Here is a 144,179-nt window from a genome sequence, read left to right as displayed (position 1 = left end):
TCTATGCTTAAGGCCAATTGAACACACAGTATCTAATCCTTTCACATACCTATGATGGGAATTTAATATGGTGATTCCACAAAGGAATGACAATAAATAAATTACCTACCATTGGACTATGTTTTCTGTTAGCATTCACAGTGCCTGGAGTTCAGCATCTTCCCCTGCCTTTTCTTTTGAGCCTGTTAATGGATAAGGTTTGCTGTCTTTGTCACGGAAAAGTGGAAAAGCAAAGCTTTGTTAGCGGTGACTGCTCTCCGTAGTTTTGCAACCAGCATGGCTGTTTGTGCTTTACTTCATGGAATTGGAATGTGCATGTAGGAAAAAAGGAGAAGGAGAAGGAGAAGGGAAGGGAAGGGAAGGGAAGGATGTAACATCATCCATGTTGTTCTTTAAAATGTTGTGTTTATTCCTTTTTCTATCTCTTTTACAGTTCGTTGCTCCTTGCTCTACAGTTCCCTGTATGTAATTGGCACTGAAATGAAGGAGATGGAAGGCGATCACGACCTCGTGGGTACTGTCTGCTTAGCCATTTCTCTCAGTGAAAGCCAAGAAAAAGGGTGCAAGGCGGTATAACTAGAAATAATGTCAATTAATAACAGACTAAGAAAAACAGTCATTTTTTAATTTCACGGCTTTCAGAGGAAAGCCTAACTGAAGGCTTAGGACCAATACAATCCAATTCTGTACATAAAGCAGTTGCCACCACCCTTTTTGCCCAGAGGCCAACGCTTGCAATCTGCCTGCAATTACTTGTGTCTAGAGGCAGCTTAGGGTTTGCGAGGTGAGAAGGTATTATTTGGAGCATGCACATGTATGCTGCCAACCTTGACTACACAAAATCTCCTTTACACATAAGCAGACAATCATCTAGCAGAGTATAAAATCCTTAATTAGCTTATTGCAATCACTTTAAGGTGAGTGAGGAAACGCTTTCTACCACCGGGTAGCATTTGTACGGTGATACAAGTTCACTGTGCCGATGGTAGTCAGCTCTGAGATGTTATTCCCTCTTTTGTTATTCAAGTGGGAAAGTGTAGAAATCACCAGACTTTTCCATTTTAATGGAATATTTTTGCTGGTTGTGATAAAGAAGTCTCTGTAGTAAGTTGGATAGAATTAGGTCATGGCAACATGCAGTCGGTCTCTGAGTCTGCCAGATATTTCAGTGTTGACCTTTTCTGTCCACAGTGCTGGCATTAATCGTGACTAAAGAGTACTTACCACTTCTAGTCTTCACAAAAATCTTTTACCCAAACTGCTTACTAATGATAACACAGTGTCTGTTAGTAGCTTGGTGCAGTTCTTTAAGACGGTGTGGCATCTATCACCACTGTAGCAGACCATGATAATGACCTTCCGAGTAGTGTTACCTTTAGATGTTACACCTGGAAATCCCTTAGCACAACGACCCCATGTCTGTATGGTACAGAGGATGTGAATTCTGGTTGTCCTTGCTGTGTAAAACATCTTGCTACAAATTCAAGGTAAATATGGTACCACTCTGTTATTTATTATTTTGTATTCACTTTCTGGGATATGATTTAGTACCAGGGCAATGATGAAAACAATTTCAGACAGAAAGACATTAAGTCTAAAATTTCCCCTATGGCTGGCTGAAAATCTGGGATGCAAGGTACTTCATGTCTCTTTTGGAAACTTCCAGAAAGATGTTGATCCTGTCCCACTACTTGAAAGCAGTATGAAAAAAAGGACAGGAAAGGCAAGAAAGTTCCAGCTGGCTACAGAACACTGCTGCACTGAAACAGAGAAACTTAATCTGACAGCACTGAGAAGGAGCAGACCTTTCACAAAAAGGTGCAAGGTCCTTTTCAAGGGGATGTGTACTTGGGAAGCAGCAGGTTATTATCCTCTGCAAGCAGGAAAAAGATCACAGGAACAATATGAGCTGTGTGGGAGGTCCTTCACAATATGCATTGATTAAAGAAAGACGTGTGTGTATTTAATTCTAATCTTATTGTTTGAAAGAAAAAATAAAACACTTATGGAAAATGTATTCCTAAACTTAATGAAATCAACCAGTCTAATAGCCTTAATGCTAAGATATCTGTCCACAGTCTAATCAGAGAGATGGTTTATGAAGCGAACACCTTCTGACACTACTATGGCAGTGTCAAACAACTCCTGCTTAAAAAAAGCAGCCAATAAAGCTACATAATCTAAGATTTTTTCTAAGATGCAGATTTCACAGCTATTTTGCTCCTTAAAGCAAAAGAAATAGGATTATTACTAACTGCTGTTGTAGGTTACCACCCTCCAGACTTTCTATGAATAAGATTTAACATTTCCATCTTTAAGTACTCTTTTTTTTTTTCAAAAAAAAAAAAAAAAAAAGCTTCCATTTTTAAATGCCCCTTCAATCCTCTCAGAAAGTTTTCTCAAGAAACCTAGTAAATTCTGGCACAATTAATTAATATTCATTTTTTTTTTCCTTAAAGATTTGCCCTTCTTATCAGCTCAGATAAAAATCTCATTGACCCAAAGCATCACAATAAAGCAATGATACATCCTGGATAAAGAGGTGAGGTATAGAAAAGGACTTCCATAAAAGTGAATAAAGGGCATAATTTCCACAGTCACATTTTTTTTTAATCAATTCTTACTCTATTTGTTTAAACATTGAAGACATTCTTGTTTTTTTTTTTTTTAAAGGACTTTTTTCCCCTAACATTCAGGCCTTGAGATAGTAAATCTACAACTGATGTCAAGGTAGGGAGCATACTTCAGTTGCAAGTTTCCAAAAATATATTCTGAACAAGTTGTCTGCAGAAGTGTTGTTTTAACATCCCTTGCTTCACAGACATCCTGGATACTAATGTCACATGTTTACTGTTAACAAACGTTTGCAACAACTCGCAAAAAGATCTGGGCATTTGCCCACAGCCTAAATTTAATGTAGCTCGGGATATAAATACCACTGGTTTAAGCCTTCGCGATACGTTAGAGACAACTAGTTTTTCATCATTTGTTTTTATACGGTTCCCTGCAGAGACTGAAGAGACTAATTTCTTTCCCCAAGCAGAGGAACAGCAGATGGTGTGAGTCAGGTAGGCCTGCCAGGGTGCATATGAACAGACAATCAAGAGATGGGAGGCTTTCCTTTGGAAACACAATAGAGCAGCACAGCCAAAACATCCTTTTTAGTGATTGCCTGGGGGAGGAACTTCTTCCTTCTTCTCCTGAGCCCAGGCCAGCAGTAAGGGGATCTGCTCGGATGAATTTGGGTGCAGCTTGAGATGAGAAAGGGAGGCTGGAGCAGCCTGGGAGGCCTGGTGAGCAGACTGAAGGCTCTTGCAGGAGGAGTGTGAACTTTGGAGTAAAAGGGCCTCCAACAAAATACGTACACTTTGTTTGGTGCACATTGTCACAAGATTGGAAGTCTTGTGATAGGTGGGTAGTCAGAAAAGCAGACATAAGGCCTATCTGTCTCTAAAATCACAGAATCACAGAATCACAGAATTTCTAGGTTGGAAGAGACCTCAAGATCATCGAGTCCAACCTCTGACCTAACGCTAACAGTCCCCACTAAACCATTTCCCTAAGCTCTACATCTAAACGTCTTTTGAAGACTTCCAGGGAAAAATATAAGGATAAGTTCATGAACTGGCTTGCAATAACACTTCCCTGTGATACAGCAAGCTTCTCCTGGTTGTAGAGCTCAGGGTACTTTTGTGTGCAGGTGGGATTTGCTGTCCACCAAGGACATCTCTGTGGGAGCTCTGGGTCCATGAGAAGCTGCTCATGAAACCAGTCACTAGTTTCCACATGATGAAAGGTTTATCATACCTCTATCCCCCACGTTTTGAGTGAAGGTGTGAGGCTGCTTAACCTGGTCTGGCAAAGCCCTTTCACCTTTTGGTCATAGATCTGCCCATTTGATACCTGTATGACCCATTTTTGATCAACAAAAAGGGTGCGTTTCCATCTTGGTAGCCCAAGCTGGGGCATATCTGGAGGCCACAGTGGTACAAGGTGACTGATAAGAGTCAAGTGTCTTTTCCAGATGGTGACAGTGTTTGAAAGAGATTGCTTTGTTTCAGTACCCTCTCTCAAATAAAGTAACATCAGGTTAAAGAAAAAAAATCTCATACATCCGTTGAGCAAATGTTAGTTTAAGAAGTGTGCTGATGGCATATATCACTGTGTAATTGTTTTTACAGTCATTCTCCTTTCATCCACTTCAGGATAATTTAAAACGTAACCTGCTGAGGCAATTAAAAATTCTGTTACAGAATGATTTCCCTTGTAAAAGTGTGACTCTGTAAAATCAAAGTGTTTTGTTGGTTTCGTTTCCATGTGTTAATATTTTCAGTGGAAAATTACAAAACAAAATTCAAGAGAATATTGTTTTTTCTGCCTCTTTAAAAGGTTAACATGTTAAGGAAGGAAATGCTCTATTTCTATGTTACAATGCATTATTATAACTTTTATATTTCTGATTATAATTAAAATATTTAAAAATTTTTCATCTTAGATAAAAAAACTATTAATTTCATCCTTATTTAGGGCAGAATATTAAAAAACTCAGTGTTTGTGTTTTTGACCAGCTCTAATTGTTTGTGTCATTATCAGCATCTACACACAGGCACAGCTGCTTTATTTTCAAGCAGTTTTGTCAGCTCTTCAAGGAAACTGCCAAGTGCATGAGGAGGCCATAAGAGATATGTTTTTGTAGAGCTCAATCCCTAATCATCCTGAGCCCGTGACAGCAGCACAGAAGACAGCCTGGCCCTCAGATGAGTGTGTGGGACAGCTGGTTTGTTGTCCATCTGCAGCACTGTCCTCTGACATTTGAAATAATGGAATATTGAAATGGCAGCTTGCTGGATGTGCTTCTGCATGACTTAAGTCGCAATGGTCCTTGTCATGCAGCTGCAGTCCTTGGAATTACTGCCTCCTCTCTCCCCCAAAGGAGAGCAAAGGCCCCAAATCCCCATTTATTAGCCTGGGTACCTGTTTGGATGATGGGAAAAGAGAGAGCTCGAGGCAGAAACATGGGCAGTAAGCAGCCTTTGGCCTGACCCATCCTAGGAGCTTGTCAAAGTGCTGTGTGCTGCCGGGGCTTCAGGGGGACTCCAGATGACATTAACCAGGACCATTAATTGCAATTTGGCCTCACAGTGGTAGCTGCTGTCGTTGGTTGCTACAGGAAGGATGTAGCTCTTTCTAAAGCCCCCTGCAATTCTTTCCAGAGACCGAAGTATCCTGTTTGTTATTACAGTAAATGATGTTTTCATATATATGGGCACATGTAGAGAAGTATAACTACTTTTCAAGTAAATGTGAGAAAGATCTGTCCAAGTGGGAACATCCCTTGCATTCACAAGTGTTGCTCTCCTTCTCTAGTTCCAGCATACACCCAACATTTATTTAAACTCCTTAGCTAGGAAAAAAAAAAAAAAAAAATATATATATATATATATATAAAAAAGAGAAACCCCCTAAAACTCCCAAGGGAAGTGAGCTAGGTTAGTTATCTCACTTCTGAAAATCACCTGGTGTTTTGGTGCTAAGCAGTGCCGTTCAGGAAGCAGGAGCTGAGGGCTTTTCAGGAAGTCACGTACATACCTGCTCACTGCTTCTTTTGGCTCCTCAGGACTCTGGATCTCATGGAGACACAAAGAGATTTGTACAGACCTTGTGAAAAACCTGAATCTTCAGGGCAACCTGAGGGATAGTGCACAGAGTCAATCAGGTTGAAGTGCAGTGCTTGCCAGAGTGCCTAAAATATACAAAAACATTACAATTTGAGTTTCCTAGGAATACATTTTTTTTTTTTTCAACTTTACCCGTTATTGGCATGATGATTTATAGCTCTGTCTGTAGCATTATTCACAATGTTTTGGAATTAATTTCACCAACTAAGAGCTCTGCTTTCAGATATAAAATGCAGCTGAAAACCACACTAATGCAAAGAATGGTTTTAGCAATGGGTAGGAAGAGCGCGGATTACCCAGGATACTGGAAAAACTTCTTCCATCCTGCTGTCAAATTCCTCATGCAATCAAAGGGGAACGCAGAAGCTTTTAGTGAGTATAAATTAGCCTGGCAACAATAGCTTTAATTATGGTGCAGCCATAAGAAAATACTAAACCCACTTCATCCTTCCTTTCCAAAAGTCAGTTCAGCTTTTTTCTGAAGACACATATTAAGGATTTTCAAAACAATTCTGTGTCCCATTTCCTGCGTAGGACCTTAATCTCATCAAAAGTATTCACTGCACTCAAAGGTTATTTCTGTCTTGTTTTGATGCTACAGATTTAAAGAATGAGATCATTGCTGTTGGACGTCCAGCTGTTAAAGAATCTGCATCTCTTTTTAAGAAGTGCAAGAGGAAAACACTGTGTCCTTGCCAGAAAAGCAATCAGATAATAAGATTTCATTTTATTTAATTGGGAAAAAAAGAATCAGACATGATGTGATCTGTGGATGAATCAGCAGAGACAAGAATGTCTGTGACCCGAAAAATGTTTAATCTTGAAGTGATTGCCATATTGTGTGTGCAATGACTTTTACCTCTTGTAGTCTACTTTCCATCTTTGTCGCATAATATTCCTAAGGTTCTGCATTTCCACACGGTGCTGATTCTGATGATTTTATCACAGGTCTCTTGACAGTTGTTTACCTTCTTAAGGCTTAGTTCTAGAATTGAAAGGAGAGGAACCTTGGATAACACATTATGTAAAGGTTAGTATCTAATCACGCTGCCTACAGGAAAAAAATTATGAACATGATGAAGATCCAGCTAGAGTTTCTACAGTATTTGTCTGCTGCCCATCACTTGATTTTTTGTTTAAAGCTGTAGGCTGGCAGAAGTGATTATGTTCTTTAGGTTCTTACACAATTATAGACACCAGTAGAAGTTTAGGAGGAGTTGAGGACCTTCATCCTTGCAACATGCAGCAAGATTATGATTCTGAATCGTATAGCAGGAGAAGATGAAGGAGAAAGACTATGTGGTTTGCTCAGTTGTTAATGTAAAGACACTGCCTTGCTGTTGCTAGAAGTTTGGGGTGGAATATTATATGGTCATTATTGTTTCCAGAGAAGTTTTCTTTTTTCCTCCTTTTATTATTCCTTTGGAAAAATTCTTATTTAACCATTGTTCATGTGCTCTGAATTTAAAGGACCATTATCTGAATTTAGGCTACAAGAATTGTAGTCATTTGAACAAATTTCAGAAGGCTGATTGACTTGTTATGATATTTGCAGCACACAGAGGGAGTTTAATTATAGCAGAATGCATTTTTCTTTTACATGGAATTGTTTAATTATAAATTCTGTGGTGGCTCTAGAAATGGAAAGAATGACTGAACTTGAACAATAAAGCAAAATGCAGACACAGCTAATGCCATGCTAGGATGCGGTTAAAGACAGAGCTCATGGGAGAACAAAGTACTTGCACAAATACAATCATCATATCATCAATTAATTATTATTCAGAATGTTTTCCACCAAACTCTTAATGCTGATAAACATTAAATTAAATTCTGGAGCCATCCCTGCTGGTATGTCCTTACCCGTCTGGAGGGATATGCAGCTTTATTGCAACTGCTGAAAATCTTACAGAAAATCTTACATTTGGTCTACTTTGATGATGTCTTGATAAGTTGCTACAGTGGCAAACCTTTATACCAGGGTGTGTTGGAAATTAGCCAGAATTTCCAACAAACGTCTTCACTAATATTGCAAATAAAATACTGTTGAAATGCAAAAAGGTAAACTTCCACTGAATATTTTTGTTATGCCCCTACTCTTTGTGTTGCCAATCATAAATCCTTCCCTACCTCAGGAAGCCGAGCCATTTTCCTGTTCAACTGTTCTCTAAATGCACTGAATTTTGCAGCTAGATTCTGCCACTCTCTCCAACTTCCAAACTGTCACAACTGAGCTATCACTCGTATACTGATAAAAGATATTTTTTGCACAGCATTAAATAACCATGTGATTACCATGTTAAAGTCATGTCTCATGTCTTCTCAACCCCTGGTGATGGCATTTGCCTCTTTCACAACTTCTTCTTCCTCCCAGGTCAGGCCCCTCTCCATGCAGGACCCTCTCCAGCAGTGGCTCTATGAGACGGGGCTGGCATCTTAGTGGCACTTCTTAGCAACGTGCCTTACAGGTCTGAAGAGCAGGTGGATAGAGTAACATGGAAGTAAGCAATCCTCAGTCATTTGTAGGATGTTGAAAGGAAATATATATAAAATTTCTTGAAGTTCTTTGATGGCAGCTAACAATCTTCTTCTCCTCCTTCTCCTTCTCCTTCTCCTTCTCCTTCTCCTTCTCCTTCTCCTTCTCCTTCTCCTTCTCCTTCTCCTTCTCCTTCTCCTTCTCCTTCTCCTTCTCCTTCTCCTTCTCCTTCTCCTTCTCCTTCTCCTTCTCCTTCTCCTTCTCCTTCTCCTTCTCCTTCTCCTTCTCCTTCTCCTTCTCCTCCTCCTCCTCCTCCTCCTTATCCTCCTCCTTCTCCTTTCTTCTTCTTCTTCAGAAACAACACTTCCAACTGAAGATAGATAAGACTAGCCAGATATTGTAATAGTTACTGTCTGTCTAATTTTTTTGGTATTTGAAAGATATTAGCTTTCCCAAAGAAGAAATTACAAGCAAAAATTGACTAAGAAACATTTACAAGATGGCTGGAAGAGATTTTGGTGAATATATTAAATGGCCAGAAATTCTCTCAAACTCCTTGCTTGAGAGAAACAACAGCCTCAACTTGTTATCCTTAAAATCACTGATAATAAATTGGGAAAAAAAAAAAAAAAAAAAAGAAAAGAAAAGTGTAGTGTTGGAGAAAGCCAAAGGCATTAGAGAAAACCTTGCATCTACAAGATGCAAAGCAATATTTACCTTTAGTGGGGGGGAAGGTGATTTAAGCTGAATGAAGAAGACTGTAATAAAAGACACAAACCTTAAAAGATTCTCTATCCAATGGAGGTCTTCTCAAAAATCAGTCACTAAAGGGAAATACAAGGCAGAAAGGGGCAGGTTTCCATTTGGAAGCTGCGGCAGTGACTGCTGCTGGATGGGGACACCCCAGCTTGTTCCTGTCCCCATACTGCAGATACCTGTCCCCAAGTCTTCCCTCACTCTAGCTCTTTTCTTTTTTTCTTAGCTTTGATTTTTGAACCAGCTCATGGTAGGATCAGGCAAGGATCAACCCAAGGCTGTTGCACATGGTCATGGGTGGGGAAGGGAAACGGGACGGCATTTTAGCAGCAGCCTGCCATGGGAACAGCTTTGCTGTGTTTAAAACCATGCCCTTAAACTCATTTCTTTGGGTGGTGTTTTGCTTTATAGTTCCAACATCACTGATCGCACAAGAACATCCTTCCTCTGATTTAATTGTTAAATAATCTGCAAAATAATGGGAAGTAGCAATCATCATGGTTGTAACTACTGCTTTCTCCTGTGTAACTTTGATTTATTTCTTCCTGAAGGAGATGGTGCAAAGGACCTGCAGCTGAAAGAGCAATTACAAATGTATATTATCCACCTTTTTCCTTACAGTTTTTTTTTTTTTTGAAAGACACAACTGTGAAGCCAGCTTTTGACAGGAAAATGGCATACAGAGCAATTGGGACAAACGGCATATGAAATTAATTCAGGTTGCCATATTTTTACACATCAGACACTTCTTGGAAGAGGTGAATAGTTTCTCACTTAGATCCATAAATTTCTTGCTTACAGACATATTTTTTTTCTCCCCAGTTCTTCAGGGGGTGAAGTTTTATTTGTCTTTGTATTCATTTCCTCTTCTCAAAACCCTCTTGGAAGAGCCTGAAGGACCACTTACAACCTAATAAATTCATCTTTGGGTTTTCCAGAGTGTCCCTAGCAAGGATGGAAAGAGCAAAACTACATCAAATATATTAAGCCCAATTTGTGTAGGCACATCCCCCTGTATATATGCTACCCAGTTATATGCATACCCAGTAGTGTCAGGGCTTTGATCAAGAGTAAAACCATTACAAATGCAGAAATCCCAGAGAAGAACATGGGCACAAAGTGTGTTATAGTAGGGTCTGTAGCTTTGTCCAGTGCCGATGGTTTGAAACTACTGATTTAAGCTGAGCATCCTCTATTCAGGGCTGCAGAATATGTACTACTTGAAGTCAGTGATGGGCAGGATTCTTTCTTTTCTCCTAAAGTAACAAACTGCTAAGTGTCCCTCTTCATTTTCTACCTGTTCCTGATTTAATTATTTCCTCTCAAAAGCAATGTCTGACAAAAACAGATTGAAGGGTGGGGTCTTGAAATTTAGTGAAAAGGCAATAAGCCTGTAGCCATTCTAGTCTTGTGGTGAAAATGAGAGTTATCAGGTGCATTCACCCTCCTCACTTAAAAACCATCCCCAGGATTCCTGCCCTGCACCAAAAGTTTTTAACTTTGTTTTTGGTAAGTCTACATCCAGCTCACTTTGAGGTCTGTTGCTGAATTAGAAGGAGTTGTGCATGCTGGTAACAGTTTCCTAGGTGTATAAATGAATCTGATGCTTATGTGCTTTTCTGGCTTAGCTATGCCCCCTTCTGAAACTGTACAAGTGCAGGAGTGAAATATAGCTCAACACACTCTGTGTATCAGAGACAGCGCTGGGATCCTGTCCTCGGATCCTGTCATGGAAATTGAGTTGATTGTATAGGTCTGGATTTGCTTTTAATGCAAGTTACCAGCTTTAGCACAGTCTCAGACATGAGGAAGTGGCTGGCCACACATCATTACCTTCAGAGTGATTTGCTGAGATCACAAGTCCAGTGCAAAACCTGAGACATTTCCAAAGGAAGGTACAGCAGCCTCTCAGTAAAGTGCATGTTTTAAGCAGAATGATTTCGTTGTTGCTGTTGAAAGAACAGACATGTCTGTACAGTTAGCATGTACATCCTTCAACATAATCCCCCCCTCATCTGTGCACTGCAGGTGCTGCTTCTTGGTTGCCCCTCGCAGTGAGCTGATGCAGCAGCGCCTCGCCGTGCCTGCCTTCACCGAGGCAAGCAGCAGAACCAGCTCAATACCTTATATCTGAAGTATCTGAGACTTATTATTACTGAAGTGATAGCTCCTGTTTTATTTATGGCTATGCATGGGCTTCCACTCCAATCTCCCCTTCAGATTATGAGTCGGTAGTTATCTTTTTTAAATTTTATTTTATTTTTTAAGCTTACATATGTTTTCAATATCCAAGAAAAAACTATTATCTGTTATTAAACAAACAAACAAACAAACAACAACAACAATAAAAAACAAAAAAACCCTGATCTTAAATGTACTAAAGATGCTTTTTTATTACTTTGTATTCAATGCACTGAGCAGTACAATTTCAAAGGGCTTCTTTAGTCCAGAATTTTATTCCAGCTAAACTGGCTGAAATTCCATGGAAGCTTTTGATTTATTCCCAGGTACTGACATTACAGGATGGTATTTTCAAACATCTTTTACAACTTACTACATTTCAGACTGACTAGATCTCTTAAAAGTGCGACAGAAGGCAATGAGATGCAGCTCACTGGTATTGAAGGAAACTGGGATAAGTGATCGACATAGGCTCAAAAGACACAGACAAAAATTAATTATTTTGATGTGAAATTAAAAAACGGAGTACAAGAAGAGCAAAAAGTACGAAGTGAAACACATTTAACCTAACATGATACATGTAGTTTGCTATTGTAAAGGTTGATGCTAAATTCTCAATACAGGTTATTTCAGTTAGCAGGAAAAAAGGGGGGGGGGATATTTTAAACTTACAAATGTAACATTTTTATGTATTTATTTTTTAAGGACTGCTTGTCTAGATATCTTTGGTTCTACTTATAGAATTTCTTCACTGTAAGCCAAATATACTTGACAAAAATGTCATGCAGCAGGTCAGATGGGGTGTTACGTTTGAGCAGCCCCAAAGAAGGGTCCCTGCTGCGTAGGTAGCCCCCAGCCCCATGTTCAGAGCACAGGGCAGGGGGAACCCTGTTCAGAAACAGCCTCACCCCTTCTCCCTGCTCTTCCAAAGGCTCTATGTATACAGATACCCGCTGAATCTGGGGCTGAGGGGGGTCCGGGAACTTTTGGAGCTGCTATCAGGCTGCAGCCACATCAGGCAGAAGCCTTGGGGCTGTAGGGGGAAGCAGAAAGCAGGGCAAGGTGTGGGGTATCTGCCTTGTGGCACCTTTGGGCTCTGCCAGAGCTCCTCTCCCCCAGGCCTCGGTGGGAGCTGAGCCAGGCAGTTGCTGCTGAAGGCCTCCAGAGGGAGATCCTGCCCCTCGAAACTCTCGAAACTTCAGTTCCTTCAGCTTTTTAATTCCACCCCACAGCCTGGAAAGTTTCCTGAGACAGGAAAGAGAGGCCGAGACAGGATCACCTGCAGCATGGGTCCAGCTGCGTCTGCGACAGGCATGGGGAAAGCTGTGGCAGATGTGACAAAGCCCTGCCTGAGCAGAACAAAACCTCAGATCCTGTGGAGAGCAGAAAACAACAAAGATGTTCCTGCCAAGCACCCTCAAGGACCAGCATAAACGTGACCCACACCTGCTTTCTGTCAGAGCAGTACCACAAATGAAGAACCAACACCAAGAATCAAGCTCCCTTTGAGACCTGCAAGAGCTGGTCAAATCTCACTGAAGAGTAGCTATGGGTTTTGGGGATTTGTTTGTTTGTTCGTTTTTGTGGTAGTTGGGGTTAATGTCTGGTGGTTGCTCACAGCTGTCACCAGGAAGGCGTGTGTGTCACCGTGTCCCTTGGAGCTGGTGAGCTGCAGCAGCTACTGGTCCCAGTTGAGGCGGTTCCCATTCCCACCCTTGCCACCAGGCTCAGCTGGTGAGGGAACCGAAAAATAGCACTTGAATCATTTGTCCTGACTGCTGGGTGGCAGGTGCTCTGTGCTCATACCCCATCACTAAGGGAGATCTTATTAAATTCTGGCAGCTGAAGGCATTGACAATGCACCCCAAAGGGCTCTGCTCCTGTGTGGGGCCAGGCTGACCTCAACTGCTGCATTTTTGGTCAAGTATTCTGAGGACACTTTACTCCTAAATGAAAATATCCAGTTATTTAGCAAGCTTATAGCCATGGCTTCATTTGCTGGGTAACTGCCTTGTCTCTCTCTATTTAGTATTGCTGAGGCTCCATCTGAAATACAGCTTTCAGGCTGGATTTTTTTTTTTCTTCTTGCTTTTATTTTTGTCCGGTTAGGATGGATGCTGATAAAATGGAGGGGAGGGTGCTGGGACTGTTGGGGGCCCTGTCACCTACGGGCAAGGAAGGCTTCTTTAGAAAGACTTCTTTAACCTGCTGAGAGGAAATCAGGGAGCACCCTGCTGAAAAATGGAAAAAAGGGTAAGATTAGTGGTGAAGGAAGATAATTAACAGTAAAACTTTCATCCACTGATGCCAAAAATAAAATCTTCCTGAGGTTGCTTTCTTTATTTCACCAGACACCATTGCTGTGCTAGAGGGCTACAGGAGTAAGGACTGTAAAACTGGGTGCTCAATACAAGTTTATTTGTCCAGGATCTTTAGTCACCAGATGCCTCTACTGGGATACTGATGTACTTGTATTTGGACTCCAAATTTTATCTTCTGCCAGGCTGTCATATGCCTACAAATCCCAAACAAAGCAACAGAGTAAGGTACTTGGCAATAAAGTGGATGTGGAATAAATCCTCAGTGGTCTACAGGCACACAGCACAAGTGATGTCCAGAAGCTGTAAGCCTGAACAGGAGGAAGACCAGCACTCCCCACAGGTTGCTGCATACCAACAGACCAGATTTTAGTGAGTTTCAGACCAAATTCCACTTGAGATTTCTGTAGAAAAATGTCTAATATATATGTAACTTTGCAAGTACATTAATAAAGTATTCCTTAGCCATGAGGAACTTCATATGGCTACACTGAATCAATTAAAAATATTTAAATTAAAAACAGGTTAAAAATAAAATCAAATTTCTGGGAGATAAATGATTGTGAGGCTCTTATGTGTTGTTGTAATGCAGCATATGCATATGTTGCATATGCATATGTTGTAAGGCAGCATATGACACTTCATGCAGAAATAGAATTTTCAATTATCAAGTCAAAACAACATAGAAAACCTGCTAAATTCACAGGAAAAAAAAAAAAGTAGAACGCAAAGTTTGATTAAGTAATTCTAAAGTTGTGTTTGAAAATAGGAAATGTTTTAAGAAATTCCCACTTTGTGAAAAAATGTTTATTTTTCAATATTTTTACCATGAAAAATATTTGATGTGAATATTCTCCAGAAAATTACAGCTATGGTCTTGTAGTGTGAACACCAGACTTCAAAACAAGGCTTAAGGCTTTTCCAATCTCTGCAAAGGTTGAACATGTCAGGTATGTTCTGCCTGAGTTATTTTGTTTTACTAGTCTTATCTCTGATCATCTGGTTTCAAGTAAAGTCAGGTTCATGTGAATTCCTTGGGTAGTCCTCCATCTCACATTCTTCATTATCTGTATTTTTCCTTTTTAATTGGCATTCACTATCTTCATGTCAGCCAGGTGGCAGCTGGGTTTGGCTTTAGATGCTACAGAACAGTTACAAAGCTGTGGCTCCTTGCTTTGATGCTTCCTTTTTTTTTTTTTTTTTTTTTTTTTTCCCTGAGCATTTGATTCCTTACTCATGCTGACAGTCAAGACTGGTCTGAGTCACACTTTTGTGAGATTCTTTCTTGAAGATTTTGGTATTACTACAAGATCTGTCACAGTGTGAAACACAGCGTATCATGTCCCCGTCTAGAAATGACTACCCAGAAAGCTATGCCCTGATCCTGCATATGCAAACACATGAGGACATCAGTACTTGAGTAACCCCCAAACCACTGTAAATATCTCATGCATAAAGCTATTTGTATGAACATGTGTTTGTAAGTTGCTGAATACTGCAGATACATGTGCTAAGATGATTGTGATACAACCAAATACATAATTTGACACAATCTGGCTTTGGTTTAATAAGGTAAAAACAAATAAATGAAAAAGGTTCTTTTATTCCTGAGCTCTTGAACACTGATCTCAGCAGGTATGAATCAGTTCAGAGTGGAGTGTCTGCCCCAAATATTTTATAGGATGGAAAGGGAAGAGAAGTACAGTAAAGAGGAGTGAAGTGCATCAGGGAACATCTGCAGCTGGCAGCATTTGTCCTCGGGAGCATTCGCTGACACATTTCATTGCCTGGTGGAAGATGAACTCCAATCCTTCTCTTTATTTGCTGGAGGATGGAGGCTCAGGGAACACCACAATATCCAAGAATTAAATCCAGGAGAAACAGTGGCCCTCAAAGTGCAAGAAAGAATCTGGTTTTCATTGTCAAAGGATGGAGAAAGCACTGGATTTTTTTATTAAAACACCATGCAATATTCCTGCCTTAAAAAATAGTCTCTTGCACGAAGTATTTATTTTGCAGCTTTTATTTATAACTGAGCCATTTATAGTGGCTCTTTAAGAAATGATGATTTCTTCACTTCTAGGTAGATTGAGCTTTGACTTCACCCACCAGGGAAAGGTAGAAGTTTTAATCTGCAAGAAAGATTTTAGTTTCTTTTTGGAAACCCCACAGCATCCTCAAAAGGCCCGGGTCTGCTCCCTGTGATTATACCCCCTGCCTTACATTTTCTCTCTGGTTCAGAAATCTTGATGTTCAGGAAGAGATGGGACTCAAGTATAGCAAATGCAAGGGGCACTTTACTGAAGCTGTTAGGTACAGGGAGGGAATATTTTTCTTGACTTCCCAGAGTAAAAAAATAGCCTGAACTGCATGGATAAACACAGATGCTTGTCACTATCTTAGCCCGAGTAAGATGATCGCAGAATACATTAAATGTTCATGAAAATAGTACATAATTGATCTTTGAATCCTACATTTGTTACATTGGTAGACAAATAGGCAAAAGCTATCTAAAGGAATAAAACTACAAAACTACAAGAATTTTAAAACTATTGGGGCTGTAATTTCTGTATCTGCTTATGGAGAAATGTAGTCAGAGGCTACACCTGCCTGGTAAGGTCTGCAATTTGCAATGCCTCGCTTGTGCCAGGGGTGGCAATGAATCAAGCTGAAGTTTGACTGCTTTGGACAATTTATCTCCCAGTAGAGAGTGGTATATATTGAGTGTTTGGGCTTCATATTTCTAAACAATAAATCACTGCATTTAAGCTTAAAGGAACAATCAAATGCTGGTTGTTTGTTTGTTTGTTTGTTTGTTTTTTAAACTTCATTAGTCTGATTTTTTTAATTACTCTACTGAGGTAAATTAAAGATGTTAAATCCAATATTGAATTCCACCTCAGACTAGATAAATGGAGTTTTCTATGATATAAGAAAACAGAGATGTGAAACCCATTCTGGTTTGTTTCTATGAGCCTCCACCAACTGTTTCACCTCTTGCTGACCCAAATAGAGTTACTAAGCTCGGGGCACTTACCCACCATTACTTCCTCTTATGAATGATGCAAACCAAGCATCACACTCGAGTGAAACAGAAAAAGAGGAAAGGGAGGAAAGGGGAATCTGTGGATAGGAAAATGAGATGTAGTGGCCTGAATGTGTAAGCTTGAGTTAGTGAAACCTCAGGCAGTGACCTGGAGCTCATCCTGACAAACTTCATGCAGGGAGAATGGGGCTCCTCGGTGGCTGTAAGTAGTGTTGCACTGCAGGGTGTTGATGTTCTGCTCGTAAGGAGTACTACCCTGGGCTTCAGTAAGCGATGCATCCTGCTAGCGCGGAGGCTGGTGGAGCTGAATTATGCATGGTGCTTCCAGTGCCCAGGCAGTGCTGCAGGCAGGGCTGTGCTTGGCCCCACAGTGCTGGGCTGCCTGGTGCCTCCTGCACCCAGCTGCACACTCACGTCCACACGAGGACACACCTTGAGGAGCTCTTTCTGAAACTCCTTTGAGAAAGTCTTAAGCCTGTGCCTTTATCAGGCCAGGTACTGCAGCACCAACCTCCGTTCTGGAAACACAATGATGAATATAGCCATTTGTCTTCTCGGTGCAGTTTCCAATTGATACGGTAGATAAATTAAAGCAAACAGGCAAGTAATCCAAATTGATAATTAAAAAAAAAAAAAAAACAAAAAACAAACAAAAAAAACCAACACGTACGAGCTGGTGCATTGAATCAGGCCAGAGGTTCATATAGTTCATTAACCTCTCCCTGGCAGTGGCCAGGAAGCTCGCAGTGACTCTTCCCCACCTCATCTCCCATCCTTCTCATTGATTTGCAGTGGAACTGCTGAGAGGTGATAACTTGCTCTTTCATAGCATTTGAGGTGCTTTCCTTCCACAAATCTAGTTGTTTTCTGGACATGTGGAGATTTTTACTGCTTATAACATCCCGTGGAAGAGTTCTGCAACTTTTTACCTTGGAAGCTTGCTTAGTTTCCATTTTTTCCTCATCGTTATTACCCCTATTTTCTTCATAGTAGGCCTGATGTTTTGTATTACTTTCAGAGCAGTGAGTTAATACACCAAAAATTTATGGTGTGGAATTTAAAGAATGCAGAGGGGGTACGGAGGGGTTTAACAAGCAAATAAGCATTGGGAAAGGTGTAAACAGCAAGGAAACTGAAGAATTTTGTGCAGTACTAAGAAAGGACATAAAGGGAGAAATCTGAGGAGAAACCTGATGTGGCTGTGAAGGAAAATATTTTCCAGCACTGGGAATGTATTCCTATCTGAAACACCTTGTAAGAGATGGTGTGTATCTAAAAGGGGACTGGGCCAGAACCCTTATGAGAGTGGGTGAGGATAACCCTGCACAGGCCTTTGATAGCCACCAGAAGCTTTCTGTCTCTGCGGTGAGGTCATTTGCTTTCTTTCACCCATGGGAACCGAACAGTTGATTTCACGTTCGTGCCACTGCTCTCTGTGCTCTGGCATTTGGCCTACTTTGGATGTCGCTACTTGGATCGTACGATGCCTCTGTCTAGTCATAGCTGAACGTTAGTGGAGGAAGTTATAAACCCGGGTATCTGCTTGTCCATTTTATCTCCCAGCCTCTAATAAAGATACTGCTAAGTTAGGAAATGGGAGGAGCAAAATTTTCCAGTCGATAGCTGCAGAGCGTTAGCTGAATCCCACCAGGGGCAGGCAGTTCCCCTTCCTTGTGTCCCCTTGGTCCTTCCAGGCCCTGGACAGGCATGGCAGTGGTATGGAAATAACCCTCCCAGATCTCCTGCTCCTGCGCTTCTGGGTTTTGCATCTCCTCCGTGTGCTCTGCAGCACACAAACTAACGTGAGAGAGAGCCAGCAGCCAGGGTCTGCATCGATGTGAAGTTGCTGCTCATTAAACCTGGGAAGCAGAAAAACCACCCAGCATTTCTGGGGCTCGGCTGCCCAGATTGGAAATCTGACTAAGTTGATAAAAATAACCAGGGCAGGCAGACCTCGGTGCATTAGGTCTAATCCCAACGACAGCGTGGCATGGCCTCGTTTAATGCTGGGAACTGGCAGAGGCAGCAGATAAGGAGAGAGTGGTGACAGATGCCAGTTGGCACCACATAAGGAAGCTTGGTTTTATAGCCCACACTGTGAGTTAATAATGGATACAAAAGAGGACACACAGACCAAATTGTACGCTCTGGTGAAAAAGCTTCTTAAAAGTCAGCCCAGCCTAATGGAAGTGGGGGTTTTGTATGCGGCAGTGTGGCAACCGTGCCAAAAGGAATACATGTGCTGCTGCCAAGGTGATAGCCAAAAACTTTTTTCGAGGTTCCTTTAAACTTTCTCTTCTTTGAAAACAATTCAGTAAAACAGATGTGAAAAAAAAAATTAAAAAGAAGCATGAACTTTTCAAATAACTGTGCCTTCTGAGTGCAACTTTGCAGTCCTTAATTATAATGAGGAACGGTACATGGACAGAAAGAGGGGCTGGGAGTCATGAATTTTTTAAGTAATTTTGAAAAGCATGGCTGTCTTTTTTTTTTTTTTTTAATTACTTAAGCTCTATATGCATCACCTTATCAGCCCAGAAAGAAGATAAAGTGAACTATATATCTGCTCCAGAAGAGTTATGCTTACAAATAGCTGGGAGAAATTAGATGTCAGCATACACCTGGGTTTTTATTTCTGGATTATCAGAGAAAGCAGGGAAAAACTCAAAGTTTGCATTACTTAGCTTGCATGGAATGAGGCTAAAATCTTCATTTCTGTTGCTGTGTGTGTCCCACCCTCTGCAGTGGTCTGGCACAAGGCAGGCACAAGTCTCACGTGGAGTTTACTGGGAAATAAACACCTCAAGGTGAGATGTGGGGCATAGCTAACATGCAAAGCTAATTGCTACCCGATATTGTTAAAGAGAATCCATTATTAGGATTGTCTGAGATATAAAAGCATACATATAAATGATTTGGGGTGAGGTGTTGAGGAAATGATTTCATCTTATGGTGGTGCAAAATGAAGATGACTATACCTATTGAGTAAACTAATTAGAGATCTAAACATAGAAAGCACAGTATGTTCCCTTTGTGATTAAGACAGATAGCAGGGAAAGGTAACAAAAGGGAAAGCCTGTGCTCTGATGTCAGGGTGGCTGAAATGTCTCCACAGCATCTAGGTGAGGCGTGAGATGAGGAGCACTGCAGGCACCTTAGTAGCTCTCTTTCTCCTTCATCAGCACAGATCCATACACCAGTGGTTGCTCAGGTGTAACTATCTAAATAGAAATGGCATCTTCTTCATTCTGGCCACTTGCTAAGACCAGAATAAATCAAACATTTCGATCTTTTGATCTGCTGTTCTTCATATGTTGCCGTGAAGACACAATTTATCACTGATTTCAAATACAAGGCATGAGAGGAATATTTGATATATTTGATAAGAGTAGGAAGGGTAAGGAGTGTGTGGTGAGAAAGCTAAAGATGAAGTTCATGGTTTGTTTTTTAAATAGCCTTCAAAACATTACACAATATCAATACAGTAAAGAGTGCATGTTAAATGAAAATGTCAGTACCTAGCTCCTACCTGCACTTGACACTGATCACGTATCCAGCAGGGACACTTTGGGTACTGAAGGCTGAATATACCCCAATGAGGTCTTGTAGCAGAGCTCAAATAGAAAAGCAGAGATCAAAAGAAGGCCAAAACCTGCAATTGCAGGCTTAAACACAATACCCTCCATGTTCTTCTTTATTTCATTGCTGCAGATTGACAAAGATTTAATCAAAGTCCATTATTTCTCCATGCAGTGTGCAGCATACTGATCTCAAAAAGTCTGAAAAGAACGAGAACCTCTTGGTTTGGTTTTGAGTTTTCAATTTAGGTAAGAAAACCTGAATGTAAGGTTTTGTAATTAATGTGTGTTGTTGTTGTTTTTGTTTGTTTGTTTGTTTTGTTTGATTGTTTGTTTGTTGTAATTCATGTAATTAATTTGGAAATGATGTAATGTTACCTAATGAAAACCTAGAGGGAAGGTCTTAACTGGGAAGACATTACTGGTTGTTCCTGTCCATAAAATACTTGTGATATGTATCTGGATTATGCAGATAAAATTTCTAGTAAGATGGCAAAATTTCAGTTTTTCTTGTGATTCTAGTGAAATAAATGATTTGGGCAACTGCCTCTGCAGTTGCCTTCAAAAAAGGAGACAAACCTCCAGGAAAGGAGATGTTTCCATTTCTGCCCATTCCTCAAAAGGACTCCTTAAGGTCTATATCAGAATATACAGAAAAGGGTCCTAGCACTAAACCACTGCTTGCCTTATTTTGTGGTTCCAGGGTTAAAATCACAGTGCAATGCGTTATGAGAAAGAAATACTCTATTCTGGCCAGATTTTTCCAAGCAGTGATAAACACCCTCAGACTGCTAAATCTAACACTAGCATATTTTCTTTTCTGCTTTCTTTAGTTTCAACAAGGTGGACAGGAGATTTGTTTTCAGAGGTTTCTTGGTAGCTGAAATCCCTTGCCTTTTATTTTATGTTTTCCTAAAGGCATGCAATAATCCCCCTAGAATGCATTGCCTGTCATGTTCAATTGCTTAATTAAGTTACTGTGGTGAACTCATTAGGACTATAACAGTTTAAATCTATTATCCATAGCCAGCCAAACATTAGCAATAAAAAGTTAGTGTCTTATTCTGGAGTCTGGATTCTACCTTTCTGCTAGAGGGCAGAAATAATAAACTGACCATGTAATTGAAAATATTGGCTCCTTTCTACAGCCCAGGTCAGCCTCCTTGTTGTCTGTCCTTGCTTAACTGTTTAACAGTAACTGATTAAAAATAAACTAAGAAATAGTAAACAGTTCAGCAACAGACTGCATATCATGGAGCACAACAGCAGAATGGTGGTGGTGAAGGACAAAGAGTGCACCGGTGGCTATGGATAGCTACACAGACCACCACATTTGACAAATATTGTTCCACGCCTGGTTGTGGCTGTAGCTCAGTTCAGAATGAACAAAAAGAGAACAAAAAGGTTCATGTAAAAATCTCAGTAGAGAAATCATCGATCAGATCATTAGTACTGGAGAAGGAATGATGCAGCTCAAGTGCTCTTGAGAGCTGAAGGGGACAAGAACTGAGCAGTGGTACTCAGAATTTAGTTCACCTATGGGAGAGGTGTCCAAACCCAGAAAAATAATAACGAGACTTGCTGTCTTCTGTGGTCATCACATCAAACTCTGCTGGCAGTGGTCACAGCACAGAGGATTCACTTAAAGAGCTGGGCTGTGGTTTGGTGGTGAGAGGGGCTTTGGGGCCAGAAAGAGAGTACTCAGCATCTGTGTGGGCTTGATATAAGATCCTTATTAAAACTGACACATAACTGTCTGTACAGGTAGACATCCTCTTTAATACATCAGCTCTATCAAGTTAGCTCGGTGAAATAATGCTCTGGACAGCGTTTTTGTTTCTTGCCTTATCACAAAACTTCTTCTGCATGATATAAGGACCCTGCTACAGCGTTTATTCAATAAGGTCAGAGTCTCTCTGAATTAAGAGGACATGAAACCAAATATAAGGAATAATTTCCTGAATGCTCTGGGCAGGCATAAAACAGATTTACAGTTTTCCATGATGTGTACTCTCTGTGCTGGTCAGTCTGCATTCTACTTTTCTTGCTTCAGCTCAGGAGTATACTAATTTGAAGTAAAAAAAATCAATTTGTTAAATGGCAAGCCCTTGTATGAAATTGGTGACCTTATTCTATGGCACAGGCTCCATCCTGGTTGAGAGTTGCCCACTCTTGTGAAGCACTGTAGAGAAAAGGAAGCTACATAATTGGGGGAAGTTTTATTAAAAAAAATAAAATGAAGAAAAAAGTACATCAAGTTTATCATCAAAATATGATTGTGGATGTATTTTGCAGGGTGGATTACATTAAGCTGAGTCTCTGAGGCAAATTCCATTTGTTTCAGTGGAGCTGCATCAGGGATGACAGTGACTGGTAGCTGCTAGTCAGGACTGGCACTGCCTCAGTGAATGGCTGTGCTAAATACAGGGGAGAAATGTCCCTCTAAAATATGTTCAAATTATACTGGTGCTAGATAAATTCCAAGCAGAAACAAGAAATACTTGTTAAAGGGTTCAATGCATCACACATCAGGCACAGCCACCCATTGACTGTGTTACTTGGAGAACACACCTTAAACGAAGCACCTACAGAAGACTTTTCCATCCAGACTTCAGCATAAAGCTTTTACAGGCATAAAACACTGAGTTGGCTGTATTTGAATAGAGGCGAGGTAGAGATGCCCACCCCTATTACTCAGATTGATAATTTAACTCCACTACGGAATTTACGTAGCTATACATTAACGTACATTTTTAATCAGTCACCTTGCAGACTATATAAAATAGTTATAGCATACATCCCAAGCTGGACCACAAGGATCACTGAGTCTGTTAGCTGCTCCTAGGCTTTACAGAGAGGGGAAAGGTTGCAGTCACATAGTGCAACAGTGTTGTAAGAAGCTTCCCCACACCTCTCTGACTCAGCTTCCTCAGCCAGCCCTGCCAGTTGCACTTGCATGCCCCTTTGGGGTTATGACCAGCAGGTCATAAATTCGATAAATACAAATAAATAAACCAAATTCCACTTCCCTATCTAGGTCCGCTCCTTGCCGTTGATTGAACTGGCTAAGAAACTGTGTGCACTCCAGAGCCGGTGCGTGGCTGAAAGGAACCGGCCAGGTATGGAGACAGCAGGGAACATGGGTTTGTTCAGCAGCACGAGCCTGTACCGAGCTCATTTGGAGCCACCTGCAATATCCCCGTGTAGCACAGAGGCTGACAGCATGGAAATTATGGATGCAAACCCCACATTTGTAGGAAAAGATCTGTATCACTTGATAGATAGAGAAGCATCCTGGATTTTAATATTGGCAAATAATTTAAGAGAACGAAAGGTCATGCTCGTACAGTAGGGAGCAGTAGTCTTGGAAATGCTAACCTTGAAAGTGCCTGCAAAGCAGAAGTCATAGAGAATAACAGTTGAACATCCTCTCGTGGTGTTCAGACACCAAAGGTATCAATAGCTGCATGAACTGGCACAATGTTTGTCAGGCCATGACTGGAATAACAGGCTAAGTACTTCTTCTTCACATCAGACTCCAAACATCTCACATTATGTGTCTAAGAAGTAAAAAAAGAAAAGAAAGTTGCACTTCATGAAACATTTGACCTATCCATCCATGCACCCCAGGTTCTCCACCATTAAAGATTGGTAAAACACTTCTCTGTATTGCCTAAAAGGCTTTCTTATGTGCTTCGAGCCATGAAAGAAACAAGGAAGTAGAAGTGCTGAATATTTGATTTGATTTGATAACGTTCATTATGTTTTCCCCCAGCAAATATGTAGTAGGCTTCCTTTGGTGCCTTCTATATTTTTATTTTATCATTGAACTGTTCATGTTTACAAGATTGCTTTCTTCTTCAAGTATATTACCCAATGGTGATCCACAAATTCCATTGATTGCAATCTGAAACAAGCAAACAGGGATCTGTTGCCCATCATTTATGGTGAGTATTACCTTTACCTTTTGGTATCAACACCGATTGCCTTTACCTATTAATAAGCGATTTCAACAACTTGTGTTCACCTGATTGCCTTTCCAGGAACCTGCAATCTTTTTCAAGTCTCTGCCTGTAATGGTCTCAAGCTGGCAGGTTTCAGCAATTCCACTCAAGTTAATTAGAAGATCCCTGTCTGAAATCACTTACAATGCCAATGGATTTTGAAACATAAGTGCTGCAAAACTTGTAACTTTGTTCTCATGGAATTTGAAAGTTAAAAATTCCTCCAAACTCTACACACCAGTCTTAGCGGACTTCTCTGTTTCACTGGAAGGTAAAATTAAATTTTAACAATTAACTGAAAAAAGCTAACATGAATGGTCGAACGATCAGGATTAAATCATATTTCCCTTCTGTATCTATCATCACATTGCTATCCCCTGGACATCTGTGATGATTCAAGCATATGACATCTAAACAACTCTGTTTTATAATTGTACCAGAAATAAAGAGCTTGTGTTAATATATACTTTAAGAGAGTTTTCACACAAACAGAAACACACCCCCAAGACTTTTCCTTATTCTAAGGGACTAAGGCAGAAGTTTCTTTTAAGCAGATGAATAGTTGTGTTGCATGGCATTTGGAAAGATCATTTACCTGCATTTCACTAAACCCTAATCCTGCCAGCACGCAGCCCTTCAGCCTGAATTAAGATGCCTGCTGACAAAGTTGCAATATAGCGTTGCCGGCACGATAGCAAAGTTATAATATTAATCGCATTTATGTAACATCTGTTGCCTAAGTATCTCTGAGCACTTTACGAATGTTAACTAACAAGAAGCCTGCCCATGCTCTTTTTGAAGTCAATGGCAGCCTTCCAGTTGTCCTCAAAGGGAGCAGGCACAGGCTCCGAGCCTCATAATAACGTAAAAGTAGGTTAAGGATCTCTATATTCACTGGAGAAGGGAGAGGAACAGAACCCAAAACGCCTGCCTCTAACTGTAGGGCTGCATTTCCCTGGAAGAAAAAGTAAAATGATTCACTAGCAAGACCGCAAAACGAGCTGTGAAGAAGCAGTTGCTCACAAAGACTATTGTTGCCTTAGAATGTGACCTTTTTCTTACTCCAAAAGCAACAAAGGGAGACAAAGCTGGGATTCTCCACTGGCTGCAACTGCCCTGCAAATAGCTGCTCCTTGGGAAGGCATTTTGTTTTGCTTTCCCCCTCTTCTTTCTTTTCTGCAGAGGTGTACAGCATTTCCAGATGTGTAGTTTCTTCGCCTTGAAGTTTTCTGTGTCTGTGACCGACGTGCTTTTAAATCAATGCTCCTGGCTTCTTGGTCACGAGAAGTCATTTTAAGAGGAACAAAGTCAATATGGGTTTTCACCTTCACTCTGAAGTACTTTCCTGGTAGCAGCCCTCGGTGCCAACTCCCACTTCAAGGAACTCCTCTGGCATCTCATCCTCACTCCAGTTCTCACGGGCAGCCAGCGGAGCCCCTTCTGCATTGCGTGGCTGTCTGCGGAGGTCCATGTGGAGGCAGGAGGGTCACGACGCTGTCAGGGGCTGGAGATTTCAGTGTCTTCGTGGAAAGATAAATAGAGTGCAGCTAAATAGCACCATTTCAACAGGAACTGGAACACAATTGTATAGAGGATGGTATCACAGCCAATAAATGAAAGCAGGGGCTTTCAGAGCCAATTCCAATGTTGTCCCAAAGCAAGAAAAGCCCCAAAAGTGTCTCTGAAATTAAGGAACCTGGAAATAGCCTGTAGTAAATTTCCACTTGTCTGCCCATACTTTAGAAAATGTATTATTTTTTTTCTTTTGCAAATGATGCCACCATGGAACTTAAGACCTATGCACAGATAGCTACCAGAAGATGCACATGAAGACACTGTGTTAAGGTTCTGTGATAACCCATGTGGCTTATGAATTCCTGCAGCAGGTAGGACCTCTTTAAGACCAGTATAGGTTAGGTGTTCTGGACTTTACAGAAGACTGCTATCTGAGCATCCTCAGAGAAACTTGGTCCTGCTCAGCAGTGCTGCGGAGGGAAGGAATATTAGTCAGTATTACGCACTGCATTATGATTCATCCGCACAAGGGGATTTAAATTGGTGTGTTTTGTGGGTACAGACGGGCCCATCTTTCTGCCTTACCAGTCATATTATTCCCTTTCTTTTAATATACTTTAAATGGCATCAGCTTTAGAGATGTAAAAGCGTTACTTATCTCTGCAATATGAGCTTCCTGCATTTCTGGCCACGTTTTCTGCCTGCCTCTCACTTTGCATGCTGCTCACCATCCGTCTTCATTGACTTTCCCCCCACACCAACGCAAGATTAGAACACCACGGGAAATTAAACACACTGCATATAAATCATGTTTATTGTTGCCTCGGACACAGAAAGATAACAAGAATCAATAAGAAAGGCACGATGACTCACAGTTTTATTGGTATACTCAGTTTTTCATGAAGCTGAGTCTTCATAAAGAAAATGGTTTAATTGGACCACTGAGATACTGCAGAATTCATACATTCCATGCAATCCGGGCTATTTATCTTCTGAAACCTCAGTTTCTGATTTTTCCATCGCACTTACAATCAGGAGGGAAAGAACTTTTCATCTTTCAGAGAACCAGACGGATTTCTAACAGATGCGGAGGCCCTGTGAAGGCCCAGTCCACCTCAGCTGCCACACCTGGAGCAGAGTGGTGGTGCTGAGATCCCCGAACAGCCTTACCTGGGGAGGAAGCTGGCAGCCAAACCCACAGACACAACCAGTTGCATAAGGAACCCATCACAGTGGGACTACCATTTCTCATTGCCTAATTACAGGATGGATGGATCAGGAGAACCTTACCGGGCCTCTGACCGATCATGGGAGAAACCAGACTGCCAATACAAGGTTTTTGCAGCTGAGACTTTCTCCTGTCTGGTGATGCTCCCAAAAAAACGTTCATCTGGTGGAGACAGCTGGACAGGTGATGAAATTCCTCCTGTGAGGAGGAGCACTGGTGCTGCCCTGTGCATCATGACTGGCTTTTCTCACAGTTACATGGCAATGGATGAAGAGGCGAGCAAGCAAGAGGTGGGCAGTGCCTGGAGAATGGGAGACCAGAGAGACACCAACTGAGGCAGCTCTGCAAAACAAGGACAAGTAATGCTTTATAAGACATTGAACGGATGATTGGAAGTGAGAGAGCTCACTGCTTTCTCTGCACAATGCGTGTGTCGTTGGAAATGCAGAAGGCTCTGAACCAGATGTGAAAGGAGCACACTGGCAGCTTCTGGAAGGGCTGCTGTCTGTGCTAAAAATGTTCCAGGTTATTAGTGGGTATATGTCAGCTGAAGCTAAAACGGTGTCATTCAATGTCTATCTCAGTAGGGCTTCTCAGCAGATATTTGATCACAAAAGATGGTGACATGAGGTAAGACTTCTTTACTGTGAGGGTGATGGAGCAGTGGAACAGGCTGCCCAGAGAGGTGGTGGAGCCTCCTTCTCTGGAGATAATCACAACTCACCTGGAGGTGGTCCTGGGCACCCTGCTCTGGGTGACCCTGCTTGAGCAGGGGGATCGGACCAGATGAACTCCAGAGGTCCCTGCCAAGCTCAACCAGTCTGTGATTCTGTGATATCCCATCAGTATGTAAGGTTAAAATAAATTTATCTACAGAATTACTTTTGGCTCAACATGAATGTTCCAAGCTTCTAACTTTTTATGTTCATTAAAGCTATTATGTTGGACCTAGTCCACAAACATAACCTTGTTTTCTACTTAGCTCAGGGAAAAGAGTTGTACAGATTCATCTTCAATGCGTTCAAAGATGAGATTCAGCAGCTGGTCAGTTAGGAGAACATGTGCTGGAAAGCAGCAGTCAGCAAAGGAATAAAAACACAAGAACTTGGAGGCATTAGCTTTTATTCTATAGAAAAGAGTTTTGCAGATTTTAGCCTATGCTTCACACAACAGATTATTAAAGTGCCCTGCAATGGTGGACTGGAAATAAAGCATCCAAATTAGTGAGATACCATCTTGCTGTTCTGGGGAGAAATGTTGTATATGACAGAGAATTTTCTACTGCTGTAACAAACCTACAAACAACTCTTTTGCCCGAGACATTTCAACTTTACATTTTTACATTTGATTTTTAGGTGTACTTGTAAGCCAAAATTGATAAGTCACTCCAAAGGCAAGTGCATCGTTTTCTTCTTAAAAATAGCAGAGCTCAGCAGGGGCTTTGCCAGGCTGTCTGACTGTGTTTTGAAAATGGCTTAAAATGGATTGAATGGCTCAAACTGCTCGAGATGTACAACGTTTATGTAATGCCAGCAAGGCAAGCATACAGCTTTGTTAATCTGATCTCCATTCTTTCTTCTAAGAGTCCATGAACATTGCCAAAGGAAAAGAAAAAAAAAAATAATCCCATAATGCAGGGACAAGTGAACATGGGATTCCAGGCTGTCAATCCCGCATACTAAGTAGCTAATTCAAAAAAAGGCAGGAACGTGTAAACAGAACAATTAAAGAAAACACCTACAACAAAAACATCAAAGGGATAGCAAACGCACTTCACTGTAGTAAAATTGTTGCTCTTAGAGAAAATTACTTACACCGATATAACATCATTCTGCAGACAAAGTCATGTTCTACTTTATTGTCATGTTTACTTCTTTTGTTTAAGCATTTACAAAATATATATATTTTTTATTTCACATTAAGAACAAGTTCGTATCTGTAGGTCCAAATATCAACTACCAACACCAGTGGATTTTTTAATAAAAGACATAATAGAACCAGGCCATTGAGTAAGCTGGGTAATTTTGCAGTTTTTTCTTGCCCTGTTTCCCATGGTCGCCTTTAAAGTACACAGTTAATAACTGGGGAGGGAGAGCAGGTGGCTAAAGCTTCTTTCTTCTCCCCATTCATGCCAGTCTGGCACGGTCTTTTTTAATATTTTTTTTCTTATTTTCTTCTGTCTTTCTGTCTGGAATTACTTCAGGGCACTGGCATCGAGGGAAGAAATCAACACAGGGATGATTTAACACACCAAAAACAGCAACAACACCAGGTGCTCTCTAAGCACAGCTCTGAGTGCAGAGCTGTCAGTGGGAATGTGACTTTAAATTCAATTTTGACGTAAAGAAACACATGAAAGGAAATATGCTTTTCAAACACAAGTGCATGGTGGGTATTAAAGTACCCAAAGTGATTTTTAGTGACATTAGAACAAACTAGGGAGACTCTGAAAAAAAAAATTTCCAATGGGAACGATAAGGGCAAACTGTAACAGAGCTTATAAATCAACTTGATTAATTTGCTGCAAGAAATATGTAAGGGCTGAGAGTGGCTGTGCTTATTTGATACTCCCTGCTCCAGTGTTGCTCTTATGCTCGGTTCTTCCAATTTCCCATCTCAAAGCAGATGCAACTCTGATGCGAACAGATGTCGAGCCCAACCTGCTCAATGTCATATTCGATGTAATTCATCCCTTTCTGGAACCTGACAACCATAGAAAGAAATAAAGCGAGGAAATAAATCTCAGTTCAAACTTTCTGCCTTGCATTTACAGTCCTAGTCCCGCCCTAGCAGCCTTACAGGCTGTACGGTCTTTGCCCCTTGTCCCACACAGCCACTCCCCAGCTCCTTTAACCAGGTTTTGGTTACACAGTGAGTCAACGGCCTTAGGAAATCAGCGTAAACCATTACACGCTTACATTGTACACATGTATCACCAGACTTGTTTCACATCAAGTGCCAAAATCTGTGCTTAAGTTTCCTTGGCACTGCAAGACTGACTCCATCAATATTTGTAAAGTGCTATGCACTTACTGGGTAAGAAAAACTCTGCACATGCAATTAGTAGTAATTGCTATTGTTTATCTTTAAACACTAATTAGCATTTAAATCTGAGCTCCTGAGTAATCTTGCATTCAATCTAGAGGGTTACTTTAGAACAGTGACAAGAAGAGAAAACAGAATACTACAGACAATAGTTTTACGGTAGAGTCACAAGTACTTAATTAGATCATAGGTTAAATTAAGAAATCTCAGGCTTAAAGTCTGTGGGAAATAAGAGTCTAGTCACATAGTGAAAATACATGCTGGATGAATCAGGATGATGTAGGTACTTCTGCCATGTATTTGCTGAATTGCACGTTGAGAAGGCACCCAGTCTGATCTACAAAGCCTCCACTCAGTATAATGCCTCTCTTCCAATAACTATACAAATAAAGAAAATCTGTGTTGAATTTTGTTATGTTCAAAACCTTGCTTATGGACAAAGAAGAATTATACCATACATATATATATATATAAAAGAGCAAAGACAAGAATTTATTGTTAGTGTATCTCAAATCTTCACAGTTTAATTCAGGAATTATTTGTCTATATCTAATTATTACAGAAAAACAAATAATAATAATGCAGATAGCATACTTAAATATATAAAATGTTGCAGTAATAGTAATACTATGATTGAAATTGTAACACTCTTAGTTTCTACCCCTTTTCCTGGCATTGTGCTCTCCTTTAAACTGTTCTTCTGGGTCCTACAGGCAGTGATTTCATGCAGGCGTTGGTGTAGGGGGATGTTACAGCAAGCTGGAGTACTTTGCTGGGAGGAATATGACGCTTATGCTGATGATTTCCTCCTCCTTTCTTCTTTTCTCCTCCCTCTTCTTCCTTCAGCTTAGGAACACAGATATTTGCTGACACACATTTACACCTTTGTCTTTATTATCAGTCTGCAGTTCCAGGTAACATCTGAATTTATGATATATGGTGCTCTTTACTATTTCCTTGTTTTCTTTATTACTCCTAAAACCAATCTTGTCCAGCTACAGGCCTGTAGTTTCTCTTAGCTGGCCGTTATGGAGCCGTTTACATCTGCAGGATCTCCAGTGCCTGCCTGTGCCTCACCTCTTATCTTCCTGCACCTGCACACTTCTGCCTCGCATCCCACATCTCCTCTGCTCAGTGCCATCGTAGCAGCTCCCGCATTGCTGTGTGTGAATTCTGGCTGTCGTAAATCTCTCTCCCCGTCTAGAACAACCCCTTGTTACTGCTATCTACATAAAGCGATTGTGGTAGCACACCAATGAGATACAGACACCTGGCCAATGAAAGGAATTGCTGGCCCAGCTAAACCAAGCAAAACAACGCTGCAGCCAGGACAAGAAAAGCTCGGGCAGAGCAGGCCTGGCAATGGTGAGGCTGCCTTTCAGGGCTGTGTGGTTACAAATTTGCCTGCCAGCTTTCCAGACCCATCTCTCATGTGGTTTGCCCTCATGACCACATGGGGATTGCTGCCTGCTCGGCGGTGCCTGGGCGTGCGCTCGTGCCCACATTTCTGCCCGGCTCGCTGAGCACCAGCCCTCCACATCCCTATATTTGATCTGTGGCGTAAGGGCGGCCTGACTCTGTAAGCCAGGATCAGATTGCACTTGTACACCTGCTGTCTGCACTTGATCCTGCTAATTTGCACCGTGGCTGCAGCAAAACCACAAGATGCTGGGATGTAAACGCCTCCGTCCTTCACTCACCATCCCCAGATCTCCTGTCCTTGTGTCTTTCTGACGAGCTGTCCCGTCCCATCACACTACACGGGCAGCATTTTACAGCTCTGTCTGGCCTTCAGCCTGTCATCACTGAATTGGGCTGCCGGCCCGAATCGCACGAGCAGGAAGAGCCTGATGGGGACACACGAGGCCCCGTGCCTTCAGCTGGTAAATCCAGCACACGGCAGCAATTCGTGTGGAGGCAGGCTGCTCGCGGCATCCAGGGAGCACAGCAGAGGCAGCCCGGCTTCCCGAAAGGCCCCAACCATGCCTGAACGTGCCCAAGTTTCCATCAGTGTCTGAAGCTACAACAAACTCCATAACAAACCATTCCTCCTGGAGTTGGGAGAATAATCCAAGGCCCCGATGGACCAGGAGGGATCCCTCTGTGTCCTGAATGAGAGCCCCAAATCCGCGAGTGCTGATTTACACCTTTGAGGAAAATTTCTGTGCAGAAGGGAAGAGATTTCTGGATAGATGACTGCAGGGAGCCACACTGTCAGGAAGGATCCTGTTCTCCTGACAGACGGGCAGGCTTTGATCTGTGGAAGAAACCGAGCTATGGTGCATGCCTGCTGCTTGCCTGGAGGACTGCCAGCCAGGGGTGTTTCTATATACATCAGCTGAGCAATTGTACCACACAGAATTGCCATGGGGATTTTTATTATTATTATTTTTAAATTATGTAATAAAACAAGTCTCAGCAATCGTCACACAAAAGTTAAAATATTTTTATATATGCAGTTACATGCATAAATCTCGACCTAGGGAAACCAGGCTGGTTTTGTACGTTTGTAGGCAAGTGTGGTGAACTCATGCGGAAAGTCACTGTCGGAAGCAGCTGATGGCTTGTGCTGCATTGCTTGGTTTGACCGCTGCCTCCAGCCAGGTGTGGTGTGGTGATTTGCAAATGAAACTATAACTAGCCTGATGTGATTTTTTTTTTTTCTCTTAAATAAACTGTCTTGTATACTTGAGATTATTTTTTTTATTATTATTTTATTTTTTTGCAGTGAGACTTCTTGTATGGATCTGCTCTTTCAGACCCCATGAGAATGCTTCTCCAACCCTGTCTCAAAGACCTTAACCAAAATCCTGTAACAGCACCAGTGCTGCAGAGCTTTTAAGTCAACCACATACTTAAACTTCATCCTCTTGGTGGGTTCGTTTATGCTAATGAGATCCTTTTTTCACAGAGGGTTTGTCCCCGAGGTGAAGAGGGTTTATAGTGTGGGGAAATACTGCAGCTTGCACTTTGCTGATAAAATAATCTGCATAAGCACAGTGTTGGTGAACTAGACTGAGGAAAAGTTTTACCAAAGTTAAGCTGTGATTTAGCTTTTCAGCTGTGGGGCTGCTTTAGTGGATGGTATTTGCTAAAGTTAAAAGTCACCAGAAGTCTGTACTGGTTTGTCTTACATGGAAGCTGTCCCAGGCAGCGCAGCAGCCAATGCTTTTTGGCAACGGCTCCTTTGAGCATTCAGTTTTCAGAGCTAAATCATGGAAGCTCCTGGTGATAAATAGCAACCCATTCACTTCTTCTCCCTCTGTGCCAGAGAAGCTGTGCTTGTGGGCGTGCTGCTCGGCAGGTATCACCCAACAGGCAGGTACGTCGGCAGCCGATCAGTGCTCCTCCAGATCTGTCCTGATGGCTGTGAAGTAACAGCTGCCAATATGTAAGGGAGAAGGCATGTTAGGAATGGATTTGGCCAATTAATAACATGCTTTGTGTTCAAGCTTCTGTGTAATTGAGAATGTATGTCCTTTCACTTGCTCATTGTGTGTTCAGAAGGCTCTTAAAAAGCTTTGTGCAGGCTGGGAGACTGGCCATGCTGGCGAGGAAGGTTTCCTCTTTTCCCCATTCAGGGATCTCTAGGACGTCATCTAACCCAGCAGCTTTCCCAGGTTGTGAGAAAGTCACACAGTGCCATGCTTGGGGCTCTCATCATCTGCTTAACCACAGCAATGCTGAGAGGCAAATCACTTTCCACTGGAAGTCAGTAAGCCTATAGAAGTAACTTAAACAAAGCGCTAAATAAAACTCACCTTCACTTAATACGGTCTGTTGCTGCCTTGACACCTTTTTCCAGAAACTGCTACAGACTGCTGAGACCAAAGATGAAACAACATAAAATAAAATAAATAAAATCTGAAAACTGTGATTCTCTAATGTAGAAGTAAGTAATTCTTGTATTGAGAATCCATGTCTTGCTATCTGAAAAAGAATACAGAATGGACTGTTTTTTCCCATTGTAGACATTACAAAAACAGAGGGACCAACCACCTAACTATCTAATTGAGGAGCACAAGCATGTGGTCACCATAGTGTCGGGCCAGAAGAAAATGCTCTTCTGGCACTTTTGCCAGAGCTCTGAGAAGCAGCCACTACAGACACCAAGACACACGATCCCTGTCCCATGACTTTCCCTCCAAGTCCAGGGGCAGGCATCCAAAACTCCTCTGAATCTTTGGTCTGTTGTTTCCCAGAGAATGAAAAAGGCAAAGACAAGCATTGTAGGAGACACTTGTGTGGTCTCACTTAATGGTCAGACAACCTCTTTAGTCCTTGCCAAATGAAGATGTGTCAGGGAAAAGACCCTGAAATGCAGAAGAAATCACACCTCATACCCCAGTGTTGGCTTTTCAGGTGCTTGAATTTTGACCTGTTTGCACACACTCGCACAGTTAGAAAGTACATTTGCTTTTCCTTTAACAATCTTACAGGGCTCCTTGAATATTTTCTTGTACACTTTGTGAATTTAGTACGCCTCTCTGTTTAAACATGTCATACTGCTCCCCATAGTAATTAAGCGCTTGCCTAATGAAGTCCAAAAATTAATCTGTGACAAAACACCGTAGGCAGAAGAACAGCCCTAGACACTAGAAGCTTAAGCAAATATAGACCACAAGGTCTGGAAGAAATGAGGGCAAGGTGTTGCAAGGTATTTTGCAACTTAACACTGTACATGGTTGTAGGCAATTACTTATTAAAGTGCCTGTAAAAACCAGGGAAGTAAACATGTTTGACATTAATTTCACTAGCCTTTCTTGGCCTAGGTCAACATTTCTTACATGATTGCTTTATGACTGTGGAACTCTGTTACCTTTGAGCAAGTAAGAACAAAATGTTTGGCATGTCCCATATTATCTGAGGATGCTTTCAGGCCACGTCAGGAGATGAGAGGCTCACATCCCCATGAGCTGTGATAGGGAGCAATATGCCTGGCAGGAGGTTTCAGCTGTCCAAGGAGGACAGTGATCATTTGTTTCAGAACACGAGGAAGCGGAGCCTCATGAAGTGATTATGAACACTCCCCAACAGTCTCTTAATCCTGCAGGACAAAGTAATACTACTTTCTGAGGTTAATGTGGCTCTTTCAAATGATGCAATCAAGTGGATATTTGTATTCCAGTGCATTCTAGACCATTCTAAAAAAAACAACTAGGTAATGTTTCAGATGTGTTCCTGGTAGTATGATTTACCCATTGTGTCTAATAGTGGACTTGCCAGCACTAAACACCAGGCTGGGGTAGCCAATCTCTATTATTTTCTGATTCAGACATTGGAGATTTGAGGCAGGTTCCTCAGGCAGAGGTTCTGGGATCATTGGTATTGTTCTGTCCACAGGGAAAATATGAGCAATGCAGGCAATGGCAGTTATCCTGCTCTGAAAAGCCCACTAGGTAGCCACGTATTCGATCTTCCACATCTGTACTGCATCTGCCCTTCCTGCTTTATCTCCTGCTTAGCACTGTAGTGTCTTTGTGCAATGTGTCTGTGCAGTGCTCCCCAATACATGACTTGCAGACAAAGATCTATGCTTTTTTCTACTTCTTCTTTTCTTTTTTTTTCTTTTTTTTTACACATCAGTAAGCATGAAAAATGAAGTATTTTGCTAGATCAGCAAAGTGCAGACTTTGGGGGATTAAAATAGTCTCTAGCTTTGGGCTAGTGAAGAAAGGCAAACTACTCTTTCCCAGAGGGAAATAGGCTGTTTTACTGGATCCTGTAGGAAACCTACAATGTTCCTCCCAGGATAACATAGCCCACAAGTTCCAAGCAGCACAGCATGCGCGTGAGTATTATGACCTGGGATAAATTCCAAAAAGCAGCATGGGATTAAAAAAAAAAATTAAAAAAAGGCTTTGCACTTCCCAACTTGCAGGACAAACCAAAGTGTGTACATAGGCAAGTAGGAGAATGGTGCAGTTAAGGAGCAGACACCATCTAATCCCTTCAACAAAAGCACATCTGTCAACAGGCTTTTTCATGTCATGTATAAAACACATACCTATGCCTCTGCTCTACAGTGCTGCAAAATTTAATATATGGGATTTTGACAGCTTTTTTAGAGTCTACGGGAGGAACAGTACACAAGGTAAATAGTTACGCATTGCAAAGATTGATGAATATTCTCTATCTTATGTGACCCAGCTTTACCTCTTCAACTTGCTTACCAGTGCCAAAACTCAGTAATTTAACTGATTTTCATGACATTTGTCTCCTTTTAGTGTAAAAGTTTAGAGCAAGAACCAAATCTTTTCATGTTTTTCATATAGAACCATCATGCTGGAGACTCTGCTAGTCCTCTTACATAACACAGTTTGAAGAAGAAGACTGTCAAGGGAGCATGAAAAATATAGGCCCAGCCTTTATCTTCTTTCCCAACCATGCAAGCACCCATCCGTTACTAAAGAGAAAAGCCTTTGCAGTTGTTCTGGACAGGCTAGTTCACATTGACCTAAAAGAGACTATGGGAGCCTATCAAGATAAAAAAGGTAAGTTGTTGAATCTCTGTTAAAGCCTACACTGATAACACTGAGGATCCAATAGAAATGTCTGAATTGCTGAAGAACATGCAGAGGAAGAAAGGCTGTAGGATCACTTATCCAAAGGAGAACCTAAAGTTTAAGTGTGCTGTGCCTCTAGGTACATGCTAAGCCATGGCCCACAAGGAGATGGAAGGGGAAATGAAGGAAGAAAAAAAGAGAGAGAGAGAAAGAGAAAATAGAACTTAATCTCGAGTAGGTATAAGCACAGATAGGAATAAACTGCTCTTTTTTCATGGCAAGGAAAGGAGAGGTTTATCTGAGCAATACCCATAGCACTGTCCAGGACGTGGCACCAACCCAGACAATTCCAAAGGCCTGAAAGTATAAGAGAGATACTAAACAAGGATTCATTAAAAAGATGGAGAAAAGCATCTTTGTGCTATTCCCCCTTTATTTACTGATATTGTTGCACATATACATAAGAGCCACACTTAGCAATTTCTTAAGTTAGGAGTTTAATCAGGTTTTTCAAATACATTAAAATTACAAGTCTATGCATGGTTGAATCATTGTTTCAGCAGGTTCCTTGCATTAACAGATTTAAACATAAATTAAGAAGGATTTTGTATGACCTTTTCAGTCAAAAATCTCCTTACCACTGGAAATTCCAATTTGGAGGTCATCTACTAGTGGTTTAGCAAAGAGTGCCAAAGGGAACTGTTGAAGTCTGCTCTTCAAGCATTTGTCTGTTTATATGTATTTCACTTCTGGTATGCACAAATCCTGGATTCTTGACTAGAAGCTCCTGGCCAACAATGAAACATGAGGCTGTGCCTGGCTCCTTGTGCTGTTATGCTCTGCTTGCAAAGAGTGAAATTTACCCCAAAACTTTTTGTCTACTGTATTTAGGTAGAATCACAAAATAGTAACAGTTGAGGCTGGAAGGGACCCCATCAGACGGTACAGTTCAAGCCCCACTGTGCTCAAAGCTGGATCAACTACAGGAGGTTGCTCAAAGCCTTACCCAGTTGGGTTTTGAGGATCTCCAAGGCTGAACACTCCACAAACCCTCTGGGAAACCTACATCAGTGTTTGACTACCCTCACTGTGAAATGGGTATTTCTTATATGTACGTGGAATTTTCTGTCTTTCAACTTGTGCTCCCTGCCTCTTGTCCTTTGACTGGGCAGCACTGAAAAGATGCTGGTTCTGTTGTCCCCAATCCCCAATCTGGGGGTTGGTCTATTCTCCCAAGTGCCTGGTGACAGGACGAGGGGGAATAGGCTAAAGTTGTGCCAGGGGAGGTTTAGGTTGGATATTAGGAAGAACTTCTTTACTGAGGGGGTTGTTAGGCATTGGAATGGGCTGCCCAGGGAAGTGGTTGAGTCATCATCTCTGGAGGTCTTTAGAAGACGTTTAGATGTAGTGATATGGTTTAGTGGAGGACTGGTTAGGGTTAGGTCACAGGTTGGACTCAGTGATATTGAAGGTCTCTTCCAACCTAGATGATTCTGTGATTCTGTAAAAATTATTGACATTTTTCCTCACAGGCATGGCAGGAACGAGCTGCCGGCAGCACCTACCCTCCCGCACAGCCTTGTCCCCGTCCAGAACTGTCTCCTCCGAAGCACTGTGCCATTGTGGCACACAAGGAGCACAGCGTCCACAGGCTCCATCACCCAAATTTCTCTCTGCAGACAGCCCTGGGGGCTCCTACAGGCCATGCAAGGGGAGCCCGAGGGGCTCCGGCACTCGGGCAATGCCAGGGTTGTGGGGGGCTGTGGCGGGGTGAGGGCACGGGTGCCAGCACAGAGGACATGTCACAATGGGGGGACTGCTTTTAAGGCAGCCATGGGCAGCGCTGCTTCACTTTGTCCTGAGCCATTGGCAAGGTGAGTGAAGCAGCGGGGGGAAGGCTGGGCTGGGCCAGGGCTGGGGCACAAACACCAGCCCCCCCGAGGGCTGTTAAGCCTGCAGCGAGGGCCCAGCCATTCAGGGCAGGGCTCATGGCTGTCACCACCAGCTCTGGCCGCAGTCCCTGCTGCCTTCCAGCTCCCTCACCCCCTCTCCTACCCGACCCCGGGGGTCTGCGGCTCCTGCCCTGCCTCCCTCAGCCGCCAGCCAACTCCCACCCAGCTGACCCCCTTCTCTCTCAATTCTTGCAGACCATGGTTTTGGAAATTTTCTTCGCGTTGACTTTCCTGGGCTTAATTCAGGGCCCACAGAAAGTCGGCATCTCTGCAGCAAAACCACCCCTGGGGGAGGCACACCCCGTGCAGCTGAAGACACTGCTGCAGGGAAGCTTGAAGCAGAGACTCCTCTTTCCACCTGGACAGTGACCATCTGGGCTCCTGGGGAGTGTCCACTCACTCCAGGAGCTCTGAGCTCTGCAAAAATTGCAATATATATTGCAATTTTTATTATATTGTTTATATATTGTTTATTATTTATTGTAATATATATTATTTGAACAAACGCTTTGTCTGTGAGTGTCTGTACCACACCGGGTCAGGAAATGCCACAGCCCCGGGGAGTATTTAGTTGAGGAGCTGATCCCGTGGGCTCCAATTGCACTCCTTCTGGAGCTACAGTTCTGCTGCCTGTCCTGGCTCCTCTAGCAGGGCAAGGAGAAGAGCTCAGCACCCTCCTCAGTGCCGCGTGTTGCCGGTGTGCTGTATGGAGTCTGAATGGGGGATTTGTGCGACACGAGGAGACCCAACGGCTCCCATCACAGTCCAAACGCTTCTTAAACTCCTGTCCCAGTGTGTGACCACCCTCTCGGTGATGAACTTCTTCCTGATGTCCAGCCTGAACCTTCCCTGCCTCAGCTTGACCCCATTCCTTTGGTCCTGTCAGTGGTCACTAAAGAGAAGAGATCTCACTAAAGAGAATAGATCTGCCCCTCCGCTCCCCGTCATGAGGAAGCTGTAGGTCGCGATGAGGCCCCCCCTCAGCCTCGTCTTCCCAAGGCTGAACAGGCCCAGTGCCCTCATACGTCTTCCCCTCTGGGCCCTTCACCATCCTGTAGCCCTCCTCTGGACACTCTCCAACAGTTTCATGTCCTTTCTGTGCTGTGGTGCCCAGAACTGCACACAGTGCTCGAGGTGAGGCCGCACAGCACAGAGCAGCGTGGGACAATCCCTTGACTTCTCTTGATGGACTGGATGGGTGATCTTATCAAAAAAACGAAACCAAGTTTGTTAAACAGGACCCACCCTGAACCCATGTTGGTTGGGACCTATGACTGCACTGTCCCCCAGCTGTGCACCATATAACTCCCAGGATAATGTTCTCCATAATTTGACCAGGCACTGAGGTGAGACTGACAGGCCTGTAGTTGCCAGGGTCTTCGTTCTTGCCCTCCTAGAAAACTGGCACAACATTTGCCAGCTTCCAGTAGACTGGAACCTCTCCAGATGCCCAAGACTGTTGAAAAATAATTGCGGGAGGTCCCGTGCATAGGGAACACAAGGTTATGACAGACTTTTGCTGGGTGCTCCTGCATGCAGGACACTCAACATTGCAATCGCGAATAAAACAGCTTCACAGAAGGTCCTGTCTGAAAAGTCGATGGGGCCAGATGGGATCCAGATGGGGTCAGAGGTTGGACTCGGTGATCTTGGAGGTCTCTTCCAACCTAGATGATTCTGTGATTCTGTTGTCCTTTACTTCTGATATTTCCACACATGGATAAGATTTGCACAAGCCTTCCCTCCTTTGAGCTAAACATTTCCTGCTCTCCCAGCCTCTCCTTCTATGACACATTCTCTTAAATACCCTTGTGATCTTTCACTGAACTTGTTCTACTATGTGCATGCCTCTCTTGTGCTGGGGAGCCCAAAACTTGACACAGCACTCACTAGAAAAGACCATTCCCAACCCTTGACCTGCTGGCAACGTTTAGGATGCTGTTGGCGTTCCTTGCTGTTAGTTCACATTGCTGGTTCATGGTAAATTTTTTGTCCACCAGGAACCCTAGATCCTTCTCTGAAAAGCTGTTCTGCAGCCAGTCAGCCTTCAACGTGTACTACATGTATGCGTGGGGTTGTTCCTCCCCAGGTGCAGGACTCAGATTTCCCTTTGTTGAACTTTGTGAGGTTCCTGTCTGTCAATGTCCCTCTGAAAGGCAGCACACCCACCTGGTTTATCAACCACTCCTCCCAGCTTTGTATCATCTGTCAACGTGCTGAGGGTGCACTCTGTCCCATCACCTGGTTCTTAATGAAGAAGTTGAACAAGTACTGGGCCCTGCATCAACCCCTGTGGTACTGCACAAGGGCCTGGTCTCCAGCTGGACTTTGTACCACTGATCACAACCCTTTGAGCCCAAAAGTACAGCCAGGTTTCAGTCCACCTTCATTTATCCAGTCTTTACTTCACTTGTTTGTCTATGCAGATGTTATGGGAGATGATGTCAAAAGCCTTGCTAAAATAGGGATAAGCGACATCCATCACTCTCCCCTTGCCTGCAAAGCCAGATTGTTCAGGCACAATTTCCTCTGCTTAAATCCACGTTGATAACTCCCAACCATCTTGTCTGTATGCTTGAAAATATTTTCCAGGAGGGATGGTGCTCTATCACCATCCCAGAGACTGAGGTAAGGTTGACAGGATTATAGTCCCCTGGATTCTTCTTCCTGCCCTTCTTGAAAACAGGCATGACATTTGCTTTCTTACAGTCCCCAGGAACCTCCTCTGACTGCTATGACCTTTCATATATCATCGAGAGCAGCCCTGCACTCATGGATGAATCCCACCAGATCCTATGGACCTGTGTATGTTTTATTTGTTTCTACATTTTCTAACCCGATTTGCCTCTGCTGAGGTTAAGTCTTCAGAGCTCTGGTCTTTTTCACTGACCTCCGTGGCCCTGAAAGCAAATCTTACCAGCAAAAAAACCAAGGCAGATAATTTAGTTCTGCAATATAAATAATTCTGTTTTATTTAGCTGTAATATTTCTCATATCTGAATAGAAGCAGCAAATGAATACAGGCAGTGGAAGAGGCTTACCTCTTGAGCAACCAGCACCTGAACAATGTGTGCCTAAAACTACTGCCTAAAACTACTGCTCCCAGTGGTGAACCACATAGGGACATTAAAAGAAGAAAAGTACTTAGAAGTAGCTGAGTGCATTTTCCTGCCGAATCACAATGTGATATTGGCAATGTAAATCTAGTTGAAGGGAATAAAGAAGAATGAGAAATCTCTAGCAAAAAGGGGATGATATTTTAGCAATCATAAAAAAGCCAGATTTCTCCTTGTGAAAAGAATACGAGGAAAACCTGTTTTTTTTTAAACAAGAAGCACAACTTTTATGCCTAATAACTGCAGATAATGCAAGAATGAAAGCAATCAGCTTCATGCCTTCGAGAACTGAATTTTGAAGTTTCTGATCAAATTCCTGTTATTGTATTGTTAAGGAAGTGGCCTTGTTTGCTGAACTGAAATGATACGAGAAGAGCTTCCTGTTTAAACCAGCAGGGAGTGCAGCCCCTAGGACATCAATCATACGATTCACAGCATTAGCCTGACTGCAGCATTACAGGAACAGTGCTCTAGTCTGCTTCAGCGGTCCCCTGTAATGCCATATACTGCAGGATCCCTAAGTTAGTATTTCTCCACCGTGACACAATAACTCTCTAATAGAAATGGGTACAGTTAGGAAGAAGTGGAACACCTTCACAGTGCTAGGGAATCAGATCAGTGGTCTAGCATCCTCTCTGATGGTAGCTAAATATTTCAAAAGAAGTGCAAAAAACTTGGAAAAGTGAACTGTACAATAACACACACATTTATTCCACATAATAGATATCAGTTGCTTAGCTTGATAACTAGAAACCCAGAGCTTAAAGATTTATATCCCTTGTAATTGTAAATGATATTGACTGTTGATGATACTTAAAATGCCCTTAAAATGGCTGTTATTTTCTGGCAGTGACTTTCACAGAATAACTCTGTATTTTGGAATTTATTGCCTGTTCTACATTTTCTCACAGGATTTCATTATAGCATGGTACTTTGAAATGGGAACTAAGAACAGTCAAGCTCTTCATTGTTCTCTCAATTTTGTAGTAATTGTACTTCATATTTAAACAAGAAAAGGAGATACAGCCAGTGTTCCTATGAAATCTTTAGTACTCACAACCCCTTATTAAAAGGAAATGCTGTCAGAAAGTTCAATAAAAATATCAAAACTAAGAGCAGAAGGAAGTAAAACAAGCAGCAAGGTATCAGACAGATTTGCTCCCTACATGAATGCTGTGTAGACAAAATGTTGAGACATGAAGTTGGACTATTTTCATCTCCATAAGAGAGCAGAGCAAGCTGGTGTTATGAACTGTTTTTGTTACACACAGATATCTTACTTTTCACAGAAATGATGAAGTGGCTACCAAATTAAGCCAGTTCAGGCTGTTTAAACTTTCACAGCCCTATTTCAAATATTCTCCACAAGCACAGTATATTTTAGGAACAGGTTAATTTTACTGTCACCACAAATATCAATTTTGGAAATTATGAAGGACATAGTAACCAAGCTCTGCTCTCATACAGTCTAGGGCACCAAAAGAATGAACCATTGTGCATGATATGTATTAAATGTATAAAATATATTTAATGTAATAATAATTTAACTGTCGAGGAAGAACATTTGATTTTTTATGTATGGATTAGTATGATTAGTATGCTCAATTCACTAAAATCCTTCTTCAGTCTACTGGACAGGTTTTCTGCAAGGTAAATAAATAAATCAATCAATACGTAGATATTATATCCTAGAGCATTTCAGGTTTGTGCACTGCAATTTTGGTGAGGCTGCTGTTTGACTGACAGGGTGGTCCAACAACCTCATGAATTTACTGATGCAAATAGCACTGCATGTATAAATGGAACATACACCCGAGCTCATACACGACTTGAAGTAGCACTCAGAAACCTGAATACTAGCGTGCATCTTTGGCTGCAGTGCCCAGAATGTTATTCATTAAAGCTTTGTGTGTTTTGTGGGGAGGACTACATTATTATAACTACATCTCACAAATTTGTGTTTGGACAAGGCCCATATGCTTACAGAGGGCCATTTAACAGATGGGACATTGAGACACAACTAACAAAATCAAATTGCAATGAAGTATTTTTATGCTCAGTGGCTGGCTGGTGCAAGGCTCCAGGACCATTTCTTCTCAGGTCTCCAAGCTGAGCAAGATTCCCTTACCCTGCTGCTCTGCAAAGGGAAGGCTTCCCTGCTAGGACATATGGCAACAGCTTCTTGCTTGTCATATAAAGCTGGAGAAAAGAACTGGGGAAGCAGGTGGGTCCTGGAACAAACGCAGAAACATTCAGGCTCTGACTCAGTGACAAATTTAATTGCATTGGGCTGTTCCAGGCTGTGGCATCCCATCCCTAGTACCTCCTTTCCATTCACCAGCTGACACCCTATTTCTGCTCACTCCATCAGTTTTGTCCACTGTGCAGCCTGACATGACTCACTGGCTGGCAAAGAGGAGGTACCTTGAGCTGTGCTGACTGCCAGAGCCAGAAGTAGCAAGGGAGGAATTTTAAGAGCAGGAGCTTCAAAACTCTGTGTGGAGGAGACAGTGGGAATGATGACAGGAGTGGAAATGAAGTGTCATAGGACTGAACCCACCCTTTCTAGTGTCGGTAGGTGCAGTTTTATACAGATTTTAAAATGAATGGCAGACAATAAAACTAGTAAGATGCGTGGACTCTCAAGAAGTCTTACGACAAAAAGTTACAAAATCTTCCAAAAATAACAGAGTAACTTAAGCTCAAAAGAAAACACAAGGACTAACTTAAGAAAGCCCTCTAGGAGAACAGCAGCAGAATAAGGATTACACATGAACACTTAAGAACACAGAGAACCATCCTGAGCTAAGTAGCAATGGCCGTAAGGACTCAGAAAGCTATTCAGGGCAAGCCAGTCCTGGGGGACAGAAAAAGTAAATAACATAACATAGAATCACAGAATCATCTAGGTTGGAAGAGACCTCCAAGATCACCTAGTCCAACCTCTGACCTAACACTAACAAGTCCTCCACTAAACCATATCCCTAAGCTCTACATCTAAACGTCTTTTAAAGACCTTCAGGGATGGTTACTCAATCATTTCCCTGGGTAGCCCATTCCAGTGCCTCACAACCCTTTCAGTAAAGACGTTTTTCCTAACATCCAACCTAAAACTCCCCTGGCTCAACTTAAGCCCATTCCCCCTCGTCCTGTCACCAGGCACGTGGGAGAACAGGCCAACCCCCACCTTGCTACAGCCTCCTTTGAGGTACCTGTAGAGAGCGATAAGGTCACCTCTGAGCCTCTTCTTCTCCAGGCTGAACAAGCCCAGCTCCCTCAGCCGCTCCTCGTAGGACTTGTTCTCCAGGCCCCTCACAAGCTTCATCGCCCTTCTCTGGACTTGCTCAAGCACCTCAATGTCCTTCTTGTAGCGAGGGGCCCAAAACTGAACACAGTACTCGAGGTGCGGCCTCACCAGAGCTGAGTACAGGGGGACAATCTCTTCCCTAGCCCTGCTGGCCACCCTTTCTTATGCAAGCCAGGATGCTGTTGGCCTTCTTGGCCACCTGAGCACACTGCTGGCTCATATTCAGCTGACTATCCACCATCACTCCCAGGTCCTTCTCTGCCTGGCAGCTCTCCAACCACTCATCTCCCAGCCTGTAGCTCTGCTTGGGGTTATTGCGCCCCAGGTGCAGGACCCGGCACTTGGCCTTGTTGAACTTCATGCAGTTGACCTCAGCCCATCGGTGCAGCCTATCCAGATCCTCCTGCAGAGCCTTCCTGCCCTCGAGCAGATCAACACACGCACCTAACTTGGTGTCATCTGCGAACTTACTGAGGGTGCACTCGATGCCCTCGTCCAGATCATCGATGAAGATATTAAAGAGGACTGGCCCCAGTACCGAGCCCTGGGGAATGCCACTAGTGACTGGCCTCCAACTGGATTTGACTCCATTCACCACAACTCCTTGGGCCCGGCTATCCAGCCAGTTTCTAACCCAATGAAGCGTGCGCCAGTCCAAGCCAAGAGCAGCCAGTTTCTTGAGGAGAATGCTGTGGAAAATGGTGTCAAAAGCCTTACTGAAGTCCCACAGCTCTCCCTTTCTCTCTCTTAACTGTTGGCATGAAGCAACTGAAAGGAAAAATTATTTGGTAAGCAGAATTTTAAATTGCATTTTTATTATATATTTTGCACCCTCTCCTACACTTCAACCTTTGCTCTCAGAAAAAACTTACTTTACTCTCTAAGCTTATCTTGGCATTAAAAGCAACTCTTAAGCAACCCTGGCAAGAAGAAAGTGCATTATTCTTTCAGAAACAATTAATCCATATAAAGAAGAGGCTTAGTCCTATCTTGTTGCACTCACCTAGGGCTAGTGGGAGTAACCCTGGGAACTGAACTCGCGAAATGGCAAGGATCACTTTGAGAAGCTGTAACATCAGATATGAAGAAAAGTCAGGTCTCGCCTTTCAGCAAAGGAGACACAATACAAAGACAGCCCAGAAACCTGAGAAACCTGTTAAAAGCAGTTATTTCCATGGCTTGATGTTGCAATGTAACAGGAAAGTAAACTAAGCAATTTATCAACGGTACATTCATTTGTATGCATTTAATATGAATGTTTGCTTTGTGTTTGTTTGTGTTTTTTTTTTGTAGTTAAGGCCATTAAATATGTAGACTTGTCAGTTCTTTACTATAGTTTTATGGACTGACAAGTAGATTCCTCTCCAGGTTACCACCAGCCTCTCCCATCTACCTTATGTCTCATAGTCTGGTTCATACCTAACAAAGCCCAGCATGACTGCTCTTGAACTTGTAATTCAGCTTTGAAGCTCATTGCTTTTAGTTCTGTTCTGAAAAAGGACCTTTACTCCCCAAACTTTTCAATCACCAAAGTGACAACAATACCCCATTTACACATGGCACTTAAGTTATTACATTTTGAAATACTGTGTAGTCTGTATCGCTTTCCCATAAGCTATTTTACGAGTAGAGTTTGCTTTGAAAAGGCGACCCATTCCTAAGAGCAACTCCTTGTTGCTGAAGTCAGTTGTTTTGTCCTTGTCATGCAAGCATGAAGTTCCTTTAGTGAGAAAATTATCATTTCTAAGATCTGCACCAGAGAGCTGATATTTGCAGCAGTTGAAAAGGAAAGTGAGCTTTTCCTTGTCTGCCTTTACAAGCTCTGCTTGATTTTGTTAACAGACACTGTATAATTGAAACATAAAATGGTCTGAGTGGCACAGGAGTTTATGTTCACAAGTGACACCAATGCATTTTCCCACCACAGAATTTAAGTACTTAGATGAAAGAAAGTTGGCCCAAATCTGTTTTATGATAGAAACTGATTGCTACCTTAAAAGCTGAGAAGCTTGTTTGCTTTCTGAACAGCTGTAGGAGTGAAACACAAGTGCAAGTCAGAATTCTAAAGCCAAAGTGTTCTGCTAAAAAAAGTGAAAGGTAGATTTGAGCTACTGACTGTAGAAAGGTACTTACAGGGTCACCTCCCACTACCTCAGGTAGCCCAAAGCCCCATCCAACCTGGCCTTGAACACCTCCAGGGATGGGGCATCCACAGCTTCTCTGGGCAGCCTGTGCCAGGGCCTCACTGCTCTTGTAGTGAAGGATTTCTTCCTTATATCTAATCTAAATCTATTCTTTTTTTAGTTTAAAGCCATTACCCCCTGTGTCCTATCCCGACACTCCCTCACAATTAGTCCCTCCCCAGCTTTCCTGTAGGCCCCCTTTAGGCACTGGAAGGCCTAAGGTCTCCTGGGGGCCTTCTTTATGTTGAACAATCCCAACTCCCTCAGACTGTTTTTGTAGGAGAAACCGACTTCATAGCAGAACTGACTAATTAAAGGTTATATTAGATTAGCAAACAGCCAATGCATGTGAAGCTTATAGTACATTTGGAATATTTGAGGAGATGGCGAAAGACTGATTTGGAGGGAAGGTGAGACAAAGATACAAATGGCAAAATTTCAATAGGAAAATTTTTATGAAGAGTAATTCAGTTTGATAGGCATCAGCTTTAGCAGGAATATTTTTCTCTTTGGAGTTAAGTCTCAAATATTTTAGGCTAAGCAAAGCCAGGTAGGTCAAGGTAAAATAAGACTTTACTGTGGAAAAGTGATCAACTTGATATAACTAATGCTAAAAAAATGTAAAAAAAAATAAATACTGTATACTACGAGGAGCATCTAATAACATTACCCCATTGCCATTTCCTATCCTCTGCCACAGACCTTCTCTGTTTGTTCTTCGTGGGTTAGTGTCATCTGGTAGGATTAGTACTGTAAACAACTGACTCTCTTCAATGGTCATTCAATGAAACAAAGGTTATAGGAAGTGTTTGCTACCTCAGCGTTACACTGTTCTGAGAGATCAAGTAACCTCTCTAGGGCTGAGAGATGCCTTTGTGCTCATTGTTAAACAAGAACTGTGAGCGCTTATGGAACCATAAAAACTTAATCGCAGAACATCAAAAGTAGTTCATGCTATGCCAAGACACTCTCCAGGGATTATTTAAATCAACACATCCCCTCCTGCACTTTGACTGACAGCTTTTGCTGGAATTTCCTTATGGAAGTTCTTGCTCATTACATGCAAATATTTCTAACAGTATGAAATTAAGTAAAACCGTTCCACTTATACGATGACCAAGTTTTATAGGTTCACTAGTCTGGGTACATTAGCTTCTTCACCTCACTCTCTAACCTTCTTTTTCATGGAATCATACAAAAAAATTCTTGTATTTAACTTTTGGGACTAATCGCACTGTCATCATGTCAGTGCGATGTGGGATGCCACCTTTCTCCAGCCAATGCTTCATCTTCCCACAGGCAACACAATGTTTTTGCAGAGGGAGGAAATTCTCTGAAAACTTATGAAAACATACGTAATGATTTTTTTTTAAGAAAAAATAAAGCAGCAAGAGACCTAGTTTTACTGCAATGCCTGTGAAAGTCCTCATCATACAATTTACAGCCAATATCAAAGACAGGCTACATTTTCTACTGCAAAAGTTGCTTATTTTCCTGTTGCTTTCTTTTCAAGTGACATTTGCATACTTCATTTTTGATTGCAAACTAAGATTTTGAGCTCTTTGGGGCAGGATCCTTTTTGTTCTTGCACCTAACGTATCTGCCATGTCAGTACAAAGGGACTGTTATTTTCTGACTGTTTTCAAGATGAATTTTTCCGACATTGTCTTCCCCAACACACAACTTCCTAAATAACAGCAGAAGAGCATCTTCCCAAAACATTGCATTCTCCAGTGGAAACTTGTGACAGATGAAATCATGTAACTTAAAGCCTTAGCTGCAAACTGTTTGTAACGATAATGTGGTTTACAGTATAGATATCATATCTTTCAAGTATGAACTCCTAAGATCCTGGGTGTCATATGAGGGAGCGTATTTTTGTATTTTCTCAGCACTGCAAGAACACGTACATTGAAAAAAGAGTGAAAATTAACAGAAAAATAAGGGTTATGTTTTAAAACCAACTGATATTTTATGCTGTGATACCACGAGCTTGTTTTCAGACAATTTGTTAATTGAAACCAAGATTTTCATTCAGTAGGTCAATTACTTGCTGGGAATATTTCATGAAACTCTCAGTAACACCACCTCCATGGATTTATATAGATGCACCAGAATCGTTCCTTGTGACTAGACTATGATTCAGAATTAGCTATCAGCCTTCTCTAAAGCAGCCCTTCTGCAGTTTCATGTGAGAATGTTTAGGTTAAGATTTCCAAAGATTTGTGCGTAGGTATATGTCTACTTATTAAAGCAGGTACAATGAGCTTAGTCTTTATATGCATATATTCATATGTATAGGCTAATGCAGACTGAGTCTAGTGGTACTGCACTCCCCTAAAGTTACTCACATGTATATACATTTGCAGGCTCAGATTTAATGAACTGATTCAGAATTAATTGGGAAAAGGTGGAGGTTATTATTTTTTTTTCTCTTTCTGAAAGCAGCTCTCTTTCCTTTACTACAAAAACATGCAATTTCTTCCAAAGCTGAAGATGCTACCACAATTGTAATTGCCTGTCACGCAGTGAAGAAATCTAATTAAAACCACTTATTTGTACCTATTAACCAGTCTCTTTAAATGCAGACAAAAGACCGTACCAGAAGCTAAAACATAAGTGCAGAGTGTGGTCTTCAATTCAGTAAGAGAAACACCGGATGTTTTCAGATAATTACACTTACCTCCATTTTCCAGTTACTACCAATTAGCATTAACTGTGAACTTAAATGGGTATGCAAATCACTCCACCTCGACGCTATTCCAGACTGGTTCAGGCTGTTGGCATGATATGGGACAAGGCATTTCATCTTTCACATACTTAAAATGAAATTCTCACTACAGGTTATAGCATAGCTTACAGATAAAATACACAATAATTGTAAAAAAAGAATGTTTAATGAAAGTGCAAGGAATAACCAGTTTTCTCTCAGGAGACTCAGGATTCTTGAGCAGTTATAGATAAGGGCAGTATGTTCCTTTGTAAGCTCCTTCTCTACATCATTTAGAACAACAAAGGTAAAAGCTGATTTTATAAGAATAAACGTGAACACTAACGCAACAGAAAACTCTAATGTAAAAGCAGGACAGGGTACTAAACCAGAGACATTTAATAAATACCCTGCTGCACGAGATCATCTGGCAGAGGTTGCTACGTGTCCTCACATCAAGTCACTGAAGATTTCTCTTTGTTTCACATTATAGAGCATTCACTGGGCAGGAGGAAGGGCTGTGCTACACACACGTTTGTTACTGCTGGTGTGATTCTGCAGGGAAACTACTGCTAGCCTGAACCTACTGGAAAGGCACTGGGGATTGTAGTGTTTCAGGTTTCTGTATGTAAGAAGCAGGCCCTTAATAAACTACAAACTGTGGCTTATAGCCATGGTAGACAGCCCTCCTTAAGTCAATGGGTGGTTGTAGGTCCATTTTTGGATTTTTTTGAGAACTCTTTAGGATACTGTGAACTGGAGCAGGTCTTCTGTGAGGAGAGGCTAAGAGAGCTGAGACTGCTCCCCGCCTGGAGAAGAGGAGGCTCAGGGGTCTGGCATCAGGGTCTGTAAATACTTGAAGGGGGGCTTCAAAGATGAAGCCAGGCTCTGCCCAGTGGTGCCCAGTGCCAGGACAAGAGGCAGTGGGCAGAAACTGGAGCAGAGGAGTTTTCATTTGAACACCAGGAGCCCTCCTGTGCTGTGTGGGCTGCCCAGCGAGGCGGTGGGGTCTCCTCCTTGGGGACCTTCAGCACCACCTGGCCGTGGTGCTGGGCACCCTGCTCTGGGTGGCCCTGCTGGAGCAGGGGCTGGGCCGGGGGCCTCGGGAGGTCCCTGCCCAGCTGAAGCCCTCTCTGGACACGGGAAGCCGGACAGGGGCTGTCCCCGGGGGCTGTCACCCCAGACCTGCCGCCCTGAGGCAGCCGCCCCGGCCCTGCGCGCTACCTGCGTGCAGCCCCACCTCACCGTCCCGCAGCCAAGGCGGGGCCGCCCTGCGCTTCGCTTCCCCTCACCTCACCCACCCCATCCCCAAACCACCCCCATCCCAAACCCACCCCCATTATCTCCAAACCCACCCTCATTATCCCCAAACCCCGTCCCCACCGCCCCCTCCCCGGAGCCACCCCCCCCCCCGTCACCCCCACCACCGCCCCTCCCGCCTCCATCTCCCCCCTCCCTACAGCCCCCTCCCGCCCAGCCGCTTGGCCCCTCCCACACCCCTCGGGCACGCCTCGCGATTGGGCCAACCCTCCCGTCACTCCGCGCCGGCCCCGCGCTGCGATTGGCCGGCGGCGCCGTCAGTCTGCGGCGGGGGCCGCGCTCGGCCCCTTGTTGTCAGGGCTCCGTGCGGGGCCGCGGCCGCCGTTGTTGCCGTTAGCGGCGGGTGAGGGCAGCGCCGCCTCCGGCCTCAGCCCGCGGGGGAGCGGGGCGCCGCCGCCGCACCATGGCCACCAGCACCACGGGCTCCACGCTGCTGCAGCCCCTCAGCAACGCCGTGCGCCTGCCCGTCGACCAGGTGAGGCTGAGGGGAGCGCCCAGCCATCCGCTGATGCATTTGGGGGGGGGCACGCAGCGAGCCCGGAGCCCCCTCATCGCCTCACCCCCCCCATCAGCCTCCTGTGGGGTGAAAGGGGGCGGCCAGGATCCTAGAGTCGTTTTTTGGGGTGTGGGGGGCGTGGGGTGAGCCCCCCCCTCCGGGAGCCACAGCCTGTGGTGGCTGGGTATTGTGTGGTAGGAGGGGTCCTGGGGGTGCTTGGTGGGGCTGGGGAATGAAAATTTGTTTATTTGTGGGGGTTTTGTGGTTTTTTTTTTGGCTTTTGAGGGGGGTTGGGGTGGTGTGGGGTGGTTGTGGGGGGAACGGTGCCCTATAGGGGCTTATAGGGGATGTATAGGGGCTTATAAAGGTGTGAGGGGTTTGGAAGTGGCTCCTTGCTTACAGCACCCAGGAACTTCACATGGGGAATTCTTGGGGGAAAAAATAATCGGTGGTAACGTGTGAATGAATGGAGCAGGTCAGGAGGCGCCCTCACGTAGAGGGAGGTGGTGGTTCCTCTCTGTAAAACGAGTGGAAAAAAGCAATGGGATGCCAAACACAGAGCGAGGAGCGCGTTTAGTGACTTTTGGAAGTGCCCAAACTACGTGCTTTTCCTCGTTTTCCTCCCTTTTGTTCAAACGGAGGTGAGGCAACCTGAGGTTAAATACACCTACGGAAATATCTCTTCTAGAAACCTGCCAAAAGCCGGTGAATTTGAGCCGGGCTGGTGGGGTGGATGTGGTGCAGAAGTTGCGGTGCTGCCCGAATCCTGGGCCGGTGGCGCCACATGGCTCCGTGCCTCCGACCTGTGGAGTCCTTCCAGGCAGGTGCCACGCATCGATTGCCATTAAATGGGCACTTCCTCAGGGTACTGTAAAAGAAATAACAAGAGGTGACCCTCTCTTCGTGGCGTGATGCTGGTGTCATGTAATTATCTATTCATAACAGCAGCCATAAATTTAATGGCTTCGTGACGTGGTGCTGCTTCTACCCAATTTATTTTAAGTCCTGCTGATATGGCATTTTGATGGTAATGAAGTTACTTTTTATCAAAGCCTGGAAAACTTCCCTGTATTGAATGTGTTGCAACAGATGCCCCTGGAAAGGCAAGATGGTTTTGTAAAGCGCTGTGCTTGAAGCTCTGAAGCTTTGGGGGATAATCACAATGGAGGGTGGCTAACCACAGGGTTTAAAAGACTTTCTGATAAGCGGCTAAAAATATACATGTTTTGTTTTTTCCACATCAGTGGACCATAGAAAATGCAGGCCCAGGTGTGTGTGAAGAGCCTTGTGACTGAAGCATGAATTGAAGGGTTATAGGATTATGCAGCACTAAGGAGAATGCACCTTTAAGTGATCACAAACAAGCGAAAAACCCAACACTCAAAGTCAGATTTCTGTAACCTCTCAGCTTAAGAGTCTGTCTTGATCGTAAGCTTGTAATACAGGAAGAATGTGAAATGTGTTCAGTGTAATCAAATCAAACGTGGGGGAGAATGAGGGCAGAGAAGAGAAAGTGCTGATAGTCTGTGTGTGTGCTCAAGGGTTATGTGTGGCATTCAGTGATACTATACACATACCAGGATGAAAATGTAGCTGTGTGTGTGAGGAGAAAAGAAATAAAAGATGAAAAAGGGGATTTTGATTAGTAAGTAGGTTGTTCTACTACCTAATCCAAGCAGGTACTTGAAATGGGGGCTCTAGAGCGATGTGCCGTAGTAGCACTTGGAACCGATGGATAGAGATGGGTGAGATCTGTTTCTCCACTTGTATGTTTTGGTTTTGACCACAAGTAGATGCTAATTATATGTGAAATGCCGTGATCTACAATTAAGCCGTTAGGTTCTGTAATTATCCTGCCCTAAAGTTTTACCGAGGGCGGAGGTGTGTAAGTCTGGGAGCCAAATCCAGATAGTGTGTGTCAGTGCTTCTCTGCTGCCTGGGTATTCAAACAAACGGCCCAAGAAGCTCGCCTTTTTGGCAGGGAATGTAAGTGGAAACTTCAGTGAAAGGTGAAGCTTCTCTCTCTAGTTTCAGTCTAATCAATCAGATCGGAATTCATGTGGTTGAGCGAGAGGAATCAGTTCCTTTTGGACTTCACCTTTGGTGGAGCTGGGGGCACGGACCTAAGCCTGGTTACATGCCAGTTAGGGACCAGTGTGGAAGATGCAGAGTGACAGCTCCACCAGAGCCATTTGGTGTAGTTGTAAGAAGAAGAATCTCCTCTGTGCCCAGCTGTGTTGCCAGATAAAAGCTTTGTTTCTTTAATATTGCTGTTCCTCGACTTTTCCTCTTGGTACCAGAGTACCAGTTAGCTACTGGAATGGAGAAGAACTCGTTTTCCTCTTCTGTGTGTATCCCCCAACAGCGTGTTACTGATAACTTGCCCCGATGTTAACCCTTCCTTTAGCTCTTCTCTTGCACTGAGGTAACTGAAATGTCTGCTTGGAAAAGCTGATGCATTCTTCATGGGCTGCTTCCTTCATTAAAGAGGATTTTGTTCTTATTACTTGCAGTCCTTTGTAGCTAGGGAAGATGGTTGGTATGAACGACAACCTAGAAGAGCGTCTGGAGGTTTGGGAAGGCAAACTTGCCTACTTCTTGTGTATTTTGTCATAGCAAAAGTTTTTTGCACTCCATGGGGGTGGAAAGCCTAATGTAAGATCTGTCTTTTCACTTCTTGAAGCACTGAAGTTTGCTGCTCAGCAAAGGAAGTGTCCTGTTGATGACAACTGTCTTCTTGGGTCCTTAAAGTTAATGAAGAGTGAACGCACATAATTGCACCGCTGTTCTCCTTCTGTCTTGGAGGAGAGAGGGAATAAAAGTAACGTCCTTCCTCCCCCTTACAGATAAAGAGAAGTGTGGTGAGAATTGCCATGAAAGGATGGCTGCCTGGGGATTCTATGTTCCGTAATGCATCAGGGTTACAACTGTACGTGTTTTATTACTGTCTTGTTTCTCACCTGTGCTTCTAGTTTTCTTGGCTGTCTAGTGTTGCTGTCATGTCTGTGTGTCTGCTGCTTTCTTCCTTCTCCGAGGTGAAGCCTTGACAGGATAGCGTGCTGGGCTGTGGTTCATTTCTACTTCTGGCACCGTCTTGCTGAGTATATCTTGGCAAATTGCTTCTATTGCAGATGTATCAGCTCTTCTGCCATTAAATTGGAGGCATTTAAATCTGTGCTGAGATGAGAATGGTCCTAGGAGAGCAGAGCTTTCTTCTTGGCTTTGGGTCTCCTCGGGGTAAGTCAAGTTCAGAGCATTATCTCTGCTCTCACTGCTTCCACCAGAGGGAGCAAAATTTTTTTGGTCTGAAAATTGGCAAAAATTAGTTGAAATATTCCTGCGGTTCATTTGCCATAGAAACAGCCAACCCTTATAAAGGAGGAGCTGGCAGGGAGATGGGAGGTCGGTTACCACAATACGTGAGCCTCAGCTGTCGGTGTGGTTGTCTGAGAGATTGATCTTGAGATTTGGAGTTCTGGGCTGGGGAGCTGGATCAGCTAACTGTAGTGATCATCTGCTAGATAAGAAAAGGAAGAGTGCAGTCGTGGTGTAGCTACGTGGAGATACGTGGATCGAATAAAATATTGTGTGTGGTTATACACCTCACATAAGAAATAAAGAAAAACAGCATTTTTCAACACAAGTCACCAAATTTCCTTGCTGTTTCTCTACTTGTTTTCCCCTCCCACACTGATTTTAGCTTTTATTTGAATAATTTGCTTATTTGTGTAGAATAGATAGAATTTTCTACATGAGCGCTACCAAGATTCGCAGAATCTAGACTGACCTTTTTAAAGAATAGGCATAAAAAGCTATATGAACCATATAAATTCTTTTAATTTAGAGATTGCAGGCAAGCCTGCTGCATCTTCGCATCACTGGCAGCGTGTGTTTCCCCATGCAGAGGGTTTGCCTGAGTTCCTTTCAACGTGCCCTGACTGCTTGGCATGCAAGCAGTGAGTATTGATGCACGCCGAGCCTTCACCTTTCTCCTTCTTGTCCTCAAGAGTAGTCAAAATCTTATTTTTTTTCCCTTCATACATGCATATGTTTGGTGTGATGTATCTGTTGTTATTTTTTTTTTGACTTTATTTGGATGCTTTGGAGATGAGCCACAGCTGGAGCTTGTGTAGAAGACCAGGCTTGGAGCTGGTATGGGGCATCATTTTGCTTAGCAGCAGCATGCACCAAGTTTGCCTGCAGGAAGCATCTGGGCACACATCTCTTGTTATTTTCCAAAGTTTTAAGCATTTGTGATGCCTTAGTCTCTCTTGTTTTCTACCCAGGCAACCTAACGTAGCCTCCTGAGGGCTGAAATGCTTTAGTCTAATGAAAGCCTTTTTGTTCAAATATAGGGGAGAAATTAAAGAGTTTGTCTAGCCATCCAGAATTTGTGTTAGACCTCATTTGTATTAAGAATTACAACACTAATAATAAATAAAAAGGCCAAGTGAAGAGTACCCCAGGTTTTATTCTTCCTTACCATTGCTTCTGTGTGTAGCTCTGAAATATGAAGCAACGTATTGATTTTTCCCCCCTCCCGATGTAACCCAGGAAACTTATGAGTAATAAAAGTGAGTAAGAGTGGTATTGATGGGTGTGTAAAATCCAAACACCACAGATAAGGGAGCGGTAGGACAAAAAACCTCTGCCCCTACTTTGTGCCGGTCTTTCCTTATCTGCTGCTGGCAGCAGTCAGAAGAATGAAGGGTGTGAAGCAAAGCGAGATCTCCTGTGACAATCCACACAGGCTGCAGGGTGTGAAAAGAAGCCAAAGGAGGTGCCCACGTCCTTTCTGTGCGTGACATGCCCAAGGAATGGATGGTTCAGGTATTTTAGACTTGCTACTGAAGATATTTTTACCTGTTTCTTAACTTCCCTTGAACTAGTGGAAGGGAGGGAATGCATCATTTCGTGGGTCCAGTCTCTCTGCAGTGACACCTTTAATGGAATTTAGTGCTCAGGTGTTGACTTAACTTGCTGGGTGTTGCTGGTTGGAATTGCTCTGTCGTGCGAGAGGTGTGGAGAAGGATGGAGTTGGAATAAAAGAGAAGAAAATCAATGGGAGAAGTGACTGCCTTGAAAAAAGGAGCGGGAGCTGCAACAGAACTGGAAAAGAAAAGACGACAAACACTGGATACGCTGCTGGAGAAGATGGATCAGCTGTTGGGTGGAGGAAAGTCTTGGTGCAAGGAAGGAGGTTTATTCCTAACTGGATTCACGCTCTGGTTTCACGCTGATGAACACTGTTGCAAAGACATAAACCATATGTCGACTTCAATTCTTTAATTTTTACAGAGGCAGCAGTGAGTTTTCATGTTGGTACTGCCTTGCTCACGTTGAGAGTGGGGATTTCTCACGGTTTTTGTGAAGTAGTGGAAAAACTCGAGCGTAATTCCAGCCCAGGGTTTCTGCAGTAAGCATCTAAAATAAACTGGCTTTACCTGAACAGCCTGGAGTCACCTGCTTTGTTTCGTCAAACTGTTTTTCCCTTCCTTAGGCAATCCATTTAGCTGGTATTTAAAAAAAAAAAAAAAAGCTTCCTGAGTTGAGTAGAAGTCATTTCTGCCTTCACAGTGCTGCTCTGAAATTGCCACGGGAACGCTGCAGTCCTGGGATGCTGAAAAAAAATGCTGGGGTGGCCAGAGAACAGGCGAACAGATAAAAAGCATTAAGGCACTCTGAAGATGACAAGAGGAACTTACATGTATTTTACTGCAAGTGCAGTTGCTGCTGTGTGGCTTGGTGTTTATTTTTGAAGAGGTGCTGTTGTAAATCCCACTGCAGCTGTAGGGCTGGTTCTGCTCTGCGGGCTGGGGTGGGCACAGCGCTGATTTAAAGGGTGCTCTGAACAGGGCTAAAGATGAAACAAGTCATCTTGGTCGCTCATTAGCCTCAGCGTTTGTTGATTTTTAACTCCTGCCTGCCTGCTCCTGTTCTGACCTGATGAAGCTCTGCTTTGCAGCCTTAATTACGGCACATCTTCGGTACCTTTCTTGTTTTGGGTGATCTGGGCTTTCCGTGAGAAACAGCTGCCCAGCTTTTTGCTCATTTCCCAAGCTTTTGGCCAAGGGAGGTTAGGCTGTGGGGCTTTGTTTTCTCTCAGAAGGTGGGGGAACTGCAGGTAGCCAGGTGAAAGCCTGTTTATTTCATGTGTGCATCAGTACAGTATTTTAAAAAGCACATTGTTGCAGTTCTTCAGTTACAGATATTTCACTTTCTTTACCTTGGAACATAGTTTAAGCTGGTATATATATATTTTTTGTATTTTAGCTTTCGTTGAAGTGAGCAGAGCTGTCTGGCTCTTACACTTTGCTTATTGTAAATGGTTTCCAGCAGCTCAGCCCTCCTTGCAAGGGATCCGTACCTCTGCCTCCTGTTCTGCAATAATGCATCCAAAGGGGAAGGAGCTATTTCGGGTTGGCTGTAATAGTGCAATTTTACTGCCCTAGCCAGGGTTTGAGAGTTTCTATTTACTTTGAAAGTGGCTTAAGCTGAAGACGGAGGTGCTGGTGTTTTGGTGCTTGTGGGCAGCCTGTTGGGTTGAATAACTGCAGGGCTACATTCTGCACTGCTGATGCTTCCCCTGTAGAAAATTCCTAATCCTCCTGTTGTGGGGTTAAATATAAGAAGTTAGAGGAGATATTTCAATGTGGAGGCATAACTCTCATTGCTTAAGAGTTATTAGGTGTTACTTAATTCCATTTCCTTTTAAAATGCTTAAGTTGAGAAGCAATCACAGCTCTGGGTAGTGCCCATTGCTTCTGCAGCTTCTAGGGTGTATTGCAGGAGTGTACGGGGCTGTTTGGCACTTGGAGGCATTGGGGGTGGCTGACTTGCCACAAATGAAGATTTAGATGAGATGTAAGGAAGAAATTCTTTACTATGTGGATGGTGAGGCCCTGGCACAGGCTGCCCAGAGAAGCTGTGGATGCCCCATCCCTGGAGGTGCTCAAGGCCAGGCTGGATGGGGCTTTGGGCAACCTGAGCTGGTGGGAGGTGTCCCTGCCTATGGCACGGGGTTGGAGTTAGATGATCTTTAAGGCCTCTTCCAACCCAAACCATTCTGTGGTTCTAAGTGATCCCAAATTGGGAAGAACAGAAGGGAAATGGCAGTGGAGAAGTAGACTTATTGAGGTAGATGGTGGTTATTTAAGGGAGAGAGCACTGAAGCCTTTTTAAATGGAGACCACTGAGGCTGAATTATGTTTTGGGGATGGGGAATGTTTGTTTGCCTTCCTAAGTAAGGGCCTAGCGCTGTTGCTGGATTTCTGCAGGCTTTATAAACAAGGGTCTTCCTTTGTAAGTTTGTGTTGCTTATTTTGAGCTGCATTTAGGTTTCAGTTTCTCACATAGCAGAACACAACAGCACTGTCTGGGAATGTGTCTGCTTCTGCTTATATCTGAAAAGGATACTCCCATGGATGGTAATTTTTTGCTGTCTTTTTAAATAGCTAGAAAAGTGAGTTCTGATAAACTGGTCACTTTTTTTTTTTTTAAATCAGGCTCTGAGTATTTAATACTCAATTAAAAGCTTCTCATTCAAATACACATTTAGATATCTTGCACGTTGCTGTCTCAGTAGAGATTTTGGTGTTAGTTGTGATGTGCATGTGATAAAGAGGCACACTTCCCAAAACTCAGTTATAGGGTTGGTCCTTGTGTTGACAAAGAGTGCTTCCAAACAGTCCCAGACTGTTGTTTCGATGGTGCAAGCCTTTTTTCCTTGGTAATCTGTGATCTTTACCTGCCCAAACCAGTTTCTGCTCACCAGAAATGTTAGGCTGCTACAGTTTTGAGGGGGAGGAAGGGAAAAAACAACAACAAAACATCATTCTTACTCCAATTTTCACCTTTTGAAGCAAACTTGCTTCCTAGATTTTGGCTATTGGTGTGACTATGTAGCTGTTCAAAGCTCAGTATCTATAATGCTGAGTCCTTGTGAGCTGGTCAGAAAGGATATCCTTCAACAGTCCTCTTCCCATCCTTGATGAATGAGCGAGTATTGGTTGTTTTTACTGTAAAACACATCCATGGTTTTACTGTAAGCCCTTAGTGTTATGGTTTTTCATACCTTGAGTGATGATTTTGTAAGCGCTATTTTGGAAAGCTGGCTGGATTTGGTGCTCATTGACTGCACGAACCAGATTGCTGGGGTCTCCATCATGTTCTTCAGGATGTTCTCCAGCATGCTGAAGAGTTGCATGCTAGAAACTGGAAGTTGATACTGGAAATAGAAATACTACTATTAACGTATGCCATGTCTGTCTTTGATTTTGGACTAAAATCAACTTGGGAAGACAGCATCCAAAATCTAAGTCCTTCCAGCTGCCAGTAATTTCATATGAAGTATATTAGTGTGGTGTTGAAAAGCACTTGCCAGCAGTGCTGAAGGACAATGGCTGGAGCACAGACCTAAAGCACGGGCTGCTTGGAGAGGAGCTGAGCTTGAAGGCCAGCTTGAAAATGACTGTCCCCTCCCCTTGGGTGCTGTATGAACGTAGAGTAACACAACCTTTGCTACAAAGAACGAGGTGTCTCAACGTTTCCCATACTGATATTACCCAAAATAACCACTGCTGCTTTTCCTCTATTTCCTTGTATTTCAGGTGTAAGGTGAGGTTGAGACTTCAAGGCAGAGTGCTACTTAGTTAAATCTTCATCATGGAAGATGCTTGGTGGTATTTGAACCAAAAACGTACTTTTTAAAAGCATTGCCACAGGATTTATGAGCTTTGAGTTGTAAGAGGAATGCCTGCCTCCTCCTGCCAGTTAGAGAAATGTGCTCTGAACTGAGCTATCAAATATCCTTCAACTTAATCTGTTTCTCTGGAATTCTTTCCAACTTTTCCCAAGAAGCTGAAGAAAATTACTAAATGCTCTGATTTAGATTCTTGTCATGGGATTGCTTTTTTTGATTTTTTTGGGGGGGAATAGTTGGAAAATTGCTGCTTTCCAATAATTGTTCTCGCTCTTTGTTTCTTAGTGGTTTGGCAGTAGGCAGTTACTGGCTAATTGTACAAGCTGTTTGTTCCTTTGCTGTCACACTGGATGGAGGTTAGAAATTGGACAGCAGATGATCCATCTGTACTGCTCTGCGGTTGCTGTGGAGAAGTATCTGCTCCCCTGTGTGAAAAGTAGATTTTGGGGAACATCTGTAGATGTTTTCAAGTCTTCAGCTGAGTGCTTTGGTGGGAAGGGAAATGGCTTTGACTAAACTGGCAGCAAGAACGAGCTAATACTGACATCTGAGAAACCAGGCATAGCTGATGCTTCACCAGTTACAGCAAGGTTTGGCAATTTATGACAAGTGTGTGTCACCCCATGCGATGCTTGGAAGGGTTTGTGTTTACAATGCTGCTGCTAATAACATTTATTAAAAAAAAAAAAATCCAAGCCTCAGCTTGAAGATCAGTGCTTCTTTTTAAAGAAAATGTATGTTATTCTGTCTTAATTTGCTAACTCTTGCAAGAGCTCTCTTCTAAGTGCTTTTATAATTGATACTCTAAAATGTTTTGATTGGCTTTTCTCTCCAATAACCAGAGTTGTTGAAAAGACAGAAGAAAAAGGAATAATGCTCAATGTGTTTTGCTTACTAGCCCTGAAGGGTGATGTGGGAAACAAGGAAGATTACTTTGTTTCTGTGACAGAATGGGGAACCAAAAAATGGCTAGATAAGGAGATAAGGAGTGATGCTGGCGTCTTGCAGCTCAAAAAACCTCAGTTCCATGGAAGATACATACCACTGTATGGCAACATGGGGGAAAGTAAGAACTAAATTGCTCTTTTTTTCTCAAATGAAGAATTGAGAGGAAAAAAAATTGACTTTAACACATCAAAAGTGTGTTCTTGAGGCCATAGGCACTCACTGCAGCTTACAGGTTTGAACAGTGTTTTTTATCTTCTGATCAGAGCAGACTTCTTAAAAAATAAGAAAATAAAGAAGCACAAAGAAAGAGGTGACTTCTTGGGGAGTTTGGGTGGATCATTGGCAGAGGAGAAAGTAAAATCTAAATCTCCTCAATCTCAATTTGGTGCTCCCTGTACCTTTTCTAAGGTACCTTACCATGTGTGTTGCATGTCCAACCACCTGGCAGTGCCTTGCAGGAGCTGGTGAGCAGAACCTGATACAACAATATTACTGCTTCTCTGAGGAATGTAGGCTGTACGAGCCACTGTGATTAATTTGTGCCATCCAGTTAGGAATCGGCTATATCGGTAGCATCCCTTGCTGCTGCTTTGGCTGCTCTTCGGAATGAGGCGAATGCCTTCTGTGCTGTGAAGGAGGAGCTGGAGGGCTTGGCTTTTGGTATTGAAATATAGCTGATGTGAAGAGGAAGCTGGGCCTCGAGTCTTAATTACTACATAAAAATCGCACAGCAGTATGTTAAAAACGAGCTTCATAAGAAAAATAATCTCCTATATTTCATTTTAACATGGACTTTTTAAAACACTTCTAATGGTTTATTAAAGATGCTGCTGTCAGAAGGTTGGCGATTTCTACTGTTGAAGTCAAATGTTTTGCCAAAACTCCCTCTCAACGATGAAAATCCCTCTGAGCCGTCACTGACCTCTCTCCTCCTCTTTACATAAAGAATTGTTCTCTCAAATACTTTTTTTCCCAAGAAACAATTTTTATTACAAATGCATGTCATAATTACATTTAAAGTTTTAAAAGGTTAAAATTAATGTTGTTTTTTTTTTAAGTTTTATTATAAACTTTCTATTGACTTTTTTTTGCAGAGTGTATGCAATTTATGAAATTTATGATGTAGATAGTTTAACACAGTTAATAGTATAATGGATTTGCTGGAGTGGCTAAGGAAGAACAGCCCAAACATTGAAACTGCGAATTTGTCCTGATGGCTTACGTTTGGCACAAAACCTGCTTATCAGTTGCACTGGCCATACAGCTGGGCTTGCACAGATTTAATTCTCAATTGCTCGAATACATACAGCAGGTTTTGTAAGAGCTTAGTGTGTCAAAGTGGTATTTAACAGGTACCTACATGAATCACTGCCAAATGATAATTTGCATCACTGTTGTAAGATACTTTTTTTATTCTTCTCCATGCCTATGCAGCAAGATGTAATCGAAAATTATCTGTGACTCTGGGGTTTTGCTGTCACTATAAGCTGGTATGTCCTGTAACGTGAGGAGGCCAACAATTCTATTTTTTCTTATAAATTTGCTAAATTACAACTCTGCAGGGGTGAAAAAAAACTGAGACAATGCATGGAGAAACAAGTTTCACCCCAAAAAGTCTGAACTTAATTGGATTGGGACTTCTATTTCCTCAGTAAAACGAGAGCTGCTTATAGGGATGGCTTTTATGACTAGGGGGAGACAAGTTAGAGCTTGGTTTGAGGAATCAATCGTCCTGCTTTCATGATCGTCATCTTTGTTCTTGGTGGGTGTTCTGCTCAAGCCTGACCAAATCACGAGGTGTTTAAGTTTTATTCTGCCCATGCTCAAGATGTTATAGGAGTTTGACATAAATTAGCAGAAGGTACACAAGTATATCGTTACCAGATGTGGAGGTTACTGGATGTAGTATCTGCAAACAAACTAGCTGCTTGGCTCCACGTGTTTTCTGTGGAGACTTTCAGGATGATGATGTCCAGCTCTGTCCTTGTACCTCCCTCCTCATTTGCTGTCTGAGTGGCTGTTCTCTTTGTCCTCGAGCCAGCTGGATAATTTTTGGGCTCTGCTTCAAGCCAAGTTGTATATCTGCAGATCTTCATGTAGCTCAGCGTGGAGCTCTTGCTGAAGCTTGATCCTGGGTTAAGATGGGAGTTGTAATTAAGAAAAGGCTGAATGCTGATTTTTGGCTTTCTTCACTTTGGTAAGAACTGCAGGGCAGTACCTGTTGAACGAGCTTGTTGGCAGTGAGGACCCAACACTGGTGCTGTAATGATTTTGGGAAACCTAAACCTGCCTAGTTCTAGCCCATAGTCCATTTCCTTTTGGAATAGGTCTTCTGATTCAGCGTTAAAAAAAAAAAAAAGGTATTTTTCTATGAGTTGTGTTACTTGGACTGGCGTACAACGCATGCTGAAGCATCTTTAAGCGAGGGTGATTGGGCAAGTTGCTTCAGATGCCATCCTGATCTTCACTACAACACTCTAGGTGCTGAAATGCAACGTGAATAGGATGGGATTTGGGAGCCTCTGTTTCTCCTTTGACCTCCTATGTTATCAGCAAGGGATTGTCCTCATTTCCATGTGGAAATGAGTAGCTACTTTGGATAGGAAAAGTGGTAGAAATCTGCCCTTTGAATGGAAGCAACAACTGGTAATCACAATTAGATAGAAGCACTGACTTTGTGGTAGGGGTGCTGGGTTTCGATTTGTTTTAAAATGTAAGGAATCAGATACTCAAAATGCATACTAAGTGAATATTTAGCCTGTGATATCACATGCTTAAAAGTCACGGCAAGCATCAGATGAAGATTATCAATACAGCTGTCATACAGCCCCGCAGAGGTCATGAACTCTTCCATGTGAGCTCCTTTCCCTGCTGAGAATGTAAGTCCCTGGCTGCTTTCCACCTCTGTGTCCACCACAGAGTTTTGGTGATATGAAGAAATCATGATATGAAAATGTCATAAGGATGATCTTCAGTTTTCCTTGCATTTTGCGGTATTTTGGGCCTTATTTATAGGAGTGTTGAATATTCATAAGAGCAGCTGAAGTTATATTTTCGAAGCACAGCTTCAGTTGAAGTTGTGCTAAAAGTATTGACTAAAAAACTAGACACTGCCTGAAATCCCACAGCCAAAAGTAGCGGGCATTTACTTCACGCTTTGGGATTTCGTTGTGTAGTCTTCCATGCTGTGGTCAGATCTGCATAAACATGTCTGGGGAGATGTAAGGCTTTGTATTCAGCGTAGGATGCAGATGTAAGTATTTAATGGGCTGTAGGGTGAGGGCAAAAACTTGGCAGTTGTCCATTTGCTGAATGAAGCAGAAACCCTGCTGGTGGAGAACAGAACAGAGCAGCAGAGTATTGCCAGAAGCAGGTACGTGTAAAGGCTGACCTGGAGGTGTGTAGCTTTCAGCTTCTCCTCCTTGCTGTGGTCATTGTAGGAGCCAGGTGATGACTTTTCTTCCCCAGGTCTTGCTGCCCTGCTTTTAGGGGTAATCTCAGAAAGAGGGGCATCGTGAGGCACCAAACTGATCCGGATGCAGCCAACACACTGATTTCTGGGTGGTGTAAATCTGCCTCTTCTCCTTGCTTGTGTTCTGTATTTATCCCCATTTTCTTCTGTCTTCCTCCCTGTCCAAGTCTGTCAGGAGTGCCAGTTCTTGAGGTCAGGAACATGGTTGCGCTGCAGCACACGTAGCATCATTTCTGTATAAATATTCAAAACAAATGTCAGCACTGAGTTCATAGTCAATTACTTTGGCTCTATTTTTTCTTTCTTGCTCTCTCCTTAAAACGTCAGTTTGTCCCTTTTTTCAGGGGCTCATTAAACCTGACTGTTTTGTATGAACCTTTTCAACTAAATCCACAGGCTCATCCCAAGCCATAAATCTGTTTCATTTGCATCATTATGTATAATGGAGAGAAAACAGGTCAAGTTATGCCCTGACAGGATATTTCCCCTTTCATTTAGGATTTTTCAGATACCATTAAAAGCATAATGTAAATGTGGGAGTACAGGAATGGTTGGCTAAGTGTGTGTAATGGTTTGGTTTAGGGAACCTGCTCCTGGTTTTAACAGCCTTGTGTTACCAGCTTCTTTCCCTGCTAACTCTTAATGGTTTTAGAGTCATACAGAAAAAGGGGAGTTCTCCTTGAATTTACAAACAGGGCATCTATGAAACTGTTAATGAGTTCTGCAGGTAGCTGGTGTTAATTAATTCCTACTTGAAACACGTACATGGTTGTGCACTGTCACACCTGTACCTGTTCCTGCTTGAAGCCTGGCAGAGAACTGAAGGGCTGGGCCGGCTGCGTTAGGGTGCCAGCGGTGTTCCCTGTGTGGCTGAGGCACCAGTGTTAGCCCTGCTGTCACAAACATAAAAATAGTGTCACTGTTGGGCCCTGTGGAATTCAGATTAAGTGTATATTTCACTTAAATGACATCAAACAGGCTAAAACTGGTGTGCTGAGGGCTAGCCAAGCATGCTGCATGTGGAAATGAGCTTACAGGCCAAAGCAGTGCTCCCCAAGGTCTTGCTTGGGATGCTGCTCTTAGACACCAAGTTGTTAAGCAGTTTTCTAGCAAGGAGAAAATCAGTGGTGTGGGAAATACTCCTTTCTAAATAAAGGAATTCATCCAGCTTTTTGTAGCTTGGGCCAGTTTTGGTAGCAGCTGCTATATTTCAGGAAATTATTTCTTTGTCGTGTGTTCTTACTGTTAAATGTTGTTCAAGGCCACGCTCAGAATAATTCTCTTTACTCCTTGGTTTGGTGTTTTTAATTCTGCTTTTTGCTTTCAGTACCCTAGTGCCTTTAAATAAGTAATATGCAGGAGACTTTGTATATTCTGCAATAAATGCCCTGAAGGGAGGAGGAATTTCAGCATCCACTCGACTGTAGAGGAAGGCAGCGCAGCATGCACCACATCTGCTTGTATACTGCTGGAGTGTGCTGCCTTGGGCCTTGCTTCTGCCTAGGCTGTGGAAGTGGTCTGCCAGTGATGTGTGTATGTGATATGCATTTCCAAGTTCTGCTAATTTAAAAAAACACACACAAAAAAAGGGAACAAAAAAACCCACCCTACAAATCCGTATCTTTGCATTACTGGGAGAGTGTAAGTGATTCCATGGTTGAGAGAAGGCTGGCTTGGTATACAGAAAACCTGCAGGAAAATATTTAGAAGTTACAACTTCTTTTTTTGGTACATGCACAGGCTGCCTGTAAAGGTTTGATGAACCTTTTCTTCTTCATAGCTCATGGGAGGATTGGCTTGTGTTTTATGGAGGGGTGGCTCTTAGGAGAAGCTCTGAAGGTGATGTGGTGTGACAAGAGCCACTGGAGAGCTGGAAGTTCTGCAGATTGCTAATAGTTCATAGATATTTTTGTAAATTTTTAATACACAAGTGTGAGAGAATTTGTTTTTCTCTTTTATACAGGTCAACTTTGTAGTGTGCCAACTGTTTGCCTTGCTCGCGGCTATTTGGTTTCGAACATACCTTCATTCAAGCAAAACTAGCCCGTTTATAAGGCACGTTGTTGCAACCCTTTTGGGCCTTTATCTTGCACTTTTTTGTTTTGGATGGTAAGTTGCACTTCATTTCACTTCTCAGGGATTTGTAATTTTATCGTTTCTTGGGTGCATCTTTCATATGAAGAATTGTATTACCTGTGGTTTTTTAGCTGCTGCAAATGTCCAGAAAGAGGCTTAAGTTTTGTGATGCAGTGCACGAGTTTTGAAAGACCTTCCATTTGTGAGCTGATAACTAACATAATCTCTTCCTGGGGTTTTGGGTGGATGGGACAGGTGCAGTTTGTTTAATTTTTACCAGTTTTTCTGTAAACTTGCTTGAAAAGTATTTTCTTGAGGCATTGCACAATGTGATGGCTAAAAACTTCTCTTAAATATGCGCTGCATGAGCTAACTCACTGTGTCCTTTTCTGAATATTGAATATAATCTGACTTTTTGTAGGAAAAGTAACCAGAAATGCAGAAAATCTTCTGTGATTGCTGCTTCCATATTTTGATCTTTGTGCAGCATAGCAAGACAGAATGATGGTAGGGTTTATAAAGAGGATACTTCTGGCTTAGTAATATTTTCTCTTCAAAATTAGGAAATGGCTCGTATCTTCCCAAATAGTTTTAAGATAAATTAAGAACCAGTTTAGTTCTATGCATGGTAAACAAATTGCTCTCTTAAGTGTATAGAGAGCTTAAATTTATACCAGCTTCTGTAAAATGCTGCTGAACTATGGGAATTAATTCTTTCCCTCAAGCTGGAGTGCAGGTGGGAAGATGCATACAGCGTGTGCACGTGTGGCTGTGCACGCACCATGTGTGCATAAATAAATCTGGAATTCCAAACCACAGGTTTGGCCTCTACATTGGCACGTTGCAGAGACTTCCCCACATTAGTTTGTAGATACTACTTTTAAATTTTGGAAAACAAAAATCAGTAACTTTTATTCTTTGGATTTACATACGCAGTTTACTTGTTTGTAGAATTGCATAACTCCCATGCACGTATTAAACTTTTGGTTCTTTTATTCTGCTTTGAGACAGTGATCTGATGTCAAAGACTTACAGCCCTTAGCAGGAAATGAGAAGAAGGATACAGGAGACGTGCTAATGTGTGTGGCTTTCATGAGAGCCATGTAAGCTTTAGAAGCTCGTTCTGTATCCATTGCTTTGGAAACAGAAATCATTAACTGCAGCTTGGAATTAACTGCTACCAAATATTCGTAACTCAAGTCGTGGATGGGAGGCTCGAGAAAGAAAGAAATAACCTTCAATCCCAACAGACATAAAGATAGATTATGGAAGACTCTCATTGGCAGTATGCCGTAAAAAAGAAACCAGAAAAGTCTTACACTGTGGTAGAGATCCAGGTTATTCTAGTTTGCTCTGTATCATACTTAAAGCTATTATTTTGGCTATGAACTTGTATTTTACTAAATGCTTTTTTCTTATAATCTTGGAATGAAAGGCTTTTTAAAAAGGCAGAATATAACATAGTTTAAGTGAGATATTAAAAGTACCTCTTCTTTAAAAGGTTGGTATTTGTTTCACCTGTACCAATTCTTTATTTCTCAGTGTATGTTGTGCAATGTTTTTTGAGGTTTTTATGTTTTGGTTTTTTTTTGTAATGCTTGTGATGGTGATGTCAGACAGGAAGAATTTTAGGTAGTTATAACTTAGATGAGACTCCCTATTAGGGAATCATGACAGCAAGTGCAGATTATATCTTTTTTTCCATAAAAAGTCATAATTTTTAGGGTCAGTTAATACTGAAGTGAGTTGTCATCCCTCAGTTCATCATCTTTAGACTTTGTAGGATTGTAGTTGGATAGAACTGGTTGAATTACTTTGAAGACATTTCCATGTGAATGGATGAGGAGTGAAGTTAGGAAATGGCTGATAAGCTGAAAAAAAAATCCCACAGTGTCAGTATAACAGAATATTAGCTGCTTTTTAGGATGCTTTTCATGGGGAAAATTTCCCAAACCAGATCAGTATGTCACTTGAGCACACATAAATATGTTACGGAGGCACCTGAAGTGAGGGAGAATCAGCTTACTGAGGACTGTGTTCCTTCATCACTGGCAATGGCTTGCCACAAGTGCTCTGCTAGCTTCTTTAAAATCAATATATGAAAATTCATATTTAAATATAATTAAATATAATATATATAAAAACATAATATAAATATAAAAATATAGTGAAGAGGTACAAAACAAGTGATATTGTTGGCCTTATTTGAGATCTGTTGTGGCAAATAGGTAAAAAGATACAAAACATTCATGTTATTTATAAATGAAACAATGCCAGATGAAAGTATTACAAGACCTAGTCTTTGTATTTTTAGGGATTATTAACGTTTAATGTATTCTTGTTTATCAGCTGGAAAACGCTAGCTAAGTCTGTAGTCTTTGTTCATCCATGCTGTGCTAAAGGGGGAAGCTGTCAACTGAAGGGAGGCTTGCAGAAAACCTAAACAGAACTTTCTTTGGAAGAAGTGATTTAGATTTTGACAAGTCTTTTTAATTTTACATTAAATAAATAAATGCATGTGGTTTATTGTCATTAATGGAAATGCATTGAGTAATTTATTTTTTTTCTTCCTAGGTATGCCTTACATTTTGTTATACAAAGTGGAATTTCCTACTATATCATGATCATAATAGGAGTGGAAAATATGCACAAGTAAGTATCCATTCTTTTCAAAAAAGAAAAAAACTTTTAAAGAATGTTACTGTTAAGTTTTCTTCTAACCGTGTATATGTGCTGTGCTTCTGGTTGTACTGGAACATTCAGGTCTTACAGTGTTTGAATTCTGCTAACTGTGGTTTTGTTTCTAGGAGGAAAATGGTTCGTCTGGGTATTTTTGCCTCCTTTTATAACATCTAAAGCTTGCTACAATTGACAGTATCCCCACTGAGACTTCCCTTGTGTTCTTAGCACCTGATTTTTTTGCCATTACTTAATAATTCTAAGTGTCTCGCAAATATGAGTTAACTGTCCAAATGAGACTTGATAACATCCAGTGCTAGTAGAAGGAAGATGTCTGAAGGCAAGAAAATTTGCATGAGATTTTGTTAAGGTACTATGTGTTTGCCCTCCTCTCTTTCCTTTGTTTTGTAAGAAAAACGCAGTGTGAATGCTGTCTTAAGTTAAAAATATTGTCATAAAGTTACATTTATAGGACATTATTGGAGGTTTGTATGAATACATTGGTTAGATTAGCAGTATCTGAATCTACCTGGAACAGAACTTTTTAAAAATTATTCTTAAACCCGGGAAATGCATGCCTGTTATTACCGTATGCATATGTTTTAATATTCCGCTAGTCTGGAGATCAGAACCAAATTAGGTTCCCACTGAGTTAATTCCTGCATAAATGTTTAGCAAATCAGCAAATCCGTGCTTGAACAGGTTCCTGACATGTAGGAAGCTGTCAGGAAAGATGCTGGTAAAAGAACCAAGAAGGAAAATTGCCTTACACAGAAATTGCAAAGCCAGGGTGGCCTTCGTTTGTGATCCTGTCTGTCAGAACACTCTGCTTCTTTGTCCTGTTACTGAACATAAGTTTATCATGGTTTTTGAAATATACACTGTTAGGTTCATATTTTCAGGGTTGTCTTCAAAAGTTGACATCCAAACAACTACAGATGTGAGAAAACACTAGTTGATCGGATGGCCAGTTCATTTCCTACTAGTTGCTTTGGTAAGAAGTTGCTCAGAAGCAACTATTGGTATTGATTTCTCGTCCGAAACAGAAGAAAGTCAGAATATTAAGCCATATAGCTTCTAACTGAAAGAAACTATGAATACAGTTAAGTGTTGCAAAGGAGGTCCCAGGCAGGTCTGTTTGGGGCTTTGTTGTGACAGATTACGTATGCTTCTTGTCGAAAGCGATCTCATGGTCATGGCTAGTAAGGAGAGGCAGGTGGGCATGCGTGTGTTTAATGTTCCTGTGTTGGAACATGGGACCAACTAGCTCTTGATTCAACCCAAATGGTTCAACTCCATGGCCTGATCTGCTGAAATGATTGTGCTCTGCACAGCTCAGTATATGTTCTCTGTTATTCCTAGCTGCTGCTCATTGGAGGGTGAATTCTAGATTTGCTTACCAGGCTTCTGTTGCTGTATCGCAGTGTGAGTTAATTGGATAAAACTGGGAATCTTCTGTTTCAGTGGAGGGAAAAAATGTAACAAATAGAGCGATTTTAGTTACAAAGCAGTTAGTTCAAATCAATTGCATCCCATGTTACAGGTAGGTTAAAACGAGCTCTACTCCTAAGAATGGTAAGGAAAACAAGTAACTTCTTAAGCAAATAATTTCTTGTGCTTTACGCTGACTAGAGAAATAGGCTTCATTTGAACTGCTTTTTTTTCGTTTCAATTAAATATCCAATGAACATCTTTTACCAACCTTATTTTAATGATGCTATCTAATGAAAAATAAAAAGGATAACACTTATACTGCATAGTTACGCAAAATAAAATATGAAGAGTGATCAGTAAGTCTAGAAATAACATTTGGAGTGCAAGATTGAGAGTATTAAAGTCATTAAAAACAGGTGTTGAAACTAAACTTGAAATATAGTTAGCTTGATGTCTAGTATTTTTTTATAAGCCCATTCATAGTTAGGCCTTTCAGCTGATTTCTGCTGATACAGCAGAGTGAAGAGAAATTTTAAACATCTGGGAGTGTGGAAACACAATAGTTCTGCTGCTGGCTATTTTCTGGCAGCAGTAGAAAAATTCGACTTCAGCTTCCTGGATTCAAAAAAAAACATTGATGGTCATTCTGCTAAATAAATAGGACATAGAAGTAGGGCCAGGAAGCGAGCTTGAGTGCTGGGCTGTGGGCAGTACCCATTTGGTACAGCTGTGGCCTCCATCAGCTAGCACTAGGGCAATGCTTGGATGCTGTCTAGGAAACTCCGAGAGCTGCTCTTAGGAGGTAACAAAAAAGACTGTTCAAAGTTCTTTCCCTCGATTGCCACAGTATCCCAGGACAAGTAATATTTTGTGGTATCTCTACATGCCTGTGTCTTCTTGCTGTGAATATGTTACTCTAACAGCTTTTCAGGACTCACTCTGGTTCTCCAGTCCTGAGGCCAAGTGGTATGGCTCATGTCCTGCTGGTATGTGTGTATTTATCCAGCTATTCACATTACCTGTTCGTATATGCCTACTTATTTCAAGTTTGGGGATTTATTTCACAGGTGGTAGAAGGGTCCAGCCACTGCTGGCAGTCCTAGTCAGAGGTTACCTTTGTTCATAACCTTCTTAAACTTAGACCATAAAATATCAAATACCTGTACATAACGTAAATATGGATTCAGATGATTTTATATTGAAAAAGCACTTTCATATTGTACTAAATATTTTCCTTTGATTTATCCAAATTAAATAACTGAAATAAGGTTCCTTCTTTCCCTACCTGCTGTCCTGCAGATGAGTATATGGATTGGGAAAACCATTATCCTTGTCCATGGGGGAAGGCGTGGGGGAGTTAAAAATAAATAAAAAAAAACACAAAGAAGAAAGGAAACCTTGCCTTTGTGTTAGCAACTTTGGGGATAAGGCTAATGAGTCGAAGGAGATCTGAGACTTGGATTTGTCATCTTTATACATCAGTCTTAGTTAAAAGAGCATACTCCTGCAAAAGGGGGAAGAGTGACATTAGCTTTCCTGAGAAGCTCAAAAGCTCTTATTTTTGTATTTGTGACTGAGCTGTGTTAATATTTACTTCTGGTGCTTTCATGGCTCAGTTGTGAAAATGCAAGATTTGTTTAACAAGGTCTCAATTGCAATAAGTTTGCATTTGGTAACTGATACGGTGCTGATGTTTTTTCCTTATAAATTTTTGTTTAATTCTGTGATTGTGAAACTGCGACTTCTCATAGGAGACAAAAGCCCAAATGTCAGAGGGCTTTTCCTTAAAGCATCTGGCTACTGCTGGCTCGGAGTTATGTAAGCAGATCTTGCACAGGTGACTTGATGACAAGCTTTTTAAGGCTTCTAGGCAACTGTTTCTCTTCTGACCTAATTGTTCATTTTATGGTTGGTAAATAATGTCCCTTGGCCTGTGCAGAAAGGAAAGTCAATTACAGGGCTCACAGTTGCCTCACTGAAGTCTGGAGTTTTCTCAGTCCCTTCACTGATAAGACTGAAGTCCCAGCTGCGTCTGTGTAGAAAGTAAATCTGTTCATTTAACATCAGTCCTGTCAAACCTTGTAAATCTGCCGATGTAAAACCAAGCAATGGGTGTGCTATTGGTGGTTGAGATGTTCTGCGTTACGCTCGCAGTTGCAGGATGATAGTTTTCTTGATCCAGAAGTCTAACATTGAACTACTAAAACTTCGGTAGGTAAATTCTGGCTTTAGAAAACAAAATTCACGTAGCTATTGTCTGTCATATGTAAGGTGTAAAAAGAAAATGAATGAAGGACCTGGAAACTACTGGTGGTAAATATTTAATGACTTGAGTATGTGTGTGCATAGAACTGCTATTTTTTATAGATACTTCTGGTTTTCCAGAGTTTTTTTGTAAAAGTTTTGGACATTTGACTGGTTGTTCCGTAGAACACTTCTGTACATCTTTTTATGAAATACTCTCCTATCAGAATTATGTATAATACTTCTTATATGTCACTTCTGTAGAATACTAGTGATTACTTATTGGAAAGCTATTTTTAAAAGGGGATTTAATCTATTTTAGTTGTTTCTTAGTTCTCTTTTTAGCAGTTAAAGAAGAGAAGCCACCACAGTCACATTGTTTTTGACTAACTTCAGTAGGTTAAAGTCATCCAAATACTTGGTAGAAGTTGAAGAAGTACTAGTTGCTGGTTGAGGACTGGCATTGTGAGCTCCTAATGTTTTGCCAGAGATACTATCTGTAAACATTGCGGTGAAGGGATTACAAATACAGTCAGTGTCCACCAGAGAAACGCAAATAAGTAAACCTAATGATAATAAGGATGTCTTGCAGAAATCTGTCTCCTTAATATGGAGACTATGATGGAGAAAAACAAGTGTGGTGATTTGAAGGTCTATGAAGACAATGTGCGATATAGATAAATAATTATTTTTTTGTCTTCAGAAGAGGATCTGATGAAGCATCTAAAATCAGTCATCACCAAATCAACAGAGTGAAATAACGACCTAATAATGAAGGATTTGAATAAGAAATGCTATCAATTTCTAGTAATAATTTTCAGCAAAACTAGGATTGGAAGCCTGCCAGTATAATTACATTTCTTTGAAGGCATGAGGGCATCCAGAGAACTGTAAGCTATCCGGCATAACTTCTCAGTTAAAGTTTGTAATTTATTTATGTAACTTGAGTAAAATGTCTGCTACATAGGTAGCTGCCAAAGGACAGTGGCCATAGCAGTAAAAATACCTGGATTCAGAACTCATTGGAGTATTAGCAGCTGCAAGCTGTTCTGCATATACAAACAAAATTTTTGTTTCTGTTTCTACAGTTCTTGTATCATTCAGCCAAAGATAAATTCAAGATGGGTGTGGTGCTGGGAATATCAGATCTACAGGTTTAAGGTTCTGCAACCTTAAAGAAAAAGCAAAGAAAAAGCAAGCCCTGTTTTGTCACTGAGCAAATTTTGTTGCCTTATCAGATGGATGCTGTATGCAAAACAAACAAAAAGAACCCCCAAAATTCTATTCTTAGGAAATGTGTATTTGATTAAAAAGCAATTTAAAACTAATTTCTGCATAGATGAGAATCATATACATCTGAAACTGCGTAACTTCTACAGTATGCATAGCAGCTTCATCCTCCACTATTAGAAATAACTTCCAAGGCTGATCAATGACTGTATTTAGGAGAATATTTCAATGGTTATCAACTAACAAGACTAAGTCTTCAATTTAGAAGGGGTGTGTGGTTTTTCACTATGAAAAGGGATTGTACTTGTTGATGTCTATATAGGGATTAATGGCTGTTATATGTAACTGCTTCAGCATAAGCAGTGTTGTAGCTAAAACACCTAATGCAAATCTCAAATATATAAAAAGCTCATCCTTTTTTGTTTTCCATAAGCAGCAGTGAGATTACTTGCAGAACTTTGTCCTGTTCTAGTAACCATGATTAAGAAATGATTTGGAAAAACTGAATCGCGTGGAAAGAGCCATAGCAGTGATTTTGGGGATTGAACCCTATCAGGTCCTGTTTATTCAAGTTCTTTGGAGGACTACAAGAGGAACAGAACTTTCATAAAGGAGATAAAATGGAGAGAAATTTTCTTTTAGCAAAGCATTATGGAAAGTGAGTTAAAGGTACTGGAAACAAGATTCCCATTTTAGGAAAGTAGCTGGAGACTGATCTTTGCTATTAGAAATGCTAACAGACTTCTGTGCAGGAGGGTGCTTCACCTCACTTGTTGAATTGGTTAGCATGTTTTTTTAATTGGAAAGCGTATGGTCTGGTTCCTAGATAGTCTTCCTAGTTATACGAAGTCTTTTATATGAAATCTCAAAGACTTGTTTGTTTGGAGAAGTGAGTACTACTTCATTTTCTGCAAGAATGGAGCTTAACTCTGTATGTGTATATTGAAAAGGTACAAACAGAGTTAAAATACAAGTAACAGAGATAACTGAAGGTTATGACTTGAAATAGGGTCTGTTTTTGTTAACCTTATTCTAAAGAAGTTCTGTTCTGAACTGCCAAGTTACTTCATTATGTGGTTAGATCAGATGACCAGCTTGAGACTGTCTTGAGACTGTCTGGGGTTAGAACTTGGATGGGGCACGTCCTGTAGTTCTTTCAAGTTGAATAGCTGCTTCCCACATGCTCTCTGCATCTCTTCTACAACAAATTACTCACCAAAACAACTAACAGTTTAAAACTGACCAAGTTTTAAAAAACAACAGCAACAACAGAACTGCTAACAAAGCAAACCCTGTATCCCTCTTTACTTTTGTGGAGCTTGAAAATCATGATTATTAGTACCAGGGGGTTTGCTGCATGGGAGTGTGCATGAAACCAGTGGCTAGCAAGAGGCAGCGTTTCTCTGTACGCTGAAGATTTGGCCATTACAAAAACAGCCTTGTAAATAGATGGCTGCCTTCAATGACTTGAAGTGAGCACTTGTCGAAGTAAATAGCAGTGAAGGAATTTCCTAGTAATCCTTGTGAATTTTTTTTGAAAGCATTTGTTTTAAATAGCTGCTACAAGCTCATCCACTTCAATAACTTCCTGTAACTCTCCTGGCTGTGTTTTGGTAGAACTTAATGAGTTACTTAAAACAATAAAGGTGTAAGTTGAAAGCATCTTGATATAATATCCTTCTTAAAACTGAAGTGTTTGAATGGAAAGGCCTCTGCTGATCATGTTTGTGATTACAGAAATTAACATTAGAACTGGAATTGTTATCTGTAATGTGTGTGAATCTTTCATTTAATTTTAGATTACTAAATACATTTAGTTTTCGTTTTCCCCTGATGTTTATGTAGGACGAGGTAGAAGGAAGGACAGAAATCTGCAGCTTTGTGATGCTTGGCACTTAAAATAGGCTGGTAAAGATGACCAACTACAAAGCAATATGAATAATTTTTCAAGTCTTGTGTTACATTCAGTTGCATTGGTACAGAAGAGACAGGCTATCTCAGCACAACTACAACAAATTCTTATAGTATATTTTTTACTTCCAGAAAGAAGAGTATAAGTTAGTGTTTTAAATTTCCTACCTTTTTTTTGTGACTTCATTGCTAATGTCCTTCAAGGAAAGGAGTTCTCAGAAGAGCAAGCATGTTAACAGTGTTGCTGGAATGTAAAACCTCCATCACACTTGAGGCAACTTGGGTAAAAAACTTCTGGATTTCTGTTTCATGAAGTAGCTATAAATTAAGTATTGATGTTTAGTTGAAAGAGTTCTCTTCCCCAAACTAAATTGATAGGTAGTTTTTTTCACTCTGTCATTTCTACAGGCAGAGAGAAGAGAGTCTTTCCCTGGAAGCAGTAACGTAAAATGGCTGGGTGCGTGAGGAATCTGTTGGTACTGAGTAGCAGTTGCTTTTTGGCTTTCATAGATCTCAATTTTTTTGGTAATCTTTGTGCTTGAAGTGAAGCTGGGCACAATTAATCAAGCAAAAGAGAATTGGTGGTGTGTGTAAAGTCATGTTTTCTGGGCAGCACATTTGTCTGATAATCCTTGAAAGCTGTAGCATTTATATAGATACTTCTTCAAGGCACATTACTCTGCCTGTCAGGCTGCCAAGCAACTTGACTGCTAGCAAATGAGCTCTGAGTCATGGTATCATTGCTGCATGGTTTATTACCTCAACAAACTATCGTTGTCAAATAAATCAGGCTCCCTACAAAATGAAATGGCAGAATAAATTGTACCTAGAAGAGTTCAGTGAAAGCTGTGTTCGTCTTCAGCTTCTGGCAAAGACAGCTGCTAATAAGAGTTGATTAAAAATTCTGGTGGTATGGCACTGACTGAACTGAGCCAGTTGCGCCTGTGATAGAGAGCTTATATGCAAGGATTCTGCATCTTGCAGCCAACTTTTTTCCCTCTAAGTGCGTGCTTTTGCATACTTTATTCTTTGAAATGTCTTGTATTTAAGACAGGCTTGACTTGAGTAATAATGGCAAGTTCAGCAAACAATCATTTCATTGTCCATAATGGAACTATTGGCTGTAAATTATGCAAGTCCATTTCGCCTGCAGAACTGCAAGTGGTGGTGTACGAAGGGCCTGGGCTGGAGCTGAAAGATGGTGAAGAGATGAAAGAGGATGGCCTTATACAGGTGCACATTGTTTTAAAGCAAACCAACAAGCAAACTGAAAAACCTGCTTGTATACCATTTTAAGGGAAACAGGATGTAAATTTAAAGGACTGATGTTAAAAAAAAAAAAAAATGTGAACTGCATTTTAAAATCCGTTAACATAATAAATTTCATGTAGTATCTTTATTAAAAATGCTAATGAACTTCTAAAGCTGATCAGTTTTGTAGGTAAAATGCCTTTACTGGGAATATGTGAGGCCATAACATCATCACATAGCTAAGTTTGCAAGTGTTTCCTAGTCCAGCCCTTCCTGCTTCGAGCAGGATCAACAACAGCAGGTTGTTCTGTGAAACTGAAGCCGTCCTTAATCTGAACACGATCCTGGATGGTTCCAGTTGTCATAAGCATGCCAGCCATTTCCTTTTGGTGTCTCGCTTCAATGGCTGTTACAGCTTAACATTTCTTTGAGGTGACTTCATGCGGTGCAGCTTTCTGATCTGGGCTAACTACAAAAGCTTTACTTTTATTCTTTAATTTTCCCCTGTTCCATGATAGCCCAGTATTGTCAAGTTTCCTTGAAATTGAACAGATTTAGTGTTGTTAAATTCAGTGCACTGGGATCCTTTCAATTAACATGCAATGAAACAACTGGGATGATGATTTTGGTGTGAGGAGACCATGTTAAGCAACAAATAGTAACTAACTTCCTGTCCTTCTTTCTGAGGAAAAATAATACCAATAATAAAAAGGGGTGGGGGAGAAACAAGACAAAGACTACAAGAGAAAATGCCTTGCATCTTTAAGTTAGTAGAAACAGGTGGAATACAGGCTGGGTAATAAAGATATCAGAGGCAGTATTTGATATTTCAAGTTGTTTTTACTTTCAACTTGCTTTTCAATTGCATTTGAAGACAAATCGGTTTTCAGTGTAGAAACAAGAAATTCCTTTTCTTCTATGCCATGAAATGATGTGTAAGGGATTTACTTCTCAGTATGGTTGGGTTGCCTGGAGATTTTAGCAGGGTAATTGTGCAAAAAAAAGAGTCATATTTCCTTGTAGATAGGCTGGCATAATTTTTAGCTGGCAAACCTACAGTTTTGATGGTAAATTTCCAACTGTGCTGTTTGAAAGTTGCACTTAATTATGTTTTAAGAGAAGTGGATAAGTAATAAGAAAATAAATCATGAATGGCTGTCTGTGACACCCATCTTTAATCTGACCTGAGTGTGATGGAGTTTTCCACGTCCTACTTCCGAACAGATTTTGACTATATGGTACTGAAGCAATTTTTCCTCTGTCTTTTAAGAACATGCAAGTACTGTGAACAATGTAGCATGGTGTTCATCTTCAAAGCTGGAAATGAAATGTGAAATACTTAATATAGACAAGTGCTGAGCAGTTTGCAGTCATTACTAATCACAGGCACAACAGGAACTGTGAAGTCAGTAGGCTTGCGAAAGGAGGCTCTGGATATTTCGGTGCATGATTAGAGTGAGTAATGTATTTTATTAAGAGATCATCTCATGGAAATACACAATGCATACAAGTAATGCATAACTTTAAATAAGCAACAGCCCTGTAAATGGCTGTGTTTTTCTTGGTGTTCTGATCTTTTTGGGAGTGTCTGTGATGGTTTTAAGTTGTGCTGCTCTGGAAAACTGTTCAGTACATGTTGGAGGTACGTTCTTTAGGCACAGGACACTTATTACACAAATGTCATGTCTTAAGGCAGTTGTTTTTTTTAGTTGATGACTACATGAGTTTGATGGGAAGATTCGCTTTGGAAATTCATGTAAGCAATGTGACTGATTTACGAGGAATTGTCTATACAGCAAATTATTACTAGATTATATGGAACAAAATTAGAACTGGTCTGTGTGAATGTAATGCAGTATGAGTGGGACTGAAGGAGCTTTGTAGAAGAACGGAAGGGCCGTGCTGCTGAGCTGCTGTCGGACCTTCATCAGAAGTCGGGTTTCTTCATTGTTCCTGGCTGCTGGAGAGCAGAAGGATGGATGTTACTGTTTTATGTGAGTGTCTGATGTGACAACATTTACACCCAGGCAGGATATCTGCAAACTGAAATATCGAAGCCTTTTTAATCCTTTCAAAAGGGTGTGAAAGCAAAACCTGGATCCATAGGTGGCTTCTGAAAAGCAGGTTGACAAAAAGCTTTATTCTGATCTTGCTTTGCTATAAAATGTGTGTCTTTTAGGAGCCAGTTTGTTTCTCTGGCACTTTTCCATGCTTCATGTTTGGGCAATTAGTGTCTGTGAGACAATTCATCTAAATAGTAGAGAGATCTGAAAGGAGTCTAAGGCACCTAGAAACAGATTGAGTTTAGTTTGAATAGCAACACACTGCTGACACAATATGTAATTACTCAATGCATTTTTCAAAGATCCTGCAAGGGCCTTCCCTTTGCAGTGTAGAAGTGCAAGTACCTCAGGACTATGAAATGATTTCTGCACCTAAATGCTATTCTCATGTAAATGAGAAATAAGGTATAAAGGACAAAATCAGGCATTTAGAATGTGTGCAGAAATTGGATGCTGTCACTGTCCAGTTTTTTTGGTAGGTTATCAACCTTTTGCTGTTAGTAGGAACAAGGTATTTTAACAGCTAATAATGCATGTGATGTTTTCTAAACTTGGTAAAATGGGCAATATAAAAATAATGTAGTGTTGTCGAATACATCCATTCCTGACTAGAATCACCTGCTTGTGTTTATAAGCAAAATCAGTGAAGCAAAATAATTCTTTCTGCATCTTCTGCAAGATGCCAACTCTTCTATCTTCTACAACAGGCATTAACTATATATGACTAGGGTCATCATGCTGAGGGATTCTTGGAAATTTGTTCTTTGGGTCAGCACTGGGTACTAGTTGTTTAACGTATCTTTTATCAGAACGGTCACTGGGTGCTGTGTACTTGTGTACATTGTGAAATGAAGCCATTATCTGATGATCCATGGTGTATTTCTCCATTATTTTACAATCACAATTTGTTTTGATGTCTTTCTTTTTCTCATGCTAAGAGTGAAAATGTCAACAATCAATGAATTGTTCCCATGTCTTAATTACTCTTTCTCTTCTGCCGTCTACAAACACCCAGGGATTTTGTGGCAGAACGTCTGGTTTATTCTTGATGGCCCTGCTTCAGCTGCAGTGTCGCAGGACGCTAACAGTGATGACATCTGTTTGAAATGGCATTTGATCAAGTGCCTGAGAGGTGCCTGACCAACCTGTGTAGGTCACTTTCCTTTGCTCTCCTTGGGAGGGAAAATTCTTGCAATGTTTGTGTCCTAATGTGCAAACGTGATTAAGAATGGTAGTATGTAGTGATTAATAGGTAACTGCTGCAACTCGGGGTTGATTTGGCAGCTGAGTGAAGATGGAGTGCAACAGGAGGAGATCAAACAACCCAAACACAATAATTAGTATTTGAATTCTGGACTTTGTGTATTTATAGTTTTCCTGACCCGTTCGTCTCTTATCTTTGGGTACTCAGCCTTTGTCGTTGGGTAACTTCAGCAGACAATCCTTGAACTGTCCGTGTGGTCAGTTAAGGATTTGCTGTCATGGGAAATCTTTTGCAAGGAAAAACGTTGATCAGATTTGCCAGAGAAATTCAGAGCATGCCATCTCTTAGAGGGAGCCTGAAGGATTCCAGCGTGGGACGCCTGCCAGATGGACAGTGGTTGCTGGATGCTTTAGATGCCAAGCATCTCAGGAGGCAGAGGCAAAAAAATGAATGATAGTCTCAATAGAAGGCAAAAAGCTCTCATTAAAGGCTCAACACTGATCCTCCTGCAGCAAATGGTGGCTTTGTCTTCTCTGCCAGCATCTTATTTTGATGGCCAAATTTTGGGCTTGGAGTTCAAGGAATGACTCACAGGAGCAAGTCTTAGTTTTCTGATGCTCACCTGAAGGAATCTGTTTTGTTAATTGTAACAGGCTGAGAAGTCTTCACAGCATCTCAGAACGGTTTAGACTGGAAGAGACCTCTGGAGGCATCTGGTCCAGCCCCTGCTCAAGCAGAGAGACTGAGAGCAGGGTGCCCAGGACCACGTCCGTGTGGCTTTTGAAGATCTCCAAGGAGGGAGACTCCACTGCCTCTGTGGGCAGCCTGTGCCAGTGCTCCAGCATCTGCACAATAAAAGGTGGCTTCCTAGTGTTCAGTTGGCATCTTCTGGTTTCTAGTGTGTGTCCATTGCACCTTGTCCTGTCACTGAACATCACTAAAAAGAGCCTGACTGTCATCTTCCTACCCTTCTCTCAGGTATTTACAGACAAAGGGGGATCCTTGAACTTTTTCTACTTCAGGTTGAACAGTTGCAGCTCTCGCAGCCTTTCCTCTCAGGAGAGGTGCTCCAGTCCCTTCATCTCCATGGCTCTTTGCTGGGCTCTTTCCAGTATGCCAAGGTCTTTCTTGTGCTGGGGAGCCCAGATCTGGGCAGCTCACTCAAGGCATAGCAGCGAGGGCCCGCTGCTGGCTTGTGTCTGATGTGAGATATTTTCTGAGTAGAAGGAACTTGGTTTTGGATAACAAACACCTGGATGTTTTCCCTTAAGAAAACACCTTAAGATACGTATGACCATCAGCCTTGAAATGATCCAAATTTAATTTTGTATGAATCTTTCTGGCTGCAGTACCCATTAGCCTGTTTGCTGTGTCTGAGGCCACAGATGTTGGTTTTCACATCTAAGTGTGAAAATGTTTGGTTTTCCCTTTTAAGTTTTTAATACTCGAATGATACTTTAAGACACTCAAACATTTCCAAAGATGGGTTCTTCATTTGAGTATTAATGGGGCTAGTTGTTCCTCTACCATTCAACACATTTCTGGTCCCCTGTCCTTCTCAGAAATGGAAGCACACAATGGACTTTGTATTTTCCTCTTGTTTCTTAGTGAGAAGAAGCTCGTGCTATGCTTATGCATTTGAAATTTAGTCAACTGCTTCAGTCAGCCTGGGCATAAATTTGCATTTATTCAAGGTAATTTCTCATACACGTAGTGAAAATTGGATGCTGAGTGAAGGAGAGGGCTCCTACAGCCCCAAGTCTATGACGTTTTACAAACCTCACCCATCTTTTGTGAACTCTTTGTCCTGCAAACTGAACTCAGCTCTCCTCCTGTACCCACACGAGCTGGATCTTTCGGTTTTCACTCTGAGAACCTGGTAGTGGCTCTGTTCTCGGTTTGTGCAACTCCTGGCTGCTTTCCTTCACCCTCCTACCTGCCTCTCCTGTCTTGCTGTAGCACACTGTGGTGCCTTGACCTCTCATCAGTGAGCTGCCGTGCATTTCCATGCTCTCCAGTTTGTGGGTGGCTTGTTCGTTTTTCTTGAATTGGAACTGGTGATATTTATCTGTCACGTACTTGGTGTTCCAGTGCTTTCTGGCATTCACGTCTGCTATAAATATTTCCAGCAGGTCAACCTCTAACCGAAGCTTGGGCAGAGGAAGACCTGGCTTCAGGCAGGAAAGAAGTTGTTGCATCTCTTCCTTCTTTTTTTGTGATGATAAATGTCAAACTGTGTTAATAAGAGAGCCTGCTACTCCCAAAAGTTTTTAATGCTCCTATTCTTTTCTGAAGGCTTAACTAACTCTCCCAAATACATGATGGTATCAGTGCAAGTGCCGGAATTTCCTTGAATTGAGAATTTCCTCTCACTTCCTTTAGGATCCTTGTAAAATAGCATTTTGAGATGATCTACCCTGCTTGGGGTATCTTAGTTCCTAAATAAGTAAGAAACCCTGCACGTTTGCTATGCTAATGTGTCAGACTGCTACAAAGGGACAGCAAAAGCAGAGAATAGGGTGAAGTAAAATGTGAAAGGCGAGAGAGTAGGGAGAAAGTCTTCTGATTTGATTAGCTTGTATCTGCAGCTTGGTAGTTCATACTTTTTCTAGAAATGCAGTTTGTGGGTTTTGTTTTTTTCCTGATCTTTGCATCATGCTCTTCAGCTAAACCATGGGGAGGGGGTGACTTAATTTCTAAAAGGAGACGAGCAGCTTTACCCTTTAAATGTCATAGGCTATTTGGAGATTTTGGCTGCAGCAATGAAAGATATATCATTCGTGAAACTCCAAATCTCCCTGCTACTTGAACGGGGTAAATACAATGAAATGCAGTTTCCATAGGGTACGTAAATACAGATCCACCTTCAGAGGAAACACTTCTAGATAGCAGGAGCATTTCTGGATTTCCTTAATGTCCTAGAGGTCCCGTTCCTGGATATTTACACAAAGCTGCCAAAAATAGAAGGTGGAGAAAGTCTACCAACCAGCACCTAGTGTGCAGGTCATCACTTAGGGCTTTGAAAAGAAAGGTTTAGATTTTCTTTATTTAAACTTCTACAAAGAGTCTGATTCATAATGATTTGTCACTAGGGAAACTTGTATTGGAAATTGAAGTTTTCTTGTGGAGGTGAAAAATATTATGATAGTTCCAACTTAGTTTTCTTAAGCAAAGAAAGCCTCTGTGATTTTAAGTGCATTGCTTTGGTTTTGATTTTTATTCCCCATGGCAGATGACGTAGAAGACCACCAGGAATAGGCAGGAGTAGACTAGAAACAATATTCCATTCTTCCTACACTGTCCTCTAGTTACTAGAAAGAAGAAAACAAGGCTTCTGTGTCATCAGATTAGCACTGCTGGAAGTGCCTTTGAGTGCTTCCAGCCTTCATCTTCCTTTATGCTTCTCTGCTAGCTGCATTTTTTTTCTTATGCTGATGAGGGTATGTCTTCCCAGAATCCATGTGTGGGTGCAGTTCTGCTACGGAGTCCAGGATTTTTGTTCAAGGAGGAGAAGCAAGGCTTTTGATGTAATGTAACTTTTTTTTTTTTAATCTGCAAGTTCTTTACATCTGTCCTTGGGGTAAACATATTTGCATTTGCTTCTTTGTTTTTTTTTTTTTTTTTTTTTTTTTTTTTTTTTTTTTTTTCCCAAACATACATTTTAGGAATAGAGCCTTATGCAGGACTGCTATCAGTGTTGCTTTGCCCACAAACTTTTTATTCTTGTCCATAGTTCTCTCACTAGATTTGCATCTTGCTCCATATTTTCTCCCTTTCCTATAGGAAAATAAGAAATCCAATATTCTAAGCATGTTACTTGAATTTTTGAATTTCTTCAGAGATCCTGTCCTCTTTGTTGCAGTCCCTGCTTTTCCAAAGGTAATGCTAAGAAGCTTTCCATGTGGCTTTTCCAGGAAAAAAATGCATGTGGGGTGCATGCGAGATGCACATAGAGGGGAAAAATTAAAAAGCATGTCTGACTCAGTTCAGTTTCCTATGTTATTTTCATTTTATTCTTGCGTTTTGTGATGTGTGGCTTATTGCAGAGAAATACAATACAACAAATATTGGAACAGTCTTTAAAACAAAAGAAGAAAAGGTTCTGGGTTACCTCCCTCTTACCAAACAAATGTTTCTGAAGTTACTGGTGCTGAAGCCTTGTTCTACCTCAAGAATATTCATTTGCATTGACCAGAAGATAAGAAAGGTGTAGACTGCCTGCCCTCAAAGCAGAGCTGGACTCCTTAATCAAACAACACTGAATGCTGAACGTACAGAATGTGTTCAAAAACAAATGATTGTGCAAAACGTGAATCAGCAGCACACCTACCCTTGGTTTAGAGGTATATAAAGGAAGTCTAGGTAGTAATAAAATGCTGTGTTGCAAAAACAACTCCCATGGGTGTGTCTCCTTCATTCTGCTCTTGTGTTTGTCTTGCCAGATCATCAGCATCTTCACCGGCTCACAGCTGTTTTTTCTCTTTATTGCATCTCAACCCCCCTAACAATAAATTATGAGTATTTCAAATGCAGGCATCTTTTCATCTACATCTCGGATCTGTTTTAGCCAGATCCCTTTTCTCTCATATCTACAAATGTTTATTTTCTTCAGGAAACAAAAACTGATAATGGAATCGTGGAAGAGAATGCTAGAAGGGATTTGAGAGCTCATCTGATCCTCTACTCGAAGGCAGTTTAAAGAACAAAAAAAAATCGAGAAAGAATTTCCAGTCTAGTTAGTCTGTGTAGGTGCTCAGTTAGGCTAGATTCTTCCAGAGCTTAGTTTAAATCTAAATTTTCTGTAGTTTAAACTTTCATTTCTGTAGGGAGGCTTGTTCAATTGCTTTTTTTCACAGCCTTTTTTCACAGCAGCCCTCTGTTTATGTTGTCTGCTTTCACTCCGATAAGGACTGACCAAGGCTATTTCTGTCTTTCATTAGGCTGTGTTTTCGAGACCTCTCTCCATTTCTGTGTAGCTGCTTCTGGACTTCTTTTGGCTGTTCTATGTCATGTGGAGATGTGCTTTTCAAAACAGGTTGAGGCATTTGTAATGCGAAGCAGAATAAAAGCTTCGTCTGTCAGTTCTGCAGTGCTGTGCCTTTCCACGGATCCTTTCTTGCTGTAATGCTCCTTAATAGTTGGTTTCCATTACAGATTTCTGTGGTTGATTATTTACAGCTGGAACGGTGCTTTGCACACAACTTAATTCCACTCCACCTGATGCTTTTAAGCCTGCCTTCATTTTCTTTCAAGGTAACTTTGTTTTCTGATCCAACTATTTGCAGTTTGTGTAACTTAATGTCCACCTGCTGATTTAATCGCTGCACTTACTGTTAACAAAATACTTGGTGTTTCTTCTTCTGGTGCACGTTTGAGGCAGAACTGTGTCTGATACGTCCTTATGATTTGATGCTGTCACCAATACCTTTTTGTACAGTGTCTGTGATTTTCTGAGGTCCCCTTTCTACTTTCAAGGGTATACTCAAGATCCTTTGCCCTATTTTCCAGTTTCATAGAGTCACAGAATATCCTGAGTTGGATGGGATACACAAGGATCATCCAGTCCAACTCCTGACTCCACATAGACCACCCCAAAATCAGACCCTATGTCTGGAGTGTTGTCCAAACACCTCTTCAATTCCAGCAGGCTTAGGGCTGTGCCCACTGCCTTGGGGAGCCTGTCCCAGTGCCCGACCATCTTTTTGAAGAACCTTTTCCTAACACCCAGCCTGACCCTCCCCTGTCATAGCTCTATGATGTTTCCTTGGGTCCTGTCACTGACACATCAGAGAAGATTTTGAATCTTATCCTTGAAGTTGTTTTCTGAAATTGGCAGTAGTGTCTTTGTGGCTTCCTGGTGATTTATGTGCTTTTGAATGTTTTGTAACTTTGGTTAGAAATAAAGATTGATCAAAAGCCATTCCTTGTGAAAAGCAGTGTTTGCTGTTAGAGGCGAAGTGTTGCTGTGGATTGAATATTCCTACTAAAAGGAAGCTACTACTAGAAATTAAATGTGGATAAAAATTTAGCAAGCCCACAACTCAGAACTAAACATACTAATGATCTCAAGGAGATTAGACACTGAAGATCAGAATCCCAATGGCTGAAGTTGGCAGGGACCTCTGGAGGTTGTCTGGTCCAACCCCCTTCTCTCAGCAAAGCCACCCACAGCAGGTTGTCCAAGACCACATCCACGTGGCTTTTGAAGATCTCTAAGGAAGAAGACTTCATAACTTCCCTGAGCAACCTGTGCCAGTTCTTTATCACCCTCATATTAAGGAAGTGCTTCCTGATGCTCAGACAGAACTGTTCATATTCCACCTTGTGCCAGTTGCCTCTTGTCCTGCCACTGGGCACCACTGGGCAGAGCCTGGCTCCATCCTCTTGGCACCTCCCTTTGGGTATTGATGGACACAGGTAAGATTCCCCTGAGCCACCTATTCTCTTGGCTGAAGAGTCCCAGCTCCTTAAGCTCTTAGTCAGAGGAGAGATGCTCCAGTTGATGCTCCAGTTCCTTCATCTCTGTGGCCTTCTGCTGGACTGGATACTCCATCCAGCTGTGGCTGAGCAGAGGGGAAAGATCACTTCCCTTGGCCTGCTGGCAATGCTACATGTAATGCAGCAAACAATTGCAGATTTTAGTGTTTTGTTGGGGCAAAGGAAGAGTTTAAGGAACTTTGAAACTGATAGAAGTCAGTAAGTGGAGAAAAATGACGGCCTTAGTTCAACGCCAGGAAAGCAGCCATTGGAGTTGATTCTTCATCTGGTCTTAAAGCAGTTGGCTTGAAATTAGGAATGAGACCTGTGTATCATGGAAGACAGCTAAGAGTGTCATAAAACAGACCACACGAAGCCTGAGGTTTGAAGTGGAGAATAACAAGGTGCAAGGAACATGGTGCTGTTCCTATATGGACTGGGGATCTGCTGTCACACAGAGCTCCACATCAAGGCCAGAACTTTATCTCACGTGGAGTACTGCAGAATTACTGAGGATTCAGAGGTCATTAAAAAGTGAGGGGCTTGGTTGAGAGACTTGGATGAGAATTTGAGTACATTTTGAGTTTATCTTGGAAAAGAAGTTAAACAGAAGATGCATAAGGTTACAACCTACCTAAAATTTATCTGCACAGGCAAAGTTGCAGTTCTTTTATAGGGCAGTTGGGAGGAGACTGGTAAGGGATCTGGGATGGAAAGCTGGATTTGATGTTCATGTGGCTTCTGGGAAAATAGAAGTAGTAGGAGTCAGGACTGCCCTGTCCAATAAGGGATCCCATTTATAAAAAAAAAAAAAGAAAAGTATTTTGTTCCTGGTAATCTGTTACTTGTAGAAAGTACCTACTTTTAATGCTATATCTAGTTTGGGCTATGAATAGTGATGTAAATGAACGTATAAGACAGCATGAGAACTTTCTCACAAAGAATGTAAAAAGAAATTGTTAAAATTCCACTTCTAAGAGATGCAAGGGATTACTTCTATCTTAGTACATAATGGAAATCTAGCTTTTAACTCTGTAGGATGTTCCTGGGGCAAAGACCGGAGGGAAAAGCCAAGAAGAGCTTGAATATCCTTGATGAATTGAATTGAAAGGATGCTGGAAGGTTTATTAACACTAGGCCTCAAAATCTGAAATGGCTTCCAGCTGGAAGAACAAGATAAGGTCTTCATGAGGATAGACTCAACTTTTAAAAGGGAGTGTATGTGCTTCTTACCTGGTTTCTGATTTATAGCATAGACGTGTTGCTTTTGACAGTTACTAAAGCTAAATGCTACTAATTAAATATATTTCAGGATCAGATGGTTTTGTGGAGTATTCTGAGAGTCAGAAAATGTCTCCATTTAAAAGCTGATTCCCGTAATGACTCTTACTGATTCTAAACTGAGTCTTCTGTTGCTCTATTCCTGGCATTAATTCTTGTTATGCCCACCTCTTGCCTTTTAAAAGGTTTCCTAATGGCCCTCATATTCTACCACTCTGACAGTAACATTTGTGTTGTAATCAGACATTTTCTACTCCGAATTGCTGTGCCGTGGGGTTGTCCTCCCAACTGCTTCTGCTTCAGCTGGAACCAGTGGATTGGTCCTTTATCTAAAATATATGTATATATATTTGAACTAACAAAATTAATCATGGTAAACAAACATTGTGATGTGGTGGATCTTTAGTGAGGATGAGGAAATGGCTCCAGCCTTTTGAGATGCTTACTTAGGCATGGAGGTTGCTGCAGTGGGGTAAGGGGGCAGCAGATGGAGACGATGCCCAGGACTCGTCCGGAGGCTTCAGAGAGGAGCCAGGAATGGGCAGCCAGGCCTTGGAGGGGACATGAAGAGCTTCCCAGGAACTCGGGGTAATGAAGCAGAGTCTGCCACCATTCAGAAAGCAGCAGAGTTGGCTGGAAGCGCAGGCTGGGCTGCCAAGGACACAATGAACATAGGGAGAGATGTGCCTTTTGTTCTGCCTGCCCTAGTTGCTCAGGGATTTTTTCTATTTAAAACTTAGGGTTCTGGTTCTTGTTCTGGCCATGCTTGGGGAGAGGGGAAGGGTTGTTTTTTGTTTAGCTTAAGTTCTGGAAAGCTTCCCATAAGGAAGGGATCCAGACACATCGTTTTAAAACTGGCTAACTGGTCCTTTGTTTAACTCCTGTCCTTCTTAGACGAAGTGGTTTGGGGCATGCACACGTGGAGACTTTTTTTCTTAAAGGATATTTTCCCACAGCAAATCAAAATCATAGTGGCTGTTGGAACACATGGTTAAGTAAGGTAAATGACTTTTTTTGAATCCTTACCTCTCAGATACTCCCCTGTCATTTCTCCAATAATTTCTTTTGAAGCATCTTTACAAATCTTTGTTTCTGCAGAAAATCCCACATTTTTTTTTAGTCTGATAGTGAAAACTGTGATGATGCATTTGCTTTCATTGTTATGGGCATCCATAACTTACAGATGTGTCTTCAGGACTAAATAATTTTGCCTTTAGAGCAGTGTACAAGAAACCTGAGACTTAACTATGGTCCTTACAGCACAACAGAATTTCTTATTTGAATCCTGCTTTAGGTAATTTACATATTTATATAGGAGGTACATGTTTATACTTGTGTGTATATATATAATAATAAACTCAGTGCTTTTTGCACAATTCTGTAAATACAGTAATGTTTTATAACTTACTAGTTGGTGATGATGATAGATGTGCAGAAGTATTGTTAGTACTTTTATCCCACGTGACATGTCAGTTGTGCTCCAGTACTGATTTCCCACAGGTCTGCCTAACCTTGCATCCTGCAGTAACCTCACAAACTTCTCTTGCAAGTGTTAGGAATGGTTTGAATTATTTGAGGAAGATTAACTTGTTTTGGAACAAAAAAGCTACTAGACCCATCTACTGTATGCTCAGAATGCAGCTACTTGGCAAATTTTCTTAAGAAATGTACTGATTTTCTTTACTACACTTTGTCTTGGAAAATTAACAGTGAACTTGAGCTTTTGAAAGTTCACTTAATAAATGTAGAAGGAACCTTAAGAGGTCTCTGAGCCAGCCTCCTGCTCAAAGCAGGTTGCTCAGATTCCTGTTGGGTCTGGATGGCCATCAGCAACTTAAGCTGTTATCCCGAAAGCTGATAATCAGAAAGTTCGATGTATTAAAAAATCCAAGTGGGCCTTGAGAACCAAGCTTTATTGCTTCATTGTTTAAATAAATTGAGACAGAAGTTATTACGGAGGTGTATTACCTCCGTACCTCGTGGCAGTTGAGAGTTTACCCTAAAGGTGTGCCCGTATTTTTATGATACCCTCATAGGGTGTTCTCTGGCAAAGATACAAATAACTTAAGGAAACACTGTTTTTTTTCTTGCTGTCACTGATTTTAATGTACTAGCAGCTGAAGGCTACCTTACATGCATTCAGCTCTAGTAGAAATGTCTGTTCTGACTATGGCAGAGCCTTCATGCAGGCTGGGAATACTTCAGTAAAACCAGCCTAGAAGTTTACAACCCCTGGGGCTTTGGCCATTAATCAATTCATTATGAATTGTGACAAGACTAAAGCTCTCCTGTAAGTATAGCTTACAGTTGATGCTGTATCTTAAGCTCGAAATAGGATGCTTTTTTGCATGATGTCTGTTACTTGTGTGGTTTTTTTTTCTTGTTTGTTTTTCCTCTCCTATTTCATTCCACACTTGGTTTTACATCTCCAGAGACAGTATGACTTGAAGTTCTGGTGTTTGGCTGAACTCACCAAAGCAAAATACGAATGCTACAAGCTGGTTGCCTGTTGTTAATTCTGGGCTCTTCTCGCAACGCTGCCACCAACACTTCCCTTCCTTTTGCTGCTTTCTAGTTTGTGTGCGCTTGGGTAAGGTTCGGTATGTGAAGGAGTGTTACAGCAAGCTGTATTTGTCCCTTAACAGCTAGGACAAGTTTGAAAAGCATTAAATCTTGACATTTTTCCAAACTAAAACCATTTACATTTTCTAAGGAACAAAAAGGCCTAAAGATGATATATTTTCAGACTAGCACTGTCTTTACAGAGTGCTTTCTCAACTGCTCTAACAAGATGGGAGGGGAGAGAGTGAGTAACTAGATAAGCAGGAGCATTATAAACCATTGCAGGAGGACTCAATATTGACTACTAATTAAAATTAAGCCCAGAATGGAGGAATATGAACATGGCTACGTGATCCTCAAGCAGTGAGTGTATATAAGGTGCTGTATAGAAGTTATTTGCCTTTTGAAAATAGCATTAACTGATAAATAAATGAGGCAAAGATAAAATAGGGGTATGAACCTTGGTTCTCATTTCACCTGACCAGAGTACAGCTGATTCAAACACATCCTGGGGGAGTGTTTGAATAAAACACGAACATGTTAAACCATTTTTAAGGCGGGTAGAATGTGGCATGCACATTTAGCTGAAATTTTGCTCAAATTGGGTTTATAATGGCCACACAGAAGGCAGCTTAGCAGCAGCGACACTGCTAGGCATCACAACAATGAATAATCAGCGATTGCACACTGTGTGCTTGTGTTACGGATTAGTTTGTCTTCGCTGTTACAATATATGTGATTTTTCGAAGTCTTGACATTCCTGGCAAGTGCAGCGTAGGAGATTCTGGATGCATGCAGAATTTCTGGCTGACTGACAATCAGGCTATTTTTAGGCTTAAGGGTTACATTGTGAAGCCTAACATGCTTGGAGGAGATCTGAATTTAATTCCTTCTGAAAATTAGTATTTTTAATCGACCTGAACCGAATCAATACATTGCTACATGTTTCATGTTTTCTAGCAAAGCTTGTTTTGGAGAGCGGACAAGTTTAGTGTTCAGGTATTGATGTAAGAGTGACCATTACTAAAGCAGCTCAGCAAATTATAATCTTTAACATGCTTGCTCCTAGAATGCTCTTGTGAGCTAGGTGTTTCTATTTGTGTTCCATAGAGAAGGCAGTCGGAGGGACAGAAATAGTTCTGTAAATTTAGCTCCTAAATCCCAAGCTTCTGTGGATTTATACACTGGGAAATTGAATGCCTAAACAAGCACTACATAAATAGGAACACTTGCATTTGTGGATCTTGGTTTAAGTCACCTGCTCATAGCCTTATGATAAGAATGTGATGGGTTTTCCAGGCTATACAAGTTGTGTTCTGTCCCTTGATAGTTCTGCTTGTCTGCTTTGGCTGTTGAGTGGTGTTATGGTGAACTATCTCAATTGTTTATATACATATGCAGCCCTATTTCCTGCTATGAACAAACAGGCATAAACTATTCCATATAAATTACTTCTTGGCTGTTGATTTCACAAACTTGCTTTGAAGTGATGATATTTGTATTTTAATAGCCTAAACACATTTCACTCCATACTGTCTAGAATTGTGACAAAAAGATATTTCAGCATATTTCTGTTCTTAATTCAATATTGATTTTTATTTTTCAAGACTGATGCTAGACAAACTTCCTTCTCAGTCTCTTTGTGGTTCGTATTTAAAATCTTTAAGTTCATTTTTTAGGCTTTTGTTGTGACTGTTGTTACCTATAGATAAAGGAATGTATTTCTTAATGAAAACTTTCACAAAGGAAGTCTTAAGCTGGCAAAATGATTGCCAGATACCTTTCTTGTACATAACTTGTAGCCTGCAGGCAGTCCTGCTAGCAGCAAAAGATTTTGTCACTGATAAGACAGTGTCGCAGAAGGTTCAGGAGTGAGAAGTTCATTTCCTTGGACACGCTGTTTGTGACGAGAAAAAGAACTGGTCTTAGCTCAACTGAAGAATGGCTCATTGTGTCTGGACATACCACTGCCTGTACAAAACGGAATAAAGCCATGGCAGGAAGAACTTTCCCATCTGCTCTGTGAGTATAAAAAGTGATTGAATGCTGGGAGAAAAAAAATGTTAAAGTAAGACTCATACGCTTGCTTTTATTTTTTCACTCCAAGAAAGATTTTTAAGTGAATTTCCTACTAAATTATAAAATGCAATGAATTGTAAATTGAGGTCTGTAGTGAGATTGTAGGAAACATGAGACGATAATTTGGGAATGTAATGGAACACCTTCATCAGGCCTTCATCAGGAGCTGTAGGCAAATGGCACTAATGTAGGTGCACACATAGGAGAAACACTTGTGATTTTTGATTTCACATCTCAAAGAACAATTGGTGAACTACCTGACGTTCCTTATACATTTCTTATCTTTCCTGCATTGACTCTAAAACTGCATTTATACAACCTCTTCCACTGGCATGTATTATTATTAAATTTTCTGTTATTAAAGCGCCTTCTTGTTGACTTTATACAGCATGTTTCTAGGGACAGGTCGTATGATTCTTTTGGCTGGAGTAAACAGAGCAATTCTAATATTCACGTTTTTAGTGAATTGTGAGATGATTTGGTTGCCCAAAGTGTGTAAGAAGATCATTTTACTGAAGAATGGCAAGATTACAAAGCTGGGTCTAAGCAGTTCAGCAGCAGCTGTGGGCTGAACGTATGACTAAGTTCAAATGCATATGGAGACAGCATCGAGACAGTATCCATGTAAAACTAAATATATAATTATAAATAGATATGTAAAGAAAATACAAATATGTTATGAAAATACCTTCTAACTTAAAGACCATAAATGTAGCTTTGAATAATTATTGTTTGGGGTTAATGTGTGACACTTCCATGAGTGATTGTGCCATGACTTAGATTGTCACTTAGTAATTAATATTCATTTTTCAGTGTCCCATTGTTGTCTGGAATAAGGGAAAATGTTCCAAAATTAAGTGCAGGGTTTTTTTCATAAAGGGTTCCTTGTACACTTGCTTGCAACGGTCTACAGGTACCAATTCTTCCCAGTAATCAGCATTTTGAAGTATCTCCATATTAATAGGCAATAGGATTCCTATATATCGCAAATAATCATTATGTGTACAGCTCACATGCGTTGACAATTGGTTTCCTGCCATGCTATTTTTATTGCATATCCTTCTTGTGGAGCAGCTCAGATTCGCTCTTGGAAATGATTCAGTGTGTTCCTTTCATGTGGGACAAAAGAAATCTGCATGAAAATGTAAGTTACCACTCCTGTTTTCAGGAGTAACTTGTCTCAGGCTTCACCATTTAGCAAAGAAAATGGAGGTACCGACAGGTTTTCTCCAGGCTGGGAGTAGGAGACAGCTGATTCTGATCTCTAAATGTGATTCTGCAGGAGCATATGACAAGGACTGTGACAGTGGCAAAGCTGATGCATCATGTGAATGCGTTATATCTGTTGCCATGCATTAATTAAAGGACGGCCAAGATATGAAACTTATGTCATTGTAATGATTTAGCTTGGGGGGGGGGGGGCTGAGATGTAATAAGACCAGCCTGAAATGAAACAAGTCACCTGAAGGAACAGGTGTTTCCAGGTTAAAGGCATATTAAGCATCGGAACAAAGCAGGCGTTTCATTCAAGCTATATTTTAAATGAATCAGATTTTTTTTGGAGAAGTGTCTATCTGAAATGCTGCAGTGTTTGAGGTATGTGCCTGACTACTAGATCACTCCCTCAGGGGGAGTAGAGCTGCAGATCTGGTGTAGGTTGGACCAGCTTGCAGGCAAGAGGGCAGAGAGTTACTGCTGAAAGCAAAAGACTGGGTCTATCCTTTCTGGAGAAGCAAGAAACAGGCTTGGGAAATAATGCCATTGTTCCCTCTGGTGAGTACCTCTATAAAAAAAAAAAAAGGCATTTTGCTGTGATAAACAATGTAAAAGAAAATTCAGCAGTGTTCTGGATATGTTAGGCTGTTAACACAAACGCCTGGCTTCCCTGTGATACTCAAATCATTCAAATCCTCCCTTCCTGTAACTAAATTTGATTCCTGTGGCCTTTCCTTTTGCATATTCCACCTTTCGGGAATTGGGTTGTTTATTAATCTGCAAGCTGCGTGCCCTGACTCTGGCTGCACAACCACCTTCTCTGCAAATCACATCCCCACAGCTGTTGCCATCCTTAACGCCTGCAGAGAACGGCTCCTGGCTGGCTGAACGCAAACTCCAGCTGGCATCACCTCGGGACTGGGCAAGACTTCCCCCTCTCTCCTGGTGGGCTTGCAGTTGCCCTGTTTCTCCTTCTCAGGTGTTTGCAGAAGATGTGGGGGTAGCAGCAGAGCTGGGGAGGCTGAGACAGCTGGGACTGTGCCCTGGGCCGGGGCCAGGACAGACAACAGCTGCGACACATGGGGGTGTGAGTGGGGCCGGGGAGGGGTATGGAGCTGGAGCGGGGCGATGAGTGGGTGAATGAAAATAACAGCTCGCTCTTATCTTTATCCAAGATGATACTTGCCAAGTACTGAGATTACGACAGTAATGGGTTTAATGATTGACCTCATTGTGGGTCTGCCAGTTGAGAACTTGTTCCGGTGCGCTTGCCCGAAGTTCTTGTATGAAACTTGATGGTCTGCTGAAACAAAATGTTTTAGTCTTATAAAATATTTTATATTTTAGCAGTTTTTGTCTACAGTTGCTAAACTATTATGGCTAGTAGGGCTGTATTTTAAAATAGTGCTTTCTCATCAATAGGCCTCCTACTGTCAGTGTTCTGTACCAATGTGTTTATTTCCTTAAAAATATTCTACAGAAATTGTCTTGTTGCCTGCCTCCTTAAGGGAGACTGTTTTCCACCCATGGATTTTTGTTGGTTTGTAGAAGTAAAGGCACTGGGCATGTTTCTGGTGTTTATCACGTGGAAGAAAGAGGAAGGATAAAATCAACAGCGTGCTGTGATGCTGGAATATCGTATAGGCAGGCAAATATTGTATAGCAATATAGGTGAACAGCTGAAAACTCACAGCACGAGAATAGTAGCGTTTGTGGAATTTAGCAGCTATTTTATTTCTGAGCTATGTCTATTCATATTGATCAGAAGATGTGTAAGGGATCTCCTTCCTTTGCCTGGGGTTTATAAGGCAGATTCCAACGTCAGAGAACTTTGCCTTTGTGTTTTGTGTCATGAAGCTGTTAGGTTTTCTTCTTTGTGCACGTTTTTTAACTGTTACATTCTGTTAGCAGCTTTTAAAATATAAAGGTCAGATCTGGTGCTCTTATCTCCACTGTTTACTGTTACACTTCCAAGCGATTGCAGAAATACGGGTTGGTATGACACACTGCGGTACGCACTGGTGAGACAGAACTTGGGTGACCTCTGAGGTATCATCTCAGTTTAATATTAGACTTTGGACAGGATCAACTTCTGCTCTCAGCTTCAAGTCCAGTAAAGGATAAAGCAATGTTTTCTATTCCCATCCTTCCTGGTTCCATGTTCCTTTGGAGACACAGAGGAAGAATGAAGTGAACAACGCATTTCTTCCATCCCAGGGAAGCAACGAAAGCGCTCCCCCCATGCTTCAGTTGCGGTTGATGTTCCTCCTGTGTACGAGAGCCCAGAGCTGATCTCCTCGTCCTTGAGATGTTCCAGATTTGGAGGGAGCAGGGGGGAGAGGTCAAAGTGAGAGAAAGCACTGTGTGAGAGCATGTGGATAATAGCAAAATTTGAGGATTCATTTTTGACAACAATGTCTGTGGCTGTAGCTGTCATATGTTAATGGTGCATTTGGAGCGCAGCCTGCAGATAGAAATGGACTGGTTGTTTAATTTAGCTTGGTTTGAGATTTACTTTACCAGGCCACTACATTACCATTCTGTAGCAAAACATCAAAATCCATTAGGCGAGGGGTAACGTCTCCGGCTGATCTGTAGTAAACAAAGCCAGCTCTTCCAGAGATCCTCAGCGCTTCTGGGTGTAGGAGAGCTAACGAAGCCTCCTTTCCCCTGGCTTCATGTGCCTGGCTGTGTGCAGGGAAACCAACGGGCCTGGCTATCTCTCTCTGCTGGCTGAGTGAATCTCATACAGACGCTAATTAGCCCGGAGACGAGGCCCTGAGGCTAGGCCAGCTGCTAGGCCTGTCAGCGCCATCTTACCGCGCCCTGCCTGACTGGCTGAGCAAGCCAACCTGCGGCAGGTAGGCCGAACAAATGGCTTTGCAGGTGCCAAAAGTGGTGTAGGACTGCTGTTATTTCTATGTGTCTGCTTGGTAAATGTACTTTAGGACAGCTGTCAGACCCAAAAGCCTTCTCATGGAGGTTGAGGAGGGTGGGATGACCAGGTAGCTCATCGCCAAAGCACGATGGTTTAAGCACTTCCTTCTGGCCACAGCCTAATAGGCACTCTGGTTTTGTCTATTTTGGCGTTTTTTTCAATGCATTTTGGATCTCTGCTTGAAGTAATGAGAGGACAGACTAGCATATGGGTCAGAAGACTTCCAGATGAATTACAAGGATTAATATTGCTCACGTTTTAGAGGGTGGTCTCTTGAAACAAGAGAATTGTGACTTGCTTAAGGCCACATAATCTGACTCTGTGACTGGTTATCTGCACCCTAAAAGCTGCTCCATGTGCTCAGCAATCCAGAGGATGTACGTCAGTGGTGTATCTATACTTTGAACAGGAATTGTGTAAATAAGGAATCTCTTCTGCCTCTAACAACAACAGGTTGGGGCAGGCTAGCTTACCCTGTGAAATGTTACACAGCCAGAAGTAATTCTAATCAGTATTTTTATTGGCCTGGACTTGATGCTGACAGAATTAGATGTTGAGCTTTGGCACTTTGGACCTTTTTGCTTGATGTTTTTCCCTCAGAAGTTTCGCAAACATACTGTATGTTGTAACTGCATCAAGTGGAGTTTTGCAGTGTGAGCAATGAGAGCTAATTACGCTCATTAGGAGTGAAGCAGCTAATATAGCTGCGTTTAATAACAAGTCAGCTCTGACCCTAGGGACAAGACTTTATTTCTTAGCAATTTTTACCTTGGCACAAGCAATGGGAAAAAAGCAAAGCACCTAACCCAGGCGGCAGCTTTCAGCACAGGGCTGGAACACGGCCACGGGGAAACTCTGAGGCTATTCTGTCACCTTTTCTGAAAATCAATTTCAGAAAAAATTGTGTGATGCTACATGGTGGTCAGGTCTGCCTTTTAAAGCCGTGTAACTAGACATTTAAAAAAAATAAGCCTATATTGTTTCCTAATGTAACGGAAGGAATGCATTTTGACTGGACATGAAAGCTTTGTTTCAAGGCTAAATCTGTAGGATGTGCCGACTAGCTGGTGAAAAACTGCCCTAGGTTGGTTGGTTTATTTAACTTTCTTCCAGCAAGATAGCGTACTATGCTGTTGTCCTTCCACGGCAAGGGAAGAGCCTAAAATAACAAAAGCTGTTACGACAGCTCCCGAAGGGTGGCTTTGTCAAGGTCATGGTTCCTATTTTCATTGGATTTTGTGCAAATAGAGATAGGTATGCTAGGTACTTGGCCAAATATTTTATTTATAAGATGACGAGTCCCCCCAGAAGTGTAAAATCAAACAAAAATGCAACTCCTGCCCCTGGTTATACAAATACAGCCAGCTAATGTATGTTGTGGTTAGCCTGGGATCGTGACTGGTCGGCGTATGCAAAGCTCTGGGCTTAGCCGATGGATGTGGTTGCTCTTTCTTAGCTGGCACACCAAAGGCTCTGAGGGACACGGGGACTGAAGCTTTGTATCTGCAGGTGCTTCTGCTTGATCATTCTTCAGTACCTAATTTTTATGGAGTTTTGCTGGAAACTTAGAAATGCTGAGCAGTTATTTCTGCCCTGTATTCGGAGCAGCAGAGGGTGGTAAAGATAAGGATGTGCATTTTTTGAGGAGTGGGGGGAGTTTATAGAAGGTTATTAAATGTGTAGATGCCATGCTTGACTCCAGGCTTCTAAGATGCTGATGGCTTGAGTCTTGGAGAGCATTGAGAAGTAGTTTCTCTCCTTGGTCTGCTTGTGTGCTTGCATGGGCATCTGCATTTAGCCACTTCTGGGGAGGAACACAAACCTGGATGCTGATCTAGCTGGAGAGTTAGCCTGACCTAGTACTGCTGCTTGTATGGGGCCTTTATGTCCTTCTTAGTTATAGATGAGGTGCTGGGCAAAATAGCAGGATTATCAAGTGGAATGAATTAATAAGGCCACACTAAATTAAAAAGGGGTTGCCTGTAAAAGCAAAACTAGCCATTCAACCAAAATCTGCTTATTTATTTCAGTGGAAGGTGGTCTGTGCTGGTGTGAACTGTGCTAGTGGTTCTGCTGTTTGTGGGGACAATCAAGAAGATTATACAGGGACAAGCTTTAGGAAATATTCTCCACTGGCAGAAATGATGCCCAGGAATTTATTAAATGTAGTCACTCTGGTTAGCAATACAGAGTGTAATAGAAAATATGTATTGAATTCCACGGAGAAGTTCAGAAACCAAAAGAAAATCCACGTAGTGTAGAAGAACTAAAGCCTGCGCATATCTGTATGTGTGTGTTTATAAGTTTGTGTGTGTGTGTGTGTGTTTATATATATATACATAAATAAAACACCTTTTGGTATACATATGTAGACTCGTGTGTGTGTGTTTGTGTGTGTGTATATATATATGTTTACAGGTTAAAAAAAAAACAAAAACTTTTTTTGATGTCACTCAACACCAAAAAAGATTGGACAAGAAGTAATACTATAGGGCAATGCATTTTCTTTGCTGATAAGAGAGACCTTTGCATTTTATTATTTTTTTTAAGCAAAGTTAAACGGAAATTCTCTTTATGTGCATGTTCTGCAGAGTACCATTGGTAGAGGCAGCTTAGCATTTTTTTAATATATTGTAAAATGTGTGTATATATGTGGAATGTTATATTTAATGTATAATACATTAAAACATAAACTTCATTACTTAATATTTTTGTTTTTAAAAGGATTGAATTCAGTGCGGAAAATAAATATGACTATTTTTAGTTGTCTGTGAAGTTCAAAATAGTAATGAATTAAAACATAATATGGCAGACTTGTACGGCAAAAAACCTTCTTTCTAATGGGGTATCTAGTTTTGTTTGCTTATAATCTATTTTCTGGTGTATGAGGGCGTTGGTGGTGGTTTTCTTTTCTTTTGGTTGTTTTTGTTTTTAAACTTAAAAGCTGAAGTTAGACATCAGACAATCTGTTCTGCTTTCTGCTATTTCATTACTGCAGTGTCTCAGACATGCCTGATTTCGTTGCATCTGTTGATAGATAAGCAAGGTCATTTTGACAGAGATCCTGTGAATTAGTCCTAGACAAATTCTAAATTCATGTCTTTGTGTCTAATATTTATATATAGTACAATGTACATTACAGGTCACTGTGTCTTAGTTATTAGTATAACCATATTGCAACTTGTTTTTAGTAATTCATGTCCAATGTGAATTAATTCTGTAATTCTGCTCATGAGAATGTTATTTACCTAGTAGCAGGTATAGGTAGAAGAATAACATTGATTTTTTTTTTAAGACCAACAGCTTTTGTACTGGAGGAGAAAATTTAACATTGAGTAATGTTGCGTTCATGTATAGCATATGATTAATGTGGTAGTTGGGTAAAAAAAACTTCATGTATTTGAGCTCTGCAAAACTTTACTCATTTTTCTGATCTTTTCTGTGGGATGTTTTTGGTGAAAGGGTCCGTTTAGCTTGTTTTCTGGTTCCACATCAGGACAGCATACAGGAAGGGTACTCCTGGATGTTTTTGAAGCATTTTCACATCTGGTTTGAATCCTTTCAAGTAAACCTGAACACACACAGGAGTTGAGATGCTCAGCAAATTGCACCATAAACCTGCAGGAGAAACAGGACTGACGCAAGTTGTTCTAAACCTTTTAGCTCTCCTCTGGGGAGAACACATTGCTCCACTTTCCCTGGTCGAGTTACAGTTCTCATTAACAAGGCATACGGTGTTGCATGGCAGAAGTGCAGTGATTCACTTGGAAAATGAAAACCATTGTATGGACTACTGCAAGTTCTTCCATCTGCTTCATCGGTCAAAAATCTAAACTCTTGAGAGCTCTGTGTAATTTGGGGCTGGTGGTTGACATAGCAGGAAGATAGTTACAATTCAGTTTAACTCATTAATACAGCAGTAAATTTTACTACTCTGGGAAGACAGCTTTGTTTTAGAGGAATCATAAAAGGGAATCTGAAATCCCATCAAGAAGTCTGAGGGTTTTTCTTTCCATTTCCGCATGGTAACTTCAGCGTGGACATAATCTGAATGTGGCAAAAAAAAAAACCCTACCACGTAGGTCATGATGGCCAATATCTACTTCAAAGGTTATCTGGAAGTACCCAGGTGGCTGATGCTTTGGTCAGTCGATGATTAAAGTTAAGCTTTGATTTGGAAGAGGATATTGGTAGGCATAGCAGATGCAGGATCTAATAGATGTTTCTGGTTCTCCTTGAGGCAAGATGCCAGTTGGGCACCTTTTTTTCCCCACTAAGTATGTCATAAAAGCTGCGTTTATTTACTTTTTGTTACAGGCTGATCATGTACATAGTTGTCCTCAGCACATGGCTCTGCTTTGTTTGTTTTTTTCTGTCATTAACTGACCGAACTGCCTGTCAGCTCCTGGTTGTTATGGCTGGGTTTGGTATCTTCATTCAGTGGGGATAAAATATCACTGGTTTCTCATTTAGTTCTCTTTGGAGTTTATCACCTTGTTTCCATTATCTGTCTTATTTAGAAAAACTTGAAAGTAAATCTGATGAAGAAAGAGAAAAAAGGGGAGAACAAACCAGGAGCTTGTAGCCAGTAAGCTTTGGAGCTGTATTCATGGATTACTGAAGGATTCAGCCGTACATTTGACAGTCAGGTTCATTACAGGCAGGTGTCCTTGTATTTCTAGCCCTTCATGACGCCGAGAGAACTTATGATCTTGGTTTTCATCTTGGCTTCTGATCTCTGTTTTTGCTATATGGACAGTGGGATTCACCATGGATAGTTATAGCAACTTTTTGCACCCTAAAGACTTCCTTTGAATCTTGAACACAAACCTGGATTTGCATCTGAAGTAGTATATAACTTATTTATCTTTCTGGGAGGTAGCAGAGAGGGTAATGTCATTGACACCCCCCTTTCCCAAATGTAGGGGAACAAGGTAATTGGCTTATAATTATGGATTTCTTATTTTTTCTTATATTTTGTGATTAAAAAATATGCCAAATTCTGTCCAGTTACCGTGTTTTACAGTGATGAACAACTTTTTTTTTGTTATGTTTAGAAAACAACAATCTGCTAGTTTTACTACCTGGGAAGTTCAAGTTCTTCATTGATAAGGTAAACATAAAATATTTTAGAAATAACCAAAAGTTAATTCACAGGCAAAATCCCAATGAAAAATAATAGTAAACTCAATATTATAGAATTGGAGGCATTACTGCTGTGGTTCTCTGATTTTATTTATCTATGTAAGAAATCCTTAGAGGATTACTTATATTTACTTTGGCCACTTGTCTGTGTCTTGCCATATGGTTCTTGTGATTTATTTTACTGACATTGCTAACAGTAAAAAGTCTGTATTTCCATCCAGAAACAATCTCAGGTTTCTTTCAGGTCAATTTAGGTAGTATTTAGTTGTTGCTACGCCTTTGCAAAGTGTGTAGTATTGTTTTCTTATTTTACATGGACCTGTTGGTCTGCCACATGACAAACTACAATAATCCTACTGAGACTTTAATGCCAAGTGTTGACAATGTCAGGTTAGAGAGGTGTATTTCTCACTTGCATGTAAAGCAAAGGTGATTTTGAAACGGTAGGTGATGAAGCACCAAGTTTTGTATCTTTTACTTGTGTATGTATTGACCTTTCAGTTATTACTGAAGGTCTTTGCATAGAATTATGTCCCATGTTCAAACTTGCAGTGCTAAAGCAATAAAAATGAATAAATCTCAGAAGCCTGTTTCTTCAAACCTGGCTGTGATGCATGGTTGTGTCCTAACATAAGAAGTTGTGGGTTAGCCCCGGCAGGCGGCTCAGCACCACCCAGCCCCTTGCTCCCTCTCCCCAGATGTGATGAGGGTGAGAATTGGAGAAGTAAAAATGTGAGAACTCATGGATTGAGACACAGACAGCTTACTAGGACAAGCAGAAGCTGCCTGTGCAAGCCAACAAACCAGGGAACCCATTCGTTGCTTCCCCTCGGCAGGCAGGTGTCAGCCACTGCCAGGAGAGCAGGGCTCAGCGCGTGGAACGGTTTTGGGGGAAGACAACTGGCATCACCCCAAGCATCCTCCCCTTTCCTCCTTTACCCCAGTCCTGTTGCTGAGCATCGTGCCCTGTGGTGTGGGACACCCCTTTGGCCAGCCTGGGCCACCTGTCCTGGCCGTGTGCCCCCCCAGGTACTCGCTGGCAGGGCAGTGAGGAGCAGAACAGCCCCGGGCAGTGTGAGCACTGCTCTGCCACAGCTCAGCCACCCGTGTGCAGCATCATTCTTACCCTAAACCCAAAGCACAGCACCATACCAGCTAGTAGGAAGAAAACGAACTCTATCCCATCTGAAACTAGGACAATATCCACCCCTTATTCTATACTATGTCATCCTTAGGTCCTCTACTTTCTACTACATCCCAATTAATCACCCGTATCTTTCCTGTCCCTTGGTACATACACACAGATAACTTGCCCTTAATCTATGAGCCATCCCTCTAAAATGTCTGTCGAGTTCATTTAATCCATGACTTTGGGCTCCATCTGTTGTAACAATCAGGTTGTGGCTGAAGCCAGTTCTGGTTCCCTCACTGCTGTGCTTGTCTGGTGCTGTCAAAATTCATTTTTCATTGATCTGGGTGGTTCTTACTGTAATAGCATTGATTTGGCATATAGCAACCGTAGCAGTGATGACATACAGTATTACGTAGCACCAATTAGCACCATACAATTCAAATCATGGGCTATTCTCACCCAGCATCAGGCTCACTTGAGGTACACATCAGACTTCCCCATCCTACTGCGCCGATCCTTGAACAAAAGCAGTCCCACGGATGGGTTTGCCTTGCCTGAGGCAGGACTAGCCCAGGCTGTCTTCCCCCGCAGCTTCTTTATGTGCACCACAGGGACATTTTCCCCTTCCACAGCACGTAACAGGCAGGAGGAGCTGTGCTTCAGTACCGATCACTTCAGAAACAGTTTGAAACCCTTCACATGATGCCAATACTTCTTTCAGGTGGAGTACAGCAGGCCTCAGGTCTGTATGCCTGACTCCAAAACCCTAGGGGCTGACCTTGAGTCTCCCTGGGCTCTTTCTGCCAGAGGCCCCAGGTGGGGCCGTTCTCCCCAGCTGAGGTGTGCAGCACATTTTTTTTCACATCTTGCCCTGCCCAGACTGGCCTGAGGGCCACTGCATGAACTATCTAATATCTAAATAATAGATATTAATAATAAATAATCTAACATCTATCTGTTTAATATCTAAAGCCAACTGGATGGCCTTCACTTCTGCAAATTGGCTCAACTCACCTTCTTCTTCAGCAGTTTCTGCAGCGTGTCACAGCAGGACAGAAGGGTCTGTGTTATCTTCTGCTGGGAGCTATTATATGAACCATCGACACATTTAGTATCCTTGCTATCACTGAAGCTGTGGTTTGGATGGGGATATTAATTAATAAATTCTTAGGCAAAATGCAGACACACAGAGTTCTGATGTCAGAGTCTGTTTTGACTAATCAAAGCTTTAAATTTAGCTTGCAACTGAATTCAGGTTTTGAGTCTTTTTTGGAGCTGACCCATGTCTCAAAGTTCATTGCTTAAGTTTCTAGGATTTTGGCCACTTTGGCAAAAATGTGTTAAGTGTAGTGGTGAGCATGAACCTTTACAATTTAAAAAAAAAAAAAGTGGAAATAATTGAAATCCTTTATGAAATGTGATGCTTTTTTAATTCTTCATCTTTAACAACTTCCACTCTCAAAGAGCTGCTGATGTGTGCAGACAGGTACTCCAGCATCAGGGAGTGTCAGAAGTGGGATTGTTTGCCCTGGAGTCTAGGCTATGAACAATGTAAATTTATGGCTGGATTAGATAAAGATGTCAAAGCGTAGTAATCTGGAGGTTGGTTGGTGGTTAAGAACATGAAATGTAAAAAAGTGCTCTTGTCATGGGTGCTGTCCCATCATCCAGATCACTAATGGAGGTGTTGAGCAGGATTGGACCCGTATTGACCCCCGAGGTACACCACCAGCTACCAGCCTCCCACAAGACTACAGGCCGCTGAGCAGCACACTCTGGGCCTGGCCGTTCAGGCAGTTTTTGATCCACCTCACTGCCCATCCATCAACAGCTTCTCTGTGAAGATCTTATGGAGACAGTGTCAGAAACTACTCAAATCTAAGTATATAATATCCGTGGCTCTCCACTTGTTTGCCAAGGCGGTCATTTCACTGTAGAAAGTTAACCTGCTGTAGAAGTCCTAAGGCATTTAAGCAAATCCATAGCCACCTGCCAGTACCTCTAAAACTCTTGCACATTTTACTGGCCCAGTAAAGGTACCAGGTAGGATCATTGCCTCAGTCTGTGTTCCTGAGTGGAAATGTGTAACACAACTTGCTTTAAACTCTTTGCTTTAGATATAAATAATGACTGGCCATTTCAGTTGAATGTTCACAGTTGAATTTTCAGCTGGATGTTCACATGGTGTTGCAGGCCTGTATCATAATGACTATATAGAAACGAACCTAAGGTTGCCATAATTTTCAGTGTTTTTCTTCTTTTAGGATATTTGCTTTTCTTCAGCTGTGGCTTTTCTGCTTTGTAAAAGAAGTCTTCATAATGTTTTGTTAAAAACTTGGTGTAAATGTATGTACAAGATAAACTATGTGGTTGACGTTGGTGCCTATTACAGTAGGCTAATATTACAATAAGCAATAATGTAATAGGCTAACTACAATATTTAATTTTTATTTTTTTGTGGTATCTATGGGTGGGTATGTAGATATCCCTACACGTAACAAGTTACTTTTTGTCTGCGATTATTTAGTGTGTAAACCAAGAGGCTGGTAAAGCTAAAATCATGTTGAAGTTTTAGCAAACGAAAGAACTGGGACCAATTTCAGAGCGGGCAAATCAAACGCGCAGTCATCGTTCATGTGAAACCTGTGGGATTTTTGGGAATATAATCTTAAAATACCTCATGAAAAGTTCAATTCTACAATGTATCTTGCTCCTGATATTGGCTGTCCACTACATTGTACTTAATTGTGTGAAATTGTTTTCCTTGCTGAAATAATTCAGAAATGTTTGGAGCCAAGTATTGTGTAATTGTGTTGGATTTCTATTACACGCGTTTTTGTGCCAATTAGCCACCCAGTTTAATAGTTGTTTAAGGATTGTTTATATTGGTGAAAACAGGATCTACTATTTATTGCTAAAGCAGGCAACCTAAAGTTTTTAAACCACAAAAAAGCAAGGGTTAATGTAGCTACTGATGTGTTATATATGGTAGGAAATAATTCTCTAATTTGAAGGTTGGACATTTGTAAACGTTAAATAGTTCATACCTAGCATAATTCTTAATTGGAAGTTAAATTGCAAGTGTTCTGTGTGCCAAAGGTGGGGATCATTTCCAGGTTGAAGAATAATTTCTAAGACTTTAGAATTAATTATGTAAACACTTTTTTTGCTAAAATAATAATTCTGAAAAGAAAGAAAAAGCCTGTTCCAAACTCCTCCTGTAGCGTCCCTCACTATTTCATCTAAATACAGTCCTAGCCATGATTTTCCATTTGGTGTACGAATATTTTCATTTTAACTGGATTTTGATTGTACAGCACGGTCTGCTGCAGGGCTGAACATTAGTCTTGTGAACATTAAGCAAGAGCATGATTTCATTATCATGAATGCTTCATTAGCTGCATGGGAATATTCAAGACTGTAAAGTTCATATATAAAGTTTTACAGAGTTAGTGAAGCTTCTGCTGGCATTCACCATTCTTTTTAAATGTAAAGATTCTGACAATTTTGGGAGGTATATTGGCAAATCAAGCCTCATCGGTTTACCATTTTACATCTTAAAAAAGGGAGAAAAAAACTGAACTGAAAAACGATATGTGAAATTAAATGTATAATACTTTAAAAAGGTTATTTTTATCTTTTTTATATTTGCAAGGATCAGCTTTAACAGGAGGCATAAAGGTGTATTGTTCCCTTTTCACTCAGATATGTTTTAATGTGTGTATTTGAAAATCAATCATCTTTTCTAATCTCTGAAAACAGAAGCAGTGGGATTTGTGGTGCTGAATTTTAAATGTATAGAAGTATGTTCAATGGAGATGATGTTCAATGTATAATTTGCCTAATTTGTGTACTCATATGGACAAAGATTGACTTTGATCTAAAAATAATAAATTCATTTTCTCTTTAGAGCTTCTGGTTTTTACAGCAGGATTTAAATTATAAATCCTATGCTTGATGTGAATACAAATATGATAGTGACAACAGCATTTGTAATTTAATACTGTGCACTTAAAAAAACCTACGTGGTTCTGTAGGATAAATATTACCAAAAGTAGCTGGGATGAAAGTGTATTTGCACATGCAAATTATGTAATACTTGTTGGAGATAATTGGAGATTAAAAGCTAATTAAAGATTGCTGACTTAATGGAGAAATGTTAATGTTTTTTAATTGAAAAGCATTTTTTTCCTCTTTTCCTTCCAGGTATTGCTTCGTTTTTGCTTTGGGATACCTCACTGTGTGCCAAATTACTAGAGTCTATATCTTTGATTATGGACAGTATTCTGCTGATTTTTCTGGGTAAGGAGAAAAAAAATCTTCCCATCTTGCCTTGCTATGTGATGCTGTATCTGTTGTGTTTTTTTTTCCCTTCACTACCACATGATGAAACCTGAATTGTGTCTGCATGTATGTCTTACGCAGTCTGATCCCACAACATGAGGAAACTCTGAATGTTTTTAGGAAATTAGCTTTTAGCTTTGCTCTGTTTTGGGTATTATGTGAAGTGTTTCAGAAAGTGAAAGCCAAGCAGAGGTGTGGTTGGGTAATCACACAGCCCCCTTGGAAATAGGGAGCTATGCCTGTATGTGTCCTCATTTTATGTAATGAGCTTAACCTATATTTGGTTGGAGCTCTATATGAGCAAAATATAATCAAAATGCAAAGTAAAAATAAGAAAAAAATGGTGATTCTTCTTTGTACTGCAGACAGAAACAAAGCACAACATTTTCTATAAATGTTTTCTCCTGATGGTGCTTTGATTTAAAGGAGCATTTTGGAAAAGAAAAAAGGCAAGAAAAGTGTTTGCAAGCCTGTTTGAAAAACAAAATAATAAAATGTATTAAATACTTTTCAGGAATACTGTGAATGGCATTGGTCTTTGTAGTTCAGTGGTACCTGTATTGTGTAGCAGCTGTGTGTGTTAGCCTTGTCACTTCTCAATCCTCATTGGTAAGAGCCCAGAAACTAACTGGTAGGCTGAAGCCTCTAGCTTTTGTGGTTAAGTTAATATTTTCTGTTGTTATAAGCTGGCTCTTAACCTTCTGAAACATCTTTCTGTATTTGTGTCTACAAACAAGTGTCTGCCTTCGAGCCAGATACCCAAGTTGTTGTTCCAGGCAGAGGAGATCTAATCAATGCAGACAGCAGAGCCTGGAGGGCATTTCAGCTGACCCACCACCACGTATCCACCTTGATGGGAGCTGGATGACTTGACATATGCCCCTGACTGTATTGTCTACATCTCCGCTTGCTTTAATGAGAGATTGTAATGCAGACATAAGCATAAAGACACACAAAGCTTGATTTCCTAATGTTGAATGCCACCGTTAGGAGTGGAACAAGAATCCAAATGCTGTCCCTCCCAGGTCACTGTAGGGCCAAAGTGGGTACAGCCTTGCAGTGACCAAAGCTCTGAGCTGTACCGGGAAGCAGTGTAATTGCATTTGCTTGTTGCTGCTCTCAAACTATTAATAGCAGCTCAAGCACACTCGCTCAAATGGGACTGTATTGCTTTCAGATACCAGCTGTCTTTGTGGCTGTGTTGGTTTGTTTCAGAGATTTCTAAACCCTCTTTCTAAACACGTCCAGAGATTCATGAGGTCTGCTCTGGGTGGAACTGTTGTAAAGCCTAGATCCGTCTCTCTGCTTGTGTGCTGGAGCTGCCTGATTTAAAATACCCTTTCATGCCTTGGTTTGGGAGCTTGGTGCATGCATATTGTATTAAGTCTCTGGCATAAACTGCATCTGCTCCCTTGAGGCCTGAGACAGATGTTACTTCCAAAACAGGAGGAGAACGACATGCTGCAACTTGAACTGAAGAAGGCTATGTTCCACCAATTTTCTCTAGTTCCAGGGGAAGAGAATAATCTCAAAAATAACAAAAATGCCCTAAACAGTTATAGAATCCCAGTACCCTCAAGTTCATTCTTGGTACTGAAGAAATTGGCATGGCTTTGTATAGTGGTTAGCCCTGACAGAACTTTGAATGAATACCTAGGTATTTCTCCTAGCCCATCGTGCAAATCGGAGGTGTCCAAGCCCAGAGAATCTGCCAAGGAAATTTGACCCCGTGCTGGAGGTGCCATCGCTTGTGCAGAGCATTGCAATCCTGGCTTTGGTAGTGACAGATCCCAGCTGCCAGCAAACCTTCCACAGGTTCCTTTGCCCTTCTGCCAGCACCTGAACGGGAAATTAAAATTAAAATTAAAATTCTGCTACACAGCCTCACTGTTCCAGGAAGGGCTCTTCCTCTTTCAGATTGTTGCTCCTCAGCCAAGCCTCTGAAGATGCTGGAATAGCCACCTCAGAAGGAAAAAATGCCAGGGTCTGCTGTGATAACAATAACAGATGCATGAGCTAGAATTTATGCAAGGTCTGGCCGAGCTCCTCCTGGGCTCCATCCTTCAGCCAAGCAGGATCTCTGCTTGTCCATCTACTGAAAATGTCCATTACAGAAGGAAAACCCATTCTGTTCAGAATCAGTTAGGGATCTGTGACACTACCAAGCAGGTCTTCAGCTTAAATGCTGGAAAGGGATATGAGGGATTTCCCAGTCTGCCTATTCTCATCTGGGTTCTTTTCTTGCTGACACTTGCCTGTCACTCTGGCCTCGATAACAGGATTTTTAGGGCACTGATAATACAATGCAAAACTTTTTTTTTTTTTTTCCCCTGATTACATTTTGAGGACTGAAAATATATTGCACTTCAAAATAACCTAAAACCTAAAAAATACCAGTTGACAGACTGATCCATCTGGCAAAATACTGTCAGTAAAGGAGGACTTGATAGCTATTGGATTTACTTTTCTATTGTAATTTAAATATGTGAAAAAGGCTGAGTGCAGTCAAGACTTGAACAAAGTTATGGGCTCATCCTACAGTATGATTTATTTATTTATTCATATTTTATATAAATTATATATCATATTTTATATTTTAAATATATATATTATTTATATCTGCAACTCAGATACTACGAGGCAAATAAAGTCTCCAATATATTTTTAAGATCTGATTTCAAAGTTAAGTTTCCAAATTCTATTCCGGTAGCCTTCTTTATGTTTTTTTCTCCACTACCCCTGTCAGGAGTTAGCAATGCTGGGATTTCTATCAGTTGATAATTCTTAGCTATTATGGAGATGGTTACCATTTTACAATAAAGTTTTTGGTTTTCCAATACAGTTGAAGCTGAGTTACTTAGCCAGCGAATAATCTCTCTTGGGAAGCTTAAGATCCAATCAAGTGTACCAAATTCAGCACAAACTGAATTCCATTAGAGTCAGCATAATTATGCTAGGTTTTAGTTTTGCCTGATATGTTTACTTGAAGCACATAATAATTGTAGCTGAAAAATTAAGCACAGGACCAGCTCTTAGGAGAAACAGTGAAAATGGTCTGCATATCTAAATAAATAATTCTGCTGTTCAGCTTTGGTATCCTGCCCTGATTTATAATGCACAGGATTGTTCTTACAGCCCTTTTTTTCTTTACTATTCCTGCTGTTTAAAACAACAAGAACAACAACAAAAGACTATGCTATTAGAAAGTAAAATGTAAAACACTTTGGCTGTGTTTGTGGAACCTAATGCACCAACAAAAGGCGTGATTTTTCAAATACTGTATCTCAGGAGAAAATTATTTTCATAGTTTGAAAACTCTGTAATGTTTTGACCTCTAACAACTAACCACTTTGTCCTTGTATTAGAAATCTTCCAGTAGAGAGCAGTTAACCTGGTCTAGTAGTATAAATTTTCTCTGATATGTTTACATGTGAAAGAAAACTCTGAACTTTTTTTCTGTTTCTTTCTTTTCTTGTAACAGTCCCATGATGATAATTACGCAGAAGATCACTAGTTTGGCTTTTGAGATTCATGATGGTAAGATTTCTTTAAATCGTCTTTAATTTTCCATTTAATGTTCTAAACAAAATGAATTTAAGGAATGTTAGTCACTCACTGCTCACGTGTCAAAGTGCAAACAGGGAGAATATATATAATCATGTTTTTGTCTTTTCTCCTACCAAATTTTTCCAGCAGATAAATGAGCCCTAGTTGTGACAAAAATGGATCCTAATGTATGTTTCAGGGGTAGGATGTCTAGGTATTTAGTTACTTTTAAATTTAAAGGAGTAATTGTCTTTCTCTTAGTTTGGAAGTATCTAGGGAACCTATCTAATCAGCTTGAATTTCTTGAACTACAGCTGTCACCTGAAGATTTGGGTATGTGGCCCCAGACACCTGGATTAAGCCACCTGTTTTTCTGAGAAGTCTTTAGTAATGTTATATTTGGAGTTTAATATATTTTTTGTCTTGTGTGCGAACAAGCTTTAGTGATGTTATTGCATTTTTTTCCTTTCTCATAAGACACTGCCTAGAGAAGCCTGTAGGCAACAACATTCATAAAGATGAAAAGCCTGGAAAACACTTCCTGTACGAATTCTTGAATGAACAAAAATGAATGAATAATGCTAGACGTGTCTAATTGGTCAAAAATCTGATGTCTAACTTCCAGAGGAAACACACACAGTATTAGTTTTGCAAGCTACAATCAATTAGAGTACAGAGTATGCAGATTAGAGGAAACAACTTATTCTAAGGAAGTAATAATTCTAGTATCAAAGATAAATGCTTCCTCCTACTATTATTTTGCTAGGGGAAGGAGCTATTCTAGACTTGCTGACATCATGCACAAGTAGTGGAGTTGGGGTATGGGACAAGCATGTGGGTGTTTCTGGTAGTCTTGAAAAAAATGTTTCATTTAGTCAGCTCTATTCTTAAGTTTCATTACAGACTATGCTAGTTTTTTTTTTCCTACTTAATACAGAAAATTTGTAGTTTCCTAGTAAGTCTAGGTTATTTTCTGTCTGAATTTCTCAGGGATGTCATTGAATTCGGAGCATCAATCTTGAAATTTTTTTTCCTTTCTGCCCCCACATCAGAGATCCTCTAGATTTTTTGTAAGCCTCTGGGGAGTAGCTGATAAAATACTGGAAAGCTTTCTCTCTGGTTGCATTTGCTGTTTAGCAGAGCTCTTGAGTTGAGCTGAAGAAGGACAGCTGCTAGAAGCACGGTTTGAGCATGAATTTCAAAGGTTGGTGAGACCAGTATAAATTCAGGAGCAACTATGAGTCTGATGCCAGGAGATGCCGAGAAAAGATATACAAGGGAAAATGAGATTGTATTAAAACAATGATTTTTAACCCCAGACAACTGACACAACTTATAAGGGATCCATCAAGAGAAATCAATGAAAACAGTTGGTTTTGTGGTAAAGGCAAGTCTCCTGATCTTTTCCTGGCAGCCTACTCATTGTGTTCAGGTTTTGGTATTACACATGAAGGTCCTGGAAAGAACTGGATATAATCACGAAGACCACTCACTCACGTTGCATGCTAATGAATCTTTCTAGTCTTGGTGGGTATCCTTGATACCAAGTCCAACTCTAGTACTTCTGTACAGAAACACTGACAATGCCTGTAACTGTTACAACCCTGTGTACTTCCTGTGGGCTTATTTTTTACTACAGCAGGAGAATTCTATGCAAATTACATAGGAATAATTCAAGTTTGCTTTGTAGTGGAGTCACTGTCCCTGGAGGTGTTCAAGGGAAGGTTGGATGTGGTGCTTAGGGACATGGTTTAGTGGGCGACATTGGTGGTAGGGGGATGGTTGGACTAGATGATCTTGGAGGTCTTTTCCAACCTTAATAATTTTATGATTCTTTTCAGAATCACAATTTGGATCACAAATTTACACCTGCATAAACTTAGACTATGTCTTTGGTGTACTGTGATTTATGTCTTGAACTTAAGCCCTTGCTAGTTCTTGCCTTCATACAGGTTCTTGCTGCTTAAACGAGCACTGCCAAAAATGAACAGTCAGTATGTTAAGTTCTTGCAGATTATTTTTGGCATCACACATGCACACTTTAAAGGCAGAAATATTTACATGATTTGGAGACTGCTTGTGTCCATATTCATTCTGTATGGCAAGTTCTAGATTTGTGCATTAATATAGATATAAGATACAGATTTGTTAGGCTAATGACAGAGTTAGGGGGAAAAGGGAACTTTTTGTACTTCAGATTCTGTCTGAAGTACCTTTTTCCACCAAATTTAAAACTGGCATATTTTTGAGAAGGAAGGGTGCATTGCAGATGTTCCAGAAGCACGACGATAGTCTGCAGCTGGTTTAGAAAGGCTAAAAATGTGCATGCGAAATTCCTAGCTGGAAGAGGGTGTCAAGCAGAGAAGCTTTTGCAATTATAAAGTAAGAAAAGTTGAGCAGAAGAGAAGAAAGTTACTGTGACTGCTTAATGCCTGCAATTTATGATGAGTTACATACTGAGTTCTCCCTCATTTGCTTATAATGCACTCACCCGCACATGAGCCTCGCTCATTTTCTGCAATTCTGTATGAGCTGGGGGATCTTTACAGGAAGGACCCGTATCAAAATCTAATCTCACTAATCTGTATGGACTTTGACAGCTTGTTTTTAACTCTCGTGCTTAATGAATCTTTAACAAAGAGTCTCTTCATCAGTTATATTCATAACCCAAGGAAGTTCTGGAGCTCACGACATACTTATTTTTAAATCACCAAGAGATTCAGTCAGCAAAAACAGAGAACATTAGACTTGATATTTGCTATTTAAAAGGGGCAAAATGGTTACAGCTTCTTCCAACCTCATTCTTATTTTCTCTAACTTAAATTAAATAATACATAAGACATAAGCAAGAAAAGTAGTAACTTCTTAAACGTAATACTCATCTACTAAGAAAGAAGTGTAATTATTCCAAATTATTTCTTCATATTTCCATGTTGCATTTGTCAGAAAAATGTATTCAGACACAGGTAGGAGACCAGAACCATAACACTCTTCTGTCAGCTTTTTCTGTGTTCCTGAAGGCTTATCTCTCGTATCCTTTCTGACCACAAAAAAACAAACTTTCCTGTTCTGTATGCACCCTTCTGCCATCCCTCATGTATTAGTTTTCAGCTCTGTAGTGCTTAAATGTGCTCTTCCTGGAAGACTGCTTGCTTTTTTTCTGATTATGATGATGTATCTGGCGCCCTCTATTTTTAAAAGCAAGAGTATAGACATTGATGCTGATCTGGTAAGGCACTGCATTCACTGTGAGAGCTAGAAGGAGATGAGTTGCATATTCAGTGTACTCTAAAGGGCTGGGTTTTGTGTGTTTGTTTTGTTTTTAGCTTCTGCCTTTTCCTTTGAATCATGATTTGGCAAGATTTAGTTACATGCTAGTCGTACACCAATATTTTTTTTGATCTCCCCACATTTACTTCACTTCAACAGCAGCATATGAGGACAATGGCTGGATTGTTTTGTGCTCGTATTACTATTGCACTATTATAGTGCTGTAAGATTTCCAAATTGGCCATTAGAGCTACTTTCCCCAGAAAATTATGAAAGCAGAGTCTCTGCCCCATATGGCCCCTGGGACGAAGATATTTTAATGGATAGAGAAAACACATGGAAAAATGGGAAAAAACAGATAAGGAAAAAGAAAGAAGCCTAAAGTTGGAGATGTGCAAACCCCATGTTAGTCGCAGTTATCTTGATTGTCTATTGTTACCAGCTTCACCCAGTCGTAGCAGCACACCATACACTTGGGATGTTTTTAAGCAATATAATTGAAAAGAAAAAAGGGAAAATTTCTTCTTGGTTGGCAGGTAATAAGTAGTCCTATCCAAACTGCAGTATCTGTATTTTTGTATGGCTTTTTTAAAGTGTTCTCTCTTGTGTTTGTGACAACATTGGCCATTTTACCAAATCACATTTACTACTGTACACATCGTTAGTTTTTAAAGGATTATATTGTATTTCTCCATCCCTAAGTCTTTAAGTGTTGTTTTCAGCCTATGTTCACTGGTGTGGCTTTCTGGATTTCAAAATTTCTGATTTTTCTTTCTTTTTTTTTGTAGTTTCTGTGCAATTTTACTCAGCTGGCATCTTTGTCTGTTTGCTTCCAATGTGCTAGTAACAACTAAAACTGGTACTGAATGTCTGGGTCTTCTTCAGTTCTTAAAATGTTTCGGTAGCAGCAAGCATCTGAGCTCAGCTGGTGATCCATTTCAGAACCTCAAATTAAAATTTGTTGGAGTTACGACGAGGCTTGTGATAGGATCTCCACGTTTAAGTATTATTACTGTAATATAATCTCATGTTTAAGCATTATTAATGAGTTACTGAATAGCCAGATTTTCATGTAAATGTAAAGGTAGATATATCCAAGCAGCTTAACTACAAAGCTGAGGTAATACCAGGATGTGGTGATAACGTTGTAATTGTGAGGATGCATGGTGGTAGTCAAAACAAGCTTTAATAAAGCCTATAGGGAGGGAAGGATGTTGGCATGTACCTAAAGATGTTGATTTTGCTACCTTTAGGATGTGATCTCCTGAGGAGGAATGAACAGGTGCAGCTTCCTCATGATTTAGACCAATGGGGATAAATTTTGCTAGGGGTGATTTACAAAATTCTTTCAGCAAGGAAGAAATGTGTGCTTGTTTCTTACTTTACAGATGAGAAAACTGAGTTATAGTTGCTGAGTGGCCAAATCATTTCACCTCTCTAACAGATGTTCGATAAAACCTGTATTCTCTCATCCCCACTGTGTGTTTTGGTAGCAACTGAAAGATGCAGCCATCGCAGTAGTTTGCTGCTTTAGGACAGGAGAAAATATTTCTCACAAACCCCAGAGAAAAGTTAGAAAACTTCATGAATTCCCTGGCAGTGGCGTGCTGATGAAACGCGGTTTCTTTATCTCTTGTGTGTGGGAACAGCTATGATTTGAGGCCTCTGACCCCATGGGCAGATACCCTGCCTTGGAAATATTGAATGGACTTGTATGCATTTATCTCGTGTTAGATAAGGTTGGGATTGATGGGCTTTCAAGGTCTCTTCCAGCCTGGGCTGTTGTATGATTTTAAAAGCACCTTCTGCCCTTTTCTGTCCATTAATAAGAGTTAACAGCAGCTTCCTGAAAGCTTTCCAGAGTGTGACACAGGCACTGAAAAGACATCAAAAAAAGCTTATGGGGAAAGCCACTGACCTCCACGAAGCTGATGGATGGAGTGAAATGTTAGTGAGACAGGGAGGTGAGAACTACAAGGAGGCTTACTTGTACACTGTACAGGTTTGAGACAGGTTTGGCTAATTACCTTGCTTTAGTCATTAGTTTGGCTTTGGGCAAGTTAATTTGGACACACGTGGTCACTGCTTCCTCCTTCTGACTCAGAGAAGAAGGTATCCAAGTAGGATACAACTGCTAGGGAGGATCCTGCTCTGGGCTGTTTTTTAAGGGGTTGCAAAGTTCTTTCCTATATGGTTCGTGTCGTGTGATCCACATCTTATGTGAGTCTCTGTGTTGAATTTCTCTTTTAGATTGTGCTAAATTCCAGGATTTAGTACCTGAGACCTGTAATGCTACAGCCTTAAAGGTTAAAGGACCTTCCAAGAAGCTTCTCCCACGTGTTTTGTTCAGTGCACTTTATCAGCATAGAAATCTTTGCTGTAGTATTAAGGAGCAGATGTGACACTGTAATTGTGGGGAAGAGAAAGTGCCTGTGTGGAATTAAGGATTGTGCTAAAATTTATTTTTTTTTTCCCCCTTGAGTATGAATGAATGGGGAGGATCAGAAGTGAAGAAGGCACTTTTTCAGGTTGTAAGAGATGCCAGTTTGCTAAGTCCCCTCTGTTGTCTCAGCTTTGAAGACTAAGAGTGAAGTTTTAAAGTCCTAAGTGTCTACAGGTCACAGTTCCTAGAGTCACACGAAGACAACGGGTATCTTCTCTTTAGATAACAGGTATTGCCATCAGCCACAGGATTAAGCAAGGTTTGATTCCCCCCTCTTTTTCTTGTCTCAAACTTTACTAATTTTTATATCCTACATATACATATAATATATACATAGTTTTCTAAGATATATATAGAGAGAAAGACTCCAGTTGAGGCTTTCCTTATATAAGCTTACATCAAATACAAAGACTCCTGTCTTTGGATTTACTGGCATCAAGGGGCAGGCCTTGAAGGTAATCTTTCTGTGAACGGAGGAGGATCTTTTCCTTCTATATTATCTATATAATCACCTATTTTTATAAAACACATTAGAATTTCATATCTATATTACCTCTACTCTTTCATTACACTTGATTGGAAATTCACTTTTGGGTTTAGGAACCTGCTAGAGAGGAAGATAATTGAAGTGGGATTCCACAAGCTTAATTTCCCTTAGGAAGCGATGCTTTAGAAAATAAATTTTGGAGTGTCTGCAGCCACAAAGGAAGCCTGCAGATGTGAACAGCACAGAATGGATGCCCCCACAAGGGGCTGGGCTGGAGGCGAGCTTGCAGGAGGAGCTGAAGCATCCAGGCCTGTTGGAAGGAAGCTCAGCTTGTTCTGCGCCCTGCCCTCGGATTAATGTATTTTTTAATTATTTAGTGTTGAAGGTTATATTGTTGACCTTTCTCTTTTACAGCAGCACCAATTCAGAAACTAGATTTTCAGGAGTAGGCCACCAGCATTTCACAAAGGGCCAGGTATGACAGGAATGTGACTTAGGCCTTGCTTGGGCTTGGCCTGCCCCCTTCTGCTGGCAGGGGTTAAGGCTCATGGAGAAGACTCAGGCACCCTTTACTGTCGTGTCTGCTTCACTGGACCTTGTTTATAAACTTTACTTGCAGCACGATGGTGGTTTTTAGGTCTGCATCGTTCTTTGGGTAACTTAAATCTGTCTTGGACTGTGTTCATATACACTTCAAAGGTGTGTGACTAGTGAGGTGTCCCACTGCGGGGTTAATGGGGTTTGGAGTTTGACTTCCCTGACTGGTAGTAAAAGGTTTTGAAACCTGTACATTTTGAAATCTTAAAAATGTAAGGGAACTGTATTTTTCAAAACTTCCAGCAAAAATACTATGTTTTATAATATATCTGAAACTACTTGAGGACATAAAAAAAATAATCACACTGTAGCATGAGGATTGCTCTACCGATTAAAGACTCTGCTAATTAATTTGTGGTATTCTAGCTTTTCTTCATTTTTCCTTTTCCCTGTGCTCTTCCCTAGGAATGTTTCGAAAAAATGAAGATTTGACACCGTCACAAAGATGCTTGGCTGTAAGGTAGGCTTTCAGTGATCTGAGAGTTTAGTTTTAGGGGTGGGGAGAAGCCAGTGGCTTGTGTGCTTTATTGATGCTTTGTGAAATTGCTGCAGTTCATGTTCAAGATGGAGAGTTTATAAACTCATCTAAAACAGGTCCATGCTTTGTATATTTATAACTTAATTACATGCATTTATTCTCCTAGAAAATACCACTTGAAATGGAATGTTTTTCTTAAGTATAAAACCAAAGTTCTATGCATTATATGCAAATTAATGCCAGATCAGATAGGAGACTAGTTAACACTTAGTACACATATAAAGTAGTTGGTGAAGGAACATATTTGTCTAATTTCTGTTTTTCAGCATTTAACTTACATTTTTTCCTTTCTTTATTCAGAAGACTTGAAAATAATATGTTGTCCTGGGCAAAAGTCTTGCCTTGAGGAGTTTTGCTTAACTTAATTTATTGCCAGTTAACACACACCTTTGTTTACTGATGCAGTTATTGAGGGGAAAAAAGAAAACAGAAACAATTGAACACTTAGGGAAACACCTTTCTTCTCCTTCCCCAGTCTCAACTTTAGTCACATACCTCCTCAGAGCAAGGAGAAAGTCACCAGAGTTAAAGACATCAGTCTGAAAATGCTCAGTAGAGATTGGAAAGCAATGCTGTGTTTAGAATGATTTAAGTTGTGATTGCAAAATACACATGAAGTGCTTTTCTGCGTTTGGTTCTTGTTGCAATTAAAGTGAGCAATGACGTGCAGTATGACTTCTCCTACTGTGGAAATTCTGTGGAAACACACATGCCATCTCACGAGCTGCTTGTCTTTGAATTGCAGACGCATGCCAAGTCTACTGGAGTATTTAAGTTACAACTGTAATTTCATGGGTATCCTGGCAGGCCCGTTATGCTCTTACAAAGACTATATTAATTTCATTGAAGGCAGATCATACCAACTGCAACAGTCTGAAGCAAATGGGAAGGAAGATACAAAATATGAACAAACGGATCCTTCTCCAAATGTAAGATGTATGACTCTTGCAGTGCCGATGCTGATGTAATCATTGCATGAAAAGCTTGATTTGCACTGTTCATTTACAGGCATAACTTCCGAGCTGTATCTGGAGTTCATTCAGCAACAGTACAGTTCTCTGTTCCAGAAGTTAAATACTTATTCTTTAAGGCAGGTTTTCTCCATGGTTTCCAGTCTGGATCTTGTGGACAAAAGCAAATGAAATTGGTGCTTCCTACCAAGCTTATATGGTAAAAAGCCATCTTTTGATGAAGCAGTTAATGCATCTTTTCTTCAAAGCATATACCGTGTACAAACTGCACATCTTAACAGTTCCAGCAAAGTTCCATGAAAATTCTTGAATTCTGCTGTTTTTCATTTCTGCATGCAGCAAGTAGAAAACATTCATATGCATTAAGTTGAAAAATACTCATCAAAATAGTTCTTTTTTGGTTTTACATGTCTAGAGAGGTACTAAGGATGGATATATTTTTTTTCTTTTATCTGAAGGTGTAGTAAGAGATGGACTAGCAATAATGCTATGGAGAGTTTACAAACTTGTCTGAAACTGTATACTGTAATGGATAGTCCATCTTTTACTACACTTTCAAATAAAAAGAAAAAAGTAACAGTATGGCTAGTCATCCATACAATCTCTTTATTTTCTCTTTGTTCTTTTGTTGGAAAAGAGAACACATCTGTACGGAAGAAAGTCCAGTTGATCAGAGTTAAAATCAAAAGCTCCCAAAGGTTGTTACTTTTCCATTTTAATCCAAAGAATTAAGTGGATCTCTATCCACTTCCATCCTTTGCATGTGGGTGATGATTTTTCCACATTCTCTTCTATGAGCCTCGTGTGGTTGTAGTAACTTGCACCACAGGAATGTAAACTAGTGGTTGGAGGATGATAATATTTGAAGCTGTTCCACATGTTGACAAAGTACCTAAGGTCATAAAAACATGCTGTTGAGCAAGTCGTCAAGAAGGGAGGAGGACAAACGAGATTTCTCTGCCTAGATGGGCACCTCACGGTCTGTCTGTAGACTGCATTGATATGTTGTGTCGGCAAAGTTGCACACTTGTTTTTAAACATCCTCTTGGCTCAATAGATAGATGCATCCCATCTTATGTACTAAAATTCTATTTCTGGAGAAAAATATTGTGTAGTAAATTTATTGCAAAACAATGGAACTAACCAAACCTGTCAATATCACTACTTCTGGACATTCGTCTACTGAGTGCTTGGTAGGTCTTCATAGCTTTTTACCACATAATCTTGCTAGTGATTTGAACAAAGTCAATAAAAATAAAAGCATGAACCTGTAACGTGTTCTTCTTTCAGGTAAGCAGTTTTCTTTAAAATGTATTGCTCTTAAAGTGCTTGACATTTTTTGCGATTTATGCTGCATTAGCCTTTGACATAAACATAAAGAGAAGCTGTCTATGCTGGTGATACTTCATCTCCTGACTGGTGTTAGAGAAATCTGGCTGCGTTTTATAACACCAGCGAGTATTGTGTGCTTTTGGAGAAATATGGATGATATAATTTGTTTACTGCATTTGCTGCATCAATTAAAGTACTCATTGTTTTGTTCTAGACGAATGCTTACAGCCCATTAACTTCATGTTAATATTTTAAATGTGTTCCCTGTTACTTAATTATTTCAAGAAGAATAAATTGTTAGGTAACTCAGAAAATGAAATATAAAGGGGATCAGCAAATGTTAATGTAGTAAATGGGAAAAAAAATCCTTCATCTGAGTTGAGTGTAATAATATAAGTTTCATTTCTTTTTAATTATCATTTATATAACAAAAGTAGCTCATGCCAGCCTCCTCCTCTATACTGTGTGCTGACTGCATGATATTAACTTGGTTTAGTATATTTGCTGTGCTCATTGCATGTTAAATGAATCAAGTCAACATATTAAAACTCATTTCTTATATCCCTCCTATTGTGCCTTTTTGCAAGCTATCAATTGTTGGTGCTCAAAGTGGTGTCAACTCTCAGAAATTAATATCTGTCTTTGTAAGTTTCTTTTTATTATGGCTACCCTTAAAATTCAAGATGCCTGTCAGCAGATATCTGCTTTCTTGCATATTATGCAGACTCTTCCTACGAGTTATAAAGTTCTTGCTTAATTACCTGTAATTTTTAATTGAGGTGCTATCCTCCACAAAACGATACGCTTTAACATACTTCAATATGATATTGAGCTCCTTATTGTTTATCAGCCAAGAACAACAACAAAAAATATTCACATAAACTTAGAAGATCCTTTTCTACTTTTTATATGTATTTTATATACATTACATTGTTCATACAGTGATATATTTATATAATCTGGAGCTCAGTGAGTGTTTATGGCCTCAATTAGAAAGCTGTTCCCGAACTTCTTTCACTGATTAGGAATCCAGCTTTCAACCTGCTTGCCTTGCCATCTGATTTATGCACATTTATTTTTCTCCTGGCACTGCTTTCTACCTTAAATATCTTTTTCCCTTCCCAGTGTTAACTATATTTGATATTTTTATACAGGTATGCTCAATTTTTATTCATCAAAACTAAATGAGTCAGGCCCTTCTACCTTTTTGTTTTAAAATAATTGTATATTCTATTTCACATGAGGCGAAAGATATCCTGCAGCTGATGTTCTCTTAAGTCATTAATGGAACAATTGTTTTGGAGTGCAGTTTTTGAGTTATTTCGCAATAAACACATTTTACTTTTCAACTTGATGCACTGAAAACTTTGAAGAGTGAGTGAAATGAACTTCAAACTTTTTTTAATTAGTTGCTTCATCCCTGTAAAAACTGACCAATCCTCCCAGGAACATCAAAGCCAGTTATTACCCATTTATGCCTTGGCAAAGAGGTTTATAGCAATAGCCTAGTTGATTAAGTAAAATGACGTGAATCGATGGTTTACCAAATGCATTTATATGGGCAATTGAACAATAGATTACTCTGGTGTCAGGTGAGGCCTTCTGTTTCTGTGTAAATTTATTCACAACTTGAGTATGCTAAACAAGTCTCAGGCTGTGATTTTATAATCCATCGAGGCCAACCCAAGTATTAACTTGGGGCTTCCAAGTCATTTGCTTATCATATAAATGCGAATGTGCATTCCGTGGCTTGGTGATCTGATTCACATCACTTGATCCCAGCTAAAGCTAGCTTATCAAAAAAAAAAAAAGTCAAAACCTGGTATTGGTATTTCACCCCATTTGAAAGAAAAACTTGCAGCCAAGGTGAGGAAAAAAGAAAGGACTGCTGCTTTGCATTGCAGCCTGTGCTTGGATTGCTCTTCAGAAACTCTGCTTAAACCAGTCCTGAAACTGCAGCTCCCAGGCTTTGTAGGGTCAGGAGCTTATCTCCATCCTTGTTTGCTAAGAACTTTAATACACCTATACTGATCCCTCTGAGTGGTGTCAGCATGCTTGATTGGGGTTCTGGGACTTAAAAAATTATAGAGTGAAGTAGTATTTAAAACCCCAAAACAACAACAACAAAATTAAATAATGTGTCATGTTGTGTCTGGATATTATTATACTTGTCCCTGTAGTTAAATGTTGCAGCTAAAAAAAAAAAAAAGTAGAAATACATCATTTAAATAAAAACACCCTCCTATAGTACGTAGAGTTCTGCAACTACAGACTGAAAACTGCAGAGTTTATTTTGTAAAAGTACAGCTGTGTGAGCTCCTTGTTTTTTCTTAAGATGAATTTCATTGAAAATTTTATTGAATTAAGTCTTTGCAACTTGTCTTCGTTGTTTAGGATCGATACTTTTTGTATTTATAAATAGCCAGCTTTTTATCTATTAGATATTGCCTACCAAAATCAAAGATCAATTAGTGTTAGTAATAACTGAGTAACATTTGGTTCTACATAAACTGAAGTCAAGAAGTTTTGCCAACTGAACTTTCTCTTTGCTCTTGCAAAGAAGGAGATGGATTAATAGCTGCTGGAAAAACAAAGGAACACGTTTAGAAAGCTAATGCCCTCTACTTTGAACTCTTGTAATAAAGTATTGAAAAGAAGATAATTAGAATACAAGGAGAAAAAAATAACAAAACCCCAGCTTTAGTTGTTGATAGGTGGTTGCCTCCTGAATTATCCAGCTGGTTTGTTTAACTGGCTGGGTTTTCTAATCCTCTCTGATGATCTGTGTGAAATGCATGCAGTCTCTGAAGTCAGCAGTTACCATCTCATCTGGAGGTGCTTGGTTAGTGTGTTCCTACAGGAATTTGCACAGCCCGTGCTATCCACCCTTGGAATATGGATGATAGCAACTACTCAAAGCAGTGAACGTCATGCATTAGTGCTCTGTGCATCTTATAACAGAAACTTAGAAATGCTGGGTTCCTAAAAATAGCATACAGTTTACTGTGGTGGTTATAGCAAAACTGAATTTTGGGGCAGTTTGAGTCCAGATTCTAGCTGAAGAACTTATTTTTAATGTGTCTGTGAGCATATAGCTTGATCATTCTAGTTGGGAAACCAGATCTTTATAGTACTGAGGCATTTTGGTTGTAAATTCATAAATTATTTCTTTATTTTACTGGTTTAGAATTTAGATATTGTAGTAACCCAACAGAGATGATTGATATATGGAGGTGGGCAGCAGTTGAACACCTGTATTACGCCAAAGATTACCAAAAATGCACTAAAATTTTGCCATTATTTCTGGGATCCCTGCAAGAATTGTACTCATCTCATTCTGTGCTAGATTGTGTTCTTTGTGTTGCGATGTCTTAGCATCTTACTTGGTTAGGTAATTTCACGATGGAAGAGAAACTGGAGTTGCAAAAGATCTTCTCAGTATTGAAAGGGTCTTCTAGTGACTCGGTGTAGTTGAATTTGATTTTCTGAGTTTGCCAGATGATGTGGTGCTCACAGTGTCATCAAGACAAAGATATTTCATGAACCTCTATGAAATGTTACCAACTGTTTTAAATTTGGTAGTAAACGTTACTGAAAAATTGTTGTATATATACATTTGGTTAGGGAAGGAGAATTATAACTTGCCCTTGTTTCCATAAGACTAACAAAACCCGAAGCTTACAAAGTCTCTTATCTTAAACTTTTCAGATAGCTGTGGCACAGAAACTCTTAGTCTGTGGACTCTCCTTACTCTTTCACATGACTATTACCAAAACTTTGCCTGTGGAATACAACATTGATGAGAACTTCCGAGCTACAGCATCATGGCCTGTAAGGTTTTTCTACCTATACGTGTCTCTTATGGCTGCCAGACCCAAATATTATTTTGCATGGACTTTAGGTAAGTACAGAAAAAAACACCCACAGCTATATGCATTGAGTTTCATTTGAGATGCTGCACGCTATGTATTAAGAAGTGACAGTGCCCTCTTGAGGTCTTAGGCAAACATTATTATATTTAAGTATTACAAGGGATTGTCAAATATATTGAACAGTGTCTTTTCTTTGTGAAACAAAACCTATCATAAAACTAAGCACAATGTTGTGACAGTATTGCAAATGAGATCATGGTCTACTGAACAAATCTGAGTGAAACGTGAGGGTTTTTGGAGAGTGGCAGTGTTTTAATGAGCAATGTCTTTTTTGCCTTTTAAAAATTATGGAACTAGTTTGATGTACAGTCCCTGGGGGTGCTTTTGTGTTTTGTTTTGTATTTTGTTTTGATTCTTTGCCTTATTCTAAGCCTCTTTCTCTGGTTCGTTAGCAGTAATTTGCTTGATGTTTTTTTTTTCAAGCATGAAGGGAAAACGAGTATATTGAAATTCAGATGTGTAATAGTGTTGTTAATAGTAGATAGTGTTGGCAGTGGTGTTTCCAGAATTTGATGGATGACACTTCATTTTCAGTCTTTGCTTGCGAAAAATTCTACTTGACAAATGACAGGGCACCCATAGTCACCCATCTAAGACACTGAATAGATGATACAGTTTAAACTATGTTTTGCTTTTCATATGTTATTTAAAATAAAAGAAAAACAAAACAAATAACAGCAACAACAACAAAACAGGAAAACTGAATGCTGTATTTATATAAGCTGGCATATTGGATGTGTCTCACAAAACAGATTTCGTTGGTTTCCTCCTCCTCTTCAGTTTTACATATTTGTTTCATAAGTCCTAGGAGAGAAAATCTGTGGGAAACAATGCAATAAAGAAAGCCTCAGTGTAGCAGAGCAGCGTGACTCATTTACAGCTGCTGGTTTCATTCCCGGTCAATGAATGAAGTGCTTTCAGCGCGTCTGGATATAGTAATTCTGGGGCTTGTTGTGGAATGAAATATTTTTGAATATTATGCTCTTATGCACCAATACCATCGTCTGTCAAAAGCAGGAGTCAGCTGAAAATTGAATAATTTTCTTCTTTTCCGCCCTGTCATTCTTCAGATAGATTTCTACTTCTGTTTGCTAGCAGAGTAATGTTAGCATTCTTTTGGTAAAATACTGACAAAAATATACCATATGAATTCTGTACTTTTGGTTTGCAAAGTAACTTTTTTCAGCTTTCTCCTTCATCTAAACTTCTAATGGTGCGAGTTAAATGTGCAGAGCCCTTAACGTTTTTACTGGATGTTACACTTTTAAGTTGCACATCACTATTTTTTGCACTAAATAAAAAATACCTGTTGATAAAATGATACTTACTAAATGCTAGCTAATAAAATGAGCATTCTAGCTGTAGTCTTTGTGCTCTAGCCAGCAAGGGATTGTGGAGTTCATGTATTCAGCTAACAGCGTAAAATTGTTGTCTAATCTTTGCAGGTGACAGCCAGATAGATATCTTTTAAAATTGTTGATGAGGGGAAAAAATATTATAAATTACCCTGTATTAAATCAACCATCACAAAGCCCTCTTCAAGACCTGTGAATAGTTGGAGAAACTCAGCCTCAGGAAAAGAACTGTTAGAGTGTTTGGATCAATCACATCTTTGATTTTCTGAGTATGTTGGATTAGTACCTTGAAAAAGCTGTTGAGAAGAAAGGAAAATGAATTGATGAATTTCACTTATGTATCACTATTGTATAAAGTAAATTCTTTTTAATACAGTAATAAAAGTTGAGGATTTTTTCTTGCCTTGCTAGATGTAATTTTAAAAGGGTTATGGTGTTTGGGTGCATGCACCCAATGCCTGGCTCAGCAGAGGCAATATTTGGGAAGGACTCAGTTTATGTTTAAGTGGCCATCCTAATTTGAGAAGTTCAGCTGAGGAAGCTTTAGTGCTTGAGCTGACAAAGCTGAGCCAGAGGTGAGTACTGAAAGCGAGAGGTGATGTTCAGGGTGAGACCCCTTGCTCTTTCCTGCACAGTCCACATGATGGTAGCTGCTTTCCTGCAGAAAAAATATGCTTTGTTTGGAAGTATTTGAGCTTTGACATGCACTGTAAACACTCAGAAGTGAGATGTTAACAGCAGCCTCGTGTCATCAGTGGAAGTCTGACAAATTGTGCACTGCTTAGTAAATTTGCTGTGTACTTTATTAGGCCTTCACTGGTTACGTGTGGTGCTGTGAATGTGCACCTAACTGAATCGTGCAGGTTTATTGGGCTTCAAACATCGCTACTGCTGCATAACAAACACTGAAGCCGTGTACCTGAGAGTTGAGCTGCTGTCTCAAGTCATCACAACCAGCCATGGTTTTGTAGTCTTGATGCATCTCATTGAGTTTGTTTTTCCGTCAAATTGCTCAAGCAGATCTAAGTAGGCTGTGTGAGAGAGGGAAGCATCTGTACTGTGAGGCAAGTAGTAATGCCACCCATTCTTTTGCTTCAGTACAAGTTTTTTTAATTGAAAGCAAGTATGTTGCTTGGATTGTTTGCTGTTTGTTCAAGCATCTAATGCAGTGATCCTCAGTACTTAAAAATCTGTGTGTAGCCTTTGAAATGTTACAAATATTTTGAACAACTACATGCTGCGTACCGCACAATGTTTGTAATACTGGCAGTTTATAATTCCTTTGTTTCTTTTTGTCCCACTGCAGCAGATGCAATCAATAATGCAGCAGGGTTTGGCTTTAGAGGCTACGACAAAAATGGAGTTACACGTTGGGATCTCATATCAAATCTGAGAATCCAGCAAATAGAGGTTTGTTCACTGCTCTTTTAAATAAAATACGTGCCCATGTATGTATTTAATTGCAACTTCATTAACTTTATCTAAGCATTTTGTTTATCAAGATAGTGAGTATGTTTTAAATCAGAAATGACAAGTTCACACCCTTAGGGAAGAATGGAAAATAGAATCTGCTTTGAATATGTTTAACTTGTCGCTTGATTTCCAAAATATTTTGTGCTTATAAATAGTTGAGTACATTCCTTATTCAGTTAATCTCAAAATATTTTTGAGCAGTTTATATGCCAGAATTCTGGAATATTTTGTAACATTTCACAATTACTGAAATAACTGTTTTTATTTTGTTTTACAGTCTTCCACAAGTTTCAAGATGTTTCTTGATAACTGGAATATCCAAACAGCTCTTTGGCTTAAAAGGTATTTATTTCTTAAAGGCAAGCTTTTCTGCACAGAAGTTTCTAAAATAAATATTTCTTTGAAGATAATTTAGCATTTAAAACTAGAGCTCACAAAACAGTACAGTTGTTTAGCAACTGCATAGAACATTCTTCTCATAATACTTGTATTAAAGCCTCTGAATTTTGATCACTTATTGTAAACTGTCAGCTAGTGATGGAAACTGTTTAACTTCAGCACTGGCTATAGGGAACCTGAAAGTATTAATCTATGGAGGAATCTCTTTTCTTTTTTTCCTGTTTCCATTCAAAGCTGTGCATGTAGCTGAGAGCAGTAGGCAAAGCATACATCTTTGGCTTCTAGCCTATGGAAGCTCTGAGTTTTTTAGCCACACAGTGATACAGGAACTTCCATACATTCTCTGAGAGAACTTTCTGCACTCCTTCTGCACCTCCATGGGTGCATGGGCAATATCAAACTGTACAGTGTACTGTCAAAAAAAAAAAGATAAATGAATATCCCCCAGATGCATTTCTTCCCTTGTCTGGAAAACAGGCATAGTGCCTGGTGAAGTAAATGATTCTACTTCTACCACTTCTTTGTAGTAACTAGAAAGTAAAACAAAGTGTTCTTGAGAGCAGTACAAGGGTTTTGTTTCCCTTCTTCTGGATTATCTATATCTCCGTATAGATAGTCTTTTAAAAATAGGTGCAAGTTTAACCTAGACCCCCCATGTTGGGATCACTCAGAGGACTTCATCTCATTCTTGGATGGCTGGCAGCAGGAAATTGCCTCCATCAAATTTCTTTGTAGTCAATGCTCTTTTTTTCCATAATTTCTTCCCTAATTATTTATCTGACTTAGTAATAAAATTTAAACAAACAGGAAAAAAAAAAAAACAAAACACACACAACAGAAATGGAATTTCATGTGAGTCTAGTTGGCTCCATAGGCACTAGAATCTGTTGTTAGGACAGCAAGGAAGAATTGTATGCCACAGATACAAAAGTATATAATTTAATAAAGCAAGTTTAAAATTTATATATAGAATAGAAGTTTATCAGTATTAAAACTTAGTAAGGTTATATTTCAGTAACCTTTCAAACTCTTACATTGAATGATTTTAAAGGAAAAATGGTTTACTGTAGAAAATATTACTGTTACCTTTGAACTGGAAGGAGAAGAAAAGGCAAATCAGTTGCTCTTAGGGTGACATTAAAATAAGGTGCCAAAATAAATTAATGCATCTTCTTTAATAAATATTTTTAGAACAATTGGAGAAGAATCTCTGAGGATAGTCTAAATATGTATTGATTCTTGCCACAGTGAAAGAGAGATAGGTGGAAAGTTTTCTTAAAGTTAAATTTTGAATAAAAGGTTGTTTTAATGACTACACACAAGGACTACAAGTAGTGACACAGAATATATAATACGATTGCCTATCACTTTGCTAGTTGCAATGCTACAGCAGTTTAAATAAGACAAGCTCATGCATCACTTTAAACATATAAAAACCTTTAATACCTCACTTATTTACCATTCAGAGAAGTACCTAAAATCTTAGATATGTATCTCACAAGAAATATAGAAATGCCAAACAGAAATATTGTTTCTGTTTCTTTTCTGATGCTCTCAGAAGAGAAGTCATCAGAATTATAGGTTTTAAATCCCGATGGTGTGAAAAAAAAACAACAAACCGTTTTATAAAGACTGTTACACAGTTAACTGGTCTACAGATCATAAAGTTTAATGAGCATATCAGAAAAATCTAGCAGTTCAGAAGTATTATGGTTAGACGCATGCATTTCAAAATAGATATTTACACATTAGCATGCATCAGCAATATGTATATATCATGATAATGTTTCCTCATTGGGAAATTCCTCAGCCTGTTCATTCTTCTTTTGAAAGGAAACATCTAATTATGTGTGCAAAACTTGAATGGTCCTTGTTTCTCTCTTCTGGCTTCTTCCCAGACTTCTTGTCTTCTTACAGTAGATGTAGTACTTCTAAGACCTCCAAGGTCTTTCCCTGACTTGGTACAGGCAGGATGAATTATTAAAATGGCTTAATTACCTTCCTTTTCTTTAGATAACACTCCTGCTAGTACATCAGTATTGCATCTGTCTTTGCAGCAGCAATCGACTTTATTCATGCTCAGCTGATACTCAGGTTTTTCATCATCTTCATGATCATTACTTTTCCGCTAGTGTTACGTACATACACGGTTACTGGTTTGTATCTTCCACTGTTCTTAGAGGTTCTAGACTTTGGACTTCATCTTACTGATTTCAAACCATTTCACATCTGTCAAAGATCATTTTGGATTCTAGTTCTTTATCCGATGAGAATACAATGCACATCTTCTCTACCTCACCTTCCCTCCCAGAAAGAAGGAAGGGAAGACAGGGTGAAAAACACACTTCTTAGCCTACCACCCAAGCTAGTAATAAATGTATAGAACCAGGCCAAGGACAGTACTTTGCTGAGCAGTTGATGCATCTTCCCACTGCTAGAGCAAATCTCAAATAGCCTGAACAACCCACATTTGAACAGATTTTTTGAGTCTGTTATTTTGACCCTGTTTCCTTGGTTTGCTTTTAGGAATGTCAAGTGAAGCATTTGAACAGAATTTCTTATTGAAAAATCCACAGAGGCATTTTTAAGCTTACTTTTAACTCTCTGGAATTGAAGCTTGATGATTGTTTCTATTATGTATCCTGTCTGACTTGTGTTGATATGACTGATATTTTTCTAGTTAATGAAGTTAAATATTTAGCTCCTGAATTTCTTACAGGGGAAATTCTGCTCAGTTAAAGTAGCTTAAACTAAAGAAAAACGAGTTTTAATCCATTTATCAATATATTAATGTTACGTAATTAACCAGCAGTCAGTGAAATACACATTCAGGATTCATATCAGTACTAGAAGAGGTAAAATTTTGTAACTGCATGTTGTGATTTAATACATTTCTAAACACTTTTCTGTAGCTAATCCCAAAGTTTTAAAAATGTACGTACACGCCCACAGTTACATGCAGCCTGCCTACACGCCAAAGGGCATGCAGGTTACAAAAACACACCTCCTTTTTCCACGTGTGAGCCTCCTGCTTGTGCACATTGCCAGTGGGAGAGTGAGTTCCCCAGTTTCATGTGAACCCGATGATTCACATGCCAATTAGAAAAAGAGGCAACGAGTTCACAAGCATGCAGCTGATAGGGATGAGATATTGCTCCCTGTGTATTGCACACTGTACTGACATTCCCCTTGCTGGATGAAGGCTACGTGGTGCCCACATGGAGGGCTGCTCTGTCTTGGTTTTGGCTTGTGGGGTGACCTCTGGCAGCATGAAACCAGGTTTTGACTCTGGGTGTTTTTATTCCAAGGCATCTCTGAATTGCTGCAATTTTTCATGCTGCTTTTGTACTTCTTTTCAGGCTGACACCTTCTTTGTTTCAAAAGTCTCTTTGAAATTCCTGGTTATTGTTTAATCCGGCCAACATTACTTTCTTCATTAAGGTTATCTATTTTGGGCAAATTACCTCAGATAGTTTTGTGTATTACTTACAGGTATACACTTGCACCCTACTTCAGGCCCACATTCTTATCTTAACAGCTGTTGTTAGCAAAGCCCTTTGGGAGGGGGCTGTACTGGTGCCCCACACTGAAGAACTCGTGAGATAAAACTCATCACATCTATTTGTCTGAAATAAGTTAGCAGAATACACTTTTGATCTTTCCCTGTTCAAATCCCATCTTTTTACCTTCTGCTCTTTAACACTGACTGCATTACTTAGCCCTAACAATCTTTTCTATATATAGAAATAGTAAAATAGTTAAATAGCGAATGTTTCAGTTTTATGTATCATTAGCTTGTCTTCCTCTTTCAATAATAGACTTGCATTCTCTTCTGTCTTCCTGTTACATGCTACGTATTTATAAAAACCTTTTCACGTATTGATGTCGATGCCCTTTTTTAGTTAAAACTCATTTTTCTATGTTAGTCTTAGATTTCTGTTCATGCATGCTTGTGCTGTTTATTTTTGCTTCACTTTAGTATGCATCTGTTTCCATATTTCCTATTGCTTTTTGGTTTTCAGATCATTAAAGAACTCTTGATGAAGCCATATCAGGACCTTACCATGCTTCCTATCATTCTTCCACATCATGATGGTTTGTCACTGTGTCATTTAATGTTGTCTTTTAGAAGCTACTGCCTCTCTTGGATTCCTTTTTCCCTTTGTCCTTCTAGAACTCCTTATTGTAGGACTTTGCCAAGTAATTCAGAGTCTGTTTTTAAACAGCAAAGTTCAGCATTCTCCTTATTTAATATTCTTGTGTCCCTAGACTCGTTAATTATCACTTCATCATCATGCTCACCTGATTGCCCTACACACACATGTACAACTACAATCTCTCCGATACTCAAAATTGAAGGTAGTTGTTACTTTTCCCCTTCACCCGTAAACAGATTTCATTTTATGAAATATATATATCAGACTTACTGCAAGAGCTTGTGGGATAATCTGTGCCTTCAGTCTAGCTTTTCAACATATTTTTAGATGGCTCAAGATCCCTTATTAATACCAACACCTGTCTTTGGATGCTTCTGTATCATTTCACTCTGAATAAGTACCACAAATGATGGCACTCAGCTTACGTTAGCACTGAGGGGTTAAATCTGCAGCTCTGAGTAGCTTTAGATATTTTTTGTACGACATAATGTAATGGCAATGTTGTTAAATAATAGTAAACTGCAGTTGCATTACAAATATTATGTTAGAGGCGAACCTGCAAAAAGTATAAATGTATAAATAGTAACAGGAAAGATTGATGATCTGTCTCTCATGTTATTTGTCTTGGTTTGTTTTTCTTTTGTTAGAGTGTGCTATGAGCGAGCCACCTTCAGCCCAACCATCCAGACATTCATCCTTTCTGCCATTTGGCATGGGGTTTACCCGGGATATTATTTAACGTTTTTAACAGGAGTACTAATGACACTAGCAGCACGAGCTGTAAGTACCAGCCAAGTTTCTTCTTAAATAATGAGTTTTGTGAAATAAATTTGAGACTGTTCTGTAGTCCAAAGATATGCTTTACAGATGACACAAACAGTGTCTGGTAATGTTTACTTTTTAGTTATGAGAACAGTGGGAATTATTAATTATAAAGAGGGAGTAATTAGCAGAATCAAGCAAGTGTGCGCACATCCTATAACATCTTTTGTAGCATATCTTTTGTGTGAACTCTTCGTCTCTTGTAACTGATCGTGTGTTATTATGCCATGCTGAACAAGATGTTATTTAGGATCATTCTGAAAAAAACTCTCTTATCATTGATGATCATCAGCTTTAAATTTGAGGGTCAGTGCTAGATATTTATAGACTCCATCCCTTCCCTAATTTCTGTCCAATACTGTTATAATGATGGCAACTAAAGAATGCTCCCCCTCAATAGCAGATAAACATCTCCAGTGCAGTTACTACTTAAAGCTGTCCAACCAGCAGCACAGTAATAATAACAAGCTTTTGCTGCTGCTATTTAGAGCAAAATGGACCCAGCAAATCTGTCAAGAAATCTCTCACAGTCCTGCTGGAGAAGCTGAATAAGAACAGAGGCAGGTTTTTCAGCTGCTCAAGGGGAAAGAGGAGCAAAATATTCAGATGTCAGCCCAGAGCAGAGTAGCAGACCGCTTTTCCACTGAAAGAGCCAGGAGACTGAGAAAGGAAGCAGACTGCTCTTTTTTGCTGTAATAGCTAGGGGAAGGTAGGTACTTCAGATTTAGATTGTTGCTAACAGTAATAAAACAGCTGCTTCTCTTACTTCATGGAGATGTGGGTATAGTCTTTGTTTGACAGAATTGACTCCTTTCTTTAGAATAAGTGTATTTCCCATCTCCATTCCAGTCTCTGTCACAGTGAACTTTGGCATCTATCAACGAGGGGCAAAAGCCAGGGTTCAGGGACAGTTCGCAGGTAGAAGTTGTGTTTTCTCAGCAGCACAGGTCCAGTAAATCAGACCGCTTCCTGCACTGAGTCCTGGGCTTTGCTAGGAAGCTGTGTTGTATTCCCATTTCATATCATCAATCAATAAAATATTAAATAAAAAGATTTACAGTTGCTGTACAAACAGGTACTTAATACTAACCGGTAAGATACATTAGAGGCACTTTAGCATATTTGTATTTAACTCTATTAGCCTTTATTAAGACTGAACAAATTGGCAACTCTGATTCACATTTTCTTCTCCTGTCATGCCTAAATGTGTATTCAACTTGTTTTATTCCCTTTAATCATTACGTGCTTCATAATCAGACGTTTACTATGGGCAATTATAGATTTATCTTAAATGTCATCCTTCAGGTCCTACAGTACTCCATTTCTCTACAAGAAATTCTGTAAAACTTGGATGAAGCTTTACAGACTCAGGAACAAGTCACTGTACGTGGTGATAGGAGAAAGCAAGGGAGATGACAGGCAGCAAGGTAGAAGGATATGAGGCTAGAATGATTTATCTGTCTTAGCTTAACTAACAAAGTCGGAGTGGGAATGTGATACGTACATGGGAATATGGGTAAAAAGGGCAAGAAAACTGAAAAAGGGTTTTAATGTTTTTAAGGGTTTTAAGGAAATCAGCATAAGCCAGCCTAGAATTACGTTTTGGCAGGAAGCCTTCGGAGGAGTCGTTAGTGGAACAACCTTTCATGGAGGGCATTAGTTAATTTTCCTCCACGTCAATCCTAAAATCTGTATTTGTCAGGTGCAGGAACCCTGTTGGAGTCTGGAAGTCAGCAGATGATTGAGATAATTTAGGAGTTATTTTGGGGGAAAATGTAAGTAGGAGGAAAACGTAAACCTCAGAGGAATCCATTTTGTATCTATATTACCAAGAGGGATTGATGACATCCCTACTTAAGACACTTGTTCAGTGGACTCATATTAGAGGTTCTGTCTCGTCTTTAACAAAATTGAACTCAAGTCTAATTTGGGATTTTTTGAAATACCTTCGGTATTCCATTATTCAAACAGGATTTTACAAGCAAAAGAAGACTTAGCATAGGAAATAATGAATCTTTTTATAATAGTTCCTCCTGATATTAGTTATTATTAAGACTCCTGACATGTGTCATTAGAACTGACATTTGGAATATTCTGGTTTCTTTTTCTTTTTCTCTTTCTCTTTTTTTTTTTTTTTTTTTGTTTCTTTGTTTTTGTTTTGTTTTTGTTTTTATCCCACTAGTCTTAAAATACATCGTAGCCATTTATGTTAGCTGCTTATTACACAGGGGTTTTCAGCAGAAGCCTTCTGGTTTTCATTTACTCCAAAACTATGTATTTACAAAATGTCTTGGTATAGAATAGAATGCCTGCCACATTTTAGTCTGAAGATGCACTGGATTTAGGGCAGATGGGTGCGTATGCATTCTTTTAATTTGGTTTAAATTCCTAAGTAGTTAAAATTCTTGCACTGGATGAAGCATGCTATCCTAAAAGGCAAGGAATTTGAATTGACTCCCTTTGAAGTTAATGTATTTTAAGTATTTTAAACGGACAAGATGCTTGTCCAGACAGTAGCATTTCTATTCATCCTATGAACTTCATGGAAAAAATCTATACAGGAATATAGCAGTAATTAGTTTATCACTAATCTAACTTACTATTATCTGCTTTTTCAGATAAGAAACAATATCAGACACTATTTTGTTGAATCTCCTACTCTTAAACTATGTTATGATATTGTAACATGGATGACAACTCAAGTAGCAATAAGTTACACAGTTGTGCCATTTGTACTGCTTTCTGTGAAACCGTCTCTCACCTTTTACAGGTAAGCACGTTCTGATTCCTTTCTCTTTAACTCAAAGGAAATAGATATATTTTCTGTGGCAGAAGATTTCTGAATCATACTAGTGAATCATATTAGTGATAATTATCAGATTTGTCAGTTGAGCAAGCTATTTGTATTCTAACATGTGAGCTTGGTTTTTGTTTAAGAAACCATGAACTTTTGTTTAAGAAACCATGATGTTTAAACTAAGATGTTTAAGAAACCGTGAAAAGTACTGTATGCAAATAGGTCTCCTTAAGTATCTCATAAGACTAGTCAAGAGTTTTGTTGAACCTGTGTTTTTACTTGTTGTTGTGTTTTTTCTGAATTTTTTTTTAGCTCCTGCTATTTCTGTCTTCATATTGCCAGCATCCTGGTGCTGTTGGTATTTCCATTGAAAAGAACTCAAAAAGGAAGTAAAAAGCATGAAAGCACCCAGCCTGTGTGGTCCAAAAAACTAGAAGAAGAAAACCTTTTGCAAAAGAACAGTTATTCCACAACAAATAATAGTTTCAGTCAGAAAGAAGAAATAACCTGCAGATATCAAGCACTAAAGCAGTGATTGAGGAATACTATGATGAATATATTTTGTATGTTTTCAGAAACCCATTTTTAGCACCTTTTAAAGGGGTTTGTATTTGTTTGCAAAGATGTTTAGTATGAAAAGAATGCATTACCTAGGAAAATCACATACAATAGCAAGACTGGAAACAAAACAGATTAACCCCTCCCATGCCATGTCCCTGTGGGTCACGCCTTATATGAAGATATTACCATTATTTCAATGGGCACTCAGGACTTGCAACGTATGTCCATAGGGTCATATGTGTGCCCTTTGCTGAATGTACGTTGTGTATCCCAAGGCACTGATGGGGTGAAAATAAAATTGTGTCAATCTAGGATTAACAAATGGAAATGAAGTTTTCCAAATGAATGACTTGCCTTAAACCCTCGATTTACTGAAAAATTGTTTCTAAGTGGTATTTTCAAGACTGATTTTGTGGAAAGCGTATTTCAAATATATGATCATATATGCTATAAAGAAGATACAAATATGAAATGCAAAGTCATTAGAAGGTTTTCGAACCTCCTCTTTAAAAGGGAATTGCAATAAGCATCTCAGTATTTGGAGGGTTTTCTTAAAGTATCTCAAACAATTACAGTACATTATGGAACTGTAAACTTTACTGATGCCAAATTATAGTTAGGTTTCTGTGATGAAGAGTCTAATTCCACATAACCCTTCTGAATGGATTAAAAAAAGCACCACACACACCTGGAGGTTCACCTTTTCCAGAGCTTGACAGCTCCATACTGTTTCTTTACTTTAAAGTATAAAACCACTACAAAACATCACCAAGTAGGGTTTGCAGCTAGAGAAGGAAAGGCAGCTGTAGGACACTGAAGACGTTGTGCAAGCAGCAGGACTTCAATGAAAATGTGTTTGTACCCTTAAATATCAGAAATACTTGTTCTAGAATAGAACTATTTTACCAAAAATGATTTTTAATACTTAAAAACAAAGTCGTTTTGAATTTTAAGGCATACAGTAGTTAGTTGATGATGCTTGAGGTGTAAAAATGTCAAAAATAACTTGAGATCTAATTCATATGGTGAAATGTGAAATCCCCATGATAACCGAGTTCCTTATGCTTAATCATTGATGGCCCTTTATGCAAAGAAGTATATGAATTAGAGGAAAAGATTTCTTTTTAAATTAGGATTTAAAATGCAGATTTCACATAGTATTTGTGGGTAACATAGTGAAAGAAATAAATCCTTGAGAATATCTAACTGACTGAATTCTGGAAGAAAGTCAAAGGAATAATGCATTGGTTATATCTATTCCAGACCATTTGTTGTGATGATTGTCCCTGCAAAAGTACTGTGTTAAAGGGCTACATATTGCGTATATTCTGTATTTTCATACAATTTTATTTTAGTAAATGAACTGTTTATCCACACATTGTATCAGTTTTAAAGCTAAAAAAGGAATACTACTGGAGAAAAATAATGCAGCGTGTCGGTTAGTAACCTGTGAATGAATGAAGCAAATGAAACTTTTGTCATACTATTTTGATGCTGAAATTTTTGATCAATTTGGCCTGGTGGGGTCAATATTCCTAATACCAGGGGAACAGTAATGGTCATCATCAGCCCTCTAGGGACACTGCCATGCAGAATTAGTCACGATTCTTGTCTGACTTACTCTCTAAAGAACCAAACCCTAAGTCAAGTCAGAGCTGTTTCCTTGCTGTGGTAGTTCTGTGGCTGTCTTTTGTCTCCTTGCTTAAAACTCACAGGAGGAAAACACACTTTTTAAAATTATTACATGTAGGTTAGCACTGCTGAACTGACACAGAAAGGTGGAATTAAATACGGAATGAGTCATAGGTGGGCAGGGACGTTGAGTGTTTCAGTGACCTCTGTATTATCTTTAAAAGAAAATAATCTAATTTCTAAATCCTTCTGTTGCTTACCCAAGTAGATCTCCCCATGGTGTTGCCATTGTAATCATTTGTCTCTACAAAATGATATTTTTTTTTCTTCCATTATTTATAAGCAAGGGCACACTAATTTCTTTCTGCTTATTTATCCTTATTAGAGAGAATCAGGAAAGACATTTTCCACTTTCTGTTCTTGGAAGGACATCCATGTTAAATAACAAATAGAACTGCACATTTCTGTGTGCGTGAGTAGATTTTGGGTTGATTCTTTCAGTATTTGTTGCTGTTCGACTTGAATTCCTCTTCTTGTTGGTGCAGGCTATGTATCTACTCAAACAAGCAGTGTTGGATGCCAGTACATCTCATGTGCCATTTTTCCATTACTATTCTGCTATTCTTCTTTTCTTGTTTTGGCAGGAGTGCCAATAATTGCAAGGGAGGCTTCTGAATTCTTCATTAAGAAATACAAAATCAGTTGTAAGCACTCCCAGGAAATAAGCAGATTTAGGCTAGTGGAGTCCCGTACTTCGGTGTGAGTGAATTCACAGATACAGTTTTGTTCAGAACGGATGTGCAAGTTAAAAGTGATAAGAAAATGTGCTTGCTTTAGGTTGTCACAAGTAGCAAGATACGGGTTTCAAAACTGGACATGACTGGTGTCTGTGTGCAATACAATTAGTTTATTCTTCACTATTTGAATCCCTTAAATAATTGCAGCATAAGAAAATGATGACAATTTTATTTTGCATAGAATTTCTTTTTAATTGTAGTGTCCTAAAATTTAGTTTTAAAATCATTGTGGAACAAAGAAGTACTTGAAATACTTGTAACAAAAATTGCTCCTTATGCAGATGAGTTCTCTCGAGGACTACATAAGGAGGTGTTTTGTGGTTTTTGTTTTTTTTTTGGTTTTTCTTTTAAATGGCAGCACTCCGATATTAGTCAAATTGGGTTTTAGTTGTTTTCCCTCAGCTTTGCTAGTTTTCTGCCTTGCTGTAACAAATGAAAATGTGGCACTGGATCCTTTTTATTCGGTCAGTCAAAAAGAAAAGAGCAGCCAGCCCAGACGCTTTAGATAATCTTGAAGTTTTACACACGTAACTTCCTAATAATGAATTTGAAAGGATGATGTTGACTTACTTTTACTCTTGCTGAGAAAAAAAAAAGTGGAAAGCAAATTGCCTCGAACCATTTTGGACATGAAGAAAACACGGTTTTCAATGTTCTTTCACTTAACTAATATATATCCAAAAGGCAGAAGTCTTTTCTGTATTCCAGATGAGCACTCTTTGAAAAGTAAATGTAACATATTATTGATCATTTTATGGTGCTTTGCAGATACTTGCCTGTTGTGAACAATTCCAAGAGGCACTTAATGAGTTAATATTAGTTACTAAATGTAGTCACCCTGCTAGTAACTATTCGCTTGCTAACCTTTTTTTAACCTTTCATGCTTCTGTATTAATGAAAGAGATATGTGTTATATATATATTTAAAGACTAGTTTCAGTGGTGCCTACTACTGTTGTAACAGGGAAGGCTTTGTTAGCTTTACAGTTACATGATGCCCTTCTTGAGGAAACTTACTCTTCTGTGGCCATTCCTTCAGCTGCTGACATGTAGACAAGGTTTCAGTGATAGGTGACACTTTAAAACATATTATCATGTAAAAAACCATTATCATGTAAAAATATTGGTATGCATTTTAATATGCTCTTCATAGAAATCATGCTTTAATGAGAAGACTTTACAAAGAGATCTTTGTGTATTCCGTGCTCTACACTGACTTGTGATATGAGTTTTACCAGTAGGGTATGTCATATAGTAACAGAATCCTACGCTTATTTAGCTTGGTCCCTTTCCCCTGTGGGAATAAGTCATAGAAACACAAGCACTAAGCTTGTATGACAGGATGGACACGAGGTAGTTGTGCCCCTTTTACTGGCGTTGATCTAGTTGGTCCTAGAACTGATGCAGATGAGATCTGTTTTGCAAACACCCTGGTGAGAGCCTGGCCTCCTGTCAAATCCATATCAAAAGTAATTTTAACAGAGTCTGGATTCTTCTCTCGGAAGCTTTGCAAACAAATTGTTGACAATTTGTTTAAGTACATAGGCAGATGTATTCTTGGGTTTGCATACAAATGTGTCACTGTTGCTTACATGTAACTTTCACGTGTTCAACTTTATAAGTTGGCCTTGAGAGAGAAGTTTAAAAGCATGAGCTAGAATAATTTTAGGCTTTCGTTTCCTTTACCCTTAACTCTTTGACTTTGTAATTTTCATTGAATTCTGAAAGCAGGTTTGATTTTTTTTATTTTTGCAATGAATTTGGAAATGCTGCCATTTATTTTAAAAAGTGATCAGTGTTAGAAAAACAGATGGAAGTAAATCTCAGCTTTTATTATGATGCCAACCCTACATATAAAAACATGTGCTGTGTTGATCCATCACAGCATTGAAGTACACAATTATTCTTTATTTATTTAGGTCCAGTAGTGCTCAGAACAGCACTTGGGTATATTTTTAAGTGCTGGCAAAACATCGGCTGGCTTATAAGTGCTTCAAGTTAAACAAGTACTTAAATGCTACGCTGAGTAAGTATCTAAGCAGATACTCTACTGAATTGCACCTACTCTCTGCTCAGATTACCAGATCTGAGGTCTGAATCTCAGCTAGTTGGCACCGTCAGCCTTTTCCCCTCCTCACAGCCTTGTGGAACAGCTCCCTGCGCAGAAGTCTGTGCAGTCTGAGCCTGTCCCAGCAGTGGCCAGGAGGATTTGGCACAGAGCTCCTGGGGTGGCTCATGCTGCCAATGCTGCACGCAGGGCTGGACAGAGGAGCTTCTTGCGGCCCCAGCTGCTGCTGCTCTGTGCTAGATCTGCCTGGAACTGTGCTGGGTGTTGCTATCCCGATCTAGACACTTCACAAACACCACGAAATCCAGGCATCTGCTAAGTTTCCCTGAGATGTTTTAACTGCAAATGTTGCAACGGTTACTTATTATGATTAAAACTAAATTAGTTTTTTTTTTCACTTTCTTCAAAGTGAGTTTTGAGATGAGCTTTTAGTACATTTTTAACAAAATCCATCAGCTGTAACAATTTTCACCCCATGGAATAATATCTACAATATAACTTGCTCACTTCGCAGCTATACAAATGTGCAAAAGTAAATTTTGCCACTTCACCCTCTTCTGCGAGTTAGTTCAGTGTTCAGTGACATCGGCCTGGTTTTGGTTTTAGGCACTTTTAAAGGCCTGGATCCATGTGCATATCCTATAAACACTTACGAATTGACAAGCTGTAGCTGCCTATGGCGTGCATAAATCCATTTAAAACAGGTCATATCAATATTTACACGGCAGTAGCATTGAGCCCGCCGGTTGTATGCTGCATCTGCTGACATCTGTTCAGCTCTGGTCTTGGAGCACTAAGCTTTCTGCTTCTGGAAGTGCAAACAGGCTTGAGTGGAAGGTAAAGGGCTTCTTTCAGTTTGGGTTTTCTGCTGCAGACCATGTAGGCAAAGCTGGACTGCAGACACATGACTGAAATCAGAGTTGGAAACTGGGCCACTTGCAGAGGAAGCTTTTTCTGTTCATAGTGGCTCTGTCTAGCACCTTATCCCAAAGGAACCTCTGGTCAAAAGAGACCTCTGCAGAATCTCCTTCCTTTGGTTGTGAGGGAGGAATACCCCAGGCTGGGTTTACGTTATGTTTCCCCATGATCCGTAGTATGAACAGACAGCTGTGGTCCATGCTTCAGTCAGGCTGGGAGGGTACCTTTTGTCCATCCAAACGGTGAAGATGTAATCTGAGATATAAAAATAGTGAAATCTGAGATAAAAAAAAATAGGGTGCCTGGAGACTGGCAATCAGAATAGTGTAACACTACATACTAAAGGTGCAACAATCTTTTGTCACAATAAGTTAAAGGAGTATTTGCCTACGCATATTTTGCCTTTCTACATGTTTCAGTTCTTTTTATGTCTTTTCTTTGTACCTTTTTTTGTCCAGTGGTATTGACTGTTTCTCTGAAGAACCTTCTGATGTGTCTTACTGTGACAGAGGTGTCAAAAATGATAAATAGTAACTAGGTAGTCATTCTTAAATCCCAGACCTCAGATGTATTCTAGATCAGATAGAAGAGAACATTCAAAATACATTGAATGGGACATAGTGTAAGATGGGTGAAAATAGCATTATTCGAAGATGTTGTAATAAGTTATTGAATTTAAGACTTTAAAATACAGAACTCCATTATTTCCTGCCTTGGTCACACGTTCAAGGGAATAGTTTTACCTCAATGCAGAAGTAGTAATGCCTCCAAATACCCATATGTTCAGATGAGAAAACACCCCTGAAAGTGTGGATAGCTACAGTATTCCTAAATTTGCCTTTCCTGATTCAGAATATAATGCATTGTCAGTGAATTTCATTTTTATTATTCCAAAATATATATTTTTTAAAAAGTGTTATTTTTCAACAGATCCATAAACTAAGTGTTGGTGTATGGTAAAATTAAAATACCACTGTTAGTTACACTGTGATTGTGATATTTTAATAATTACTTATTTCTAATTTGTCTCAGCAGTGCTGCAGAAGCGGCGTGCTGTTATGTTTTAAAGGTGTTTTTAACTTGCCTATAAATGTTTTTTTCTAATTTGTGTCTTTAAATCTGATTAAACTGTAGTTTAAAAAAAATGTGAACTTGTTTTTCTAAATTCATTGGTGTCTGTCTCTTTTTAATGAGTGCTAAAAAGGGTATTATTTTAATGCAGTTTCTCCTTTATAGATTATTAAGCATCACGACACACGCATTTGCGATGTTATTTGGAGTATTTTGTTGAAAAATTGTTTATATCCCATATGTTGTCTAGAGCTTGCATACCAATGTGCATATATAATTCTTTTCCAGTAGAGCTGGTAAACAGAATTTCAAGGCCAGCTACTTGTTACTTGGGAATTGTACTTGCAGTATTATACAATTCTATCTATAAGCCTATTGCTACCTCCTGTGCACTGTTTCTGACCATGACAACTCTAAGTTCAACTCATACACTAGAATGTACGTGTTGGTCTCTGGAAAGGCCCAACTGTGGTAATGATATTTTTAAACGCTGTGTTTAGAATTCCCCTTTAGGAAGTCGTATCATGGGAGATTAAAACAAAACAAAGCAACAAGGACAAAAAAAGACTTGCCATTCCAACACAAAGGACTACAGATACAGTTTTAGAGGCTCTGGTGGTTTGTCATTTCAACCAGAACTTAGATACTGCAATGAAAATTGCCTTCTCAGGTTGACAAGGGTGGGGGTCACCAGTCTGAAAAGTACAAACTAAAGTAACTAATTGATTTATCAATGCATTTAGTGAGAAACATATGAACATACTAAGATAAAATACAGTTTTCTGTTACCATTTCAGGACAATGAAACTTGTTGGTGCATCTGATTTATTCCTATGATGGAAAACTGTAACTCCGCTTTTTTAAGATACTGAAGAAAAAGTCCTGATTAAGAACATCCTGGAGCAAGCAGATATTCTCCTGTGTCTGTAATTGAACTTAATTCCATCTGAGTAACTTCCTGATATCATGCAGGATGTTTTAGTACAGAATACAGAATTAGTTCTAGGGGAAGATATCTCCAACCTACTTAGTGAATTAGAAGTGGAGACGTGTACCCTCAGTGGGGTTTGCCAGTACATCTTACAGTTCTTCCTAGGATGGTCGTATCTAAAAGCAAAGAAATGTTTCTCCATGTGGGTTATTCACTATCTTTCCAAACTAAGTAAACGATAACAGTAAAGGGAATCTCCACATTTTTTATTCTAGTTATTCT

The 144,179-nt window shown here is 40.3% G+C and overlaps 1 protein-coding gene across 1 annotated transcript; it reads left to right on the top strand.

The window, feature by feature from the left end:
• The first annotated feature begins 51,266 nt into the window (after positions 1-51,266).
• MBOAT2 (membrane bound glycerophospholipid O-acyltransferase 2) lies at positions 51,267-143,034 on the top strand. The gene is made up of 13 exons (XM_084284307.1): positions 51,267-51,394; positions 66,500-66,645; positions 69,187-69,264; positions 107,664-107,759; positions 111,283-111,338; positions 118,550-118,604; positions 119,428-119,611; positions 124,694-124,886; positions 127,579-127,682; positions 128,023-128,087; positions 132,949-133,081; positions 135,742-135,893; positions 136,233-143,034. Exons 1-13 carry the CDS (start codon positions 51,323-51,325, stop codon positions 136,453-136,455), a joined length of 1,557 nt encoding a protein of 518 aa, XP_084140433.1. The 5' UTR covers positions 51,267-51,322; the 3' UTR covers positions 136,456-143,034.
• Positions 143,035-144,179: the final 1,145 nt, after the last annotated feature.

Source organism: Netta rufina (assembly GCF_964035555.1).
Source record: "Netta rufina genome assembly, chromosome: 3".
Lineage (NCBI taxonomy): Eukaryota > Metazoa > Chordata > Aves > Anseriformes > Anatidae > Netta > Netta rufina.
This window is presented reverse-complemented; position numbering and strand designations above follow the sequence as displayed.

Coding starts and splice junctions, on each gene's coding strand:
- MBOAT2 (XM_084284307.1), top strand. CDS start 51,323: ATGGCCACCAGCACCACGGGCTCCACGCTGCTGCAGCCCCTCAGCAAC. Junction 66,646..69,186: donor GCACTTTTTTGTTTTGGATG/GTAAGTTGCACT, acceptor TTTTCTTCCTAG/GTATGCCTTACATTTTGTTA. Junction 111,339..118,549: donor GGCTTTTGAGATTCATGATG/GTAAGATTTCTT, acceptor GCTCTTCCCTAG/GAATGTTTCGAAAAAATGAA.